This window comes from Elephas maximus, chromosome 16 (genome assembly GCF_024166365.1).
Source record: "Elephas maximus indicus isolate mEleMax1 chromosome 16, mEleMax1 primary haplotype, whole genome shotgun sequence".
Classification (NCBI taxonomy): domain Eukaryota; kingdom Metazoa; phylum Chordata; class Mammalia; order Proboscidea; family Elephantidae; genus Elephas; species Elephas maximus.
The window spans coordinates 18,383,098-18,526,726 of record NC_064834.1 but is presented as its reverse complement, the minus strand read 5'-3'; the positions used below and the strand labels follow the sequence as shown (position 1 = coordinate 18,526,726).

The 143,629-nt window shown below is 47.3% G+C and overlaps 2 protein-coding genes across 3 annotated transcripts in view; one reads left to right on the top strand and one right to left on the bottom strand.

Moving 5' to 3' along the window:
• Positions 1 to 32,319: 32,319 nt before the first annotated feature.
• On the top strand, positions 32,320 to 89,870 carry TSPAN15 (tetraspanin 15). 2 transcript variants are annotated; one of them, XM_049855824.1, is made up of 8 exons: positions 32,323 to 32,552; positions 70,554 to 70,739; positions 71,928 to 72,002; positions 80,406 to 80,501; positions 82,268 to 82,384; positions 86,875 to 86,922; positions 88,801 to 88,917; positions 89,486 to 89,870. In XM_049855824.1, the coding sequence occupies exons 1-8, from the start codon at positions 32,457 to 32,459 to the stop codon at positions 89,633 to 89,635; spliced, it is 885 nt and encodes a 294-aa protein (XP_049711781.1). In that variant the 5' UTR covers positions 32,323 to 32,456; the 3' UTR covers positions 89,636 to 89,870. The 2 variants fall into 2 exon arrangements, with proteins under 2 accessions (XP_049711782.1, XP_049711781.1); XM_049855825.1 differs by lacking the exon at positions 82,268 to 82,384 and having other exon boundaries at positions 32,320 to 32,552.
• Positions 89,871 to 143,367: 53,497 nt separating this feature from the next.
• NEUROG3 (neurogenin 3) overlaps positions 143,368 to 143,629 on the bottom strand; it is a 651-nt gene continuing 389 nt past the window's right edge. The window contains exon 1 of the mRNA XM_049855830.1: positions 143,368 to 143,629. This exon is cut by the window's right edge and continues 389 nt beyond it. Coding sequence (XP_049711787.1) covers positions 143,368 to 143,629 — 262 coding nt within the window.

Genomic DNA, 143,629 nt, shown 5'->3' with positions numbered 1-143,629 from the left:
TGGCCTTGTTTCTCACCCAAAGCTGTTATGATGATCCATGATAGAAAAAAACCCAGCAGCTTGTTCAACACATGTTTGTCACAGAAAATGATATTTTACTAATGGAGGACCTGTCTTATTTTTTCTTCTGAGCAGAGCAGAGAGGGATTTGAGTAAGACAGAAGGTGCTGCCGCCGAGCTATTTCAGTGAACAGGAAAGAGGAAGTTGAAATGTCCTGAGGGAAAATACAGGAAGGAGAAGAAAGGAGCCAGCACGTCTGGGGGAAGAGAACTGACCCTCTCCTCCACCAGACAAGTTTTTAATGAAATGCAGTGGTGACTGGATTTCTGGTGGAAATAGGGTGCGACAGAGCTCTGAAGTCTGAAATGGGGCTGAAAGCAGAGTCAACCCACCTGGCCAATGGGAGAGCTGACTTGTGGAGCCCATGTTTAATGAGCACCTACATGTCCCTGGGTGGTACAACTGAAAGGTTGGAGGCTCAAGTCCACCCAGGGGCGCTTTGGCAGAAAGGTCTGGCAGTCTACTGAAAAATTAGCCCTTGGAAACCTGTGGAGCAGCTCTACTCTGACGCACCTAGGGTTGCCGTGAGCTGGAGTTGATTTGATGACAATGGGTTTCTACATGTGCCTGGCACCCCTGCAGGCACCCAGGTACCGTGGTGGTAGTAAGATGGCTCTTCTTGCTCATGGTGCTGACAGTGTAGTGGAGAAGGCAGGCTACAGCCCCGTAAATCTAGGAGTGGTAAGTGCTGTGACGTGTGCAGTGCGAGTGCCCTGAAGGGCTGCTGCTGGTTTTTATCTGACTCTGTTCTGGGATCCCATAGTATCTAACATGTGTCAGGACACTGTGGCTCCTTAACTTGCCTGGCACAGACTGGGGAATCATATCGTTTATACACTTTCTGAGTTGAAAAGCCTTCCATCCATTCTTCTGCTCAAGTCCAGACCCCAATTCTGTGCCCTCTGGACTCCCGTTCTTGGCATCCTCAGATTGTCCTGGGAGACTGGCTGCTCCTCTGAGCCACCCTTCCCCCCCAGGACTCAGCCTGTTCCCAAGCCGCTGCTCTGCCCTCAGGAATGACGGATGTTGCTGCTTGAGCAGTGATGCCTGGGCACCGGCCCCTCCCACTGAGTCATGCTGGGCCTGGCCCAACACCCCTTCAGGCGGTGCTCAAGCGACTTTCCCAGCATGGCTGACTGGGCCCCAACAAGGCCAACCACTGCTGGCAGCTGGCACTGAGATCCTCCCATGGAAGCTCTGAGTCCAGCCTGGGTTCCCTCAGCTAGAAACGAGACACAGCCCCCACGGTGCTATATTCTTTACCTGGCCTCCTCCCCTACAGTGTTGTATTGAAAAAACATTTCCTTTACTGCCTCCCCACCGCCCCCCAACCCCAGCTTTGCATTTGAATCTTGCTTTTGCTTGGAGGTTATGTGTAAACCCCATTGCGCCTGCATAGTGTGATTAGGAATGTTGCTGATGTAACTTGTATGAGCTCCCTACTTGTTAACCCCTTTAAAAGTAACTTGCTTGGCAGCGGCAGCTTCAGCTGACTCCATTTCCTTGTACAACGAAATAAAGATGCCTTTCCTGTTCTCCTTGGTTTCTCGTTTATTGGCCAGTATGAGTCAAGCCGAGCACAAACCTGGAGTTTCCACCTGGTAACATTTCTTGCAAGCCAGCCAGGAGCCATCTGCTTGGTTTCTGAGGTAGATGGGAAAACAGACTGGCCCCGATGTCTGGTGTCACCAGGAGATTTCTTCTGGAGATTTTGGTGCAGCCCTGAAAGCCGGCTCCCCCTGGGACCCAAATAAAGGCTCTGTGAGGGACACAAAACTTGCCTAGTTGTTTGGTTAGTGCCTAGGTAAGGCCTTAGAAGAGTCCCAAGAAGCGAGAGAAATTGATCCTTGAGGGCGTTAGGAATCTGAGGCTATTTGGTAAGTGACAGGGTAATTCCTAGGTAAGTCCTTAGAAGAGTCCCAAGAAGTGGGAGAAATTGGTCATTGAGGGCATTAAGACTCTGAGGTTATTTGGTAAGTCCTAGGTAGTAAGGCCCTAGAAGAGTCCCAAGAAGCAGGAGAAACTGACTGCTGAGGGCATAAAAGGCTCAGGTACTTGTTAAGTTGGTGTACTGGATTAGGTTGTGTGAGTGTGTAAGCACGTGTATCCAGAGAATAGAGAACATTCAAGGGATCCCAGAATGCAGCCCGCTAAGACGCATCCTTAAGAACTGGGAACAGAGACTCAGGCAGACATGGCTCTGGCAGCATGCTTGTCCCTTTCCTACTTTTGCCTCTTTAAATATGCCAAATAAAACCTTTCTTTTTGCTTCACTAAACTTTGTGGTGTTTTCACCCTGCAAGCGTTAATGGTATGGTTGTTGCAGAGATTCTGAAACCATGAATCTGGTTGACCTCAAGGAGACCTGGACTGCGGAGTAGAAGCCAGCAGGAAGAGAGATCCTATATTCTGGTCCCAAGCATTTGCACTCCACGTCCCTTCTAAGCCGACAGCGTGAATGCTCTCAGAAAATGAATCTTTGCTTATTCTTTTTGTTTTTTTCCTCATGTTTTCTTAAGTTTTGTTTGGCATATTTGTTGGAAAATTCAGTTGTTTGATTAAGGAGAATCTTTCTTAGATTTTTGCTTGTTTGTTTAAGAGTAATATCTACTGCCTCTTGGTGAACTGCAGTTTAGGTCTGGATTTGGGTGTTTGAAACATTAAAGAGGTAATTCTATTTTCAAAGAGCTCTGAGCCACTATAAGTCACAAAAATTTGGGCACAGGCCAACCAGTAAAAGCCATTAGGGTGGTCGCCATTGGTCATCATGAAAACTTAGAAGGTTTAAACAGAATTTATTTCAACAACAGTAATATTTTATGGTATACAGGCTTAAAATAATTTCTAAGACCGTTTAGGTAACTTATTGATGTTAAATTGAGTTAATAGATATTTGTCATAATTTAAGCTTATATGCTTTTTATGCCACAAGAAGAAGGATGTGTGTGTGTGTGTGTGTGTTTGGATCTGCTAATAAGTGAGTTCATTTTTGCTATTTAAAGGGATGCACCACAAGAGGTTTGCAACAAAGACAACATTTAAGAAGTTTATTAGAAAGAAATTTATTTGATATGGTCAAAAGTTTTACCTGTCTGACTAAAGTTTAATGGTTTAATTTATGAGATTTTAGGAGCTTTAATGTTCAACGAAATATAAAGCAAAGAACTGGGGGTCATGCTGTTAAAATAACAAAATTTTCTTTGATTTCTGAGTTGAAGGGTTAATTTATTCTTTGTGTAATCTGCCTAGAAGACAAAAATTCAGTCTCTCATTAGAAGAAGATTCCTGAGTTGAAAGCCAAGCCACATGGCTTTAGGAAAAAAAAGCTGAAGTTTTTACTTTAAGATCTTCAGTTAAGTAACTTAAGTATTTTTTCATGTCGACCTACAATAAACTCCTGACAATTCTGAAACTTCATGGAAAGCCACAAAAAATTTTCATAAAAGAAAAGTCCTAGAAAGTTTTATTTAATAAATTACATGAAACATGTTGTCAAAATCAAGAAAAATGCCTGATTCTTTTTGGGTTAAACTTTCTGTTAGTATTTCTTCTCGTGTTTTTGTCTAATATTAGATAGCGAACGCATAACATGTCATAATTTTATTGTTATTTCTTAGTTGCTAACTTGGTCACAACTTTATCAAAGCCAATGGTTTGGGGAATTCATATCATTTACCCATGAATTTTTTCTTTTTTTAATTACTATTCAGGTATTTAGAGACTTGATAATCTTGGTATATTCTTGGTATATCCTGACTGTATGGTATTATTGAATGAGGATGAATGCAATGCCATTCCAGCATAGTAGACCATATGACTGTCCGATTCAAAATGGCCAACACCAGTCCATTTTAGTTCACTAATGCCTAGGATATCGATGTTTATGCATTCCATTTCATTTTTGACAATTTCCAATTTTCTTAGGTTTGTACTTCCTACATTCCACATTCCAATTATTAACGGATGTTTGCATCTATTTCTTCTCATTTTGAGTTGTGCTACATCAGCTAATGAAAGTCCCGAAAGCTTGTCTCCATCACGTCATTAAAATTGACTCTACTTTGAAGAGGCAGCTCTTTTCCAGTTGTCTTTTGAGTGCCTTACAACTTGGGGGGCTCATCTTCCGGCAGTGTATCAGGCAATGTTCTGCTAGTATTCATAAGGTTTTCACTGGCTAATTCTTTTCAGAAGTAGGCTGCTGGGTCCTTTTTCCTAGTCTGTCTTAGTCTGGAAGCTCAGCTGAAACCTGTCCTCCATGGGTGGCCCTGCTGGTATCTGAATACCGGTGGCATAGCTTCCAGCATCACAGCAACACACTAGCCCCCACAGTACGACAAACTGACAGACATGTGGGGGCAGGACCCAGTAGCTGAGCTTTTTCCTCAGGATGATGTAAGTCATAATGAAAGACGTGTTCAGGGAAGCCACTCTGTTCTAAGCAGGAAAACAGCTCTGCTGCTGGCTATTGGCTATTCTCCCAGTAACTGCAAGCCCTCCAGGTCTTCAGGAATTGACGTTCTTCTCCATGGGAGGAATGTTTTCTTTTATTGGGTCTGAAGGCCAAGGCTCCTTCGTCTCAGAACAATCAAAACCATCTCAGAGCTGGGATGGAGGCCTGGCACCAAGGCTTGGAACACGCTCCAGGGGTCAGTTCATTTCAGCTGGGCTCCATGGTATTCACGGCTTCTCTCTGGGTGCTCAGTGCAGTCTGCACAACTGGCTCTACCCCTGCTGAGAACGACAACTTGAAGAGGAATGGCATTGCATTCATTGTCAAAAAGAACATTTCAAAATCTATCCTGAAATACAATGCTGTCAGTGATAGGATAATATCCATACACCTACAAGGAAGTTCAGTTAATACCACTATTATTCAAATTTATGCACCAAACACTAAGGCCCAAAATGAAGAAACTGAAGTTTTTACCACCTTCTGCAGTCTGAAATTGATTGAACATGCAATCAGGATGCATTGATAATTACAGGAGATTGGAATGCAAAAGTTGGAAAGAAAGAAGAAGGATCAGTAGCTGGAAAATATAGCCTTGGTGATAGAAACGATGCATGATTGAATTTTGCAAGACCAATGACTTCTTCATTGTAAATACCTTTTTTCACCAACATGAATGGAGACTGTACACATGGATCTTACCAGATGGAATATACAGGAATCAAATCGACTATATCTGTGGAAAGGGACGATGGAAAAGCTCAATATTATCAGTCAGGACAAGGCCAAGGGTCGACTTGGAACCAATCATCAATTCCTCATATGCAAATTTAAGTTGAAACTGAAGAAAATTGGATCAATTCTACTACAGCCAAAGTATAACCTTGAGTATATCCCACCTGAATTTAGAGACCATCTGAAGAATAGATTTGACATGTTGAACACTAATGACCGAAGACCAGATGAGTTGTGGAATGACATCAAGGACATCATCCATGAAGAAAGCAAGAGGTCATTAAAAAGACAGAAAAGAAAGAAAAGACCAAAATGGATGTCAGGAGAAACTCTGAAACTTGCTCTTGAATGTCAATCAGCTAAAGCAAAAGGAAGAAATGATGAAGTAAAAGAACCAAACAGAAGATTTCAAAGGGCGGCTTGAAAAGACAAAGAAAAATATTAGAATGACATGTGCAAAGAGCTGGAGATAAAAAACCAAAAGTTAAGAATATGCTCAGCGTTTCTCGAGCTGAAAGAACTGAAGGAAAAAATTCACGCCTCGCGTTGCAGTAGTGAAGGATTCTATGTGGAAAGTGTTAAAGGATACAGGAAGCATCAAAAGCAGATGGAAGGAATACACAGGGTCATTATTCCAAAGGGAATTAGTCGACGTTCAACCATTTCAAGAGGTGGCATATGATCAGGAACCGATGGTACTGAAGGAAGAAGTCCAAGCTGCTCTGAAGGCATTGGCGAAAAACAAGGCTCCAGGAATCAATGGAATATCAATCGAGATGTTTCAACAAAAGGATGCAGCACTGGAATTGCTCACTCATCTATGCCAAGAAATTTGGAAGACAGTTACCTGGCCAACTAACTGGAAGAGATCCATATTTATGCCTTTTCCCAAGAAAGGTGATCCAACTGACTGTGGAAATTATTGAACAACATCATTAATTTTACACGCAAGGAAAATTTGACTGAAGATCACTCCAAAGTGGCTGCAGCAGTATATTAACAGAGAACTGCCAGAAATTCAAGCCAGATTCACAAGAGGATGTGGAACCAGGGATATCATTGTTGATGTCAGATGAATCCTGGCTGAAAGCAGAGAGTACTGGAATGATGTTTACCTGTGTTTTATTGACTATGCAAAGGCATTCGACTGTGTGGATCGTAACAAATTATAGATAACATTGAGAAGAATGGGAATTCCAGAACACTTAATTGTGCTCATGAAGAACTGGTACATAGATCAAGAGGCAGCTGTTCGGACAGAACAAGGGGATACTGCATGGTTTAAAGTCAGGAAAGGTGTGTGTCAGGGTTGTATCCTTTCACTGTACCTATTCAATCTGTATGCGGAGCAAATAATCCGAGAAGCTGGACTAGATGAAGAAGAACGGGGCATCAGGATCAGAGGAAGACTCATTAACATCCTGCATTCTGCAGATGACACAATTTTGCTTGCTAAAACAGAAGACAATTTAAAGCACTTACCGATGAGATCAAAGACCACAGCCTTCAGTATGGATTACACCTCAACATAAAGAAAACAAAAATCCTTGCAACTGGGCCAATAAGCAACAACATGATAAATGGAGAAAAGTCTAAAGTTGTCAAGGATTTCATTTTACTTGGATCCACAGTCAACACCCATGGAAACAGCAGTCAAGAAATCAAAAGACGCATTGCATTGGGGAAATCTGCTGCAAAGGACCTCTTTAAAGTGTTGAAAAGCAAAGATGTCACCTTGAAGACTAAGGTGCACCTGACCCAAGCCGTGGTATTTTCAATGACATCATACTCACGTGAAAGCTGGACAATGAATAAGGAAGCCTGAAGAAGAACTGATGCCTTCGAATTGTGGAATGAAGAATATTGAATATACCATGAACCGCCAAAAGAATGAACAAATCTGTCTTAGAAGAAGTACAAGCAGAATGCTCCTTAGAAGCAAGGATGGCGAGACTTCGTTTTACATACTTTGGACACGTTGTCAGGAGGGACCAGTCCCTGGAGAAGGACATCACGCTTGGTAAAGTACAGTGTCAGTGGAAAAGAGGAAGACCCTCAATGAGATGGATTGACACAGTGGGTGCAACAATGGGCTCAAGCATAACAAGGATTGTGAGGATGGCACAAGACCAGGCAATGTTTTGTTCTGTTGTGCATAGGGTTGCTATGAGTCGGAACCAACTCGACAGCACCTAACAACAACATATGCTATTATGCCTCAAGATTGTTACGTATTATACCTGAAGCCCTTTAAAAATATGGTTAATGGTTATATTTAGAGATGTTTTTATCTAAAGTTTTTCTTAACTGATTTATTTGGCCTTTATGTTATGCTTGTAATTAATTTCTTCCAGGTCTTTCACTATACGAGTACTATTTTTATAAGTTAATCATGGCCGTATTAAGTTTTGTCATCTGTAGATAAGCTTTTACTTTGCTGATTTGCTGAAAACGTTTGACCAAAGTATCTCAACAAAAAGATGGATAATATTGGACTTTCGAAAAAGACTGTGACTAGACCGAATAAAATTTCTGGAACTCCCGTGCAGAAGCTGATGGGTTTACAGACTGTAGCTTATCCAGAATCACATGGAACAGAAATTAACCACATAAGACTGAGTAAATGAAAGGAAACTCTGGGTTTTATGTGGGAATATTGCGATGTTTAATGTCCTACTTTCTGGATATAAGAAACCATTTTCCTTTCTCCATTATTTAACTAATGGGTTTAGATATTGTAACTCTTGAATTAGAAGTTCTTCTCTCCTAAAAACAGTTTTGTGACACTTCTGCTTCTGAGAAAGTGACCCATGACTGTCAATAGGTAGACCAAGGAGGGACAGCTTACCCTTGAGAAGAACACTTAGTATGTTTTAAACAGATTAACTGAAGACCTCCAACAGGAGAGGTCCATCCTATATTATCTTGTTAATCATGTACTCTCTAATGAATATCTGGCTGTCATATGTGAATTTTCCTATACCTCCTGTTTCTTCTAGCCCTTTCCAACTGACAGCAAGTTTATGTGACCAATCTCTTGTTTAGATTCCTGGTGAGTGCATGGGCAGTGCACTTTGAGAATTTTAAGATTACCTTTAGATAGTCATAGTAATGATGCTAGTAAATATTGAAAAGGTAATGTTAAATTGTTACGCATTATAAAATGAGAGTCAAAAACCCATTGGTCCAAACCTCAGGGTATGGTTCGTAGCTTTAATTCCTAGTTATGGTATAGTGGAATTGGAGAAATCTTCAAGAAATTTATCAATCATTATGGGACAAATAACAGATAAAGTCACTAATGAGATAAAAACACAACAGTAATCTCCGACCTCATTAGCCAAGCTGACAGGAGAAAACAAAATAGCCTTAGATTTTTTTGTTAGCCCCAAAAAGTGTAGTCTGTGCTGCAGCAAATACCTCTTGTTGCATTTTATAAATAACACAGGAGAAGTAGAACAGGATATACATAAAACTGGACCGGAAGCTACTTGGTTACACACTGTACCACCCTTACAAATGCCAGATTTATTTGGTTGGTTACCATCAGGAATAAACACATGGACTAGATCACTACTGCAAGGGATAGTAATATTCTTAGTCTGCATCCTGAGAGTATTAGTCATAAAAAAAAAAAAAAAAAAAAATCATCTTCTATTGTCTTAAACACCTAACGGGACAAAAGAAGGCCTCGGGCTAAAATGATGCGCATTGAATCTGCTCGCGTTGTGTCTTCAAGTCTAAGGTGCATCTCTTGTAAGCAGCATATAGAAGGATTGTGTTTTTTTATCCATTCTGCCACTCTGTCTCTTTATTGGTGCATTTAGTCCATTTAAATTCAGTGTAATTATTGATAGGTTTTTTTTTTATGGGTTTAGTGCTGTCATTTTGATGTCTTTTTTTTTAGCGTCGTTGACAGTTTCTTTGTTCCACTTAATTTTCTGGGCTGAGTTGTTTTTCTTTATATATTTTCTTTTCTCTTTTTCATTGTTGTTGATTTTGTATTTGCTGAGTCTTTATGTTTTTCTTGTTTTTTATTTTGGTGGTGTAGGATTGTTAGTACTGCTATTTTTCTAAGATTAAACCAATCTTTTATTTCTTTTTTATTGCCTTGACTTCCTCTCCATATGAAAGTTCTATGACTACATTTTTTAGTCCCTCTTTTTTGTTTTAATGTTGTCATATATTACATAATGACGTCTCTGTTTCCCTAATTTGAGCATTTTAGCTTTGATTTATTTTTGTCATTTCCCTATCTGGGTTGATATCTGGTTGCTCTGTCCTGTGTTCTAATTTTGAGTTGTTATCTGGTGTTATTGGCTTTCTAACCGGAGGACTCCCTTTAGGATTTCTTGTAATTTTGGTTTTGTTTTTGCAAATTCCCGAAACTTTTGTTTGTCTGAAAATGTCCTAATTTTGCCTTTATATTTGAGAGACAGTTTTGCTGGATATAAAATTCTTGGCTGGCAATTTTTTCCTGCAAGTCTTTATATATGTCATCTCACTGCCTTCTTGCCTGCATGGTTTCTGCTGAGTAGTCCAAGCTTAGTCTTATTGACTCTTCTTTGTAGGTGACTTTTTGTTTATCCCTCCCACAAAACCCACTGCTGTCGAGTTGATTCCGACTCATAGTGACCCTATAGGACAGAGTAGAACTGCCCCATAGAGTTTCCAAGGAGCGTGTTTATCCCTAGCCACTCTTAAAATTCTCTTTTTATCATTGATTTTGGCAGGTTTGATTATAATATGTCTTGGTGACTTTCTTTTGGGATCTGCCTTGTGTGGAGTTCAATGAGCATCTTCTCGTCTTTCATGATATCAAGGAAGTTTTCTGCCAACAAATCTTCAACAATTCTCTCTGTATTTTCTGTTATCCCCTTCCCTTACCCCTGCCATTCTGGTACTCCAATCACTCACAGGTTATTTCTCTTGATAAAGTCCAACATAATTCATAGGTTTTCTTCATTTATTTAAAATCTTTCATATGATTTTTTGTCAAAAATGTTGGTGCCGAGTGCTTTATCTTCAATCATACTAATTCTGACTTCCATTGTCTCAATTCTGTTCTTAGGACTTTCTACTGAATTGTCTAATTCTGTAATTTTGTTGTTAACCCTCTGAATTTCTGTTTGCTGTCTCTCTATGGATTCTTGCAGCCTATTAAATTTGTCATTATGCTCTTGTCTAATCTGCTTAAGTTCCTCTAATGCTTTGTGCATTCCTTGGCTTGTTTTGCATTTTGCATGATCTCCTTCCTGATCTCTTGAAGAGTTCTGTATATTAATCTTTTGTATTCTGCCTCTGGTAATTCCAGGAAATTCTCTTCATCTGGAAGATTTCTTGATTTTCTTGCTGAAGCCATCATGGTCTGCGTCTTTATGTGATTTGATATTGACTGTTGTCTCTGGGCCATCAATAAGTTATTGTATTTATTTATTTTGTCTTTGCTTACTGTGTCCTAGCTTCTTGTTTTGTTTTACTTTGATATGCCCAAATAGGCTGCTTGAGTGAGCTAGTTTGATTATTGTCACCTTTGAAGCACTAACGCCCTGTCATCACGTGGTTAGAGCTGGTACTAGGTATGTGAGCCCAGGAGTCCATTCACTTTTCTTGTATGGATTCAGCTCAGGTGTCCAGATTGTCAGTCACCAAGTGTGTGGTGCAGGCTCTTGCCTACAATCCTAGATGAGCGGAGGTGATTGGTATAGGCACAGGTATCTGGGTGCAGTAGGGGGTCACATGCTGAGCAAGGCAGGGGGCTAACAGCTGCCCCTACATGTCTGTGTGGAAAGCATGTCTTGTTCCCTAGAGCACATAGGTGGGTGGGTTTTGCAGCCAGGCTACGAGTACCCAATGCTGTTGGCTGTAAAGACTGGGAGGCACCACTTATTCTTGGACCCCTGTCATGGGTGGCTTGGCATTGTGGGTGCAGCCACCAGTCCTCAGCCTCCTGATGTGAGTAGGTGAACCCCAAAAACCTGGTGCCGTCGAGTCGATTATGACTTATAGTGACCCTATAGGACAGAGTAGAACTGCCCCATAGAGTTTCCAAGAAGCACCTGGCAGATTCGAACTGCTGACCTCTTATTTAGCAGCCATAGCACTTAACCACTACACCACCAGGGTTTCCGTGAGTAGGCGAGGACCCTGCTTAATAGGCAGAGCAGTGTCAAATGACATGAACTTACCTCTCCACCATGTAGCTGAAACAATCAAAGTTAGACTTCAGGTATATACCCTGTCATACTGTGCTAAAGAGGGCCTATGCTATTGAAATGGGCCCACACAGGTCTATGCAGGGGTGAAAGGCATTCAAAGTCCATGGATCCCTTATGCCTGTCCTAGGCAAAGGACCTGTTTCTGCCTTGAGTTCCTGGCTGAGGGGAGCTGGCAGATTTTTCCCTGTTTGTTAATTTGTTCCTTGGGGAGAATGACTGAGGGCAAGTGCAGGGTCCTTCTTCTGGCCCAGGGAGTGCAGCCAGGTGGGACCCAGTGCAGAGTGGGAAGGGAGCAGGTAAGTCGGTGAGAGATTTTTCCTGAAGGGGTATTTTTGGATCTCGGTAGGTTAAATGCAAGTACTTATCGTTTGCCGATTGTGGGCTGATTCTTGCTTGTTCTGGAGGGTTGAGCAGACTCTCCGCCATTTGGCCTTCTCTGATTTGGAAAATGTGTCCCAAAGGACTCTGCTTGCCTCACTGTGCTCACGGCAGCGGCAGAATCAGCCTGCAGGGCTATGGTTCCCGTCAGGTCAGGCCTGGCAACTCCTTGCTGCTTCTGAACCATTTCTCCCTCCCCTTGCTGCTCAGTCCAATTCCTCAACTTTCAGTGCTTCTAACTTGTCATATATAATCGATCCATTTGTTTTTTCAGTTCTTTGTTATAAGAGGACCACAGAAAAATTCTGATTACTCCACCATCTTGGCCCTGCCTCAGAGTCTGCTCACTTCGGCAATGCGATTGACACCACTCTTAAGATCCTGGTGAAAAATCAGATGGTATCTGGTGGAAAACCAGCACCATGAGTTTAAAGAGCCTGCCATGGCTGCCATCTAAGGGCTCCACTAAGTCCAGGTATTAATATTTCCAATCTCTAATCAAAAGAAAAGAATGATTTAAGAGATAATTTTGGAGCCATTATTTCTTGAGCAAAAAGAATGTGACCCAGGTGGAGCTGGACTCACAAAGACTCATGAATACATGTCAACTGGGCCCTGAGGTATTAAGATAATCTGAAAAAAAAAAAAAAAAGAATATTTTAGGAGTCGTTCTCATAAACAGGACATAAAAGCCACTTTTTTAATATTTACTAAATAGTTATAAATCAACAAGTTGTCAGTAGCCACAATAAAAGGCCTAGGTCAAATATTTGTCCCTCCCTGAAAATATACCAAACAATCTGAGCTGGGCTATAGTTCAAAATGAATACTAATCTCGAATGATCAATGTCCAAAAAGAAACAGGAGAAGTGAGACAGAGCCCCCACAGCTCTGTATTCTTTACCTGGCCTCCTCCCCTACATGTTGTTTTGAAACATCATTTCCTTTACTGGGTCCTCACCCCCAGCTTTGGATTTGAATCCTGCTTTTGCTTGGAGGTTGTATATAAGCCCCACTGAGCCTGCATAGTACGATTAAGAATGTTGCTGATGTAACTTGTATGAACTCCCTACTTGTAAACCCCTTTAAAAGTAACTTGCCTGCCCAACCTTGGCAAACAGTCTTGGCAGCAGCAGCAGCTCCGACTGACTTCATTTCCTTGTACAACAAAATAAAGGTGCCTTTCCTGTTCTCCCATCTTGGTCTCTCAAGCCCAGCACAAACCTGGGGTCTCTACCCGGTAACAGAAATGTCCCTCTCCTGTGGGAATAAGAGTGGGGATGACATTTTCTCAGCCTGCTGGTCCTTAGCATTGCCCACTTAAAAGAAGCAATTACTTCATTGAAAATGTGCAAAACATAAAATCAGGAAATTTGCAGAAGTACAAATGGCTAATCAATATATAAAAATACACCCATCCTCACTAATCATCAGAGTAATACAAACTAAAACAAGAGAACATCATTTTTCTTTTTAAGAAACTTTTTATTGTACTATATGACACACATGTAGAAAAAGGCATAAAACATAAATACACAACCTGATGAATTTTATAAAGCAAACACCCGTGTACCTGCCCCCCAGGTTAAGCCAAAGAACATTGTCAGCGACTAGAAGGTCCACGCTCCCCTGTTGTGCCTTTTCAATCACAACTTCTTTCCTTCCTCTTAAAGGTGACCCTTACCTTGATTTTTATGGCAGGCACTTCCTTCTTTTCTTTACCACCGAACTACACATTGTTAAACAATACAGGTTTGTTTTGCGTGTTTTTTATTACGTTAATGGTCATAAGTATGTATTCCTCTGTGTCTGGCTTCTTTTGTTTAATGTTTTTGTTGTGAAATTCATGCAATTTGTTGGGTACAGTTGTAATTTGTTCATTTCATTGCTATGTTTGCATTTTATTATATGACTATACCACAGTTGGAAACACTGCTGGCGTAGTGATTAAGAGCTACACTGCTGGCGTAGTGATTAAGAGCTACGGCAGCTAACCAAGAGGTTGGCAGTTTGAATCCACCAGGCATACCATGGAAACCCTACAGGGCAGTTCTACTCTGTCCTATAGGGTCGCTGTGAGCCAGAATCGACCCAACAGCAACAGATTCGGTCTTTTGGTTTTATTCCACAATTGTAGCCCTGGTGGTGCAGTGGTTAAGAGCTCAGCTGCTAACCAAAAAGTCGGCAGTTCAAATCCATTGGCTGCTCCTTGGAAACCACAATTATGTATTTACATAATTACATACCACAATTATGTATTTACTCTATTGCTAATGAACATTTGGGTTGGGCTGCCATGAATCTTCATTATACTCATCTCTTCGTGCAGGGGAGCATGCATTTTGGTTGGAATTTCTGGATTGTAGGGTAGAGTATATCTTCATAAACCAAAACCAAACACGTTGCCGTTGAGTTGATTCCCACCCATAGAGGCCTTATAGGACAGGGCTCTGGTGGCACGGTGGTTAAGAGCTCGGCTGCTAACCAAAAGGTTGGCAGTTCAAACCCACCAGGTGCTCCTTGGAAACCCTATGGGGCAGTTCTACTCTGTCCTGTAGGGTGGCTATGAGTTCGAATGAAATCCACAGCAACGAGCTTTTTGGTGTGTCTTCATAGATAATGCCAAATAATTTGCCAAAGTGAGGGTGCCAGTTTGCACTCACCAGTAGTGTGTAAGAATTCCTGTTGCTCCATTGCCTCAATAACACTTGGTTCTGTCAATCCCTTTACTCTTAGCCACTCCAAGGGGTGTGAGGTAGTATCTCATTATGGTTAAGTTATACTATTTCTTTTTGCTCATCTGTGTTGGTGATTGTGGGGGAAAAGGCAATTTTGCACAAACACATTAAGAACAAGAATGATCAATGCAGCATTGTTTGCAACAGCAAAACATTGGGGAAAACCTAAAATCCATCGCTATAGGAACTGGTACCCTAAATTCTGACACATTACTATAATGATATTCCAACTGTGCAGCCTTTAAAAAGAATAAGACAAAACTGAATGCCCATGGCATTGGCACAAAGAGCAAGGTACAGAAGAATATATAAAGTGTGATCTAATTTTTAGGAAAAAAATCTCTCTCTCGCATATATGGACACACACATATGTGTGTGTATATAATATATTCATAATGTTTTTACTGGCCAATTTTATCAGAAGCAGACTGCCAGTTTCTTCTTCCTAGTCTGAAAGCTCCGCTGAAACATACAGGTCACCCTTTGTAGGCAGGTTTCAGTGGTGCTTCCAGACTGGTATTTGAAATACCAGTGGCAAAGATTCCAGTACCACAGGAACATGCAACCCACCACAGTATGACAAAGTGACAGACACGTGGTATGCACTTCAGCTGCACTGAAGGCATTGGCAAAAAGCAAGGCTCCAGGAATTGATGGAATACAAGCTGAGATGTTTCAACAAATGAATGCATAGCTGGAGGTGCTCACTTGTCTGTGCCAAGAAATTTGGAAGACCTGGCCAACCAACTGGAATAGGTTCATATTTGTATCCATTCCAAAGAAAGGTGATACAACAGAATGCAGAAATCATCGAAAAATATCATTAATATCACACACAAGTAAAATTTTGCTGAAGAGCATTCAAAATTGTTTCTAGCAGTACATTGACAGGGAACTGCCAGAAATTCAAGCCTGACAAAGAAGAGGATGTGGAACAAGGGATATCATCGTTGATGTCAGAGGAATCCTGGCTGAAAGCAGAGAATACCGGAAAGATGTTTACTTGTGTTTTATTGACTCTGCAAAGGCATTGGACTGTGTGGACCATAACAAATTATGGATAACATTTCAAAGAATGAGAATTCCAGAACACTTAATTATGTTCGTGAGGAATCTGTGCATATACCAATAGGCAGCCCATTTGAACAGAACAAGAGGATGCTGCGTGGTTTAAAGTCAAGAAAGATGTGCGTCAGGATTGTATCTTTTCACCTTACTTATTCAGTCTGTGTTCTGAGCAAATAGTCTGAGAAGCTGGACTATATGAAGAAGAACTCCACATCAGGACTGGAGGAAGACTCATCAGCAACCTGCCATAGGCAGATGACACAACTTTGCTTGCTGAAAGTGAAGAGGACTCAAAGCACTTACTGATGAAGATCAAAGACTACAGCCTTCAGTATGGATTACATCTCAACATAAAGAAAACAAAAATCCTCACAATGGACCAATAAGCAACATTATGATAAGTGGAGAAAAGACTGAAGTTATCAAGGATTTCATTTTACTTGTATCTACAATCAACGCCCATGGAAGCAGCAGTCAGGAAATCAAACGATGCATTGCGCTGGACAAATCTACTGCAAAAGACATCTTTAAAGTGTTAAAAAGCAAAAACATCACTTTGAGGACTAAGGTGCACCTGACCCAAGCCATGGTGTTTTCAGTTCCCTCATATGCATTTAAAAGTTGGTCAATGAATAAGGAAGACTGAAAAAGAATCAATGCCTTTGAATTATGGTGTTGGCAAAGAATATTGAATATACAGTGGACTGCCAGAAGAACAAACAAATCTGTCTTGGAAGAAGTACAGCCAGAATGCCCATTAGAAGCAAGGGTGATGAGACTTCATCTCACATACTTCCGACATGTTATCAGGAGGGACCAGTTCCTGGAGAAGGACATCATGCTTGGTGAAGCAGAGTGTCAGTGAAAAACAGGAAGACCCTCAATGAGATGAATGATTGACACAGTGGCTGCAACAATGGGCTCAGACATAGCAATGATCGTGAGGATGCCGCAGGACCGGGCAATATTTCGTTCTACTATTTAGGGTTGCTATGGGTTGGAACCAACTCAACCAGTACCTAACAACAACAACATATAATATATATTATATATATACATAAAAAAATGTATGTATAGTATATAATTATGTGTATAGTATCCACATGTATAATTTAATATATGTATGCATATTGAATTGTATATGTATACAGTTTTGGAAGTGGGAAAGGGAACACCTTGAATTTCATACTGCTGTATTTATGTGCTATAACAGTCATTTTTTGCAACAATGTTCTTCTGAAAACAAAAGACCCTGGTAACCACATTCCCCAATACTACATATCTCTCCAAAAGTTAGGCACTATTACTATGCATATTTGTAGGTATGGAAACATACAGTTTGTTTTTTTATGTATAAATGGGATCACATTGAACACGTTTTCCAACGTGATATTGTTCCTCTTTAAGAATGTCTTGGTAAACTTCCTGTGTCAGTTCATTCTTTTTAATGTCTGCATGGTATTCCACAGCACGGCAGTATCATCATTAACCAGCCTTCACTGATGGCCATTTAGATATTTTCAAAGACAACTCCAATTAACAGCATCCTTGTACATGCCTCTTTGTACATGTTTGTGAGCATTTCTCTGGAGTGGAAAATTAGAAAAGAATCATTGGGTCAAATGATATGAGCTTTCGTAATTTCAAAAGAGCCTTCCATATGACTCCTAACTCCCCCACCAACAGTGGACAAGAGGTGGCTTGTTTTCCCATATCTTTGTCAACAACAGATGTTTTCAGTCTTTTTAATTTTTGCCCTTCCAAAGACAAAAAAGAGGAATGGATTTGTTTTAATGTACATATTCCTAATACTAGTAGTACTGAGCATTTTTCATAAAACTTTTGGCTTTTTGTATTTCCTCTTTTGCTCAGTTTTCATTGAATTGTCTTTTACCTATTAGGTTATGAGTTCTTGAAATATTTTGAATATTAATCCTCTGGCTATGAAATGCTGCAAATATTTTCTTCTAGTCTGGCTTGTTTTTAAGAACTCTGTTCGTAGTCTTATCTGTCATAAAAAAAAAAAGTTTAAAAACATTTTATGTAGTCAATGATTCAGGCCTTTTTCTTTCATGAATTCTGTAGTTTATATTATGGCTTTCTAAACCCCAAGAATTTGGACATAGACATGTTCTCTTATGTTTTCTTTTGATGTTTTTATGGTTTTTGAGAAAACTTTTCCTGTTTAATACACCTGGAACTTATTTTTAGTTATCATAGGGATAGGTTATTGTTCTTACTAGTTGCCATCGCGTTTGCTCTGACTCATGATGATCTTACATGCGTAACAAAACAAAACGTTGTCTGGTTCTGTACCACCATTGTGATCACCGGTATGTTGGAGTCCACTGTTGCAGCTGTTATGCCAATCCGTCTCATTCAGGATTTCCCTCATTTTTTCCCTCTACTTTACCAAATGTGATGTTCTTTTTTCTAACGATTGGTTTTTCCTGATGATGTGTCCAAAGCAAGTGAGTCAAAGTCTTGCCATCCTCGCTTCTAAGGAGCACTCTGGTTGCATTTCTTCTAAACACCTACCTTTATTTTTTTCCACAAACATATAACCAGTTTGCCTAATATTACTTACCATAAAAAAAAAAAAACCAAACCCATTGCCGTCGAGTCGATTCCGACTCATAGCGACCCTAAAGGACAGAGTAGAACTGCCCCACAGAGTTTCCAAGGAGCGCCTGGTAGACTCGAACTGCCAACCTTTTGGTTAGCAGCAGTAGCACTTAACCGCTACGCCACCAGGGTTTCCCTATTTACCATAGTCTATTATATTTTTTTTATTATAATTTGAATGCCACTTTTAACACATGCTAAATTTATGTATAATCATGGTCTTGTTTTAGGATTCTCTATTATGGTCCGTTAACGTCTTTGGTTATTCCTGCAACAAATGGCACTGTTTTAATTATTATAACTTTTTGGCTGGTGTTAATTTACAGCAGAGTAGGTTCTGGTGGTGTTGTTAGGTGCAGTCGAGTCAATTCCAACTCATAGCGACCCTATGTACAACAGAACAAAATACTGCCTGGTCCTGTGCCATCCTTACAAATCTTGCTATGTTTGAGCTCGTTGTTGCAGCCACTGTCAATCCATCTTATTGAAAGTCTTCGCCTCTTTCTCTGACCCTCTGCTTTACCAAGCATGATGTCCTTCTCCAGGCGCTGGTCCCTCCTAATGACATGTCCAAAATATGTAAGATGAAGTCTCACCATTCTTGTTTATAATGGGCATTCTGGCTGTACTTCTTCCAAGACAGATTTATTGGTTCTTCTGGCAGTCCATCGTATATTCAGTATTCTTCACCAACACCATAAGTCAAAGGCATTGATTCTTTTTCAGTCTTCCTTATTCATCAGCCAACTTTTGAATGCTTATGAGGGGACTGAAAATACCATGGCTTGGGTCAGGCGCACTTTAGGCCTCAAAGTGATGTTTTTGCTTTTTAACACTTTAAAGACGTCTTTTGCAGTAGATTTGTTCAATGCAATGAATCATTTGATTTCTTGACTGCTGCTTCCATGGGCGTTGATTGTAGATACAAGTAAAATGAAATCCTTGATAACTTCAGTCTTTTCTCCACTTATCATAATGTTGCTTATTGGTCCATTGTGAGGATTTTTGTTTTCTTTATGTTGAGATGTAATCCATACTGAAGGCTGTAGTCTTTGATCTTCATCAGTAAGTGCTTCGAGTCCTCTTCACTTTCAGCAAGCAAAGTTGTGTCATCTGCCTATGGCAGGTTGCTGATGAGTCTTCCTCCAGTCCTGATGTGGAGTTCTTCTTCATATAGTCCAGCTTCTCAGACTATTTGCTCAGAACACAGACTGAATAAGTAAGGTGAGAAGATACAATCCTGACGCACATCTTTCTTGACTTTAAACCACGCAGCATCCTCTTGTTCTGTTCAAATGGGCTGCCTATTGGTATATGTACAGATTCCTCAAGAACATAAAGTGTTCTGGAATTCCCATTCTTCACAATGTTATCCATAATTTGTCATGATCCACACAGTCCAGTGCCTTTGCATAGTCCATAAAAAACAAGTAAACATTTTTCTAGTATTCTCTGCTTTCAGCCAAGATCCATCTGGCATCAGCAATGATATCCCACGTTCCATGTTCTCTTCAGAAGCCGGCGTGAATTTCTGGCACTTCCCTGTTGTATTTTGCTGCAACCGTTTTTGAATTATCTCCAGCAAAATTTTAACTTGTCTGTGATATTAATGATGCTTGTTCGATAATTTCTGCATTCTGTTGTATCACCTTTCTTTAGAATGGGCACAAATATGGATCTCTTTCAGTCAGTTGGCCAGGTAGCTATTTTCCAATGTTGCATTCATTTTTGAAACATCTCAGTTGGTATTCTGTCAAAATTTCTGGAGCCTCGTTTTTCACCAATGACTTCAGTGCAGCTTGGACTTCTTCCTTCAGTACCATTGGTTCTTGATCATATGCTACCTATTGAAATGGTTGGACATCAACCAATTCGTTTAGGTACTGTGACTCTGTGTGTTTCTTCCATCTTCTTTTGATGCTTCCTGTGTCGTTCAGTATTTTGCCCACAGAATCCTTCAGTATTGCAACTAGAGGTTTGAATTTTGTCTTCACTTCTTTCATCTTGAGAAACGCTGAGTGTTTTTCTCCCTTTTGGTTTTCTAACTCCAGATCTTTGCACATTTCATTGTAATACTTTATCTTCTCCAGCCACCCTTTGAAATGTTCTGTTCAGCTCTTTTATTTCATCATTTCTTCCATTTGTTTTAGCTACTCTACGTTCAAGGGCAAGTTTCAGAGTCTCTTCTCACATGCGTTTTGGACTTTTCTTTCTTTCTTGTCTTTTGCTTTCTTTTTTTATTTACTGTGCTTTAACTGCCGACCTTTTGGTGCAGCCAGGCTCTTAACCAGTGCACCACCAGGGCTCCATAGCACTGATAAAACCATTGCCCAGGAGTCGATTCCGACTTATAGCAACCCTGGGGGAGTTCTGAAGGAGAAAGCCAGGCAGAAGTTTTCTATCTGAGGAGATGTATCTCCCTATTTTCTCCTGGAAACAGAACTCATCTTTCATACAGGTGAGGCTTCATACCTTACACATGGAGGGGCAGTAATTTTGGGAAAAAAAGGTAGGATCATATTAAACTCACCATTGGGTGTCCTGCTCTGTCCCCACACCTTCATCATATTATGAATTGGGACTCTGGTTCATATAGCACCCCCTTCTCCTGGAGCCAAGCACCCCCACAATGGCTGAACCTCTAGGCTGCCCCCCAACTTATGTTCCCATCCATCACCCCATGGTGTGCATTTGGAGTACAGCCTATCCACTCCAAAAAAGGCTTAAGGGGCACAGTAGGCAGAACCCTAATAGCTTCTGCCAGCCCCGACCCTATTCCCAGCCCTGGGATCCTAGCCTGGATTGACCATCCCCTGTTGGATCCCCCTACTTGCCAGATCTGGTGCTCTCCAGCTTCGTCCCCTGGGCTCTGTCTAAGGCCACTCTTCCCAGACTCCCCGTAGGCCCCTTTCTGGAGGTCAGAAACAGTTTCCCATAGGCTCCACCCACCTGTTGGCACCACCCCTTTGTTCCCCTCATTTCATCTCTAGGAATGGAGGCCCAGAACACCTTGCTGAGTCTCAGGATTAGGTGAACCTGGCCTATGCCCTGCCCTCACCTTCAAGAGACAGGCAGAGCTTCTGTGTATTAGAGCAGTTCCCATGTGCAGGGTGATGGATCTCTCTTGTGTGGCTTTTTCGTCATGGTCTTGTAACTCCTTCTCAAGCGATTATGTGGGACTGTACAAGTAAGGTAATTGTGGTCCACCAAGGAGATTGGTCAGTTTCGAATCCCAATAAACTTGAAAGAGCCAATTTCAGAGCAGAGAGATGATCTCACCACTGCCAAGGAAGAAGGGCCAAGAGCAAAGTGCTTCCTTTGGACCTGGAATCCGTGCATTGAGAAGTTCCTGGAACCAAGAGACCTGGGGCGGGTGGTGGTGGAGAGAGAAAGCTATAACACTGAAGACAATGAGAAGAGGTGGCAGAGAAATGGTGGCAGGAGATGGGCTTCCTGTCTCACGGAGCAACAAAGCTGAATACCTTCTGGCAGGAGACTTGCTGGAGGAGTAGGGTGCTTTGGGCACTTGGTGGAGCTAGGTTCACTGATCCCTGGAGCTAGAGCTGAGCAGCTTCGGCCTGAGGCTTACTGGCAGAGTGAGATGCCTCGGGGCACTTATCAGCAGAGGTGAAAGAGCTTTGTAACACAGCAGAGGCAGAGGGGCCAGAGAGAGGCTTTCCTGCAGCACAGCTTGGAAGAAGCTGTCCTGATGAAAGAACTATTTCCTGAGCGGTCTTGAACCTCCATTGTAACCTGCTACTTCCCTAATAAACCCAATAATCGTGAGTATTGCTGGTGAGTTCTCTTTGGCCACTGCAATGACTTATCAAACCCAGCACAGAAGTAGAGATCGCTGTGGGAGGAACGGTTGGTGTCAAGATCGGTAATGATGGCGGAGACAGGAGGCATGTCTGACCTCTGCCTCATGGGAATCAGCCTTGGACTGTTGATCTTAGTTCTCCCTCCCTCTTGTGAAGTTAGAGGTCAGATGCCACCCCCATGCCATTTTTACACCATGACACTCAGTATTCCCCCATGCCACTTGCAATGGCTGCACGGGGTTCTATGGCGGCACTCTCCCAGGCTGTCCTGGAAGAGCTTTGCAGCTGGAACAGCAGGGGACAGGAGAAAGGAGGGCCTGGACTGACCCATGGGGGAGGAAGGCATTTGTACAACTGGCCCAGGATTGTGTCTCAAGAAGGAGGGGTGGGGAGGGGCAGAGCACAGTGGCTCTGCAGGACCAGTGAGAAAAGGAACTGGACAGCTGATGTGGTCCTGCCTGCTCAGAAGGAGGCAGGAAGTCCACTAATGCTTTGAAAGCCTCAGAAACAGTCCTGGGCTGGGGGATGCAAGGAGGGGAGTCGAACAGTGAAGTGCAGAAAGGAGGCCCTGGGATGTATGGAGAGGAGCCTGGGGTAGTCAGCCTTCCATGGGAGCAGAGAACTCAGGGCAGTGATGCAGAGTGAAGAGTTAGGAGCAAGAAGGAGGAAATCTTTTAGAGGCAGCTCTGCAGTGATTTACAAAACGGGGAACCCCTGGAGTGGCTCCAGCCCCCTCTGAGCACTGAGTAGTCTGTACTTCTTGGAGGCTCTTGTCTTGAATCCTCTTGTGTCCACAGTGACCAATGTGTGTCCCTCACCCCAGGCAAGGCCCTAGGAGGTGTGACCAGCTTTGTCTCAGAATCATAGCAAAGGAAGTTGTATTTGTGTAATTTTGCAAAGTAAACCACAAAACAGAAATAATCTCTGGGTCTTTAGTTTTCCTCGTGAATACAGGGCATATCGCTTTGAGGAGGTCCCATGTGACTCCAAAAGGATTAGGAACCAGTCCCACGGGGCAGCATTTCCCAAAATACATTCCCAGGGATGTAAGTTCCTTGAAACGTTCCTAGCTGATGTCTGAGGAAAACAATGGTTCTGTGGTTAATACAGTTGAGAAAGGCTGCATAGGGACACTTCTTTCCTCTTGCAGATAGATACACAATACCCATTCTCATGTTAAAGGTTATGAGAAGTCCTGCAGCCCTTCCCTGACTTAATTTGATGGATCCTTTTTGACAAAACACTTAAAATCTCATAGAACTACTGTTTTGCAGTAACTTACAATGAATGACTCCACGCAGTTTCCACTCTAACCAGTAGTGAACTCTCAATATTTGAGCTGAATGTAGTGTTTCTATTTGTTTTTTTAAACCACAAAGTTAAGTAATTTCCTTCTAAAGTAGCTGGGGCCAGAGCTGCATTAGAGTAGAAAGCACATTGCTTGCTGGGTCAGAGAGCGTGCAAACTTCCCAGTGGAGAAAAGGGATTTTACTTTTCTGAACTTTAGTTTCCTTGTTTATAAGGTGGGATTAATAAAATCAACTTCCATGAGTTGCTGTTATTAAGAATTAAGAAGTCATTATGTGAAAGTCCACAGCTCAGTGCCTAATAACTACATAAATAACTGTAGAGAATGAATGTAGACCCTTGAGAGTTGAAATGGTTTGAGAGGGAGAAGCGGCCTAGAATCTGAGCTGGGGAAGCTGCCAAAAGGAGTCAAGAAAATTTGAAAGACAACTGAAGTCCCTTCTCAAGAATAAATACATAGATTCAAAAAAATGTAGCACTCTGGGAAAAGTATTGGAGGATGATAAAAGAAGAAAGATATAGGTATTTGAGTTCATGTTTTTGAGACACTAAGACTGTATTAGAGCCCTGGTGGCACAGTGGTTAAGAGCTCGACTGGTAACCAGAAAGGTTGGCAGTTCAAATCTACCAGCTGTTCCATGGAAACCCTAGGGGCAGATCTACTCTGTCCTATAGGGTCACTATGAGTAATAATCTACTTGAAGGCAATGGTTTTGTTTTGTTTTGAAGAGCGTATTAATTAGTCTTTGCTGTATAACAAACCACCCCAAGACTTAGTGCCTTAAGAAAACAGTTACGTATTAGTTCATGATTCTGTGGGTTAGCAATCTGGGCTGAGCTCAGCTGGGTGATTCTGCTCGTCTTGTCTGGGCATGTTCATGAATCTGTAATCAGCTGGTGGGTTGACTGGGGCTAGATGGTCTAAGATGGCTTCACTTACATGCCTGGCAGTTGGTGGCTGTCAGCCAAGACACCTTGGGTCTACTTTATGTATTATCTCCAACAGACTAGCTCAGCCTTATTCTCATGACCAAGTATTCCAAGAGAGCCAAAACAGAAGCTGCAAGCCCTCATGAGACCTAGGTTTGGAACTCAAACATTACTTCCATCACATACCGTTGGTCAAAGGAAGTTACAAGGCCAGCATAAATTCAAGGGGGCGGGAAATAGATTTTACCTCCGGAGTATTGGTTCTGGGAGGCTGTTTGATGGATTGGAAAGAATTTCAATATGTAGTAGCATGTGAATGGTTTTGTACACATGCCTGTGAGTGTATTTCTCTGTTCCCTTCCCAGCAAAAGTCCTCAAAAGAGTTGTCTGTTCTTGCCTCCTCCATTTCTTCCCCTTCCTTTTTCTCCTTGATCCACTCTAATTACACTTTTGCCCTTTTGACTCTATTGAAATAGCTTTTATCAAGGCCACTAATGACCTACATCTTACAAAGCCAATGGTCAATTCTCTGTTCTGGCCCTACATGACCTCTCAGACAAGTTGAAGCCTCAGCATGTTAAGGAAAGTTCCCATCACACTAGGAGTCCCTGGGTGCTGAAAATAGTTAAGACCCTGGGCTGCTAAACAAAAAGTTGGAGGTTCAAGTCCACCCAGAGGTGGCTTGGAAGAAAGATCTGGCAATCTGCTTCTAAAAATTATTGAAAATTCTATGGATCACAGTTCTACTTTGCACACATACGGTTGCCATGAATCAGAATCAACTCCACAGCAACTAGTTGGTTTCTCTCTCAGCAACCCTGTCACCACACTGGTCTCATGTTCCTCTTACTTCACTGCCAGCACCCTCTCTGTTTTCTTTGCCACCCTCTCTTCCTCTGTTGAAGGGCTCCAGGGTCAACCTTTTCCCCTTTTGCTACATTCTCTCCATAGGTGATCTCACATAGGGCCATGGTCTAAATGGATCTGATGACTTTCATATTTATACCATCCAACTGAGATCTTGCCTCAGAGCTCCCTAGACAACTCCATCTGGATTTCGTAAAGGCATTTCAAAAACTAAGATGACCAAAGTAATTGATTTCCTACCCATCCTTTCCCACCATTCTTCCTTATCTTCCTTACTTTTGTAAACGACAGCAATATCCACCCAGTTGCTTAAGGAAAAAACTTGGAATCTCCCTTGGTTTCTCTCTTTTCCTCATACTCACACCCAACCCAGTGCCGTCGAGTCGATTCCGACTCATAGCGACCCTATAGGACAGAGTAGAACTGCCCCATAGAGTTTCCAAGGAGCCCCTGGCGGATTCAAACTGCTGACCTTTTGGTTAGCAGCTGTAGCACTTAACCACTACACCACCAGGGTTTCACTCACACCCAATCCATCCATAAACCCTGTTGGCTATAGATCCAATGTATATCCCAAATCCAACCACGAGTCACCATTTCCAATGCTGTACTCTTAGTCCAAGCCTACACCATCTTGCATTACCACAGTGGCCTCTTAGTTAGCTTTCCTCCCCACCAGTCTCAGCCCACTCCTGTCCATCCTCCACGCAGTGGCCAGAATGGGCTTTCTAAAGCATAAGTCAGATTCCCTACCACTTCCCTGCTTAAAACCTACCTGTGGCCCCCACTGACACCAGAAAGAAATCGCAACGATTTACCAAAGCTACAAGGCTTCTCCTCAAAGCTCCTACAGAAGCTCTGAACTCTCCTCCTTCCACTCCCCCCTGAGTCCCTTGTGGGAGCCACAGAGAACTTTCTGTTCCTGAAATTCTACAAGCTCTTTCCTTCTCAAAGCCTTTGCACTTGCTGTTTCTTCCATTTGGAAGCTCTCCTCTCAGAATTTTAGTATTTATCAGCACCTGAAATTACCCTTTTCATGTATTTGTTTTCATGCGTGTTGTATGTCCCCTCCTTCTCTACCTCTGACAGGACAGGTTAGAATAGACTAGATAGAATAGAATAGAATGGAGTGGAATGGAACAGAATAGAGTAGAAGCTCTTGTCTTTCTTGTTTATAGGTGTATCCCAGAGCCTGCGGTGGGACATGACTCAAAGTAGGAACTCAGTATACGTTTGTTGACTGATTTATTGACTGTAAAGGGTAGAGCTAAAAGTGATAGAGCTGGAAAGGATTTTAGAGAAACAGCCCAACCTCTTTGTTTCACAGATGGGAAAATAGAGGCTCAAGTAGAGTCACTTGCCCCGTGGCACTCTAATGCAAGCCAAGCTAGGCTCTTTTTCATAAGCAGTAGTAGCTGCTAAACTTGAGAGCTATTTCCCCTGTAATCTCCCTGACAGATTATCATGAAAGCAGATCTCAGACCAAATTCTGCTACCCATACAAATATCTACAAAACAAACAAAACAAAACCAGTTCATACAACCTGTTCTGTAAACTCAACAATGGCCCAGCTTTCTGTTCTTTTATGTGCTTTGCCCACAACCTTGCAAGAAGGGTCTGCTCAAGGCAGATTCAATATTCTAGAGGCAGATTCAGTTAGACCGATGGTCCCAGCAGGCAGTCGGAATACTTCAGGACAAAGGACCCCTCAAGGATTTGGCCTAGTAAATGGTACCTAAGAGTGCAGGCTCAGGCCTCCCTGGATTCCTTTACTCTGAATGAGGAATGGGTGGTGTAACTAACCTACTTTAGCCAATCTACATTTCTTGAATACTATTAATTTCACCAAGCTGATTTCTAATAACTGTTAAGCTAATGAAGGGGTGAATTCATTATAGCATCACTATGCTCATCAGTAAAGCCTCTGGGTAGGATTGAGGAGAGCTTCAGCACTGTGCTGGACCCAGCTTGCACTGCCTCACCAGAATCTATTGTGTGTGTCTCTTCTTAACTACATGGTCAGTGACTTTAAGTTGGTAACCTGGAATCAGACATGATACAAGTATTTACACAATGGAAATTGGTAACAGGTCCACCCCCTCCTCAGATCCAGTTATTAAACATTTATAAGCCAAGTGACTTCTGGGGTGTGGCCAGTCATCTTAACCTCATCACTGCCTCTAGGCCAGCAATTCTCAATCCTGGCTGCACTTTAGAAATTTCCTGGGAAGCTTTAAAATAATATTTTTTAAAAATAATTTTTATTGTGCTTTAAGTGAAAGTTTACGAATCAAGTCAGCTTCTCACACAAAAACCCATATACACCTTGCTACACACTCCTAATTACTCTCCCCCTAATGAGACAGCCTGCTCTCTTCCTCCACTCTCTCTTTTCATGTCCTTTTCGCCAGCTTCTAACCCCCTCCACCCTCTCATCTCCCCTCCAGGCAGCAGATACCAACCTAGTCTCAAGTGTCCACATGATCCAAGAAGCTCACTCCTCACCAGCATCCCTCTCCAACCCATTGTCCAGTCCAACCCATGTCTGAAGAATTGGCTTCGGGAATGGTTCCTGTCCTGGGCCAACAGAAGGTCTGGGGGCCATGACCACCAAGGTCCTTCCAGTCTCAGTCAGGCCATTAAGTCTGGTCTTATGAGAATTTGGGGTCTGCATCCCACTGCTCTCCTGCTCCCTCAGGGGTTCTCTGTTGTGTTCCCTGTCAGGGCAGTCATCGGTTGTAGCCAGGGACCATCTAGTTCTTCTGGTCTCAGGATGATGTAGTCACTGGTTCATGTGGCCTTTCTGTCTCTTGGGCTCATAATCACCTTGTGTCCTTGGTGTTCTTCATTCTCCTTTGATCCAGGTGGGTTGAGACCGATTGATGCATCTTAGATGGCTGCTTGTTAGCGTTTAAGACCCCAGATGCCACACTTCAAAGTGGGATGCAGAATGTTTTCTTAATAGATTTTATTATGCCAATTGACTTAGATGTCCCCTGAAACCATGGTCCCCAGACCCCTGCCCCTGCTACGCTGGCCTTCAAAGCATTCAGTTTATTCAGGAAACTTCTTTGCTTTTGGTTTAGTCCAATTGTGCTGACCTCCCCTGTATTGTGTGCTGTCTTTCCCTTCGCCTAAAGTAGTTCTTATCTACTATCTAATTAGTGAATACCCCTCTCCCACATTCCCTCCCTCCCCCCTCTCGTAACCACAAAAGAATGTGTTCTTCTCAGTTTAAACTATTTCTCAAGTTCTTATAGTAGTGATCTTATACAATATTTGTCCTTTTGCAACTGACTAATTTCACCCAGCATAATGCCTTCCAGGTTCCTCCATGTTATGAAATGTTTCACAGATTCCTCACTGTTCTTTATCGATGCGTAGTATTCCATCGTGTGAATATACCATAATTTATCCATTCGTCCATCGATGGGCACATTGGTTGCTTCCATGTTTTTGCTATTGTAAACAGTGCTGCAATAAACATGGGTGTGCATATATCTGTTCGTGTAAAGGCTCTTTTTTCTCTAGGATGTGTTCCAAGAAGTGGGATTCCTGGATCATATGGTAGTTCTATTTCTAACTTTTTAAGGAAGCGCAAAATCGATTTCCAAAGTGGTTGTACCATTTGACATTCCCACCAGCAGTGTAGAAGTGTTCCAATCTCTTCACAGCCTCTCCAACATTTATTATTTTGTGTTTTTTGGATTAATGCCAACCTTGTTGGAGTGAGATGAAATCTCATTGTAGTTTTGATCTGCATTTCTCTAATGGCTAATGATCGTGAACATTTCCTCATATATCTGTTAGCTACCTGAATGTCTCCTTTAGTGAAGCGTCTATTCATATCTTTTGCCCATTTTTTAATTGGGTTATTTGTCTTTTTGCAGTTGAGTTCTTGGAGTATCATGTAGATTTTAGAGATCAGGCGCTGATCAGAAATGTCATAGCTAAAAACTTTTTCCCAGTCTCTAGGTAGTCTTTTCACTCTTTTGGTGAAGCCTTTGGATGAGCATAAGTGTTTGATTCTTAGGAGCTCCCAGTTACCTAGTTTTTCTTCTATGTTCTTTACAATATTTTCTATACTGTTTATGCCATGTATTAGGGCTCTTAACATTGTCCCTGTTTTTTCTTCCATGATCTTTATCGTTTTAGATTTTATATTTAGGTCTTTGATCCATTTTGAGTTAGTTTTTGTGCATGGAGTGAGGTATGGGTCTTGTTTCATTTTTTTGCCAATGGATATCCAGTTATGCCAGCACCATTTGTTAAAAAGACTGCTTTCCCCATTTAACTGTTTTGGGGCCTTTGTCAAATATCAACTGCTCATATGTGGATGGGTTTATGTCTGGATTCTCAATTCTGTACCACTGGTCCATGTATCTGTTGTTGTACCAGTACCAGGCAGTTTTGACTACTGTGGCAGTATAATAGGTTCTAAAATCAGGTAAAGTAAGGCCTCCCACTTTGTTCTTTTTCAGTAATGCCTTATTTATCTGGGGCCTCTTTCCCTTCCATATGAAATTGGTGATTTGTTTCTCCATCTCATTAAAGAATGTCCTTGGGATTTGGGTCGGAATTGCATTAAATGTATAGATCGCTTTTGGTAGAGTAGACATTTTTATAATGTTAAGCCTTCCTATCTTTAAAATAATATTAATTCCCAGGTGGCTGTTGGAAACCTGTTAACTGGACTGGGGTGGGGTTTGGATATCAGGACACCTTAAAAGCTCATCAGGTGATTCTAATCTGCAGCCAGGGTCACACTCACACCTGTATGTCACACTGTCTATGCCAGACATTCTAATGGTCCCACAAAAAATTAATGGCAAAACGAGAATTAGCACCAGACCAGCTGACCCCTCCACCCCCCAGGTCCAGAAGCCAAAAAACCCGTTGCAGTTGAGTTGATTCCGACTCATAGAGGCCCTCTAGGACAGAGTGGAACTGCCCCATTGGGTTTCCAAGGAGTGGCTGATGGATTCAAATTGCCAGCCTTTTGGTTATCAGGCAAGCTCTTAACCACTGAGCTACCAGGGCTCCCCACACCACCCCCTCCCCGGCCCAGAGCTCCTGGCAAAAAGAGAGAAAGCCGAAAACAGCTTGCCATTTCAGAGGTCTCAATGTTTGCAAATGTAGCTGAGGAGAGGCCCTTAGCTCCTCTGGTGGAAGCTGATCCCGTGAGGAAGGGGTGGGGTTGGGGAGAGGCAATGAAGTTGCTCAGGAGCCAAGCAAAGGCTGTTGCAGCCGCAAAGGGCAGCGAGCTTCCTTGGCAGGGGTGTGTCTCCTTCACCCTCAGGCATCTTATAGAGGAGGGGAGACTGAGGGGCTCAGGGAGACATGGGAGAAACTGTTCGGATGTGTGTGTGTCACTAGGGAATATTTGAAAGATGAGAGAATTTGCAGCTAGTTAGAGAGGCCAGAACTAAGGCCAGGGACACCTGGAAAGAAAATTTGAGTAGGGGAGGGGCTGTGAGTAGCTGGGGCTATATTTTAAATATAAGGAGTGGGGAAGGGGGCTAGTTCCACCCAGTGAGGAGAAGGAGGCTAATCCCTAGGGATAGTGTAAAATGCTAGCCCCTCAGAGAGCAAGATGCTAAGCTAGTCCTCCGGAGGATGGAGGGAGATGCTAGCTTCTCCAAGGTTGGAAACAGAGACTAGTCCCTCAAAGAATGGGTTGTGTAAGGCCAGCTCTGCAGGGCTAGGTGAGGAGGCTAGTCCTCCAAGCAGGGCTAAGAAGGTATTCCTCCTCAAAGACAGAAAGGACAACTTTAACACAGTGGTAAGATGTTTTCTTAGCCCTCAGTTACTCATTTGAAGGTAACTTGCAGCAGTCCTGGTGGCGCAGTGGTTAAGCATTAGGCTGCTAACTAAAAGGAGGGCAGTTTGAATCTACCAGCTGCTCCTTGGAAACCCTATGGGGCAGTTCTGCTCTGTCCGATAGAGTCGCTATGAGTCAGAATCGACTGGATGGCAGTAGGTTTTGTTTTGGTTTGCAGCAGTCCCTGGTTCTATTTCTCTGCGGCACCCACAAACACCCTTGCAATATGCACTCCTTTTGTACCGGGAAACTGACTTCCTTTTAACGTTCCAGTCAGGGCATGGCCTCCCTCCTCACCCCCAACCTTATTCTATTCCTCCTGGGGGCCAGTGTTAGAGGCTGGGGCTGCGTGGTCTCTCTGTCTGTCGTTGAGTGTGTGTAAACCGGAGCTTGTGAGCCCCGGGGCAGGAACTTGGACATGACTGCTATTCCTGGAGTCACCACCAGGGACCCCACCTAGCACTGGCTAACCGGTTTCCGTTGCCGAGAGCTCCTGAATTCCAGGCCACACATTTAATTACCAAATGCCACAACACGGGTTGTCTGGCTCCCAAGCCCCAGGCTGAGCTAAGTCGGGGAGGTGGGGAAATAGCGGCCACCTCTGAACTCAGTCATTGAAAAGGACAGGCCGGTAAAGGCCTGGTCTGACCCGGCTGAAATGTGCAAAGACTAGGGAGCCGCTGACCTGGCCTAGGGATGGGTGTGGGGGAGGGCTTCCCGGAGGAGGAGGCTTCTGGTGGCGGGGCTCGAAATCACCAGGCCCCAAAGAAGAGGATTCCACGAGACTGTTTAGGTGAAAGCCTGAAGCCAGGGATCTGTTACAAGAAAAAAATCCGGGCCCCAGCTGTGGCGACTCCTTACCCCCACCTGATTTGCTGCTTCCAGGTGCGCACTTTGTGGCCGCTACTCCGCCTCATTCAGGCTGAGCAATTTATTTCATCCATGTCTTGCACGCTCATTTGCACACTTTGAACGCTTTGGCCGTTAATTCCTGCTCTTTGCCCCACATTCTTCCCCCTTGAAAAGAGTCCATAGGCCGCATTTAAGCAGCGCCTTCTATGTATCCCGAAATAAACGCATTGGCTCTCTCCCCAGCGCCTCCATCCACGCCACTAGCACTGGCGTTTCCAGAGTGGCACCCAAGGTCTTTTGCAGAGCCCTCTTCCCCTCCCCTCGGCTTGCCTCCTCCGGGGTCCCAAGGCGCAGCCCCGCCCCCGGCCCGCCCCCTCCCAGGGGCTGGGCCGTCGCCTCACTCCCATTGGCCGCTGGGGCTGGCAGCCTCACCGGTGAGGACAGTGATTGCGGGGCGCGAGTGTCAGTCAGAGAGCGCGTTGGTGGAGCCAGAGGCCGGACAGACGCAGGTGGGGACCCGCGCGGCGGAGGGACTGAGCCCGGACCCCGGGAGTCCCGGAGCCCTGCGCCGGGAGCGCCCAGGATGCCCCGTGGGGACTCGGAGAAAGTGCGCTATTGCGCTCGCGTCTCCTACCTCTGGCTCAAGTTCTCGCTCATCATCTACTCCACAGTGTTCTGGGTGAGTGACCCCAGCAGAGCCCGGGGACTGGGGGTGGGGGTGGGGGGTGAGGCACACTCCCTCAACAACGTCCACGCCCTGCCTGGGCCCGAGGTTGGGTCAGAACTTGGCTCTTCAGGGTGGGCTCGGGGAACGCGCGCCTGGCCCTTCCTCACTCTTCTTTCGGAACCGGGAAATTCGGGGTCCCCGAGCCCAGCCAGACTTTCAGTCGCTCAGTAGGGAGCATGAAAACCCATTGGCGACAGAGCCCCAGGTGGCTCACTTTTGTGCACCTGACCGGAGTTGTGGCCCGTCGCGCCCTCTGCTGGCGGGGCAGGCTGCAGTGCTCGCGTTGGGTTGGGCGGCGCCCATCACGCCTGACCGGTATCTCTTAAGTGTGCCTCCCGCATCAGCCTATGTGGAGCACGTGGTCGGGATTAGTGGTACGGGTCGGGAGACCTGGATTCTGGCTCCTGTCCCCACTGTTTACTTGCCAGCTGCCCCTGAGCAAGACGTTTCTCCTGTTTGCGCCTTGGTTTCCTCATTGGTCAGAGGATGCGTGCGCCTTCTCCGCGGAGTGGTAGAGAGGATTCTACAAGGAGACGTCTAGGGAGGTAGGTCTCCAGCTGCTGCTAGGGTTCGGTAACTCTTCTCGCTGCCATCGGGCTCTACCTCCTCTTCCTGCATTGTTTGGGGCAGATGGTAGTAGTGGTTGGAGTATGAGTTGGGCCAGAGTTCGAATTCTGCCCCTGCCACTTCTAGCTTCGTGATCTTGGGAAAGTCACTTAATCTGTCTAAACCATAGTTTCCTCATCTGCAAAATGGAGGCAGTTAAGTATACTTAACTCGGGATGGTTGTGGGGGTTAATGAAATAATCCAGATACAGTGTTTAGGCGGACCAGTGAAGAGATTAAGAACTGTGAGTCATTATTATTATTGTGGGCCGAGAAGCTGTACCCTGAAGGTCTGTAAGTCCGAGGTGTAGGCTGCCCCGAGACACTGGTTTCTTTATAGGGATTTCAGACTCGGTTGAGTCCCTGCCTAGAAATGGGAACGTCTTTTCACAGACCAGCTCTAGCCCCGCCACTCTAGAATGGTTCCCTGCCTGCAGTCTGTCACAAGGCAGACTTGCCCAGTGACCCAGGCTGCCAGGGTCACTGACACCACTCCCCACCCCTCCCCGTGCAGGCTGGTCTCCTCACACTCCCTCCTGCCCCCCTTATTCTGCCTATTCTGCTAGCAGGAGCTGCGGATCTCTCCTTAAGACTGGCTTTCCATGTGACTTCTCTGGTGGGTGTGACCTCACCTGGTGGTCAGGAGGGCAGGGTTCTAGTCCTCTGCTACTGACTCACTGTGAGATCTTAGGCAAATCACATCCCTTCCTGTTCTGGGCCTCAGAGGACTTAATGGACTTGCCCAGGGCCACCCATCCAGAAGGCTGAGCCCAATTCTCTGACTCCAAGTAATGTGAAAGAGAGACGAGCAGTTATTTGGGGCACAAGGAGAGTTAGTGGAATTTCCAGGGAGGCAGAAGGTTGTATGTGGGGTTGGGGTGGGGTGATTTGAGCTATAATTCGGTGATTCTCACCCCAAAGGTGGTCAGAATCAATTGGAAAGTCAACAAAACAAAACAAACAAGCCAACCCACAGATGCCTGGGCCCACGTCTAGAGGACCTGGTTTCAGCTGCCTTGTGGTTGGGGCCCTGGGATCTGTATTTATTTAAGCTCCGGGGTATAGCTAGGGCTGAGAACCACTGGGCTAGCTGGACACGGAGTTCTCTTGATTCTGATTCTGGGATTTTTTGCTTGTCCTTAGCATGTCTGGCCTCAGGAACTCGCCTTTCTGTAGATGAGTGTTGAAAGAGGCTAGACCAAGGTTGATGGGTGGGGAGGTGGGAAGATGAGGGGAGACCAGGAGTCAGAAGGTGGAGGTTATGTTTCTGGCTTTACCCCCTCCCTCACTCTGTGATCACCATCCAGTCTCTTAACCTTCTAAACCTCTGTTTTCTCACCTGTAAAATTAATAACTTATACAGTGCCCCACCGACCTTATTGGATGTTTTAGGATTAGTGATATGGGGAGATAGTGATATGTGATCAAGCGGGAAAAAAAAAAAAAAAACCCAACCAAACCCGTTGCCATCAAATTGATTCAGACTCATGGACCCTATAGGACAGAGTAGAACTGCCCCATAGGGTTTCCAAGCAGCTGCTGGTGGATTCAAACTGCTGACCTTTTTGGTTAGCAGCTGAGCTCTAGAAAGTTCTGCAGTTAAAATAAAACTGGAGTTTTCAAAGCCTTGTTCTACCATTGTCCGCTTCAACCCCAGAAAAGCCCACTCTTTGGTCCTTGCTTTTCTTCTCTTGGGACTGACACGACTCAGAACTTGGACTTCTTCTCCACCCAACTGAATTGGTTTACCAAATCCCTGACTTCCCATCCCTGGAAGAATTTCTACTTAAAAGTCTCCCTACCCATGCCAAGAGCTCCGGCACCTGCTAACCCTGCCATGGCAGATCCAGGTGCCAAACAGAGTTTGACTGTGGGGTGGAGGCACAGTGTAAGTAAGTAATTTGTCCTGACCTGGGTTTGCTATTAATTGGAAACCATTTACAGGAAAGCCTATTATCTCTGGGGAGGAATGGAGCCAAGAGTTACGTGCTTTATAAGCCCAAAGTGTTGTTTCTTCCCCCCAGCTTTTAAGTCCGGAGGGGTCCGTAAGTTTTTTCCGTAGCCATGATGAACCTTCTATAATACTTTTTTTTTTTAATAGTGATTTTATTGTGCTTTTGATGAAAGTTTATACAGCAGTTTAGGTGCCCACTCAAGAATTTCTACACAAATTGTTTGATGACATTGGTTATATTCTTTACAATGCTTGAACGTTCTCATTATTTGCATTGGTCTAGTTTTCCTGCTCCCTTTTGTTCTCATCTTTGTTTTAAATTAATTGACCATTTGGCCTCATATAGGTGATTTTTAAAGGAGCATAGTGCTTATGGGTGGTATCCATTATGTTTTGAGCCAATTTGGTATTTAGCTACAAGGTAACCTCAGAGGTTAGTTTTAGTTCAAGGTATAAAGAGTATCTCAGGGCACTAGTCTCAGGGAGTCCTCCACTCTCAACTAGCCCAGTAAGCCTGTTTTTTATTAAGAATTTGAGGTTCGTTCCACATTTTTCTCCCATTCTATCATGGCCTGTTTTGTGACTGTGATTAGAACTGTTGGTAGTGGTAGACGGGCACTGTCTAGTTCTTCTGGTCTCAGGGAAGATGAAGCCATGGTTTGGGTATTTGTCTCCCCTATTTTTTATAGACTAGTTTCTTCTTTGAGTCTTTTGTTTCCTTCCTTCTCTTTTGCTCCAGATGAGTAGCAACCAGTAGTTATATCTTAGATGACCCTCATACTCAGACACTCCTCCCCAAACTAGGATGTAGATCATAACTTTATAAACTATACTATGCCAATTGACTGAGATGTCTCAAGGGACTACGATGCTAATCCTTCAAACCCAGAAATCCAATCCTGCAAGGTGTTTGGTTATATCTAAGAATTATTTGTAACTGTGCCCCCTATGTGCTTGAGTATATATATGAATATATGTGCATACAGTCACATATATGCGTATACATATGCATACACCTATAGATACATATCTATACACATACATGGAAACACTGGTGGCATAGTGGCTGAGAGCTATGGCTACTAACCAAAAAGTTGGCAGTTCGAATCTACCATCTGCTCCTTGGAAACCCTATGGAGCAGTTCTACTCTGTCCTATAGAGTCCCTTATGAGTCAGAATTGACTCGACGGCAATGGGTTTTTTTTTTTTTTTTTTTTTTAATACAGATATATGCCTGTATACATACATATATATCCACAGACACCCCCGCCCCCATCTCTGGTAACCACTAATGAACATTAACAAGTTTCTGTATATTTACTTGATCATGTCATTTCATAAAAGTGAGAACATATAGTATTTGCTTTTTTGTGATTGACTTGTTTCGCTCAACGTAATGTCCTCCAGATTCGTCCATGTTCCACGATGTTTTGGAAACTCATTTTTCTTTATCGCTGAGTAGTATTCCATTGTGTGTATGTACCACAGTTTGTTTATCCATTCATCTGTTGATGGGCGCTTAGGTTGTTTTCATCTTTTTGCTATTGTGAATATTGCTGCAATGAATATGGGCATGCATATGTCTGTTCATGTCACTTCTGTTAGATCCCTATGGTGTATACCTAGGAGTGGAATTGCTGGGTCTTATGGCAGCCCTACCTCTAGTTTTTTGAGGACCCTCCAGACTGTTTTCTACAAGGCTGTACCAATTTGCATGCCCACCAGCAATGGATGAGGGTTCCAATTTCTCCACAGTGGATGAAGGTTCTAATTTCTCCACATCTCCTCCAACACTTGTTATTTTCCATTTTATCTTGGCCAGCCTAGTGGAAGTGCTTCCATAATACTTTTGTTTTAAAAATTATTATTGAATAGGAAATGCAGGGACATGGTACAAAATCTAGAAGTACAAAAGGATAGTTTAGTCAACGGTCATCCCTCCCACCCCTCTCCCCTGGCCTCCCATGTCCAGAGGGAACCCTTTTTTAAAATCAATTTCTTGTGTCTCTTTTCTGAGGTCTCCTATGCATAGAATATCCTAGGCACAAACATGTGCAGATATTTTATCCACAAGGAGCCCTGGTGGTGCAATGGTTAAGCACTCGGCTGCTAACACAAAGGTCAGTGGTTCAGCCTCACGAGAGAAAAGACCTGGCAATCTGCTCCTGTAAAGAATACAGCCCAGGAAACCCGATGAGGCATTTCTCTGTCCTGTAGGCTTAGCATGAGTCACAATTGACTCAATGGCACGCAACAGTTTCCCGCACATAAGGTAGCACACTGTACATAGTTCTGCGTGTTACCTTTTTACTTGCATTTAAATCTGTGTAAATTGTGGAGATCTGCTGAGGGCTGCCTCATTCTGTTAATAACCACATGGACTTCACTGTAGGCTATGCCACAATTTATTTAATCAGTCCCTAGCTGGTGAGCTCTTAGATCATTTCCACTCTTTTGTTACTGCAAACAATACTGCAGTGAATATCTTTGAACGTGTCATTTGCACATATGTGTATGTTTACTGGGTAATTTCTAGAACTGGAGTTGCTTTAAAGGGTTAATTGGGTTAAAGGATATGTTAATGTATAACATACATACAGAAATGTGCATATCATGAGTGTACACAGCTTGATGACTCTTCACAAAGTGAACACACCAGTAAAAGCACGCTCCGGATCAACCAACACAGTGGTTGGAAGAATCCAGAAGCCTCCCTCAGCCCCTCTAGCACCCCCTTCAGTCACTACCCCTTCCCTCCAGGAGTAATTGCTATTGTAACAAACACCTAACAATGCAGACTAACCTTGCCTGTTTTTATACACGCATTTGAAATTTTGATATGATGCTACATTGCTCTATATAGAGGTTGTACCAATTGTGATATTATTTTCTTAATACATTTCTTTAAACTGATTTTTAAACTTAATTTTATTTTTAAAAGGCAGCTTTATACTACTGCTGCCAATGTAGTGTTGACTAACCAATGTCCCTCCTCATCAATGGTGGGTAACAGTTAAAGTAAGTGTAAACACAGTAAAAGGACTAACACAAGAATGTTCTTAAATCCTAGCTAGCTCCTGGGCCTGCTGAAGGCTTTGAACCTGTGGTCCGCCCGTCTTCATTAAAAAGGCAGGCTGGCAAGTGTCTGAGAGGCGTTAAGACAAACTGGCACCCAAACTACAATTCGCTCCTTGTTGTAATCAGAAGGCTTGAGAGGGCATTGAACAAGGAATACTTTTCTCGGTCTGTGAGTCCATATGACCTAGAACCACTTAAAATTATCTCCTGACCCACACTTGGGGACACTCCTCCCAGAGAGGATGTGTTTCAGGGTCAGTCAGCAGGGCTGGGCAGAGCTCCTGGGTCTCCTCATTCCCAGCCCAGTGCTCTTTCCACCATGTCAGTGAGGATGTCTGCATTATAAATGAGCTCACCCAGAGGCACTTGGTGCCTCCTTCCTCTTCCCACCACACAGCGTGAATCATTCTGACACATGTACCCTCAGCCCGCTGGGGACACACCTCTAATTTTAGCACTGACCACAGGGTATCCTAGAGATTTGGTTACATGTCTATGTTCCCTTGCTGGACTATGGGCTCCTGGAGATCAGGGGCATCTCCTCCGAGTGCTGGGCATGAGCTGGGCACACAGTAGATGCTTAGGGAAGGCTGGCTACATTTGGGTGGTTCGCCCCAGCGTGTGCCTTGTAGGTAGGGATTTGAGGTGGAAGCAACTGGGCAGAGACCGAAGTGGGTGTGTAGCCAGCAGTTGGTCAAGTTTGCCGAGGCCTTTACATTTGCAAACTGGGCTGGGGCTGAACATTGAGCCCTGCCTCTCTAGAAACCACCAAGCCTGTTGCCTTGACAATAGGTAGGGTTTCCTTTGCGGCCAAGGATATCAGGGCTGGGGGATGCTGACTAATCAGGAAGAAAAAATATTTGGGGGTGGGGGAAAGAAGTGGTGGAAGTCGTAAATGCCATAGGCAATAGTAGTTCCTCATTGCTTTACTTCTCCAGGGATGGACTGGTTTTCATATTTTGGCCTGTGATTCCTTATATTTCCGACCAGTGCCAATCCTAATGCTGGCACTTACAGGCTGTGTGACTTAAGCACTTAACTTCCATGTGCCTCAATTGCCTTATCCGTAACATGTGGCACATTTGTACCAAGATTTGCTGAGAAGGTGAAATGCGCATAGAATTTAGAAAGGGTTTAGAGCAGTAGCTGGCTCGTGGGGAGCACCGCCATCAGCACCTAAGGATTCGCCATTCTTTTTCTACTTTCCTTTCTATTCTTCTAGGTGTTGAAGAGCCATAGACTGAGGATTACAAGGGCCTTTAGGGGGACCTCTAGTGCAATCTTTTCGACAGGCCAAGACCAGGACCCAGATTGCCTGACTCCAGTCCCTCCATTGGGTTACTGTGACCTTCAGCCCCTTCAGCCCCGCCATGACGCTTCCCTGGTGTTGGTGGAAGGCAGCCTTTTCTGAAAGGAGCCAGGTATCCTGCCTCCCAGTTAAGAGTTAGATGAAGTCAGATGGAGAATCAAGTGAATTCAGCTTCCAGCAGGCCTTTTTTACTTTTGATAGAGCTTTATTGTTTTGTGAAAATAATATGTGTACATAGTTAAGAAAACGAAGTCAAGCAATTCAGGAAGGTACAGTGAGGACAATAAAAAACATCTTTGATTCCACCACTGGGAGAAAACCACCGGTACACGTAATGAACATTCATCTGGATATCTCCTTGTACATATATATATATATATATATATATATATATATATATATATATATATATATATATATCTTTTTACTTCCTTAATTTTTTTTTTTTAGTTTTGCCTGATTCATCGGGCAGGTCCCTTTTCTTCTTGTTCTAGAGAGTAGTGAAACCCAGCTTGAAAGTGGAGCCGCGTTCATACTGGAAAACTGGCCAACCATGCCTAATGGGCTGTCAGAGCCGATCAGCACAGCAATTTGACATGCTGAGCCTAGGCACAGAGAGGTCCTCCCCTCTGCAGGCACAGAGAGGTCCTCGCCTCTGCAGGCACAGAGAGGTCCTCCCCTCTGCAGGCCCCTAAAAAAAAAAAAAAAAACTAAAATCCAGAGACTCAGGACATCAGCCCTCGAAGGGGACTGGAGAAACTTCCAACACCTTCATTTTCACAGATGAGCAAACTAAGGCCCCAAGAAAGTTTTCTGCCGGTAGTCTAGACTTCACTGCATCATCCCTTCCTGTAAGAGCAGGATTGTTTGAGTTGTAGGGCTGGATGGGACCTCATTGCCTTTGGCTGTTTTGTTCTGGAGAAGCAGGAATAACAACCTGCCCTCCTGCCACCTTCCCTGCCCCCCTGCCACCTTCCCTGCCCCTTACCTCTTCTCTCTGTATGACTCACAGTGCCAACCTGGGGCGGGGCACAGAGTGAAGCAGATAAGGAAGGAGCTGGTTTCTGTACCAGCTGGCTCCAGACACAGGGGAAAGGTGTCTTCTAGAGACAGAGGGAGTTGAAAAGAAAAACCTTTCCCAGAGAGAACTTGACCTGCCATTCTCTCTGGGGAGAAGATGGTTCGTTCATTCAGCCAACAAGTAGTTATTTGATGACTACTGTATGCCAGGCACTACGATGGAAACAACTAAGAAGAAGGCGGACTTGGTATGGGCTTTGGGGAAGACAGACAAAGCAGGAAACAAATATAGCTTGTTGGTGCTAGGAGGAAATAAATTGTGTTGGGGAGTAGGTAGGGAGGGATAGAGAGCCTGTACTTTAGATAGTGTTGTCAAGGAAGCCCTTTCCAAGGAGCCCACTTTTCAATTGAAGCTCAAAGAGTGATAAGGATGCAGCCGTGGAAAAGACGTGTAGAGAGCTCATGGGGCAGAGGAACCAGTAAGTACAAAGGCCCTGAGGTGGGCAAGCATGACTGGAGCACAGTGAAGAAGCCTGAGAAGGCCAAGGAGGGGTGGTGGGACCTGGTCACATGATGAGTTTGGGTCTGAGTGACTGAGAGGGGAAGTTTAATTGTCAGGACCTGGTGGCAGTGCCATCTGGAGACCCCCAATCCAGTGTTATGTGGCCCTCAGTAGATGACCAGTTCTCTGAGCCCTCCAGCTCCCTGCCCTGTTTATGGATTACCCAAGGGCTGTGGAGAGGCTCCAGCAAGATGAAGATACACAGGCATCAGCATGTTTAGAGCCGTTGCTCATGGGAGGATGGAGAATGTTACCTGGGAGCTTCACATCGCTGAGGGCAAGCTGTCCAGGGGCTGGGGATAGGCTCTGTATCATAAGATGCAATTAGAACTCTGGACTGCATCTTGTCACAGGAGGTGACATTCTGCTGGGGAGTCTCCATCTGCCTAGAGCAGATGGCTGTGGCGGTACCCTTGGTCTGAGATGAGAGGCCTGTGCACATGGCCTCTTCTGGAGGGACTCAGCCCTTACCACCTTAGTTCCTGGGCTACAAGGGGCACCAGCAGAGGCTGTGGTTGGGTATGTGGGTCCAGGCAGGCTGTTCTGTGGGGCTGGAAAAGCACTTCTGGGACCCCGGGGAATGCCGGGAGTGTCAGTCAACATGGGAGCATTTGTTCAGCTCCAAGTTAGGGCCTTGGGCAAGGGGGAGGGGTAGACAGAGAGGCCTAAGTTGACAAGAGGGCTCAGCCCACAGGAGATGGAGGGTGAAACTGGGCTGCAGTGGCCTGTGGAGGAGCACTCAGGGGCCTGGCAGAGAGAGTGACCACAGGCAAGCCACATAACCTCTCTGTGCCTCAGTTTCCTTATCAAAGGGATAGATGTTGCACCTCCTACAGGGGTGAGGCTCAGATAGGGCAAAGCTCCAGGACTCACAGCCGAGTGTGTGGCACAAAGTAGATGCAGGAAAAATATTACCACAGACTCCAGGAGGAGTGGGGGTGACCAGGCAGGGCCTGGTGATCAGTGGTGCTGGCTGAGAGGAGGGATCCGAGGGTGTGGGGATCTTCCATGCCTCCCCATACTTTGCTTCTCCTTTTTAATCCTCAGAACACCCCTGTGAGAGGGGCAGGACAGAGGGTGGTGTCCCATTTTACAGATGAGAAGACTGAGGACCTGAGAGAGGAAGTGACTTGAGAACAGAAAGCAAGTAATAGCACAGCCCACTCTTTGCATCCATCCATAGATTAGAGTGAAAACAGTGCCTGTTTTGTGTGATTTAACTCTTTCCAAGGGACTTTCTCACCAAGAAAGGCATTTGTATGTCGGCCTGGGGGGAAGTAAATATTTGCTGGGAGGATAGAAGGAAAACAGACCCATTGCTGCTTGTTTTTTCCGTGCTCAGAGCCCTCTCCCTTCCTGCCCAGAAATACAGGAACCACAGACTCCCAAGAGTGGCTGGAAGCCCCCCGCAGGATGCTGCGTGTGCCCTTGGACAAGTCACACAGCTTCCCTGGGCCTGTTTCCCATCGCCTGCTGGGGGTGGGCTGTGCTCGGCCTGCCCAGCTGTGCTGTGGTGCAGTGTGGGGAGACCGAAGAGGTGGCTCAGGGTCAGGGTGGCCAGTTCCTGTGCACCCACTGTGGCCAGGTGCTGGGACAGGTGCTGGAGCCCAGAGATGAGCATGGTGTGGCTGGCAGTGAGCCAAGGACAAAGTCCCCTGGTTGGTGTGGGCTGTGTGCTGACTTCTGAGGCTGGCGCCAGGTCCTGGGAGACTGGGTCACTTCCTGGACTCAAAATGCAGGAACTTCTAGGCCAGTGGGCCTCGACTCTATAGCTTGAGGCCTCCCGCCCTGGGAGGTTTTTAAAACTACTCACATCCAGACCCCATCCTCAGATTAAGTTCCCCAGGTAATTCGGATGCTGAAACTGAAGCTCCTGGCTGTGTCTGTGAGGGAATTCCTATGGGACTGGCCCAGTTTCCAAGTAGACTTTCTCTGGAAAAAGTCTACTCTTTCTTTTCCCGACCTCCCTGACAATCCCAACCGTCTGCTTGGGCAGGGAGAAGTTAGCATACCGGTTTGGAAGAGGCTCACAGCCCGGAGGTCCCCAAAAGGGAGACAGCGCTCTAGCCAGGGCTGGGAGGGGTGCCGGACAGGAAGGGTGTCTTAAGGTCGGGGCTTAGACTGGGCGGGGAAGAGTGGGTGGAGGTCGGTGGGGACCACCAGCCTAGGCTGGGGCGACTGCGTGGAAGGCAGAGCTCCTTCTGGGAGGCATCCTTCACGTATTCTTAGGGGAGGGAGGGGAGTCCCTGAGTTCTGGGATTTTTTGCTTTGTGTTTGGTTATCTTTAAAACGTTCTTTGGTCTACTCTAAAGGCAACACCTCTTCGCAGGTGACTTTGTAACTAGAAGATGTTACTATAGAATCAGACTCACCTTTCTTGAGTCAGGGATTCATAAACTTGGTGTGTGTGCCAGGGGGGAGGTGGTCTGTGGTAACCTCCACAAACCTTAAATTGTCTCAAGTTTGAGAAGTACTGATACGTGGGCACAGTGTTAGAAAGGTGGTTGTGATCTCACGAGTGTCAGCAACCTGCCGTTCTGATCATCCTGGGACATCTGTGGCAGGTGCTGGTCCATCCCTAGTTTTTGAATGGGGAAAGCAGAAGGCTGACTGGGTGAGATGAACTAGGTTGGGGTCATGCAGTAGCTAATGGCCAGTTACTGGTAGGGTGGGAACTTGAACTCATGACTTCTGACCCTGATCGTTGAGCTTTTTCTGTATCACCAGGCTGTTGCCATCAAGTCAATTCTGACTTACGGTGACCCCAGGTGTGTCAGAGTAAAGTTGTGCTCCATAGAGTTTTGAATTTTGGAAATAGATCATGAGGCCTTTCCTCCCAGATGCCCCTGGATGGACTCGAACCACCAACCTTTTAGTTAGCAGTGAGCGCATTAATTGTTTGTACCACGCAGAGACCCCTAAAAGGGGCTTGGAAATCCCTTTTCCCTCTGTGGGATGTGTGGAGAGCCAGGCAAAGAGAAGTTGAGGAGAGGGGCGGGTCCTAGGGCTGGAGCAAGGCTGGCAGGGGTGAGGCCTGGGAGCCACAGCCCCTCCAGCTCCCACAGCCTTGCCCTCCCCCACAGCCCCTTTTTGCCCACACCATTCAGGAGCTGGCCCTCCACCACTGGTTTCTTCTGGGCTGTCCCTCTGCAGGAAAAGCCTGTATGAAAAGAGGTTAAAATTACAGTATGGGCAGGGGAAGAGAATGTAAGTTAGCTCTCAGGTAGGACTTCCTGGTTCTGAAAGTAGTTAAATCGAAACTGCGTGCCAAATAGGGCTATAAAATATCTGGGATTCCTGGATAACCTTTCAGAAGGGAGCCTGTCACGTGCCCTAGACTTGATATGGGCTTGACTCCGAGTGGCATGAGAGGACATCTGGTGCTCCCCCTTCCTTTTGGAGAGGAGGAAGCCGAGACCAGGTCCCAGCAGGCCCCTCCGTTTCTAGAACCCTGTGGGCTGATGAGGTAGCTCCAGCATTCAGAGGAGGCAGCAGGCACTGCTCGGTGACGTCACCTCAGAAGTATCCTCTCCAGCTGGGGCCTGGGTGTCCGCACTGTAAACAGGGCTGCTCCTGCAGCCTGGGATGAGGCCTGACACGTGACTGAATCACTGACTGACCTTCTCTTAAGGGGGGACCGTGTTGCCCACAGGGCAGAGCCCAGGCAGCGGGAACCCCACTCGGCTCCTGCCTCTGGCTCGTTTCTGGCTCAACTTTACCCTCAGCCTCAGACCTGGGGACCGCTGTTTGCCTGGCCCTGTGCTGGGACTGGGCTGTGGGGACAGATGAGCAGCCCCTGTCCTCGAGAAGCCAGCACCACTGAGTCCCAGCAGTGTGCTCAGGACAGCTGTAGATGGTCTCTGATGGGGCAGTGGCAGCTGGGCAGGGCAGGCCAGGCCAGAGACTCCCAGGAGGCCATGGTAAGGGCATTTGGTCAGCAGTGGAGGGCTGGGCTTCGGGCATCATGCACCCACACAGCCCAGCACCCATAGGGGTGACGGCGGCCACTTGACTCTTGCCTCCCTGACTGTGCCCCTTGGGGATGGGGGGACTTATGTTCAGAAGCAAGATGAGGGCAGGAGTTGTTCAGGGACCCACAACTCTGAAACAGGAATAGGGCTGTCTTTGGCCTGTTGGTTTCTATCTTCCTCCTCCACTGTGTCTCCTCGGTGCCGGCCTCACGTGGAACTTCATTTTCCCCTTTGCAGTGGTGGTGGGGGGGCAGGGGGTGCGGGGGCTCACACAGCTCTTCAGAAGCTTCCTGCTTTGTCTTTTTAAGCTAACAATTGATCAGCACTTCCTTTGTGCCAGGTGCTTGGCTGAGTTGTTTTCTAGACATTGAATCCTCTAGCAACCCAATTTTATACCCAGGAAGCAAGGTTCAGAGAGATTAGCAATTTGCTAGAAGTATGAAACCCACCCCCCTCTTTTGGCAGACTTGCTCACTTCCCTCCTGTCCTGGGTATTCTTTCTTCTTTCCTTGGGAGAATGTTTCTCTCTTTAGAGAAATGGGCTCTTTTGGGATGGGTGTTTTGTTCCTTGGAGTCCCTGGGTGGTGCAAACGGCTAACGTTCTCGGCTGCTAACCAAAAGGTAGGAGATCCGAGTCTGCCCAGAGGCACCTTGGAAGCAAGGCCTGGCAACCAACTTCTGAAATATCAGCCCTTGGAAACCCAATGGAGCACAGGTCTATTCTGACACATCTGAAGTCGCCATGAGTCAGAATCAACTGGTTTTTTGTTCATTGGTTTGGTTACTCAGCCACTCATCACACATTTCCTAGACACATGGAGGGCCTCAGATTCCCCTGAGGCTCTGCTAACAGGAGCAAGGAGCCCTAGTGAGGAGCTGTTCCCGGGGCAGGGACTGTGGGTTCCCCTAGGCAGGTGGGCTGACTGCTACTCTGAGTGGGAAAGGAGGGAGCAGGCCTGACATGGGGCATGACACCTGGGCTCTGTTCCTGTTGGAAGGCAGAAATGGAGGCAGAATCACTGTGCTTCAGAAGCAGGGTCTTTATTTTTCTTTTCTGGACAGGGCATGAGGATTTCCCTCTTGTTCCTGATGAGGGAGGGCAGCTTGGGGTGGGAGACACAGGTCACAGCTGCTGATTGACAGCTAATTCACTGTGTGACCTTGGGAGAGTGATAGCCTGTCTCTGGGCCTCCGATTCCCTCTGCAAAGTATGGGGGTTGGGCCAGAACAGTGTCTATCTGCTCATTCCCCGTGGTCCTTGAGATGGTTTTAGGTGGTCCCTGGGCAAACATTAAACATTTTAATATGTATATATTAAATGTAATGTATATTTAGTACCATAATTTTGTGATTTATAGATATTGATTAGGTTAAGTTGGCACCATTCTATTTCATAACAAAAGTAAGTTGGTCTGAAGTCACATATCAAGTCAATGATAGTACAAGTCGTTCACCAGTACAACCCATGTTGCAACATGGTAAGAGAATGGTAGAGCTTGGAAACACGGGAACTTCTCTGTGGCTCCTTTTAGCCCCAGAGTTCTGGGAAATTCGGTAGTTTAGCACTTCCTGGTCAGTGTAGGCTTGATTATACTCATTGTATTTGCTAAGTGTTAAAGAAAAATGGGATTCTTGTTATGCAGCACAGCACCTTACAGTTTATGAAGCGATTTTACCATCACATGGATCCTCTGAGCAACCATTAACCACACCAGTTGCCATCAAGTTGACTCCAACTCGTGGTCACCCCGTGTGTATCAGAGTAGAACTGTGCTCCACAGAGTTTCAGTGGCTGATTTTTTTAAAGTAAATTACCAGGCCTTTCTTCTGTGGTGCCTCTGCGTGGACTAGGACCTCCAACCTTTTGGTTAGCAGCCGAAGGCATTAACTGTTTGCACGACCCAGGGACTCCAAGTGACCATTGGGCAGGTGTTAGTTCCCTTTTTCATAGTGGAGGCAACCAACACTCAGAAGGGAAGTGATTTGCTCAGGGCCACACAGCTCAGAAGTGGCAGAGGGACCCCAAGCCCAGTGCGCGCTAGCCCCTGGGTCACCCAGCCCAGCCGCAGGAAGAGCCACTCTGTAGGGCTTTTCCTTCACTCATACCAGGCTTTGTTTTGATGCTGGCTTGTTGTTTGTATCTTCTCCTCATTTTTTTATAGCGGTGGAGGAGAGAATTTCAGGTGACTGGTATCCCTCTCTGTTTCCCTCCAGGCCCCTCTGTCATGCCGAGGGCCATCCTAGGTGAGGCAGGCAACAAGGCAAACACTAAAGCCCTCTGCGTCCTGCTTTCTAGAGGCTTGTTTAGATGGATAATAGGTGGGTGGGTTCCCGTTACAGTCTATATTTAGCCCCAGTTAGTGGTTAGTGAAACATCTGCTGTGGGCATTAATTCCAGGCCAGAGGAGGCCGCCTGCCCAGGCCTTTGGTGAGCTGGGCCCTGGCTGTCACCACTAGACTTCCCTACCAGTGGTGAGGCCGGCCTGGAGCACCAGGCTCAAAAGGGAAACTTGGACTTGTGGACAGACTTCCTCTTGGGAAATATGAACTTGGGTCTTGCTTACTTTCTCAGCTTTTATTGTAAAAACTTTGAAGTGTTCAGAAAAGGTGAAAGAACAGTATAGTGAACACCTATATGCCTACCGCTTGGATTCAACCATTTAGATATTTGGTGTGGATGTTGTGAAATTCACTCCAAATATCCCATGCCGGGTCACCTAAAAAGGAAACATCCTCAGATATAACCACAACGTCACTATCATGCCTAAGAAAATGAATGATAATTCCTTTGTCTCTAATACCACCGATTGCCCTCAAGTCAATTTTGACTCACAGCCACCCCATGTGTGTCAGAGTAGGACTGTGCTCCGTAGGGTTTTCAATGACCGATTTTTCAGAAGTCAATCACCATGCCCTTCTTCTGAGGTACCTGTGGCTGGACTCAAACCTCTAACGTTTTGGTTAGCAGCCAAGCACATTAACTGTTTACGCTATCTAAGGACTCCTTGTCTCTAATACCAAGTCCATATTCAAACTGTTCCAGCTGTCCCCAAATGTCTCACACGGCACTTTTTTTTTTTTAATTGTATTTTAGATGAAGGTTTATGGAACAAACTAGCTTTTCATTAAACAGTACACATATTGATTTGTGACATTGGTTAACAACCCCGTGACATGTCAACACTCTCCCTTCTTGGCCTTGGATTCCCTATTACCAGCTTTCCTGTCCCCTCCTGCCTTCTAGTCCTTGCCCCACTTAAAAAAAAAAAATCCAGGATCCAGCCCCCCGGTTCATGCATTGCATTGGGTTTCTTTTTGACAATAAAGGGCCTGGTGCATCTGAAAAATGACGGGCCTGCCATTGCTGACCATGTATGTTACAGGTTCTGGTGTCTTGGGAGGACGGTCGTGTGTCACTTGCCAGCATTGTGCCTGGCCTGTTGAGTTCTCACTGGTCCCTCTCCTCTCACTGCTGAGGGGAAATGTGGAAGGCAGGTGGTAGGTTAAGACTTACCAGGCCTGGACAGTGGTAGAGAGCTGCTCGGTAGCTGGAAGCCCAGCCAGAGACTCCCTTCATGCCCAGCCTTAAATGGCTGGTGCTCACCTGGGCCTAGGGCCAGATGCGGGGAGATGCTCATAGTCTGTGTGGGGAGAGCCAAAATGCGCTGGTGTTGCCAGTTCATGGATACACTGCTATGAAGAGCTGGTGCGTAGGAGCAACGGGCCCTCAGGAGGTCACTTCTCCCTCTCACGTTTGGAGAAACCCCAAATCAGGAGTTCCTAAATCGAGCTGTGATAGTGGAAGAACCTGGATAAGTTGACTTTTTTTTTTTTTTTAATTTAACCTTATAGAGAAGTTGAAAGAAGAGTTGAAAGATCACCTGTCCACGTTTGAGTTGCCAGTTGTTAACATCCCTGTCTTTCTCTCTCGCTCCATCACTCTTTCTAAATATACCACTTTCCTTTTTGCCAAACCAGCTTCTAAGAAAACTGCAGTCATTTGTGACACCTCACCCCTGATGCCCCAGCACTCAGCTCTTTAAGTAGGGCATTCTCCCACCCAACGCCACCATTCATCCGTCTAAAAAAATCACCATTAACTAAAGACATCATCCAATATATAATCCATCTTCACATTTCCCCTTTTGTTCCCCAAAATGTCCATTGTGATATTTAATCCAACCCAGGTGGCACTCAAGGTTCACACATTGCTTTCAGCTATTCTAAGTTTCTTACCCATCACCCATCTGTCAATTCGTCCTACTGTGGTGGCTTGTGTGTTGCTGTGATGCTGGAGGCTATGTTGTTGGATTTCAAATAGCAGAAGGCTCACCCATGCTGGGCAGGTTTCAGTAGAGCTTCTAGTCTCAGACTAGGAGATAAGCCTGCCAATCTGTTTCCAAAAATTAGCCAAAGAAAACCCTATGGATCACAACAGAATGTTGTCTGATATGGTGCTGGAAGACGAGCCCGCTAGATTGGAAGGCGCCCAAAATACACAGTGGCTACAACAATGGACTCAAGCATACCAACAATTATGAAGGTGGCACAGGACAGGGCAACGCTGCCTTCTGTTATAGTAAGGTCGCCATGGCTAACAACAACAGAGTCTCTTTAATTTCCCCCAGGCTAGACTACTTGTCCTTCTTTTGACTCCTCTGAAGAGTTCAGGCCACTTGGTCTGCAGAACATCCTGCGTTCCAGATTTGCTCCGCTGTTTCCTCGTAATTAGGGGCAGGAGACACATTCCTGCAGAAGCGCTTTACTGGGGGTGTGGTGGCAGGTACATGACACCATTAGGAGGCACATGATGGCAGGCCACCCATTACAGGCCACGCCCAGCTTGGCCACCAGCTCTCCATTGTAAAGGCATGCTTCTCCATTATAATGAATACATAAGCTGTGGGGTGATATTGGGTCTGTGTGAAGATTCTGTTTGGTGAAAGAACTTTAGAAAACAAAGCAGAGAGTGCCACTCCTCAGCTTAATTTCTTCTTTTTTAAATAATGTTTTATTTCTTTTTGGTGGCAATGTTCACAACCAAACATATATCCATTCACAATTTCTTCGTGAACAGTTCAGTAACATTGGTATACTTCACATTGTGTCTCCATTCTATCTCTACCCATATTGTTTCATCACCATTAGTTTAGGCTCTCTGCCCCTTAAAGTTCTTATCTGTGCTTTAGATGAACTGTTGTCAGTGTACAATCATACAGATACTTCTTTATAAGAACGTTGTACTCCAGACAAACATTCTTTATTAATTGGGCTAAACTGTTATTTAGTTTAACAGTGACTTCATGGGATAGTTTCAGTTCAGAGTTTAAAGATTATTTCCAGGAGTTCTCCCAGTCTCAATGGATCCAGTAAGTCTGGTTTCCACATGAGTTTGAAGTTCTGTTCCACGATTTTCCTCCTTTTGATCAGGATTCGTCTATTGGGTCCTTGATCAAAACGTTCAGTAATGGCAGCCAGGGACCATCCATTTCTTCTGTCTCATGGTAATGGAGGTAATAGTTTATGGAGGCAATTAAACCTTTGGTCCATTTCCTTCTCTAATTCCGGACTCTCCTTCTTCCTGTGCTGTTCCAGGTGAATAGAGAACAATCGCTGTATCTTGAGTGGCCTCTTACATATCCTGCTTAACTTCCTGTAGTGATTTCTCTATTTCAGCCTCAAGTCTGTGCTCTCGCCGCCTTCACTTCCCACCCTGGTCCAGGCCACCCTCCTCTCATATCTATTTACTGCCGTAGTTTCCTGACTGGCCTCCCTTGCCATCCCCCACTCTGCCCCTCTCCCCACTCCTCCCAGTCTATCCTCAGCCCAGCAGTCCAGAATCCTGATTAAAAATCACAGTTGGACCCCATCACTCCTGCACACTTCCCAGTGCCTCCCACCCACTCAGAGTGAAGTCAAAGTCTACTGGGTGGCTTAAAAGGCCCTACCTGATCTGCCCCTTCCCCCACCTTTGTGACGGCATCACTTCAGTCTCTTGCCTCCTCTCTGTCTGTCTTCTCTGTGATTCCCCTCCCTCTCTCTTTTTTGCCATTTAACATTTTTATATGTACAGTTCAGTGGCATTATATTCATCATGTTGTTCAGCCAGCACCATTGTCCATTTCCTGATTTTTCCATCACGCTGACAGAAGCTCAGTGTTCCCTAAGCCTGTGTCTCTATAAGGATATCCTAGCTGCCCTAGCCCCCTCCCTCCTTGCTGTTCCTTGACTGAATCCCAAGGCCTTGGGCACACACTGGACACATCCCAAGCCCTGTTCCTGCTGGAACGCTTATCCAGGTCTCCATGTGACTTAGCACCTCCCTACTTCAAGTCTTCTCTCAAATGTCTCCTTCCCTGGCCACGCAGTTTAAAATGACAACCCTTCCCCCAGCCTCCCTAGCTCCCTTTCCTGTTTTGTTTTTCTTCCTAGCACTTACAACCATGATCCACCAATGATAGCATATATTTTCCTTAATTATTTGTCTGCCTCTGTCCCACTGGAATGTAGCCTCCACCAAAGCGGGGATTTTTGTGGGTTTGGTTCACTGCTGCAGCTGCAGCCCCATTAGCTAGAGCAGTGGCTCTCAAAGTGTGGTCCCTGAGACCCTTTCGCCGGTCTGTGAGGGGAAAACCATTTGCATCACAATACCAAGCGGTTGTTTGCCTTTCCCACTCTCATCCTCTCAGGAGTGTACGTGGAATATTCCAGAAGCAGGTGACGTGTGATGTGGCAACAGATTGAATGGAAAGTTGATCTGAGAATCCAGCTGTCTTCTCATCAGCCAGACAGTAAAATTCGTAAAACTGTGAAACCCATGCCACTCCTCTCACTCAGTTTTTTTTTTCTGGGGAGGGGGGGAAATTTTAAATAAAAATATGCCGTTCATATTAACATGCAGTGGATTTATTCTTATTTCTAAATGATTCAGTACATATTTAGAATGTCTCAGTTTTAAATTCTCATAAGGTAAATGTTTGATTTAACCCCCACACACAAAAAGCTCTTTGGGGTCCTCAAAACTTTTTAAGAGCAAAAGGAGTCCTGAGACCAAAATTCTGAGAACTACTGGCAGAAAACAATGCCCAGGGTGTAACAGCCACTCAGTAAATAGATGTTGAATGAACGAATGAGCTTTTCGGCTTGACTCGTGTAATGGGCTGAGTGGTGACCCCAAAAAAGCTATGCCTGTGTCCTAATCCTGGGAACCTGTGGATGTGACCTTATTTGGAAAACAGGTCTTTGTGTATGTAATCAAGTTAAGGAGATGAAAAGATCCATCCTGGATTATCCAGGCAGGCCCTAAAGCCAGTGACAAATGTCCCTATTAAAGAGACACAAGGAAAAGACCGACACAGAGAGAGGAAGAGGCAGTGTGATCTCAGAGACAGAGACTGGAGTGATGTGACTGCCATTAAGGAATGCCACTGACAGCCCCAGAAGCCGGAAGGGGCAAAGAAAGGATTTTCTCCTAAAGTCTCCAGATAGGGGGAGCATGGTCCCGCTGACACTTTGATTTTGGACTTCTGGCCTCCAAAATTGTGAGAGAATAAATTTCTGTTGTTTTAGGCCACCAGGTTTATGATGGCTTGTTACAGCAGACCTGGCCTTGATGGTCTGACTTCTGCGAGCCTCCCTGGATCCCTTCCGTTCCCTATCACCTCCTGGTCTTGGCTCCAGCTATGTTGACCTGCTGCCCCTGTGGTGCCTTAAACCCATTACCCCTCTTCTCCACCTCAGGAATTCCTGCTTGGCCATTAAATGGACTCAGTGCAAACATCACCTCTTCCAGAAAACCTTCCCTGATCTTCCATCTGATTTAGAGTCTCCCCTCTATGACCTCTCTGTACACACAGTTACCTCCACCCAGTGTTTACCTGACTCAGCTGTGTTTGTCGGTGTGCTGGTGTGTCTCTCACCAGACTGAGCTCCTTGAGAGGCAGGAACTAGGCCGTCTTTTTATTCCCAGTGCCTGGCACAGGATAGTGCACATGTGGAATCAGTGAGTGCTGCCTTGGAGTTCAAAATAGGAACTCTGTCCCTCCCCTGAATTAACCTCAGACAAAAGTGCCTCTAAAGGAGAAGTGGTTTCTGGCACCTGATTTGGGTCTTGAAGTGTCAGCATTACAACAGCACTGCATTTTTATTGGGGGAGAAGTCGTCACATTTATTGAACACATGCTGGTACAGAAGGGGAAGAATGAACCAAGGGCCACTATATATAAAAAGCAATTTGATTCATTTTTTTCCTTATATATATAAAACTACATTTAACATTAAAAACAAGAAACCTGAAAGGTTTAGTAAGCCCCATCATTGCCAAAATTCTACAGACACAGCCCTTAATTTATATTTGCCCCACTCACCCAGGTGTCCCCTGGGAAACAGCAGTCCTGGCTGTGAGGCCTCCGGCCCTCTGCATCTGCTGTTGGGATTTCTTCGTCTCTGCCCACCGTCACCCCCTACTCCCTCTCTGTTGTGGCTTCTCCTCTCAGCAGCCCACAGAGGTCATGAAGAGCTGAGCTCACAGGGACTTCCGCTCCCCCATTCTGTCCCTGAAATGTTTCTTGCCTTCACTTAGGTCCCACAGGGATAATGCCTAGGAAGACTATGGTAAAGACCCCAGGCCAGGGAAGAATGGGGGTGCCCGGCCCAGTTCTTGGTGGGGAGGAGTGGGCTCTGAAGGAAAAGAGCGGGCTACTGGGACCTGAACTGGAAGCTGCTGTGTAGGACAGAGGCCCCGCATCACCTCTGGGAGCCCGCGTCTCCTTCTAAATGGTCTGAGAAAAGGGGAGAGGTATGCCATCACACCTACTCCTGCTGGTGGCCTGTAGCTCTGAGAGGTGGAGCCTCAGTAGACCAGGTGCTGTGGGCTGTAGGAGGAAGTGCTTCTGTGCCAAAGGCAGGAAAATGGTGACCAACAGAAAGCACCCCCAGCTCCACATAGCTCTTCTCCCCTAAAGTCCCCAAGCCCATTCCCCTGAACCCCAGTCTCCATCCACCACTCCCATCCTCTCAGCTAGAGTTCCACCCTAGGCCTAGGGTACAGCCCACAATGGTCTGAGCTGGGGACTTCCTGTCCCTACTGCCAGGGCCAGATGTCCTGGACACATTCTGGAGACCACTGTCTTCTGTTCTAATCTGCCTCTGGCTAACAGTCAGCCTGGCTCAGGGGGAGGGTGGGGGCCTGGGGATCCCCCAATGCTGAGATCTGGGCAGCCTAAAATCTGGGAGATTTTATTTGGACACCATTACCTGTGTACTTTGGGAACACAGCCTTGTCAGGTAGGTAGAGAGAGAGAGGCAGAAAGGTCTGGAGAGGAAGGGTATGCTGCCTACTGCATTAAAAAAATAATAAGTTCAGGCGGGGAAGCCTCAGCTTTGTGACTAACTGTGTGGTAAGTGTCACCATGAATGAATCCAATTCCCATCTGGAAATGGATCCAGGATTTACCTTCCCACATCTTCACGGTCCTTGCTGCCAGCCACTCCTGAGGCACTTTCTCACTAACCCTGCTGCCCAGAGTTAGGTCAGACTTCATCCCTGGTCACCCTGAGCTAGGTCAAAACATCCCTGGCCACCCAGAGCCAGGTCATCAGGTACCAGCTGTAGGCTCAAGTGCCTGCACAACTCCCTGCACTCCAGGCCTCTACCTCTCTCTCTAGCCCCTGGGGCTAGGTCACAAGCTGGAAGGACTCTACCCTTCTTCATTGACGAGGCAGGCTTTCTCTGTCACCCAGCCACCCAGAGCTAGGTCTTTGCAAATCAACTGCCTGTGCAGTTTTTCTCTGAATTAGCCACCTCAAACTAAACCAGAGTCTTATTGCCCCTTTGTGGATTTCTTAACTCTCTCTAACAGCTCACAAGATCCTTGGAGACCTACAGTTACCCACTTATTATAACCAGAAAGCATACAAGTGAAGAGACACATCAGGCAAAGCCTGGAAGAGGTCCCAGCACGAGACTTCCATTGTTCCCAGAGATGTGCCACATTGCCCCATGCATGGATGTTCTCCCCACTCCAGGAAGCCCCAAAAGAGGAAGCTCCAAGGTCCAGCATCCTCCAGTCACTGAGGCCTCAATGCATATACATGAATCATGAATATGCATGATTGACTGTATCACATCTCCCTCCCTTTCTAAGACCTTCCTAAGGCCAGCTGCCTGTGTAGCTCCTACTCATTTGTATCTGTTTAAGTGTTGCCTGGCTGGTTTTTGTTTTGATTTTTGTTGCTGTTGTTGATAGTATACGCAACAAAATATACACCAATTCAACAATATCTACATGTATAAGACAGTGAATTTACTACATTGAAAAACAAAGACACCTTGATTACTTGAGAAATTTCAAGGGCTAGTTACTTGACGGCACGGGGCTGGGTTTCTGGAAGGTGAAGTCCAAACTGAGTTCTTTATCCCACGGAGGGGAAGAGAAAACCAGGGAGAGGAGTGTTTTGGGTAGGGTAATGAAATTGCTCTTGACTGTCCTTCTTCCTTTGGCTGTTTCCATGGTTTCTGGATATCTTGAGTCACTCAGATCTTGGAAGGCTGTATTCCAGAATGGAATCACCACAGAGTTTCTTCTTCGGGCTTACAGGTAGCTGAAGCATTATCACTTCTCAGATTTGTTTCTTCATCAGATATATTGGGCCAGTCCCTGTCCTCATGGAAGGCCCAGCAGCATGAAATCAAACTCCTGTGCATCCTTCAAGGCTCAGCTCAAATGGTCTTTCTCTTTTGCTTCCCCAGGAGGAAGTATTAATTGCTCTGCATCTTGTCTCCAGAATATCATAATCAGTTATTCATTGTGCCACCTCCCTGCCTGCCTGTCTCCAAGCTCTTTCCAAGGAGGGCACACACTTGTTCAGCTCTTGTCCCCAGTGTTTGCGGTTGTTCTTGCTCAAAAATTCCACCTTCTGCCCTGGCTGGATTAAATTCCTGGGACTTGTAAACCTCACAGTTTAGTTCCTTTGCAGCCTGGAATGTACTGTATGTGTGAGAGTCTTTTAAATCAAGTTTCTGTAGCCATTGCTTACAGGAGGGGCAGCAAAACAGACTGGCATGTCCACTTTGCTTCCTAGAGACAGTTTGTTTTGCAAAGGCTGTGTTTTCCACTCCTGGCCCTAGCTGGAAAGACTTCCCAGGCAGGCTTAGAAAACACTTCTGGAAATCATGTCCCAGCCCTGCCCAGACAGTCACGGAAGATGGAAAGCACTGTTATTAAAGATGTCATGATAAAGAAAACATAAAGGAGGGGTAAACCATATTCATGGATAGGAAGACCTAATATATTAAAGATGTCAGTTGTCCCCAAAGGGATCTGTAGATCAAATCCAAAGTTTCAATAAAACCCCAGCAGGTTTTTTATGGAACTTGATAAAATGATTCTAAAATATATATGAAGGAGTCAAGGTCCAAGAAGAACCAGGCACTTCTGAATAAGGTAGGAAGATGGGACTTGGCCTATTAGACATCAGGATGCGTTATAGTCATTATGATAGTGAGGTTTGTCTAGGGATAGACAGATTGATGAATGGAAGAGAATAGAGAGTCAGAAATAGACCCAGGCATATGTAGAAGCTTAGTGTTTGACAGTGGGATCATAACAGATCAATGGAGACAGGAGGACAGGTTAATAGAGCTGTAGAACATGGTTATTCATATGGAAAAATGAAGCTGGATCCAGATGGATTAAGAATGTGAATATAAAAAACAAGCAGGTTGATTTCATCTCAAGATTCTTGACTTAATTACAGTAGTCCTCCTTATCCGAGGGGGATACATTCCAAGACCTCCCATGGTTGCCTGCAACCACAGATAGTACCGAACCCTATATGTACTATGTTTTGTCCTATACATGCATATTTATGATAAAGTGTAATTTATAAAGTAGGCACAGGAAGAGATTAACAGCAATAACTAATAAAAATAGAACAATTATAACAAGGTACTGTAATAAAAATTATGTGAATGTGGTCCCCAGGTGGGATGAATTGGGATGGCATGAGATTTCATCATGCTATTTATTTAATATTTTCAGACCACGGGTAACTGAAACCACCACGGATAAGGGGGGACTACTTGTACATCCACCAAGATCCCTTTTTCCAAAGAGGGTCACTTTCACAGGGGTTAGAACTTGAACGTAATTTGGGGGGCCACCATTCAACCACTACAGCACTGCAACACCAAGTACTGCAGAAGATGTGGCTCCACGGTGTCTCCTGTTCCTTGCTGGGGGAGGTACACTGTAATGTGATCACTTTGGAAAACACGTGGGCATTATTTCTCAAAGTGGATCCTTCACATATCTTATGACCTAGCCATTCCACTCCTAAGGGTAGACTGAAGGGGGAGACTCTTACGCATATACACAAGGAGACAGGTGCAGGACATATACGTGGCAGCACTGTGTATAGTCAAAACCTTGAAGTAACAATAGAGGGTCCCAGACAGAGCTGGAGAAAAATATAGTACAAAATTCTAACTTACCAAAAAAGACCAGACTTACTGACCTGACAGAGACTGGAGAAACCCGGTGAGTATGGCCCCCAGACACCCTTTTAGCTCAGTGATGAGACACTCCTGAGCTTCACCCTTCAGCCAAAGATTGGACAGACCCATAAAACAAAACAAGACTAAAGGGGCGCACCAGCCCCGGGGCAAGGACGAGAAGGCAGGAGGGGACAGGAAAGCTGGTAACAGGGAACCCAAGATCGACAAGGGAGAGTGTTGGCATGTCATGGGGTTGGTAACCAATATCATAAAACAATATTGTACAAATTGTCTAATGAGAAGCTAGTTTGTTTTATAAACCTTCATCTAAAGAACAATAATGAAAAAAATAAAAATAAATGATTGTCTTAAAAAAAAAAACCTTGAAGTGACTAATGCCGGCTAATAGGTGATTGGGTAAATAAACTAGGCTATGTATTAAAAATGGATTATTATACAGCATTCAAAACAAATGGCCAACAGTGACACTACGGATGGTGCAGGCGTAGACATTTTCACCAACAGAGAGCCCCCAAACAGATGCCTGCATGACAGGGTCAGAACTGCAGGTGCAGAGGTAGCAGAAATGTTTAATATAACATCAGCCACGTACGATTGGGTGACAAAAGGAATTATAAGAGCAAACGTGGTTTCTTTTCATAAAATAAAAATTACTAAATAAAATGTTTTTGGAATACATATAGATGCATTAAAACTGTAGAAAGCAAAAATCAAGGGAATCAGCACAGGATTCAGGATGGTGCTTACCTTAGGGGGATAGGAACCATAAAGTTAGGTGTAGATTGTTGTTTTGGGTGGGAGGTTTCTAAGTACCTGTCATTGTTGTTAGTTGCTGTCAAGTCGATTCCAATTCATGACGAGCCCGAGTGCTTAGTACATTAAAAATGAACAAAAGTGAGCTGTGCCAAAGAATGTGTTATGGACCGCGGATTGTAATTCACCAAGTTCTGTGTACCTGAGGTCCAGTTTTTTAAAAGGTGGGGGAGAAGCCCTGTCCAGGCTTAAGGCAGAGTTGTCAGGGGAAACTCGGGGAACAAGACGAGGGACTGGCTCCTCTGGTGCACATGGAGACAGCCTCCGCTGCTTTCCCAAGAGCTGGGTTGGGGTTGAGGAGGAGATGCATTCTTCCAACACTGGCGGCCTGGAGTACGGCCAGGGTCAGATCAGTGGGTCTGGGGTCTCAGAGTTGCCCCTGGGGATGCCCCCAAACCTTACAGAGCTGCCCTATGGTCCTGGAGGTGGGTCTGGGGCACTCTGGGAGGACAGAATGGGCCTTAGATCGGTTTGGGTTGATGGCAGTGCCAGGGCCCCCTGGATCTGGTCTGTCCTGTGTTCCTTAGGGGATGGGGAGTGGAACTGAGCTAGTTGTCTTGTGGATGAAGTCAGTGGATATTTATTTAGCATTCTCTACTAGTGGCAGGATGTTTGCAGCACATGGCTTATTTTTTGGTGAAAATATAAATAGCAAAGCGTACACCAATGCAACGATTTCTACATGTACAATTCAATAATGTTGGTTACATTCTTCAAGTTGTGCCACTATTCTCACTATCCTTTTTTCAATTGCTTTACCACCATTAACATAAACTCACTGCCCCAAGCTTCTTATTTAACTTTTTCAGTTGGTGGTGTCAGTTTGATCACATATAGATAATTCTTTATAAGAGCACAATGCTCAAGGCAAACATTCTTTACTCAGCGGGAACAGGTTTGGTTTCTTGGTTTTGTTTTATCGTTTGGTTTGCATTAGCGAAACAGTTGTTTGGCTTGCGTGTTGCTGTGATACTGGAAGCTATGCCACCGGTATTTCAAATACTAGCAGGGTCACCCATGGTGGACAGTTTTCAGTGGAGCTTCCAGACTAAGACAGACTAGAAAGAAGGACCTGTCAGTCAACTTCTGAAAAACTTGGCTGGTGAAAACCTTATGAATAGCAGCGGCACACTGCCTGATATAATGCCGGAAGATGAGCCCCTCAGGTTGGAAGGCACTGAAAATACGACTGGGAAAGAGCTGTCCCTTCAAAGTAGAGTCGATCTTAATGACATAGATGGAGTAAAGCTTTCGGGACCTTCATTTGCCCATGTGGCACAACTCAAAATGAGAAGAAACAACTGCAAACATCCACTAATAATCGGAATTTGGCATGTACGATGTATGAAGTGGAAGTCGTAAAAAATGAAACGGAACACATAGAGGTAGATATCCTAGGCATTAGTGAGCTGAAATGGACTGATGTTGGCCATTATGAGTCGGACAATCATATGGTCTATACGAAAAGAATGACATATTGAGAAATGGTGTCACGTTTATGTCAAAAAGAATATTTCAAGATCTATCCTGAGGTACAATGCTGTCGGTGATAGGATAATATCCATACACCTACAAGAAAGACCAGTTAATATGACTATTATCCAAAGCACTAAGGCCAAAGATGAAGAAATTGAAGATTTTTACCAACTTCTGCAGTCTGAAATTGGTCAAACATGCAATCAAGATGCATTGATAATTACTGGTGATTGGAATGTGACCCCTGTAAACAAAATAGAAGAATTGGGAGTTGGAAATGGCCTTGGTGATAGACACCAGATTACAGGAGATCGCATGGTAGAATTTTGCAAGGCCAACGAATTGTGTGGATCATAACAAATTATGGATAACATTGCAAAGAATGGGAATTCCAGAACACTTAGTTGTGCTCATGAAGAACCTGTACATAGATCAAGAGGCAGTTGTTCGAACAGAACAACCAGATACTGTGTGGTTTAAAGTCAGGAAAGGTGTGCATCAGGGTTGTATTCATTCACCGTACTTATTTAATCTTTATGCTGTGCAAATGATCTGAGGATCTAGACTCTATAGAGAAAAAAGGGGCATCAGGATTGGAGGAAGACTCATTAACAACCTGCATTATGCAAATGACACAACCTTGCTTGCTGAGAGTGAAGAGGACTTGAAGCACTTACTGATGAAGATCACAGACCACAAACTTCAGTATGGATTATACCTCAACAAAAATCCTCACAACTGGACCAATAAACAACATCATGATAAATGGAGAAAAGATTGAAGTTGTCAAGTATTTCATTTTGCTTGGATCCACAATCAACACCATGGAAGCAGCAGTCAAGAAATCAAATGACACATTGAGTTGGGCAAATCTGCTGCAAAAAACCTCCCCTTCGACGTGTTAAAAAGCAAAGATGTCACCTTGAAAACTAAGGTGCACCTGACTCAAGCCAAGTTTTCAATGACCTCATATACATGCAAAAGCTGGATGATGAATAAGGATTACTGAAGAAGAATCGACACCTTTGAATTGTGTTGGCAAAGAATATTGACTATACCCTGGACTGCCAGAAGAACAAACAAACTTGTCTTGGAAGAAGTACAACCAGAATGCTCCTTAGAAGCAAGGATGGTGAGACTACATCTCACAAACTTTGGACGTGTTATCAGAAGGGATCAGTCCCTGGAGACGGACATCATGCTTGGTAAAGTAGAGCGTCAGAGAAAAAGGAGACCCTCAACGAGATGGATTGATACAGTGGCTGCAACAATGGGCTCAAGCATGACAACGATTGTGAGGATGGCGCAGGACCAGGCAGTGTTTTGTTCTATTGTACATGGGGTTGCTATGAGTCAGAACCAACTTGACAGCACCTAACAACAACAACAAAAAAGACTTCATTGGAAATACCTGTTTTCAACAACATAAATGGTATAGTGGTTAAGAATTTGGCTGCTAACCAAAAGGTGGGCAGTTCAAATCCACCAGGCGCTCCTTGGAAACCCTGTGGGGCACTTCGACTCTGTCCTATACGGCCACTATGAGTCGGAATCGACTCAACGGTGAGTTTGGTTTTTTATACATGTGGACCTTACCAGATGGAGTATGCAGAAATCAAATCGACTATATCTGTAGAAAGCAACCATGGAAATGCTCAATATCATCAATCAGAACAAGGCCAGGGCTGACTGTGGAAGAGATCATCAGTTGCTCATATGCAAGTTCAAGTAGAACCTGAATAAAATTAGAACAAGTCTCTGGGAGCCAAAGTAGGACCTTAAGTATATCCCGCCTGAATTTAGAGACCATCTCAAGAGTAGATTTGACTCACTGAATGCTAATGACCAAATTGAGTTGTGAAATGACATCAAGAACATCATACATGAAGAAAGCAAAAGGTCATTAAAAAGACAAAAGAGAAAGAAAAGACCAAAATGGATGTCAGAAGAGACTCTGAAACTTGCTCTTGAATGTAGAGTAGCTAAAGTGAATGGAAGAAATGATGAAGTAAAAGAGCTGAACAGAAGATTTCAAAGGGCAGCTTGAAAAGACAAAGTAAAGTATTATTAAGAAATGTGCAAAGACCTGGAGTTAGAAAACCAAAAGGGAAGAATATGCTTGGCATTTCTCAAGCTGAAAGAACTGAAGGGTCACCCATGGAAGACAGGTTCCAGCAGAGACATAAGGATTTTATCTTGCTTGGATCCACAATCAACCGCCAGGGAAGCAGCAGTCAAGAAATCAAATGATGTACTGCACTGGGCCAATCTGATAAAAAGATCTCTTTAAAGTGTTAAAAAGTGAAGTTGTTACCTTGAGGACGAATGTGTGCCTGACCCAAGTCATGGTATTTTCAGTTGCCTCATATGCATGTGAAAGCTGGACAATGAATAGGGAAGACCAAAAAAGAATTGATGCCTTTGAATTATCGTGTTGTTGAAGAATATTGAATATACCATGGACTGCCAGAAGAACAAAGAAATCTGTCCTGGAAGAAGTACAGCCAAAATGCTCCTTAGAAGCAAGGATGGCGAGACTTTGTCTCATGTGCTTTGGACATGTTATCAGGAGGGACCAGACCCTGGAGAAGGACATCATGCTTGGTAACAAGTAGAGGGTCATTGAAAAAGAGGGAGATCCTTAATGAGATGAACTGATGCAGTGGCTGCAACAATAAGCTCAAATACAGCTTGTGTTTCACAGATTGTGAGGACTGGGAAGTGTTCCGTTCTGTTGTGTGCAGGGTTGCTATGAGTAGGAACCGACCTGATGGCCCTTAACAACAACAACAACAATATTGTTTGGCTTAAAGATAACTTCAGGGGCTAGTTTTGGGTTAAGGTTGAAAGATGACCTCAGTGGCTCCAGGGGCACATGGCTTTTTGAAAAGGGTGGTCTCTGTCTTCAGAAAGGGGCAGTCTGAGAATGGCGAGAGATAACTTCCAATGAAAAGACACTCTAGAGCTCTCATGTCCAATACAGTGACTGCTAGCCACATGTGTTTAAACTTAAATGAAGTAAATTAAAAGTTCAGTTCCTTAGTCACAAAGCTGTGTTTCAAACTATTGCTAATCAAACATGCCTAAAAAAAAAAAGAAACCCAGTGCCATTGAGTCAATTCCGACTCATAGCGACCCGATAGGACAGAGCAGAACTGCCCCATAGAGTTTTGGCTACCCTATTGGACATTGCCATCATCACATTTGGATATCACTATCATCACAGAAACTATTATGGTCACCCTCGTATTTTGGGAAGTCATTTCATGCCAGTTATTTCCCAGGTCTTCAGGAAGTTCCATCTGGTAGGCTTAGTGGCTGGCCAGACAGATGGGTTTAACTGTTAAGAGCATAGGGCTTTGGCTGTGAATCCTGGCTCTACCTCTCCCTAACCTCGTCGATCCTCATCTGTAAAACGGGAGTGGTAGTTACTTGAGTGTGTGTGTGTATGTGTGTGTGTGTGTGTGTGTGTGTGTGTGTAGGGAAATAGGCATGTATAGCACTTTGCAGGATGCTGGCACAGGATCATTGGTTTATAAATGGTAGCAGCTTCACTATTTTACAGATGAAAAATGAGACCCAAAGAAGGATGTGACATGGCCAAGGGCATGAAGCTAATAAAAGGCAAGCTGGGAATGCCAGCTCCTGTCTACTGTCTTGCCTGCACTGCTCCTCCCAGTGCCCTGATCTGTATGGGAGGAGCTGGTGCCCAGCGGGCTGAACAGGAGGCTGGCAGTCTGCAGGGTGGGCTTGGCCCAGGGCCAGGCAGGATCTGCTCCAGGAAGAAGAGCTGAGGGACTCGAAGTCCAAGGTTTCTTTGGGCTGGATGCAGAGACCCTTCTAGCTCCATTTTATTTAAAATCTTGGCTTTGGAGTTTAGCTACTTCCCACCTCTTTTCAAGCTAGAAACCTAGAAAAGTACTTTGCTTTGGCCCCACACAGAGCCAAAGGATGGGACCTTGAGCGCCCCATGATGAAATATTTCTTAGGGCCTTCCAAGAAATGCTGACTCCTCCAGGAAGTCCATCCTGATTTTTCGGACACCTGCTATGGATGAAACTGTGTTCTCCCAAAACAGGTACTGAAGTCCTGGCCCCTGTACCTGTGGGTGTAATCCTGTTTGGAAATAGGGCTTTTCTTTTGTTATGTTAATGATGCCATACCAGGGTAGGGTGGGTCCTAAGCTTAATCACTTCTGAGTTTTAAAAAAGAGCAGAAAAGACACAGAGAGGGTGCGGGGGGAGGAACAGGACCCTGATTTGAACTTTTAGCCTCCAAAACTGTGAGAAAATATATATTTTTAAAAAGCCACCCACTTGTAATATTCTATTACGGCAGCTCTAGGTAACTAAGGGAGCCCCGGTGGCACAGTGGTTAAATGTTCAGCTGCTTACCAAAAGGTCAGCAGTTCGAATCCAGGAGCTGCTACTTGGAGACCCTAGGGGGCAGTTCTGTTCTATAGGGCCACTATGAGTCGGAATCAACTAGACAGCAATGGGTTTTTTTTTTTTTTTTTTTTTTTGTAGGTAACTAAGACATACCCCTTCGCTCTTTTGTTCAAGTTCCAGAACACTCTGCACTTCTCCACGGCAGGAATTGCATCTTGCTTCCCACAGACCAGGGGAGCGTTATCGTTTTTGTGCCAAGGACCCCTTTGGCTCTCTGGGGAGGGAGTCTACGGACTCCTCCTTAGAGCAAGATATTTAAATGCATAAAATGAAATACGTAAAATTACAAAAGAAACCCCTCTTATTGAGATATATTACTAAAATAGTACAAAACCAAATTTGTGATAGAGTGATAAGGTGCTTCTTTATCAGTGCATTAAATCACAAGATCTAGCAGTGGGTCTAATAGCTACTGTAATTTTAAAGTCATGATTAACATGAATGATATTTTAAGATATTTGCAATAACTGTGATGTCATTTCTTTGTGTGAGAAAGTCACAGGTGCTGTTAACATTGTGTGGTTTGTTGCCTACATTCAGAATGGAAGAAAAGGCTACATTTCAGTTAGAGACTAAAGAAAATAAAGGTGTGAATTTTTTCCCACATGCCAGTTCACAGGCCCCCTGAATCCCATCCATGGGGCTGTAGAGGTCATTTCCAGCCTCCCTTAATCTTCCCTCCCCCATATCTGGCCTATTGCTGTGACCCCATGGAGCCTGATTCTGGGCCTGGAACAAAGCAACAAAACCAAACCGAACCCATTGCTGTTGAGTTGATTCTGACTCATAGTGACCCTATAGGACAGAGTGGAACAGAGTAGAGCCCCTCATAGGGTTTCCGAGGCTGTAATCTTTACCAAAGCAGACTGCCACATCTTTCTCCGGATGAGTAGCTGGTAGGTTAAAACCGTCAACCCTTCGGTTAGTAGCTGAGCACTTAACTATTGTGTCTCCAGGTCTCCTATGGAACATAATAGGTGCCTGGTATGTGCCCTGGTGGCACAGTGGTTGAGAGCTATGGTGTGTTACAACTGTTAACCAAGAGTTGGCAGTTCAAATCCACCAGCTGCTTCTTGGAAACCCTGTGGGACAGTTCTACTCTGTCCTCTAGGGTCACTGTGAGTCGGAACCGACTCATCGGCAACGGGTTTATGTGCCTTTCAGGGTAAAAACGGTCCCTTTGCAGGTCCCCTAAATGCAGACTTGCCCCAGCTGCCAGGTGCTTCCTGAAGAAGGAGACCTAACTGCCGCTCCCAGGGCCTCCTGCTTCCCAGCTGAGCTTGGAGCTGGGCCTTGCCTTTGGAGGAGGAAGCTGGGTTCAAGGCTGCAGGGCTCGGAGGAGACCTTCAGGCCCATTCTACTGGGCCACAGGGCTCCTGCATAGTCTTGGTTGACGATGCCACATTGTTTGCGAAGCCCATGGGCTACTGGCAGCATGTTCTTTCCCTTTTTGGCCCCAAATGGGCACGGCCCCTTGCCCCCAACCCTGCTTCTCAGAAGCTGTTCTGTTTGAGAGATGGACCATTTGCCTCCCAAGCTGGAGATGGAGTGGCTGGCCACCTGGTGAAGCCTATAAATGGCAGAGAGGAGCAGGCGGAATGCATCCTCACAACGACAGGTCATTTTATACTCAGATGGAAACATAAACTGACGTTATCGGAGGTGTAAATATCATTGGGAAAACGTGATGTTCCTGGGAAGGGCTATGCCAGCCTCTCCACATTCCCACTGCCCCTCAGAGTTTGAGGAACGCAATCGGCCGTGTAGCGTGGGGACCCGCCTGGGGTGGGGGTTGCCTGCCAGGCCGCTCGGAGGGTGGGTGGTGGCACCTTCAGATGGGCCAGAAGGAATGGGCCTGTGACAGCTCCGCGGGGTGGGGTGGGAGGTCTGCATTTACCGTGGGAGTTTTTCCCATGACTTTAGTGGTCTGGAAATGTCGCAGGTACAACCAGCAAGGAAAAGGCAATGCTTTGCAGCAGGAGGGAGTGAGGTCAGATCAAAGGAAGTTTTGTTTCCTGAGGTAAGGCTGCTCTGGAGCAGTCCGGCACTCAGATGTCTTCCTCTGCGGAGCTCGTAAAAATAGAAGAAGCTGCTGCTGGGCTGGGCTAGGCTGGGATCAGTTCTGCTTGGAACCGGGGCTGCTGGCAGGGCTGGCGTTTTGGGAGTTTCCCAAGTATGGTGCCTTAATCCAGAAGTATAGCCTTAGGTAGGAAAGGGTGATGGGTGCAGGCTCTTGTGGGAAGAGGTCAGGGCCCGTGCCCCTCCTGCCAGACAACATAGGGCACATAGGACTCTCCAAAGAATACGGAATCACTTCAGGAAATAGTAAGATGTCATAGTTCTGTTGACCCCGTGACAGGGTAAGAACTACACTTTTGATCAATACAGAAGGTAAAAAAAACATTTCTGCTGTCCTGAAATACGTCATGCCCTTCTCCAAATGTTTTGTTCACGCTCTGCCTGGGCTCTGAAGACTTCAGTTCTGTGGGGTTCTTGTTCACCCACAATCCTCAGCCCTGGGGTGGAGCGATTTCTGGGCCCTGTGTCTGCTTCAGGGTTAGGGTTTAGCGAGCAACTTGTTTTAGGTGGAGTAATTTGGGATGAGGGGGACTGGGTTTTTAAAGGCTGCTCATCCTTGTTCTCAGAAGACTCGAGGGCTGGCCTAATGGCTGACCTTGAATAACAATTTCACCATGTTCTGGGTTTTGGAGCATAGACAGTCCCTGGTTAATCTTTCTCTATCAAAGGTGGATTTTATTTCCTGTGGTGTTGCCATTTTCCTGAAGAGGTATGTGTGTACGTGTGTGTGTGTGTGTGTGTGTGTCTTGCCTTATAAATTTTAAAATTTACCCAAGTGGATAATTTTGATGAAGTCTCCTCCCTCACGGTTTTCCTGATATGGCCAGCTCATTGACAAGTAGCAGAGTTTCTCAATGCCTTCAGCACCTCTGACCCATGTGTATTGGGATGGCATTCCTTTTAGATGGGAGCAACGTGTGCAGGTAATCCCAGGTTATCTTTTCAAACCAAGGGAAGGTTCTATAGATGTGAATACAACAGAGTCCTGGACCCAAGTGATGTGTTTTTGTTGTTAGGTGCCGTCCACTTGATTCCAACTCATAGCGACTCTGTGTACAAGAGAACGAAACACTGCCTGGTCCTGTGCCATGCCCACAGTCGCTGTTATGCTTGAGCCCATTATTGCAGCCACCCTGTCAATCCATCTCGTTGAGGGTCTTCCTCTTTTTCGTGGATGCTGTACTTTACCAAGCATGATGTCCTTCTCCAGGGACTGATCTCTCCTGACAACATGTCCAAAGTATGTAAGATGTAGTCTCGCCATCCTTGCTTCTAAGGAGCACTCTGGTTGTGCTTCTTCTAAGACAGATTTGTTCATTCTTTTGGCAGTCCGTGGTATATTCAATATTCTTCACCAGTACCACAATTCAAAGGCATCAATTCTTTTGTCTTCCTTATTCATTGTCCAGCTTTCGCATGCATATGATTCAATTGAAAAACCATGGCTTGTGTCAGGTGCACCTTAGTCTTCAAGGTGACATCTTTGCTTTTCAACACTTTAAAGAGGTCATTTGCATTGGATTTGCCCAGTGCAAAGTGTCTTTTGACTTCTTGACTGCTGCTTCCATGAGTGTTGATTGTGGATCCAAGTTAAATGAAATCCTTGACAACTTCAATCTGTTCTCCGTTTATCATGATGTTGCTTATTGGTCTAGTTGTGAGGATTTTTTTTTTTAACTGTGCTTTAGATGAAGGTTTACAGAACAAACTAGTTTCTCATCAAACAGTTAGTACACACATTGCTGTATGATATTGGTTAACAACCCCACGACATGTCTACACTCTCCCTTCTCAACCCTGGGTTCCCTATTACCAGCATTTTTGTTTTCTTTATGTTGAGGTGCAATCCACACTGAAGGCTGTGGTCTTTGATCTTCATCAGTAAGTGCTTCAAGTCCTCTTCATTTTCAGCAAGCAAGGTTGTGTCATCTGCATAACGCAGGTTGTTAATGAGTCTTCCTCCAATCCTGATACCCCATTCTTCATATAGTCCAGCTTTTTGGATTATTTTCTCAGCATACAGATTGAATAGGTATGGTGAAAGGATACAACCGTGACTCACACCTTTCCTGACCTTAAACCACTCAGTATCCCCTTGTTCTGTCCGAACAACAGCCTCTTGATCTATGTGCAGGTTCCTCATAAGCACAATTAAGTGTTCTGGAATTCCCATTCTTTGCAGTGTTACCCATAATTTGTTGTGATCCACATAGTCGATTGCCTTTGCATAGTCAAAAAACACAGGTAAACATCTTTCTGGTATTCTGTGCTTTCAGCAATGGTACCCCTGGTTCTTCATCCTCTTCCAAATCCAGCCTTAATTTCTAGCAGTCCCCTGTTGATATACTGCTGCATCTGCTTTTGAGTGGTCTTCAGCAAAATTTTGCTTGCACGTGATATTAATGATATTGTTCGATAATTTCCACATTCAGTTGGATCACCTTTCTTGGGAATAGGCATAACTATGGGTCTCTTCCATAGAGATCCTTACCTGGTTGGCCAGGTAGCTGTCTTCCAAATTTCTTGGCATAGGTGAGTGAGCACTTCCAGTGCTGTATCCATTTGTTGAAACATCTCAGATGATATTCTGTCAATTCCTGGAGACTTGTTTTTCAACAACGCCTTCAGCGCAGCTTAGGCTACTTCCTTCAGTACCGTCGGTTCCTGATCAGATGCCACTTCTTGAAATTGTTGAACGTCGATAATTCTTTTTGGTATAATGACTCTGTGTATTCTTTCCATCTTCTTTCAATGCTTCTGGCGTTGCTTAATATTTTCCCCAAAGAATCCTTCACTATTGCAACTTGAGGCTTGAATTTTTTCATCAGTTCTTCCAGTTTGAGAAACGCCGAGCGTGTTCTTTCCTTTTAGTTTTTTATCTCCAGGTCTTTTCACATGTCATTATAATACTTTACTTTGTCTTCTTGAGCTGCCCTTTGAAATCTTCTGTTCCTTTTTTCATCATTTCTTCCTTTTTCTTTAGCTACTCAACATTCAAGAGCAAGTTTCAGAGTCTCCTCTGACATCCTTCTTGGTCTTTCTTTCCTGTCTTTTCAGTAACCTCTTGCTTTCTTCATGTATGATGTGCTTGATGTCATTCCACAACTCGTCTGGTCTTCTGTCATTAGTGTTCAATGCATCAAAACTATTGTTGAGATGGTCTCTAAATTCAGGTGGGATATACTCAAGGTCACATTTTGGCTCTCGTTACTAGGATTTGGGCCTCTATTCTAGGCACGCAGAATCACAAGCTGCTCTGACTTAGGTTTAACTGGGTCACTCTGGCTATTGTGTGGGGGAATAGGCTGAGGGGGCTGGTTGGGAGGCAATTATGGGATCCAGGGGAGATGTGGCAGTGTGGCCCAGCCTTGTCTGGGGGTTGGGGGGGGGTGTCAGGTGACAAAGCTCCCCGAGGATTTAGTATAAGACTTTTCAGGCCGAGAGAGAAAAGAAGTCCTCCAAGTGCGTGGTACTGTGGGTGGGGCTTTACCGCCTGGGTTTTCCCGATAGGGTGCTACATGGGTGAACTTTCCATTATTAGAAAAGTTGATAATGAGAGGCTTTACTTAAAAATCCCCCCAAAATTCCTCCCAGCTCAACCTTGAGCCTCCAGTGGTAACCCTGAAAGTGAGCCCCGTTTTCTTGGTGCTGAGTGAAGTGCCGTTCCCCTGAGCAGTTCTGGGCTTCCCTGTATTCTCTGCTTGCTTGGTGCTTGCCCAGGGGTCCGTGCTTTCCATGTTTGCATTGTTTCAACTTTTGTGATCTCATTAAAACCTCACAAAAAACTGCGGGCAAGCAGGGCAGAAATGAGTGTCTTTGTACCCACTTTCTAGATGGAAACACAAACTCAGTGTGATCAAACGCCTGACTGAGGCCCAGGGTCAGTAAGTGGCAGAGCTGAGACTGGAATCCAGGGTCCATGACTCTCTAGCCTGTGGCATTTCCTCTGACCCACCCTTAAGGGGGTGTCTCCAGATAAGGTCCACTCCTGTGTGGGCAGCTGATGGGGGTGGGGGGAACTGCTGACAGCAGACACAACAGCCCCAGATGAACTCTTTGGAGGGAAACTGAGTGACCGTCAGTCCTTCTCCTCTCTCACTTCCTGCTTTCTTTCTGCAGCTGATCGGGGCCCTGGTCCTGTCTGTGGGGATCTATGCAGAGGTCGAGCGGCAAAAATACAAAACCCTCGAGAGTGCCTTTCTAGCTCCGGCCATCATCCTCATCCTCCTGGGGGTTGTCATGTTCATCGTCTCCTTCATTGGTGTGCTGGCTTCCCTCCGGGACAACCTGTGCCTTCTCCAGTCGGTGAGTCTGCTCTACCCACCCTCAGCCAGGGCAGGGTGGGGGCTGTAGTCCCCAGGGAAGCTGGGTAGACTGCTTTGGCCCCAGGGGCAGCTCAGTTTCTTCAGGCCGAGTCTCAAACCAGCTCCTACAGAGCCTTTCCAGGATAAGCCCGTCTGTTCATATTGGCCCAGGAGTGCCCAGGCCACCTCCATTTTTTAAAATATTATTCTGCTCATTTACTTAAACCTTTTGTTCATCTGAACTCTCAGTTCCAAGAGGGAGAAATAAAATTCAAATGAGAACAAGCAAAAACAAAAAAGGAAGATGGTGGTGAGTTCACTGCTCACGTAACTAGCAAACCCACAGCAGGGTCCAGGGGTTCAGGCGCATTGGGTCTTTCTCTTGCCCTCCCACCTGGGACTGCTCCTGCCTGGCACCCAATGTCATCCTCTAGCCAACAGTCCTTATAGCTGTTGACCCCAGTAAATCTTTCCTGGTAATGCTGGCTAAAGACCCAGTCTCTGATGGGCCTGATGAGGGCCATGTGCTCACCCCGATGTCAGAGGGTGGAGTCAGCTCTACGCTCACCCCCTTACTGTGGAGTGAGGGATGATTCCTCAAAGCTAGGATCTATTTACTCTACACAGATGTATCTGTCTTGGTTTCATGTCTCCCCTCAGACGGGAAGCCCCTATAATTCCCAGTAAGCAGGATCTTAGTGCTGCCTGAACTGGAAGCTGCTAGAGTCAGTTTTTGGACAATGCTTATTCTCTGATAAAGGGTATGGGTGATGTGGTATCCTGGGAGCCTCAGGCACCCAGTACCTGCTCCCTCTCTGGGGGTCCCTACATGGCGAGCTGGCATTGCTATCTCAGGCTGCCCATCAAGCAGGCTCTGACATCTTGGCCTGGCTGGAGTGAGGTAATGCTCTTCCCCCGTGGACTTGCTGAGGACCCCTGGGATAAACGTTGACAACAATCTGGCTGAGACGTTGAGTCACTCTTCCTGACAACGGACTCCGCAGCCGGGCTTTTCCAGGGAATGCTTGTCTATGTCCTGTGTTCCCACAGGAGGAAGGGGGCAAAGGCCCAAGAGCTCAGACAGATGATTCTGCCCGTGACTAATTTGTGCTTAGACCTCAGAGCGGATGCCGCTTGCCCTCCGCCTCGCACGTGTCCTTCACATGAATCTCTGAATCTTGTTTTTCAGTTCATGTACATCCTTGGGATCTGTCTCATCATGGAGCTCATTGGTGGCGTGGTGGCCTTGATCTTCCGGAACCAGGTGGGCCTGGGGTTTCATTTATCAGCCATGTGCTTACTGGGCACACACTGTATGTGCCCTGGGTTGTAAACTGGGGGTGCCGCAGTGAGCAAGATAGGTAACCTCCCAGGGAACTTCCATTCTCTTGGGGGAGACAGGCACTGAACAAGCGAATCAGATGATAAGAACATGACACAGCTGTTATGAGAGTGCCTGGGGTGGAGATGGGTAGGGGCAACATTTAAGAGGGTGGTGACCTACCTGAGAAGGAGGTGGCCTCTTATTTGAGGCTTTAATAATGAAAAGGAGCCAGCCAGATGAGGCTCAGAAGAACACAGGTCCAGGCTGAGAGAACAACGGGAGCAAAGGCCCTGGGGCAGCAAGGAGCCCAGCAAGTTTGCAGAACAGTGTGGAGGCCACTTGCCTGAAGCAAGTGAGTGATAGGGAGAGATGGGGAGAGGGCCAGCAGACCACCTAGGTCCTCAAGGGCCATGGTTTCAGAGCTTGGATATTTTTCAGAAGACAGTAGGAAGCCTTTGGAGAGTTTTATGCAGAGGAGCGATGTGACCTGATTTTCGTGTTTTTAAGGATGCCTCTGGTTGCTGAGCGGACAGAAGGCAGGCCAGGGAAGGAGCGGAGAGACCAATAGGAGGCTGCAGTGGTCATCCAGGGAAGGGGTGATGACAGCTTGGCCAGGGTGCAGGCAGTGGGCCTGGGCAGTAAGGGTTGGATATCCTGGATGTTTTAGAGGCAGTGCTGACAGGACTCCCTGCCGGATACGGGGTGAGGAAGAGACAGGGTGAGAGGGTCATACCTGGCATCCTGGCCCTGGAAGGGTTTGCAGATCCAAGGTCCCTGATTGCTGGGAAGGAGTCCCTGGGTGGTACAAACATTTAACACACTCCACTGCTAACTGAAAGGTTTCAGGTTCGAATCTACCCAGAGGCACCTCAGAAGAAAAGCGTCACCATGAGTTGGAATCAACTTGCTAGCAACTAAGTTTTTTTTTTTTTAAGAATCCAGGGGCTTTTCTTGTTTTACAAGCCCCAGGAGAAGGGAGGGGAGATTCCCATTGTATTGATGGAGCCACGGAGGCAAAGAAAGGTTAAGACACCCTCCCAAGAGCACACACCAAGGCAGAAGCAGCACAGGGATGCTTCTCAGTCCAGTCTTGCTACCACCTCCTCCCTTTCCCTCTTTTCTACTTTTCATACCATCCACTCTGAGCTGGCAGATCCGGGATACTGGTTCATTTTTCAGCGGCCTTGAGCCTTTTTTTCTGTGTGGCCAGGCAGAGCTCCCAATAGTTACGGGTTCGTGCTTTCCTGGCTAGAGCCCATATCCAGTTCAAGGTCAGCAGCATCAATGGCTTTGATAAACAGCCTCCTAAGTGAACAAGGCTTCTAGCTTCCAACGTATTTTGACAAGGGCGCTCTTATTCGTCATTTTCCAGTGCTCTGTAGAGCAGCAAGGGCGGTGCACCACCTCTTTTTCAGTTGAGAGAGCTGAGACAAAGGCATTGGCCTTTGGAACCCACAGGGGCCCTTTGGTCCTCACATCTTAGGATGTCGTAGGCCTGGGGTCAGGGGTGAGAGTTCTCAGTTGTCCCCAAACCCTGGGGCTTCCTGGCCTGTGACGTGTCTTCCTTCCCCTTGGTCAGACCCCTCACTTGGGCCCTGCCACCCACTAAAGCCCCCGGGGTGAGTCTTGGGTGCAGCCTGACGTGAAGCCCTTCCTGCTAGGGCTGTGCACTGTTTGGAGGGTCAGGTTGGGCCGTGGTATCATATGCCCAGGATATATAACTTTAAACATTTAAAAACTGTATACAGAATTATAAATACAGTAAAATCTCCACAATGAAATAATAGGTCTGTAGAAAAGATTGGAAGGAAGTAGAAATATTAACTCTTATTTCCTCTGAAGGGTGGGACTAGAGTGATTTTCATTCCCTCCTTTATATTTTCCCCTAGCTCCCAAATGTTCTTTTTTCTCTTTCTTTTTTATACTCAAGGGAAAAATACCATGTAGAGAAAAATAAGGCCCCTTTCAATTCTAAGGTAAGGTGATTTTGTAAAACAAGAGACAGGCCAGTGGTGAGAACAAGGAAAAAGGAGCAGCCTGGCTGATGGTGGGGGTGGCAGGAAGGGCAATATAAGGAGGAGAAAACGGTATAAAGCAATCAGGGCCAGCTGCTGAAAGAGGTGAGTTCCCAACTGCATTTTTTCCTCACCAAGCGAAGATCACAGATTTCTCTGAGCCACAATAAAGCAAGTTCAGTCTCCAGCCCCACAGGCTACCTGTTAACTACAAGAATCCACTTGGGCGACAGGTGAAAATGAATTGTCAGGCTAACGACTCCTCCCCCTGGTTCTCAGGAAGATGTGCAGGTCACAGCACGGGCAATAGGGCAGCCGCACCATGACAGGATAACCAGACTCCCAACACACTGCTTTCAATCACCTCTTGACTCCAAAGAGGTTTCTCCTGACAAGCATGACCCAACGGTCAGGCAGAAGCTGCTTCTCTGGCCATCCACCCAGACAGCCAGGCACAGAGGCAGGTGGCCCCAAAGGGCCGTGAACACCTAGACCCCAGCCAGAGGTAGGAGGAGGACCTGAATGACCCCTGTCTGCGTCTCATTCCTTATGACACCTGCTTTGTCCCGGCTTGTTCCAGAATCCTCTAGTGAGGGTGTCGGGGTATTGGAGGTGGGTAGCTCTGGGCCATAGGTGGTACATCTGTACCCCCATCCCAGGGCCTCATTCCCTCAACCAGCAGGTGGGAGGGGGCAGTCGTCTCTCTCCCAGCCTTGATCAGAGGTGGTGTGGTCATACCCAACACCAGGCCAGGGGAAGGAGGGGAGCAACCAGCCTACTTACTTGATCATGGTGCTGGCTCTGGCTGGTTCTGGACCACTCTAAGGTCAGGGGCAGGGAGGAAGGAGGCCTGCACCTGGTCTGCACTGCTGAACACCTGAACATGGATCCTTCCCACCCAGAGCAAGGCTGCCAGTGGCTCCAGAAGTCAAGGAAGTTCAGCACTGATCTAGCCAGAGTCCTACTGATAGTGTGCCCCACCGAAGACAGCCTTTTGGGATCAGGGCTTGAGCCTAAAATACCTGGTGTTATAGACTGATTTTATTAAAGTAGATGTCGTAAATCCTAACCTCTCTCTGCCTGTGGTTATAATCCCATTTGGGACCGGGTTGTCTTTGTTATGTTAATGAGGCAGGATTAGTTGTGTGGTGTATCTTGAGTCAATCTCTTTTTCGATCCTATAGGACAGAGTAGAACTGCCCCATAGAGTTTCCAAGGAGCGCCTGGTAGATTTCAACTGCCAACCTTTTGGTTAGCAGCCGTAGCTCTTAACCACTATACCACCAGGGTTTCCTTTGAGATATAAAAGAGATTAAATAAGTGAGCAGAGAGAGATGAAGTAAAATAGATGTCAAGACATCAAGTAACCAGGAAGCAGAAGCTGAAGAGACAAGAACCTTCCTCCAGAGCCAACAGAGAGAGGACTTCCCCTAGAGACAGTGCTCTGAATTCAGACTTCTAGCCTCCTAAACTGTGAGAAAATAAATTTCTGTTTGCTAACGCCATTCATTTGTGGTATTTGTTGTAGCAGCACTAGATAACTGAGACACCTGGAAAACTGAGACATAACTCCACACCCCAGTGGGGATCAGACATGTGACTTCAGGCCGGGTCTGAGGAAGGGTCTGGAAATTAGAAGACCCTCAGCATTCCACCCTTTTTTTTTCTGACTTTCTGGGTTCTCTTCCACCCTTGGTTGCCAATGGAGCTCATCTCAGGGCCTGAGCAGAGGCTGGGGTCTGGGGCAAAGAGGATGTATCAGCCTCTGCAAGGGGCTGGGGGAGCCCAGATGATGGCTCAGCCCCAGACACAAGGGAGGAAGCCCAATTCCCCCTACCCCACAGCTGAGGTTATGAGAACCTGGTCAGCAGGTGGATCAGGCTGGGCTGCCAGCAGCCACCCTCCCCAGGCCAGTCTTCTGTATCAGAAGCTGATATGGGAGCGATAGATGTTGGGAGGGGCCCAAGACAGCTCCATCCCCTGAAGGAACTGGGAGGGGGGCCCTCTGGGCAAAGCCTGGAGGGAGGCTCCAGCTGCAACCCTTCCACCCCTGCCTCTTTTCCAACTCTTTGGGCCTCCCATCCTGTAGGGGGCTGCCTCCACATGTCACTCCCACCCCCCCTTAGTTCCTCATTCATTTCAGAACACTCCAAGCACCTCTTCAGGGCGCGATGTTGCCAAGCCTCTGGGTATATTTACACTAGATTTAAAAGAAAGCACTAGAGATGACAGCTCTTTGTAGCTTGAGTCTGGTGACTTCTTAAACAATGTGCCCTGAAATCCTGAGGGCTTTGCTGTTTATTTACTCTTTGCTTAATTTAGTCTGAGCTACGTGACCTCCAGGGTCGTGCCAGTGTTTCGCAAAAGGTGGTTTTCTAGACTTCGCTGGAGCTGCTCCTGCTGGCATGACCTGGTTTAGCGCCCAGTGGGGTGGCACCGGACGTATTTGGCCTCTGTGGAAGCTGCGAGGAAGCCAGAATCCTATCGTCTTCGCTGTCTGCTCCAAGGGCCCGACCTCTGAGCGGCTCCTCACAGTCCCTCAGACGTTACAGGTGCCCAACTACATAGGCATGGCGCTTTACAGTTAGCAAACCACACAACTGGTGTTTCTCCCTGCCCCCTACTGCTCTTCCATGAAGTTTCGAGACCCTCTCCACCCCCCACCACAGCACAGGAACCACCTAATGTAGAGGACAAGTCTTCTGGTACACACTCTCAGACACAGGCACAATCACACACCCTCAGACACAGTCATACACATACAGTCACACATACACAGTCACACACACACACACACACAGTCACACACATACACCCTCACACACACACACAGTCACACTCACACACATACAAGTCACACACACACTCACCCTCACAATACAGTCACACGCTCACACACATACACAGTCACAAACACACATACTCGCACACTTACACACAACACAGTCACACTCACACACACGGTGCCAAACGTAAGGGACACTTTCAAGAGCCAATACAACCCAAAGAAGTCCCTGATGGGACGGAAGGCAGCTGCTGCCCCATGGAGCCCAACACTGGCGGCCTGGGTTCCTCCTGCCAATTCTGAGAGGCCTCCCACAGGGCCTCACTTCCCTGAAGGGCCTGGCTCAGCTTACCAAATGAAAGGCCTGCTGTTCACAAAAGAGACCTCTCTGGGAGTCAGTGTGTCTTTGCAAAGTGCTCAGAGACGAGATGATTTGGGGAGAGAGGTTGAGGCTGCTCACCAGAGGGTAGGGGAGCCTCTCCCCACTGAACACCCACGCACCCCCTCTGCTGCTTCTCTTCATCCCACCCATCTCTGCTCTGGGGGATTCTAAACATCCCAGTGGCCCAGTGTGGGCAGCTGGGGGACAGCAGAAGGACTGGAAGGATCAGAGAGGCAGAGGAGGGGAGGGAAGAGGAGGGACCCGTGGACCAGGTCTGTGTCTGCAGTGCCTGGAGAGTGGAAGGAAGCGCCGGACACACATCCCACACGCATGACCTAGGCATGTCCCTAGCCTTGCTATCACTCCTCTGCACCTCAGCTCAGCCAAAGGTCCCCTGCAGCCTACCGTTCAGTGGCATGAGCTCATTCCCCCACCCTACCCTGGTGGCAGACTGGCCCCATCCTGGTGACCTGTTTCTTAGGCACCCCTAACCACACCCCAGCCAGCTGGCCTGTCACTTAGTTAAGCAGGCCTCCAGGGTTGGAAAAGCATCACGACCTGGGGGGCCTCTGGGAAGGGTGGGCCCGAGGCCAGGTGGTCCTGCCTTGGGCCAGGTGGTGAGGGCAGCTCTCACACCCGCACATCCCCCCTCCCCCAAATCACTAGGCAGCAGGCTGGTGAGCTCAGCGCCTTTATGGTGCCTGCATGCTCTCCCCCCTCTGGGCTGACGTCTGATCCCGGGTCTCGAGAGGGAGCTGTGCAGAGGGTTTTCCTTCTGGCTGCAGAGACCAAGTTCACTGCTTGGGGGCCTTCATGACCTTGGTTTGAGCCGCATGACTCTCAGGAAGGAGGTGGCCATCGTATCCCTTTGTTGCTTTCTTCCTGATACTGGAGAGAGTTTGGAGAGAGGACCCCAAGCTGAGCTTTGGGTGCATATCTTGGCTTTTTAAAAGGGTGTTGGGTGGGAGCTTTGCCACTTTGGTTCTAGCTTCTCTCTGCCACTGACCAGCTGTGTGACCTTGGGCAAATCACATGCCTTTCTGGGCTGTCAGGTGTTTGTATGAGTCCTGGGCCAGGTGCTGGCCTGTCCTGGATGCCTAGGGACTCTTGCCCTGGAGGCTGCCTCCTTTCAGATAGCTCTTCTGGACATGAATTGGGGCCTCAGTTTCCCTTGGGACCAGCCGTTTTCCACTGATGATGTGATGGATATGAAGTGGGGGCATAGGGTGTTGTTCTCCTGGAAAAAGAGATAAAGACCTATAATAATAATACCCGTACCTACTATGTGCCGGGCAGCCTAACCTACCACGTGCCGGCGTCCTGCTAAGTATTACCGTTCGTTGTTGTCGAATCAGCTATGACTCATGACAGCCTTGTGCTGCCCAGTCCTGAGCCATCCTCAAGCTCTTGGTATGTTTGACCCCATTGTGACAGCTGTTGTGTCAGTCCATCTCATCGAGGGGTTCCCTCGTTTTCTCTGACTCTCGACTTTACCGAACGTGATGTCCTTTCTAGCCATTGGTCTTTCCTGATGATGTGTCCGAAGTAAGCAAGTCAAAATCTCACCATCCTTGCTCCTGAGGAACGTTCTGATTGTATTTCTTTAGTAGTCTTAGTTTATTTAGTCTCACAACACCCTATGAGGTAGAGAGTATTTTCATCTACGTTTTGCAGGTAAGGAAACAGGGGCTCAGAAGTTAAATGAAGTGTCCGAGGGCTGGGCGGCTGTAGGGATTGTATTCTTGATGACAAGTCTTGACAGCTCTTCTCAGCTTAGTCTTTGAGCCTTGGAGCTAGAAGTTACACCTTAAAGACAGGCCTACTTGGAAATGGGTAGTGGTGGTGGTTGCCGAACATGGTGAATGTAATTGATGTCACTGGATTGTACACATAAGTGTTGAAATGGCAAATGTCTTATAATATATGTTTTTACCACAATACCAAAAAACCCACTCTCGTCAAGTCAATTCCGACTCATAGCGACCCTTTAGGACAGAGTGGAACTGCCCCATAGGGTTTCCCAGGCTGTAATCTTCACGGGCGCGACTGCCACATCTTTCTCCTGTGGAGCTGTTGGTGGGTTTGCGTCGCCAACCTTTCACTTAGCAGCTGAGCACTTAACCACTGTACCAACAGGGCTCTTCCTTTACAATAAAAAAAATAAGATAGGCTTCAGCTTGAATTTATAAGTGGGAAAACTGAGGCCCAGAGAAGGGAAGTGAGCTGTGGAGGGTCGTCCAGCAGCAGGAAGGCCCAGAACTCAGGGCCCTGCTGCCCCATGGACCCCGTGGATCAGTCTGGCTCTCCTGCCCCGGCTCCAGAGCCGAGAATGCCCCCTTTGTGCCAGCATGGTCTCTGTGATATGCAGGCCTCAGTGTCTGAAAGCTCCGATTGTCACAGAGTGGAGCTGCAAGTCCACACCCCCACCCCCACCCCCACCCCCACCCCTTCCCGCTGTGGGGCCTTTGTGCTCCTAGATCTCAGCACAACAGCCAGGCTGTTGATGCAGAAAGCTCAGTGTGACTGGGAGAGGGTGGCCTGCCAGTGCCCTTCCCAGTGGGGAATTATTGTAGCCGAGCTGCCGGAGTGGGCAGAAGCACTGCAGAAACGTAGGAAGAGGCCCAGCCAGGGAGTTAAAGGCCTGAGTTCCAGGCCGTGCTGGGCCCTAACTGGCCTGCTCTGTTACCTGGGCCAGATCAGGCCCCCTCTCTGAGCCTCTGCTTCCTCATCTATAAAATAAGAGCTTGAATGATGGAGAAGGGTAGAGTGGGAACCTGGAGGGACAAAGGGAAGATTCCAGCTCAGGCCTGAGTCTGGGTGGTAGAACAAGCTCTAGACCAGGAATCGGTCCCTACCCAGCATTGCCATTTCAAAGCTGTGTGCCCCTGGCAGGGTGCCTACCCCTTTGGGACCTGGGGAGGGGTCTGATCTGTAAGGAAATGGGGTTAACCACTTCTGTTGGGACATGGCCGAGGGATTCAGGCACCAGACGGGGATTGGTGTGGGTGTTCAGGGCTGGGAATGAAGGGGGCACACTGTGCAGGCAGGGATGGGGCTACCTGGCCCCTGTGGGCACTCTGTACTGATCAAACTTCTAGGAAAACACATTGGACTCTGGGTGTGTGTGGTTCTTTTCCTTTGTGATTTCTCCTTCTCAATAGACCATTGACTTTCTGAACGATAACATTCGAAGAGGAATTGAGAATTACTATGATGACCTGGACTTCAAAAACATCATGGACTTTGTTCAGAAGCAGGTGAGCTTCCTGTGCCATTTGCCCCCCATTCAGGACCCTACTCAAGAGGGTGAGGGCGAGGGGTCAGGTGGCTTACCCATTCCCAAAGCGGCCAGCTAGCCAAGTTGAGGGTTGAGGGCTGGCAGTGAGTGGATGGCCTACTGAGGGTGGAGAAACCAGGCCCCAACCTTCTTACCCACTCCTCCGCCCATGCACCTGGCCCAGGGTGTCCTCATCCTACCTGTCCCTCTTCAGTTACATGGACCCTCCTCTGTAAGAAAAAAGAAAAGAAAAGAAAAAGAGCAAGGTTAGGTGTAGCTACAAACCACTTAGGGGTCCAGGAGCTCCCCTTCCAAAGACACAGAGCAGGAGAGGGCTCTAGTCTCCAGTGGCAAAGGTCACTGAGGTGGGAGTGACTTCCAAGCCACCCAGTCCAGAGACCCCTCTGCCAAGTCCCTTCACTGACAGCAAGCTGACTCCCTGCTAATCAAGGACAGCCCAATGGGGAGAGAGGTCCTCACCAATCCCAGTTTCCCCATGAGGGGGAAGAGAGCAAACCTCCGCTATTTCCTCCGTGATACTTCTTTGAATGTGATGATGATCATGAGTTCCCTTGAGACATTGCCCCTTCCCCCATGTCTGCCCAAGTCTGTTGGTGCAATACTAATAGCAGTTATGATGGGCCAGCCACTGTTCCCCTTGGCTTCTATACATCGGTCTCACTTAGTCCTGAGCCGCGTCTGCATAAAGGGCATCATAGGGCTCCTTCCTTGTGGGGCTGTGTGAGGATTACCTTGACTTGGTTCAACAGAAGTGCTTGGGACCATGCCAGGCACGGAGTAACGACCTCAGGAGGCGTCAGCTGTGGTGATCACATTGTTATGTTCTGGGTGAGGGCAGCAGAGTTGGGGGGCCACAGGCCCACCCAGCCCCAGCAGCTGCTTCCTGGGACATGACCCTGGGGCTTCAGCTGGCTCAGCCCCTCCAACCTCTCACTAGCCCAAGTCACACGCAGTGACCACTCCCTTGGCTCAACCCTGAGTTTCCTGGCTCTTCGCTGTGGCCACAACAGGTGCAGCCTCTGGAGGGCTTCTATGCCAGGGATGAGCCTGCCAGCTCTGGCTGGGAGAGCTGAGCCCTGCTCTGGATGGTGCAAGATGTTTTCATTGGAACCAGCCATTCAGCTGTTCTGGGATTTCATTCTTCCTGGGGTGGCAGTGGAGGATGACTAATGCTCACTGGGCTCCTGCTTGGTGCCAGGCCCTGTGCCCAGTGCCTCGTCCATGCCCACCGCCCCCTGGCAGCCCCCGCATTCTGGATGCTCTGACCTGGCAAAGCATGGCCTAATGTGCTGCCTTGGAGCCCTGGTGGCGCAGTGGTTAAGAGCTTGACTGCTAACCAAAAGCTTGGCAGTTCGAATCCACCAACCACTCCTTGGAAACTCTATAGGGCTGTTCTACTCTGTCCTGTAGGGTCGCTATGAGTCAGAATTGACTCGACGGCTATGGGTTTAATGTGCTCCTTCACAGCTCATCTTATAGTCACCACCATGATATCCTACCCTGGGGCTGCTCAGCCTTGCTTGCATGCCTCCAAGTGACAGGGTGCTGACCACCCTGGGCAACCCCTGCCATTCTGGATGGCTCTGATCTGACAAAATGTGGCCTCAAGTGCTTCCTCTAGCCCCTCCCTGCCCATCCATCTCCTGGCAGGGCCCCCTCCTGCTGTCTGACTGGAGGCCTTGGCCATGATGACAGCCCCTCTTTCCCGCTTGCTTCCTTTCTCAGTTTAAGTGCTGTGGTGGGGAAGACTACCGAGATTGGAGCAAAAACCAGTACCATGACTGCAATGCCCCCGGGCCCCTGGCCTGTGGGGTACCCTATACCTGCTGCTTCAGAAACACGGTACCTGCCACTCCTGGGGGTGGGGGCGTGTTGGGGGCCACCCCAGCTGGTCAAGCACCTCTCTCGCTTTCTGCCCAAGTTGAGGACAGAGGTGCTGTGGGTGGGTGAGTGGGGGGTGAACAGGAGGTGGTGGTTGGAACCCAGGCTTTCCTGAGCCTCAGGGGTAGTGAAAGGGGAAAATCTGGGGGTGCCGTGCAGAGTCTTGTCTTGATGAGTAGTAGTAGTTAACATCTATTGAGCACTTATCATGTGCTCTTGGTAAGTGCTTTGGTTGTACTGACTCATTTAGTTCTCTCACAGTGAGGAGGTAGGCACTGTTATTTGACCCACTTTACAGATAAGGACAGTGAGGCCATGAAAGGCTAGGGGCCTTGCCTGAGGTTGACAGGCCTGGGATAAAACATAGGCAGCCGCACTCTGGACTACTGTACAGGCCAGGCTCAGAGCTTGAGAGGCCCCAGGCCAGGGAGCTGAGTGGGGTGGTTAGCTCTACAGTGCCACCTGGAGGGCCAGAGCAGGGCTTGCACTTTGGGAGTCTTTGGTGGCCTTTGGGCTTGAGGTCTTGGTACTTATCAGCAACAGGGGGCTTGGAAGGGGCTCTGGTGAGCCTGTCCTGTACAATCACAGATGAAAAGCCAGCGGCTTCCTAAGTCTAAAGGGTCCAGAAATTGTCTTGCATCTGCAGTAGAACGAGGCGGAGAGCTTGGCAATTACTCATGTCCTGAAGAGTCGTGGAAAATTTCTCTTCTGACGCGTCCATCGTTCTGTACCCACTGCCAATTCTGTAAACTGAGCAGCTGCTGGTGTGGGTGGTGCCCCGCCCACGCGTGCAGGAGCTAGTGCTGAGTGCACTGGCCCTAAAAAAGGCTGGGTGGAGGGGCTGTTTTGCAGATTTTAGCTGCCGTTTTAGGATGGATGGCTGAGCAGCAGGGAATGCTGGGGAGGAACCGAGCATTTTCAGAGGCCTCTGGAGGGTGATTCTGAACTTAGTCACCCAGGGCAGCGGCGCCTGAATGTCCAAGTTGAGATGTGGAAGTTGTATTCATTCATTCATTCAGTCATTTGATCATTCAGTCAGTCAACAAATGTTCATTGAGGACCTACTATGTGCCAGACACAGTTCTAGTTTCTGGGGATATAGGAAACACACAGAAATCTCTGCCCACATGGAGCTGTCATTTCCCACATGGGGACAACTGGCAAACAAAATAACATACAGTATGTCAGAAGGTGATAAATGCTAAGGAGAACAATAAAACAGGTAGGTACTTGGAGGACTGTAATGTTAGATACTGCGAAGGTAACTTCTGGGTGAAAAGCTGAAGGAAGTGAGGGTGTGAGCCAGGCAAGCATCTGGGGGAGTGGAATTCCTGGCAGTGAGAACAGCGTGTGCAAAGGCCCTGAGGTGGGAATAGCCCCGACCTGGATGAGAAACAGCATGGAGACTCATGTGGCTGGAGCAGAGTGACCGTGAAAGAGAGTTGTAGCAGATAGGACCAGAGAAGCTCTGGGTGCCCTGAAGGCCACAGTAAGGGCTTTGGTGTTACTTTGAGTGACAGGGAGCCATGCAGGACTTCAGTGGAGGAATGATGGATCTGACCCAGGCTTTACCAGGATCCCCCAGGCTGCTGTGCTGAGAATAGACCGTGGGGGCAGGGGTGGACACAGGAAGTTCAGTCAGGAGGCTAATGCCAGGTGTCACAGGTCCCTTCAGGAAGCAGACTCTGAGATGCTGGTTAGTATCAGGAGGTATAGTAGTGGGCGCTCTTGGCATTAACATCCGTGGAAGGCAGGAGACAGAAGCAGGGCTGGGCAGAGGGAGAAGTTCAGCAATGATGCAGCCTCAAGCTGGGCCTCACCAAATCTGTGAGGGTGGTCCGAGGTGGCTCTTCAGAGTGGTGCTGTGTTGGAGCGAGGGGGCCAGGCCTTTATACCTCATGTTGACCAGTCTTGTAGTGGCTGCCTGGGAAGGGGTTTCCCAGATCTGTTCAGCAGGAGCAATCACCACAGGGCACTGACAGCTAAGGCTCCCTGCTGGCAGCACCCCAGCAGCTGAAGGGGTCTTTGCATCTTTCACCACACTGGGCGGGAGAAAGTAGAGGCTGGGAGCTAGGTGGAGGTGGTGAAGGCTTTAAAATGTGGCCAGATTCTGGTTAAGTTTTGAAAGTAACCAGATTTGAAAGTAACCAACGGGATTTACTGTTGGTCAGAAGTGGGAGGCGGGTGAGAGAGAAATCAAGAAAGAGGCGAGGCTTCCCACCTGAGTGGGAAAGACTCAGGGAAGGGGTTGGGGGTCAGGAGCTCCCTCATTGTTGGCTGCCCTTCAGGAGTCTGTCCCAGGAGGTCTTTCTCCCACTGCACTGGGTGCTCAGACCCTGGAGAACCCAGTGTAGCCATCCTGTGTCTCAGGGTGAGAGGAGGCAACATAAATAACCCTTGTGAGCTTTGGTGTGTCGATTTTTTGACCGCTCGAGAGTTCCCTTTCCGACATCCTGTCTTGTGGTCCTGAGCCAGATGGAGAGGCCACTGGGCAGCTGACCTCAGCTCCTGTGAGCCTTCGGCAGAGCCTTCTGTAGAATGTGACTCTGTGGTCAAAGCCAGGCAGGCTTTGTCTTTGGAAGGACGATGGGTGCATGGTGCACCATGGTGAGAGGGGTTTCCTGGCAGGGGAAACAGTTCCTTGAGGGGGACAGAGGAGGGTTCTGGGCTCTCCGGTAAGGGAAGGCCTCTGCACCAGTTGTGGATTTGCAGGGAGACTGAGCGCTCCCTGAGAGCAGGGGCTGATTCAGCCTCCAGGGCTGGCACAGTGAAGTCACTATTTCTTGCCACCTTCTTACATACTATGTTGTTTCACTTATTTATTATGTTAATTGTTCATTTTCTGTTTCCCTTGCTAGAATGTAAGTTCCATGAAGACAGGGACTTTGTTTTATTCTCCTGTATTCCAAATGCCAAATATAGTACTCAATATTTATTGAATGAATGAATGAATAAATGAATGAGGTAGAAAGTGCCCACTGCTGTCATGCCCTCATGCACCCCTCAGGCCTGACTCCATGAGGGTCATGGTCACAGGCTGGGGAGTTTGGGAGGTCAGCGCCACCCTGACTACCAAGTGGCTGCTGGGAGTTGCTGGGTCTGAGGGCACTTGGGTGGCAGTCCAGACCGAGGGAGATTATTTGCCCACACAGTGAGCCCTGACATTTAGCATGATCTGATGATCTGATGCTAAATGTCAGGGCTCGCTGTGTGGGAAAACAATCTCCCTTGGTCCCACTTTTCTGGGAAACCCTGGTGGCATAATGGTTAGGTGCTATGGCTGCTAACCAAAAGGTCAGCAGTTCAAATCTACCAAGTGCTTCTTGGAAGCCTGATGGGGCAGTTCTACTCTGTCCTGTAGGGTTGCTATGAGTCAGAATTGACTCGATGGCAATGGGTTTGGTTTGGTTTTGATGATGTCTGAGGCCCAGCCCACTCTTGGAGGGAGAGTGGACGCCCTTCCTTGCCCTTCCTGGGGCTGGGATGGAGAACACGGTTGATGAGCTCGGCCTGGGGATGGTACACTATGCATGCATGTCACAGAACAACCCCATGCGGTGGGTTCACTGACCGGCACTCATTTGACAAATATTTATTGAGTTCCTCCCCTGTGCCCATCCCTTGGCAGCCCACCGGAGGTTGGTCACAGAGCTAGTAAGTGGCAGAACAGGATCTGGACCCAGGAAATTTGATGCCAGCGGCCACACTGGCCACTCTGCTGTTGCTCTCAAGGGCATCACTGGCACCCATGGCACCCTAACCCACAGCAGCTTTCCCTTAGATGTGTGTGTGAGCGGTGGGTTCTCATGTTTTAGATAGGGAAGGAGCCCCGCGGGGGACAGGGAGGGACAGGAAGGACCTGCCTGGGCAGGGATTTGACGGGGTTGGTTGGTGCTTTCCTGGGGCCTGACTGTGGCTTTTTCTGAGTATAGATTAACGAGCAGCTGGGAGTCCCAGAGAGCTCTCTTCCCAGGAAGGTACTCTCACTGCTCTCTGAGTGAGCGGCTGTCTGCGAAGCGTAGCCAGGGACTCTGTTCTCACCTTCAGGTGAACCACAGCTGGCTGGGTGCCCAGCTGTGGTCTGAGGTTTCCTTTCCAATGAACCACCCCAACCTCTGAGACGGTAGATGTCCTGTCAGAAAAGTAGCAGCTCAGGGTGGAGATGGCTGGGTCTGGCGCAGCACGCTTTTCTCTGGGCCCCTGGAGGCTGCTGGTGGAGCAGTGGCCCTCTCTCCCAAGCGCCAGGGACCCAGCCACCTCCTGCTTCCTCCCTGGGCATTTCTTGAAGGGGGAAAGTTAAGCTGCAGACTCTGGAACCAGACTGCCTGGGTCAGAATCTCAGCTTCACACTGGCTTTGTGACTTTGGACAGTGCCTCTCATTGTGCCTCAGTTCTTTCATCTGTAAAATGGGGAGAACGATATGTTAGCTATTTTACTATTTTTGTTTCAGACAGAAGTCGTCAATACCATGTGTGGCTACAAAACTATCAACGAGGAGGTAATGTCTCTGAATCCCTTTCCTCAGGAAGTGTTGCTCTTCCTGTCCGCCCCCCGCCCCATCGTGATCAGAAGGGCTCTAAGTGGTGGGGCTCCTGAGATTTCCCAACATTCCCAGTTGTAAACAGGAGCCAGGGACTGCTGGGGTTTTCTACCCCTACCCAGACCCAGAAGGGCTCAGAGAGCCAGGAGCCCCCCAGGCTGGGAAAGCCCATCTGCAATGGTCTGATGAGCACCTACCATAGGCTTATTTGTGCGAGGCTCACCGCAGCCCTTGCCGGTACCCCCGGAGCTCAGGAATGCCTGAGTGCCCCAGCCACGCTCAGCCCCAGCCACGCTCAGCGCCAGCCTGCTCTGCCCTTGAAGCCTCCAGTCTGCAGACAGTTCAGCTCAAAGTGGCTCCCTCAGCCTGGGACCCAGGAGCCCTTGGAGGACAGTGAGCCCTCTTCTAAGGCCCCCTAGGTCAGCCTCCTGGGTGACTCCCTTGGACAAGGAGAGATGCTGGGGGCGGTGCTGAGAAGGGAACTAAAAATAATAATGACTAGAGATGCCTCAGAGTCGTGGTTCTCAAAACGGGGTCCCCAGACCAGCAGCATCACCTGGGAACTTGTTAGAGATACTTTGCCCCAGACCTCCCAAGGTAGAACCTTTTGAGGTGGGGCCCAGCAGGTGATTCTGATGCAGGTTAAAGTCTAAGGACTGCAGACCAGCAGTGGTTTTCAACCTATCAGACTCAACAGCCATTTTTATAATAAATACAGTGAAACCTGTGAGAGTTGGAACTCAACGGGGCTGCCTTGTTTTTCCAGGTCTCGCAAGTTTTCTGCCTTTGATAGGGTGCAGTCTTACTACTTTTCTATCGCTCCTTTTAGTAGAAAATATTTGAGTTTTCCTTCTGTAATAGGTGTCTGCCTTACACGGGTTCTGGCTTTCGCAGGTTTTATTGTACTTGGTAATGCCCTGTTTGGAGTCACTGGGTGGTGTAAATGGTTAACATGCTCTGCTGCTAACAGAAAGGTTGGAGGTTTGCGTCCACTCAGAGGTGCCTTGGAGGAAAGGCCTGGGGATCTACTTCCAAAAAATCAGCTATTGAAACCCTGTAAAACAGTTCGATTCTGACACACTTGGTTGCTCTAAGTCAGAATCAACTCCATGGCAACTGTTTTTTTATTACCTACCTACATGCCTAATTTCCAAAGCAATCAACACAATGATAAAATAAGAAACAAAATAAAACAATTTATGATTATAGAATATTTTTCAATATATACGTGCTCAGGCACTAGACAGATACAGCAGGAGACACAGCGAAGTCATCGAATGTTTGCACCTATATGAATTCCTGAGTCCAGCGGTTGCAGGGGCAGCTGATGTGGAGGCTTGTGTTGGTAACTCGCATACATGGGCACCATTTTTGCTGATGAACAACTCTTCATAAAGTCCAAATGAAACAAAATACAATCATTCATTAATTTACATAGTACTTCTGGAAAATTCAGTGCATATTAAAACCATGAAGAAAATGGTTTTTCTGGGTACCTGGAGTTAGGTAGGCTTTGGGCTCAGATAATTATAAGCAGGTTTTCACTCAAGCGAATGTCTGGGGGCATCTGAGAGGCATGCAGGCAGGGCTGTGGCTGGTGGAGCAGGATTGCCCTGAGCTCTGCAGTCCCTTAGCTCCCAGACCCAGCTATTGTGACAACCAAAAGCGCCATCACAAATGTCCAGAATGCTCCCTCACGTTGCATATGAGGGAACTAGGCTCAGAGAGGCTCAGGGGCTTGCCTGACCTCCAGAGAGTGGCTGTCAGCACTAGGGCTGGGGCGGGGGTGCTCAGCTAGCCCCACCAGGCCCCCCACCCTGGCCCCTCTCTGTGCAGCGCCTCAGCGTGCAGAATGTCATCTACGTGCGGGGCTGCACCAACGCCGTGCTCATCTGGTTCATGGACAACTACGCCATCATGGCGGGCATCCTGCTGGGCATCTTGCTCCCTCAGGTGGGCTGGTGCCCTCTCCCTCCTACAGGGAGGGGAGCTAGAAGTGGGGGTGGGGGGCAGGCTGCGGATTCAGAGAAAGCGCGACCTGCTGATGGTGAGAGAAGTGCAGAGAAGGTACAGAGGGGCAGGGTGAGGAAGGTTCTCCTACCAGCTGCCTGGGTTCATCCTGGGAGGGCTGGAGGGTTTGAAGGAGAGGGTGAATGGCAATAGCATTGCTTAGTGAGTGATGCCTCACAGGCACTGTCTCCTCAGTTCTCTCTCTGAGGTAGGTGCTGTTATCATGCCCATTTTACAGAGGAGGAAACTGAGGCTTAGCAAGGTCCCCCCCCCACCCCCCGACAGTGAGTGGCAGAGGAATCCCTGAATGGAGGGGCCTACCAGGATGGACAGAGAAACTCTGTGGGATTTCCCGGGAGGGGTAGAAGAGGGTCCGGCCTGGGGCTACTTGGGCACGGGGGTGCTGGGGAGAAGTCTGCCCTGTGGGGTTCCCGGTCACCTAGTGCCATGAAGCTCCTGCCGGGCTGCAGATCCTTAGCAGGCCCTCACCAGCCCTGCCCCTTCTTCTCAGTTCCTGGGGGTGCTGCTGACGCTCCTGTACATCACCCGGGTGGAGGACGCCATCGAGGAATACTCCGTCACCGACGGGCTCCTGGGGCCCCGCGCCAATCCCCGCTCGGAGGCAGCGGGCACCGGGTGCTGCATGTGCTACCCCGTTTAGCACCCCAGCTGGACCTCCGGAGTCCCACGGGACCGTGCCTCGGCCGCCCCTCTCAGTCCCCAGTGACGGCTGATCAGGACCGTGGCTTTTCTCTCCATGTTGACCAAAGTCCGACTGTGTTTGCCGGGTGCCTGCGGGGCCCACCCACGGCCACAGCGTCGCCAGGGCCGGGGCCTGCGTCCCCTCCCCCGGAGCCTCAGCTGCCCCACCGGATTCCGCCCTGGGACACGGGGGTGGGGGGTGGGGGGTGGGGTGGGGTGGAGGGGGGGACAAAGAGGGGCTGGGGAAGGGGGAGCTCAGGGTTCTGCTCAGGGCTAATTTCCGGCAGTGCCTTGCCCGGGCGCGGGTATTTATGCCCCGTTGAGGGCAGTTGCCTAGTGATTTGTAAACAGGGTGAAAGAAGGGTGTATGTGTGACCCACTGCGGAAGGAGGGGGCTCAGCAGGGGACCCACCAGCCCCTCGGCCACGCCCAGGGGCGGATTATCCAATAGGCAAGGTAAGCACAGTGCTTGTCTTGCTTACTAGATCAACTGTGGTCAAGTTGTTCACTATAGATTAGTAAGTAAGCACAAGTAAGCCCGTGTTTACCGGGTCATCCGCCTCTGTCAGGGATTGTAAATTTGAAAAGAGACGATTCTGTAGGAAGGTGCTGTGGAGTTGGGAGACAGAGATGCCAGCCATACGTAGAACCAGAGCCATTGAAGTGGTGAAAATCTGTGAAATTGTTCACTACAGATGAGTTGGTAAAGCAGGTGGGCACCGTGTTTGCCTTACCTACTGGATAATCTGCCCCCCGGGCCTCTCCCCAGAGGCGGGGCTGGCCTTTCTCTGTCTGCCAGGTGCCTTGAGCCTCCCAAAGGGCTGCCGCTTGGCTGACCCTGTTTTTTACGTGATTTTTTTTTTTTTTTTAACACTCATGTTTTTACACAGTTAACAGGAGTTTCTGACTAATCGAAGCTGGTTATTTCCTTCCCTATATGTCCCATTCTTGCCCCTTCAAACCAGCTCATTAATCGAACAATAAAGACTTGAGTTTTTTTTTTTTTTTTTTTGGTCTGTCTTTTTTTTTCTTCTGTGCTTTTTTGGGTGGGGATGGGGTGAGGAAGATCTCAACTTTCGCTTGGAAACGCCTCATTGGTGCAGAGGCAGTAGGGTGGGCACACTAAGGTGAACAGTCCTGTCAGACTGGGAGAGTGAGGCCCTGAAGGTTAGCAATCCGAGGATGCGAGGATGCCCGCTCCCAGTTTGGGAGGCCTTCTTCCATTCTTTGGTGTTGCTACTTAAGGCTTTTCCTAGCCATGTTTGTGGCCAGCCCAGAGCTGCGCACGCACAGCCCTTCCCCCTAGGAATTCACTTGTGGGAAACCTCAGGGGAGGAGGACCAGTAAGGCATGGAGTGAAAGTTCCTCATCTGGAAAGTGGGGCAGATGGATCCTGAAAGGAGCCCAAAACCAGAAAATCAAACCCGTTGTCGTGCAGTCAATTTCAACTCATAACGACCCTATAGGAGCAGTGCTCACAAATCTACCTGTGGCTTTAGGACCACTAACTCTCTCTCTAGTAAGCAGTTTAGGTACCCAGGAGCTGGGGCTGGCCATAACCACACTCAATGCCAAGCAAAGCTTAGCGCTGACAGCCCCCTGCTGGAGATGGTAGGACTTGCATGCTGCAGCCATCCTGGCAGGGCTGGGGAGCTGGAATGAGGGTGAACATAGCACAGCTTAATGAGCTCATACATGTACCTGAGAGGCACTGTCTCCTCAGTTCTCTCTATGAGGTAGGTGCTATTATCACGCCCTTGGAAGCTTCTTAGTAGCCAGATCAATAGAAATAAAATATCAAGAGCCCCAAACTTGAAGAGCCCAATATAAAGGCAGAAATTGGCTGTCACCCTTAGACATTAAGTGTGGGATGCTTGGTCTGCCGTGTGTACAGGCCTGAGCTGTCTCGTGTGAGGTGAGGAAGGGCAGGAGAGGAATTGTAAAAAGGAGAGAATAATGCAACAATAGTAAACACACCAAGGGTGTACTTTGTGCCAGGAACTCATCAAAGCTTTTTATAAATATTAACTTCTTTAACCCTCATGGCTGTATGTGAAAACTCTTGTCATCTCAATTTCATTGATGGAAAAACAGGCACAGAGCAGTTAAGTAGCTTGCCCGAGGTGCACAGCTGGTAAGTGGCAAAGCCATGACTTGAACCCAGGTGGAATCTCACTGGGCACCTGGCCCCTCCACTTGACATGTGTCCACACGGTGCAGGCACTGGACATGCAAAACCAGGGACGGTTGCAGCTGCTTCTGCGGGTCTCCCAGTGGGACACCCACTGCAGCCACTGCCTGGTCCACATTTGACTTTATGGGCTCAGAGCAGAGCCTAGTCAACCTCTGTGTCTGACTGGCCACCTCGTGGCCCTCTGGCCCTGGCTGTTCTCTGAGGAGCCTCTCTGTGCCCAGAGGGAAAAGGGCAGCTACCTTTTGGGTAGCAAGGTGCCAGAGGTGCTGAGGGGGATTTGGGACTTCACTGAGTCTGCTTATCCAAAGTCACATTCCCCTGGAGCAGGAAACCTCTGAGTGGTTCCTCACACACTGCCCTGGTGGCTGCTTATGGGGACCAGGGCTTATGGGTTGGGGCCTTCTGACACTGAGTTCCAGCGGATACTAGCTTGTCTTTTGCTTCCAAACCTCAGTTACTCACCTCTCCAGAAAGCAAGACAGAACACGTGGAGGGGACTTTTCCAGCCCTGTACTTGGGGACTTCCCTGCTATCGCACGCTTTTGTGCTTCAAAGCCAACGACATCATCTTGATACCTGCTATCACAGAAACAGAGAATGACCCTCAAAACTAGTGTTTGTTTCCACACCACGACACACATAGCAAGTGATGATACGTGTGTGGCTCACTGCGGGAAACTGGAGGGGATTTGTGGGCTTTGATCTTGGACTTTTCTTGTTATATAATTATAATAAAACAAAACAACAGAATGCATTAGGGAAGATAGGCTTTGTATAGAAGTCCCAAATATATAGCAGTGACAGTGTGGTGAACGTGATTAATGTCACTGAACTGTACACTTAAGAGTGAAAGCAAATTTTTTGTGGTATGTATTTTACCACAATAAAAAAATCCAAGTACAATATTCAAAATTTTTATTTTTTTGTTGAGTAGTGTCTGGGGTCTTAAAAGCTTGTGAGCAGCCATCGAAGGTACTCCACTGGTCCCATCCCATCTGGAGCAAGGGAGAATGAAGAAAACCAAAGACACAAGGGAAAGATTAGTCCAAAGGACTAATGGACCACAAGTACCATAGCCTCCGCCCGACTGAGTCGAGCATAACTGGATAGTACCCGGGTACCACCACCAACTGCTCTGACGGGGATCAGAATAGAGAGTCCCAGACAGAGCTGGAGAAAAATGTAGAACAAAATTCTAACTCACAAAAAAAGGTGAGACTTACTGGTGTGACAGGAACTGGAGAAACTGGGAGTATGGCCCCCAGACACCCTTTTAACTCAGTACTGAAGTCACTCCTGAGGTTCACCCTTCAGCCAAAGATTAGACAGGCCCATAAAACAAAATGAGATGAAATGGGCACACCAGCCCAGGGGCAAGGACAAGAAGTCAGGAGGGGACAGGAAAGCTGGAAATGGGGATCCCAAGGTCGAGAAGGGGAGAGCGTTGACACATCTGGGGCTGGCAACTAATGCCACAAAACAATACGTGTATTAATGGTTTAATGAGAAACTAATGTGCCCTATAAACCTTCATCTAAAGCATGATAAAATAAGTAAATACATAAAATTTTATTTTTAATGATACACCTGACATACAGCACACTGCACATATTTAAAGTGAAAAATATGGGCACCTTATCACAGTCAAGCTAGCGAACGCATCCGTCATCAAGTTTCCTTGTGCCGCTCCCAAGTCCTTCCCCACCCCTCCATCACTCATCTAGCCCGTCTCCAGGCAACTGCTCATCTTTCTGTCACATTTTCTTAAAATTTACAGAAGTGGACTCATACAGTATGTACGCTTTTATTTTTTGTCTAGTTCCTTTTTTTAACCTAATTATTTTGACATTCATTCATGTTGTAGCTTATATCAATAGTTCATTCCTTAAAAAAAAAAAATAAAGTGCATAGTTTATTCAGATTTCCTTTGTTTTCACCGAATGCCTTTTTCTGTTCCAGACCCCATCTAGAATCCCACTTTACATTTATTTGTCGTCTCTTCTTAGACTCCTCTTGGTTTTAACAGTTTCTCTGGCTTCACTTGTTTTTCATGAACTTGACAGTTTTGAGAAATATTGGTCAAGTATTTTGTGGGATATACCAATGGTCGTAAAGATGGCCCAGGACCAGGCAATGTTTCATTCTGTTATACATAAAGTCGCCATGAGCCAGAGCCAACTGGATGGCAACTAACAACAAGTCCTGATGTTGGTCTTTTGTTTTCTTTTTCTTTTCCCTAATCGGTCTGGCTAGATGTTTTTCAGTTTTACTCGTCTGCCAAAGAACCCGCTGATCATTCTCAGGAAGGTATGAACAAGCTGTTACTACTCCTACTTTTTGTGATTAATATTTTATTTTTGGTGAAAATCTACACAGCCACACCTGCTCCCATTCTACGGCTTCTAGATATAACGATCAGTGACATTGGTTACACCCTTCACATTGTGTCAACATTCTCATAATTTCTGTTCTAGTTGTTTCATTTGCATAAACTTAAACTCCCTGCCCCCCAGGTTTCTTCTCATCTATACTCTAAAATAGCAGTTTACTACTCCTGTCATCAACAAAACACCAAGCAAACCTCTCTTGCCTGACTCCCTCCTCTACCCATCACCCTCTTTCTCTCTTTCCCTTCACAGCGACCACTTTCAAAGACTGTCTACACTCTGTCTCTGATTTCTCTCCCCTCATTTCGCTCTTGAACCTCACTAATTAGATTCTCGTCCCCATCTCGCCACCCAAACTGCTGCTGTAAAGGTGACCAGTGACCTCCACACTGCTAAATCCAATATTCCAGTGTCACTCATCTTACTGATTTGTCTCCAACACTTGACCACTCCCCCCTCCCTGAAGACTTCCAACACCTAAAATGTTCTATGTAATTCTTGATATTCCTCTCCCAAAACCGGTCCTACAGCATCTTCCCCATCTTAGGAAATACCTCCTTCATCCTTCCAGGTTGCTTAGACCAAAAACCGAGGAGTCATTCCGGACTCATCTATCTCTCCTGAGCTTCACCCCATCCACTAGCAAATCCTGTCAGCTCCCCCTTCAGGACACATCCAGAACTTTCTCTCCTCCAAACCACCCTCATCTCCCACCTGGATCAAACTCATGGCCTCCCAGCTGGCCTTGCTGGGGTCTGTTCTCTACCCAGCCACCAGAGTGACCTTGTTACAACATTCTGTCAGATCTGGCCCCCCCCCTTTTTTTAAATAATTTTTATTTTGCTTTAAGTGAAAGTTTACAAATCAATTCAGTCTCTCACATATGAACTTATATACACCTTACTACATACTCCCACTTACTCTCCCCCTAATGAGTCAGCCCACCCCCTCCTTCCAGTCTCTCCTTTCGTGACCATTTTGCCAGTTTCTAACCGCCTCTACCTCCCATCTCCCCTCCAGGCAGAAGATGCCAGCATAGTCTCAAGCATCCACCTGATGCAAGTAGCTCACTTCTCATCAGCATCTCTCTCTAACCCATTGTCCAGTCCAATCCATGTCTGATGAGTTGTCTTTGGAAATGGTTCCTGTCCTGGGCCAACAGAAGGTTTGGGCACCATGCTGCCAGGATTCTTCTAGTCTTAGTCAGACCATTAAGTCTGGTCTTTTTATGAGAATTTGGGGTCTGCATCCCACTGTTCTCCTGCTCCTTCAGGGGTTCTCTGTTGTGCTCCCTGTCAGGGCAGTCATCAGTTGTGGCTGGGCACCATCTAGTTCTTCTGGTCTCAGGATGATATAGTCTCTAGTTCATGTGGCCCTTTCTGTCTCTTGGGCCCATAATTACCTTGTGACCTTGGTGTTCTTCATTCTCCTTTGATCCAGGTGGGTTGAGACTCATTGATACATCTTAGATGGCCGCTTGCTAGCGTTTAAGACCCCAAATGCCACACTTCAAAGTGGAATGCAGAATGTTTTCTTAATAGAATTTATTTTGCCAATTGACTTAGATTCCCCTGAAGCCATAGTCCCCAAACCCCCGCCCTTGCTCTGCTGACCTTCGAAGTATTCAGTTTATTCAGGAAACTTCTTTGCTTTTGGTCCAGTCCAGCTGAGCTGACCTCCCCTGTATTGAGTGTTGTCATTCCCTTCACCTTAAGTAGTTCTTATCTACTATCTCATCAGTAAATAACCCTCTCTCACCCTCCCTCCCTCCCCTGCTCCTAACCACAAAAGAATGTGTTCTTCTCAGTTTAAACTATTTCTCAAGACCTTATAATAGTGGTCTTATACAGTATTTGTCCTTTTGGAACTGACTAATTTCACTCAGCATAATGCCTTCCAGGTTCCTCCATGTTATGAAATGTTTCACAGATTCATTATTGTTCTTTATCGATGCGTATTATTCCATTGTGTGAATATACCATAATTTATCCATTCGTCCGTTGATGGACACCTTGGTCGCTTCCAGCTTTTTGCTATTGTAAACAGTGCTGCAGTAAACATGGGTGTGCATATATCTGTTCGTGTAAAGGCTCTTATTTCTCTAGGGTATATTACGAGGAGTGGGATTTCTGGGTCGTATGGTAGTTAAGGAAACGTCAGATCGATTTCCAAAGTGGTTGTACCATTTTATATTCCCATCAGCAGTGTATAAGTGTTCCAATCTCTCCACAGCCTCTCCACCATTTATTACTTTGTGTTTTTTGATTAACGCCAGCCTTGTTGGAGTTAGATGGAATCTCATTGCATTTCTCCAATGGCTAATGATCGAAAGCATTTCCTCATGTATCTGTTAGCCGCCTGAATATCTTCTTTAGTGAAGTGCGTGTTCATATCCTTTGCCCAATTTTTAATTGCGTTGTTTGTCTTTTTGTGGTTGAGTTTTAATAGAATCATATAGATTTTAGAGATCAGGCGCTGGTTGGAGATGTCATAGCTGAAAAATTTTTCCCAGTCTGTAGGTGGTCTTTTTACTCTTTTGGTGAAGTCTTTAGATAAGCTTAAAAAAAAGCATAGGCGTTTGATTTTTAGGAGCTCCCAGTCATCTGGTTTCTCTTCATCATTTTTAGTAATGTTTTGTATTCTGTTTATGATCAGGCCCCTTTTTTGCTCAAAGCCCTCCAGTGGCTTCTGTCAAGCCAGGGTCCAAGGTCACAAAACAAAAAGACATGAATCACACACGGGCGGTACATGGGACAAGGCTTTACCTGCATACAGAAGAGACAGAACAAGCTCAGCTTTGCCAGCAGGCACTGGTCCACCATGGGCAACAAGTCACTTCCCACCGCCAGTGCAGGACAGGTGTCACGCACATACGCTTCTTGCACTGCAGGTGAAGGACCCCGTTCTCTCCCCCTGTCGGGAACAGTTATAGAAGTGGGGTTGGCCAGGCGCCATATGGTGCTCATACCTGAGCAGGTCAGAGAAGGTTACTGTGTGCCCAGAATGGGGAGGGAGGCTTCCTGGATAAGGAGAAGAAACTGGGAAATAGAAACCCAGTTCTCAGCCTCTGCTCTCAGAGAACGTTCTGGGTTCGAGGCCTCTAATTAGGTGGCAGAAATGAGAGGTCTAGGGGCCAAAACAGACTGGCTTCCCAACAGCTTCTCATCTCAGAGTAAAAGCTGAAGGCCTTTACATGACCTGTGAGGCCCCACTTGGCTCCAACTTGCTTTCTCACTTCCCACCTGCTCTCTTACTCTGTTCCAGCGACACTGGCCTCCTTGATGTGCCTTGAATGGGCAGGGCCTTTGCACGTGTTGTTTCCTCTGCCAGAAGTGCTCTGTCCTCAGATTTCAGCGTGACTGGCTCTCAGTTTCATCTGGTCCTGACTCAGATGTCACCTCCTCCATGAGACCGTCATTGGCCACCCTCAATAAAACTGCAGTCTCCTTTCTTAATGCCCTTGCTCCCTTACGGGCCTGATTTATTATTTTTTCCTTAGCACCTACCACTATCTATCATGCTATGTATTTTACTTATTTATCTTGTTTATTTTCTGTCCTCACAGCCGGAATAAAAGCACCATGAAAGTGGGAATTTTGAGGAATTTTGTTCTCTGCTTGTCTTAGCCTCCTGAAAGCTGATCCTGAGACAAATGCTTCACACAGGGAATTTATTTGGGAAGTGATCTCAGGGAGCAGTGGTGAGGGACCAGGGAGCATGCAACAAGGAAGGAGGGAAAGCCGATACAAAAATGTGTTACTGCACCAGCCACCGTGATGGGGTTGCCCACTTTCTGGAACCCCCTGAGGAGGCTTGGGAAATGGAAACCCAAGGGATGAAAGGGGGGGCCGTTTCTCCATCAGCTCCCACCCCCATTAGTCAAGAGTGGCCCCACAGGCGTTAATGCCCCTGCAGTTTCGGCTGCCCATACTCGAGTGCTGAGCAGTTTTCTGTGACATTTCAAACCACCGCCTCAGAGGATCCTGGGGCTGGAAGAGAGAGGTATGGGTGTGGCCGGAGGTAGCACTGCCCCACTGCATGCTCAAAGCTGGTCAAAGCCTGAAAGAATTGGATTCTGCAGCCTTGGCTTGGACACCGGGTGGTGCTGGGCAGTGCTGGGCCATGCTGGGACAGGCATGCGCTCTGGACCCCAGTATTTGCGACGATAACCCCTTCTTTGTGTGACCTCTCCCCACCATACCACAGAGTGAGGCAACAGCTGCCTCTCTTAACGTGCTTGCTGTGTGCGGACTCTATGCGCGTCCCTGTTCACGCGTAATGCCGGTGATCGCTGAAGGTCAGGAGGGTTAAAGAACGTGCCTGGGGTCGCCCTGCGGGGAAGTGGGGCATCCGGGATTGAACACATGTCTGACTCCATGGTCCTTCCTCCACTACGCTGTGCCAGCCTGGACTTTGAGGCCCTCCCTGCCCACCAGACTTGTCCCGTGCTCCAGCCGACAGGTCCTGGACTGACCCAGTCCTTTTTCAGCTCGCATTTTTTTTTTTATGGTTCTATCCATCACTCCACCAGAAAGGTCCAACTCTCAGTTCTACCACATCACCCCATCTCTGAGCCTCACTTCAGTTCTGTGTATACCCATTAACCCTTCCTTCCTGGAACTCCTAGGCCCCTCCTTTGGCCAGGGAAGCAACCAGCAACATTATTAGGACTCCGGCTCTGGCACTGGGAGCTTGCTCTCCAGGCCTGCGAGCCCTTAGAGGGAATCTGACCTGCAGTCCCCAAAGACAGAGAGGCAAAAAGGCACGTTCTTCTGGCGAGAAAACGAGCAAAGCTGAGGTGGCTGCATATGACCACTAGGTGGCGCTACCAACCCGTTGCCCTGGACCCCTCCTCCCCTCAGCAACTGCAACTTTCTTGCTTCTTGGGAATGCATCCCGGAAACCCTGGTGGTGTAGTGTTTAAGAGCTTGGCTGCTAACCAAGAGGTTGGTCGTTCGAGTTCACCAGGCGCTTCTTCCAAAGCCACTGTGTCCTGTAGGGTCACTATGAGTTGGAATCAACTGAATGGCAGTGGGTATTTTGGGGGGGTGGGGTGGGGTGCGGGAATGCAGCCAGAGTGCCACCCTACCCCCTCATTCCCACCCAAAGGAGGCAACCACAAGGTGAGGGAACCTAAAATACTGTAACCAGCTGCCATTAAGTCAAGTCCGACTCACGGCGACCTCATGTGTTTCTGAGTAGGACTGTACTCCTTAGGATTTTCAACGACTGATTTTTTAGAAGTAGATCACCAGGCGTTTCTTCCAAGGCATCTCTGGGAGGACACCAGCCTTTAGGTTAGCAGCTGAGCACGCTGTTTGTACCACCCAGGGACTCCCTGAAACACTACGTTGCTGTTGTTAGGTGCCATCGGGGGATTCTGACTCATAGCGACCCCACGTGACAGGGTAGAACTACCGCATAGGATTTTCTAGGCTGTAAACTTTACCAAAGTAATTTTTACCAGGCCTTTCTCCTGCAGAACAACTGGATGGCTTTGAACCGCCAAACTTTTGGTTAGCAGCTGAGCCCTTACCCACTGTGCCAGCAGGGCTCCTGGGTACCTGTATACAGTAAGTGCCCAATAAATAACCTTTGAATGAGCGACTATTCTGTGAAGTCGGTGTTGGTGTCGATGAGACTTTTCCGTTGCCTTTTATAGACTAGGAAACTGAGGCCAGGTAATAGCGATAGTAATATTAACCAAAGGAGCCCTGGTGATGTAATGGTTAAGCACATGGCTGCTAACTGAAAGGTCAGAGGTTTGAATCCACCAGCCCCTCTGTGGAAGAAAAGACCTGGCAATCTGCTCCCCTAAAGATTACCACTAGGTGGCAGTTTTACTCTTTCATGTAGGGTCTCTATGAGTTCGGACCAACCCAACAGCACACAACAAGAGCAAAGATACCAAAGGACACTACCACTATTGGCTACCACTAGGTTCCTACATGCTAGGCACAGTGTTTAGCACATTTTGTTCTTCATCCTGTTTAGTCATAGCAGGAATGAGGCAGGTGCTTTATTATTCCATTTTGCTGGTGAGGATGTTGGGGCTTAGAGAGACCAGGTGACTTGTTTAAGTCATAGTTAGTGGGATAAACAGGAGAACTAGGATTTGAACCGCTCTGCCTACACCTGAGCAGCCTGCTTGGTCCAGAGTCCCCCATTCCAGTCCCCCCAGACAAACAGGGTGATAGGTGACAGCACAGCCTCAGCCCTGGGATCATGTCATCATATCACCACCAGAGGAAAGCCTTGGCCTTTAGACACCCCACAGAAGGGCATGGGCTGAAGCTGGGTAGGGTGGCAGGGACTTCAGTGCCAGAAAGGGGCAGTGTGGGCTCCTGGGCTCTGGAGCACAGGAGCTCGGCTTGCTGGCTGAGCGACTATAGGCAGTTTCCTCTCCTGTACAAGGAGGATGACCAGCCCTAAAAGATGAAAGGAGATCCTGCATGGAAAGTCCTCAGCCCACAGGAGGGTCAGCACCAACCCTCCCCAGGTCCTTGCCCCTTACACTGAGCAGGCAGTACTAACAAATGAGGTAATAGCACGGTGACCGTCTAACATATAATGTATTTTACTGATGTGTTTTGCGTACTTTCGTTCCCCCCCACTAGAAGGTAAACCCCATGTGGGCAGGATTTTGATCAGTTCTGTGCACTGCTGTCCCTGTGCTTAGACAGTGGTGCCAGAGTATTGTGGGCACTCAACAAACACTGTGGAATGAGCAGATGTGGCCTGGAGCACTGGCCCTACTCTGGGTGGGCCTCTGGAACTTGGTGGGCCCATTGTATCTCACATCTGTAATTATGGAGGGCTGCCTTCCTGGCTATGAGCCTGGTCAAATCTTGGTCCTTCACAGGCACCCACCTCCTCCTCTGTAGACAGAGCATCACAGGGGTTCTAGGTGTGAGAGCTGACAGAGTAGCTATGCCAGGTCTAAGGATGCCCTTTAATGCCACACGTCACCCCAGCAATGGCTAAAAGAAAAAAAAAAACAAAACAAACCTGTTGCCATCGAGTCAACCCTGACATATAGCGTCCCTATAGGACAGAGTAAAACTGCCCCGTAGAGTTTCCAAAGGGCATCTGGTGGACTCTAACTGCCAGCATTTTGATTAGCAGCTGCAGTTCGTAACCACTACGCTACCAGGGTTTCCAGCAATGGCTGCACCTCCTAATTATCTCCCCAGTTCCTCTCCTCTTCTCTTCAATCTGCCAAAAAAATCATGACGTGGCTGCCCCTCCCCCTCAATACCCAGGGAATGACCCAGTGAGGTCACACAAACAGAAAATCATCTGCATCAGCTAAGAAAGTAAGTCCGTTCTTGAGGCAACTCCTGTAGCAGCTTCTAGCAAGGATCTGGACAGAGAAGTTTAGTGAGGGGCTGATGGGGGCTCGTCCTCCTGAATGGGGATTTTAGGACTGGCCTTAGTTGTCCTCCTGTGTTGACTTGGGCTACTTTGGGGAAACTCTAGAGAAAGTGGAGGCCCCTTCACTATCATTTGGATTCTGCTGGCAGCAAAACTGGGTCTCAGACACCAACTCCAAGAGGAGGTGCCCAATCAGAGAGTGGGTGGTGGAGTGTCTTCGTTACCTAGTGCTGCTGTAACAGAAATACCACAAGTGGATGGTTTCAACAAAGAGAAATTTATTCTCTCACAGTCTATTAGGCTACAAGTCCAACTCAGGGCATCATCTCCAGGGGAAGGCTTTCTCTCTCTGTCGGCTCTAGAGGAAGGTCCTTGTCATCAGTCTTCCCCTGGACTAGGAGATTCTCTGCACAGGGTCCTCAGGTCCAAAGAACATGCTATGCTCATGACACTTCTTTCTTGGTGGTATGAGGTCCCCCTGTCTCTTTGCTTGCTTCTCTTTTATATCTCAAAGAGATTGGCTTAAAACACTATCTAATCTTGTAGATCTAATCAATATAACTGCCACTAAGCCATCTCATTACATCACAGTGGTAGGATTTACAACACATAGGGAAATCATATCAGATGACAAAATGGTGGACAATCATACAATACTGGGGACAATCATACAATACTGGGGAATCATGACCTACCCTAGTTGACAGATATTTTTAGGGGGCACAATTCAATCCATGACACGGGGGCAGGAGGTAGGTCCCACCTCAGGCCAACAGAGTCACCCAAGGGCTCCCTGCCCACGTTGTCTGGAGGATTAGAAGGGAGTCTCACACCCAGAAAGGAACCAGTGTGTGGAGGATGTCTGACAGGGCGAAGACTTAGCTGGGTACCTCATACCCCAACACCTCCCACCTCGGATCTGTGAGCGGGAGTCTGCCAGAGTCTGAGGGGCTCATGTGCGAGCCAGGGCAATCCATGTATCCCATCAAGACCCGAATAATAACTCTTCAAAAGAAGAAAAAAAGTGGACTTATGAAAAAGACGGAAGAAGAACAAGACTCTGTAAGCAAAGAGGACAAGGGTTGTGTCTTACAATCGCTGGAACTCTAGTACCTCCAAGACATATAGTAGGTGCTCAATAAATAGTCAGATGAAAACATGACTCAGAGTATAACCTTCTTCAACAATAGATTTTATTGGCAATTAGAATATTCGTACTAATTTGAATAGGTCCATAATTATAGGCAAGATTAAAATGTGATTACTTTATAACTTAGAAATGTACCAGGTCTAGATGAGTTTTACAGTTGATGTATTAATGAGGTTAACTGCTGTAACACCCCTTCTTAAATTTCAGGGGCTTAGCATGATAGAAGCTTACTTCTTACTCGAATAAAGAGCAAAACAGGTGTTCCCCATTGGTGGGTGGCTATCTCCCAATGATAATTCAAGAATCCAGGTTCCTTCCGTCTTGTATCTCTGCCATCTGCAACAGGCAGCTCCCAGGTCATTGCAAAAGAGAGAAGTGCAGGGAGGACAGACTGTCAGAGGTTTTTATGGCCCAGGTGTGGAAGGGGTCTACCTTTGCCCCATTCTACTGGCTGGAAATCGGAGACATGGTATCTTAACAAGTGAGGCTGGGAAATGTAGTTTAGCGAGGGCTCCAGAGGAAGAGGAAATGTTGAGTTCTAGCCAAATTTTAAAGAACCGATACTTCCTATGTCATTCAGACTATTTCAGATGATTGTAAGAGACTGAAAGCCCAGCAATCTGACCTGAAAAGCAAGGATGGCCTTAATACAAAAATTTCATGAGTATGGTACCAATAAATAAATAAACTACAGAGCAATTTGATTTAAGAATGTTGCTGTTGTGAGCTGCCATTGAGTCGGACCGACTCAAGGCGACCCCACGCACAGCGGAACAAAACACTGCCCGGTCCTATGCCATCCCTGGGTTGGATTGTTGTGATCCATAGGTTTTCACTGGCTGATTTTCAGAAGTAGGTCATCAGGCCTTTCTTCCTTGTCCATCTTGGTCTAGAAAGCTCTGCCGAAACCTGTTCAGCATAATAGCAAGAAGGAAGCCATACAAGTGGTAACTGTGCTTAAGGTGTACTGGCCAGGAATTGAGCCTGTGTCTCTGGCATGAAAGGAGAGAAATCTGCCACCGAACCACTGCTGCCTCTGAATAAACGATTAGACATACTCCATGGGGCCCAGAAAGGGATGCTCTGGAAAGCTTTACCTAGGAGGACGCTAGACCACTGAGCAGTCATTTTTCAGAACAGGCGAGGCGTTGGTGGAGGAGGAGCCTCCCAGTGTTGCAAACACTGAAGTGTAAAAAGCAGCACAGTACATTCAAGACTTTGCTGGTGGCTGAGGCATAGGATATCAGGCAGGAGAGAGCAGCGGATGCAGCTGGGGCAATAAGCAGAGGCTAACTTTTGCTAGGGAATTGGGATTTGAGGGTGGTGGGAGCCACCAATGAGATTTTAAGCAGGAGAGTGGCATGGTCAGACATATGCTCTCGTCCATCCCTCTGGAAGGTATGAGGAGGATGGGTCGGAGAGGAGCAAGGCAGAAGGCAAGGACTGGTTAGGAAGCTCTGACAATAAAGCTATAGTCCCGGCAATAGTCTATTGCAGTAGTTTAACAATAAACCAGATGCTATCAAGTTGATTCCAACTCATGGCGACTTCGTGTGTGTCATGGTAGAACTGTATGAACTTCACAGGATTTTCACTGGCTCATTTTCCAGAAGTAGCTCACCTAGTCTTTCTTCTAAGGTGCCTCCGAGTGGTCTCAAACCTCCAGCCATTTGGTCAGCAGCCGAGCGCATTAACCATTTACACCACGCAGGAACTCCAGTCTGGCAATAGTCCTGGCGTAATCTGATGGGGTTCCGCCAAGATAAGTCGTGTAGGTGGGCTGGATCCTAGGGGTGGGAGAAAGGGGGTGGATTTGGAAGATACTGACAGGGTGGGCTCGACAGCCTTTGACGGTGGCTGGATGTGGGGTGGGAGGAGGAGGTGAGAGGCAAGGATGGCTTCCAGGACCCTGGCTTCTCTGAGGGGATTAATGGTGGCACTAGAGATAGCTGAAAGGCGGAGAGAAGAGCAAGAAATTTGTTTTGAAGATGTCAAGTGGTTTTGGGCACAGGCCCTGGAGCTAGGCTGCGTGGCTGTGAGTCCCAACACCACCACTTAACCAACGTAGTGAGCTTGGCTGGGTCGCTTACCTTCTCTACACCTTGGGGAATTACCTGTACCTTCACCACAGGGTGGTGAGAAGCCACGGTGATAATTCATGTAAAGTGCTTTGGGCAGCCTGGCAGGTGGTGAGCACTCAGTAGGGTTAGTCAGTCAGCTGGCATCATTCTTATTATCATTATGCAGCTCAAGAGGCTGAGCAGGCAGCTGGGGTGAAAGGCGGCCTGGCTCAGAAGACAGTGATCAGCCTGAGAGCTAAAGACTCACAGCAGATGAACTCCCTGGGGTGAGTAGGCAGTGTGAGGAAAAGAGAAGCAAGCTACAGGGAGAAACTTCAGCTACAGTGTTTGAGAGCAGGCTACTCAGAGACAGTAGGAGGAGGACCAGGAAGAGAGAGAGAGAGACTGCACATGAAGGGTGTGGTTAACAATGCTCAACATGGAAGAGACCTCAAATAAACCAGAACTGAAAAGTGTCCCCTGAGACTTACAGAGGTCCTCAGAATGAGACAGATCTAGTTTTGGAACTCTTCCTGGCCACTTATCAGCTGTGCGGTTTTGAGCAAGTACTCAGCCTTGGTAAGGCAGTGAGGAGGTGTGAGCAAGGAAGTCTCCTGGCGGTGGGTTGAGGGAGGCATGGGAGAGAGACGGCAAAGGGAGTGCCGGGAGCCCTTTGGATGTCCCAGTGGAAGGAAGGGACAGAGGGCAGCTGTCCGTAGAGTGATACACAGGCTTGAGCGCCTGAAGGCCTTCGCAAAGTAGATGAGATGTGAGCATCTGTTTCCAGGAAATACTGGGTGAGAGTTGAAGACACAGAAGGGAGAGGAATTGAGTGGCAGGACAACACCCTAAGGAGGAAAATGCCCCAGACCACACTGATGTGACAAAGAGGAAAGGCACAGTTTCTGTGCAGGACCACGTCATCGAAAATCCGTAGCAATAGGGTTTAAATCTGAGTTTTTTCTTGTGCTGAAGAAGGCTTCAGGAATCCATTTGGAACTGATTCTATGGAGTCAGAGGCCCAGGTTCCTTCTACTTTGTTGCTCCAGCATGAGTGACCTCTGTCCTCAAGTTTACCTCACATCCAATATGGCTGCTCCTGTTCCAGCCAGCATGTCCACGTTCCAGCCAGCAAGGGAAAGGGAGAAGGGTACAACTCCTCCCTTTGAAGAAAAACACTCAGAAATACACAGATCACTTTCACTTATATCCCATTGGTCAGAACTTAGCAAACGGGCACATCTGGCTGCAAGGGAGACTGGGAAATGCAGTCTTTATTCTAGTGGCTATTTACCAGTTGCCATTGAGTTGACTCCAACTCATAGTGACTCCAAGTGTGTCAGAGGAGAATCGCGCTCCTCAGGGTTTTCAACGGCTGATTTTTTGGAAGTAGATCACCAGGTCTTTCTTCCAACGTGCCTCTGGGTAAACTCGAACTTCCAACCTTTTGGTTAGCAGCTGAGCACATTGACTGTTTGCACCACCCAGGGTCTCTAGTAGCTATTTACATATTTGGGGGCCCTGGGTGGTGCAAATGATTAAGTGCTCAATTACTAGCTGAAAGGTTGGCGATTAGAACCCATCCAGAGTCACCTAGGAAGACAGACCTGGTGATCTGCTTTCAAAAGGTCACAACCTTGAAAATACTGTGGAGCACAGTTCAACTCTGCACACATGGGGTCGCCATGAGTCGGAATCAACTCTACTGCAACTAGTGACAACTTGTCAGTGGTTATAGGCATGGTTAGAGGCGTGGGAGCATGAAAGACAGGGAATCCAATCAGATAGCTTATATATACATATATATTTTCCCCTCTGTGAATTACAATATGGGGCCCCTAGCTATGTGATGTGGTGGAAGGATTGAGCTATTTGGGATTTATGGTTTTTAATTCTTGCTAGGAGGAAAGGGAAACAGGGCTGTCCCGAGAACATGAAAGACTTGTTGAATGGCCCTGACTGAGATTTCAGCCTATGTATAGACAGGACCTCCTCCCACAGTGTTCTCACCTGCTGGAGGCAGGGCTGGCCCACGGTGGGGCTCTCCAAGGTGGGCTGAGGTTGGGGAGCTAAGGATCTGGGCACCTGGTGTGAGCTGTTCAGGTGATAGACTCTGGGGTCTGGGCTCTGCAGGGAAAGCAGTGTGACCAGGAGGGAGGAGGCAGGGTTTGGAGACAGTGAGAGCAGATCCATCACGATGTGTCCTGAGCAGGAGAGAGCACTGGGAGGTCAGGGAGCTACAGCTGGTGAGGAGGACTGTGGGGTCTCCAACTGCAGAGGTGGGATGGTGCTGGGTGATGCCAAGCCTCAGGGTGTGGGTAGCCAAAGTGAAGTGTAGGTGAAGGTCCCAGGGGTTAAGGTGCCAGGTGAGCTTTCCAAAGGATGCTGAAGTTCCCCCAGAATGATGGTTGACCTTGAAGCGGGGAGCAGCAGTGTAATCTGGGTACCAACGGCTTTGTAAACATAGGGTCATCAGAATGTTTGGTGATGGCCATGACTGATAACTTCCTCAAAAGAAGGCAACGTTTTATACAAAGGTGGAAGAAAGGAGGCTTAAGGAGCAGTCTGAGAAGCCAATGTCTTCATCCCACCCCGAGGAGGAGGTGGCTAGGAGAGCAGGGGCCTCTGGCGGTGGGGGTGGCAGGAGGGGAGTGTTGACAATGGACAGGGTATCCAGCAAGGTTTTGGGGAATCAGTGGTGGGAGGGTAAACTAGAAGGCTGGGGAGGGAGATAAAGCGGGAGACAGGTGGCTGGAAAAGCTTCCAGTTGCAGTCTACCGATGAGAGAAAGAGGAGATGGAAATAGCTGGCTCCAGAGTTCCAAATGACACTTTCGAGTAAGATGGCTTTGATGTCCCCCCTCCCCGTTGTATCCCAGCCCACTCACAGCCCCTACTCCCAACTCTAATAGGCCATCCCATCTTTTCTCTGGAAGTTCTTCCTCTGACTCTTGGTAATTTCGTGTTCTGTGCCTGAGGCCCTGGGGGACTGAACTTCTCCATCTGTCCTGGGGTGGCCCCCAGCTGTCCACGAAGGGAAGGGGAGTTCCCTAGAGTCCTTAACTCTGCAGAGGACATGGTTTTGTGCCCTGGCTCTTCAGCTGTGCTGTAAGCAGAGCAAAAGAGATATGGGACTATTCCTGCCCTTGTTTTGAATGCTAAAAACAAACCCATTGCCATGGAGTTGATTCCTACTCAGAGTGATGCTACAGGACAGAGTAGAACTTTGAATGCTGAAGCCATTCAAAATTGCATTTACTTTTTAAACAGTAGCCTAGCAATTAAAATACACAGGCTTTGGAATAAGACGGAGCTGGGGTTAAAACCCTTCTCCACCACTGTCAGCTGTGCGATTTAAGCAAGTGCTCAACCTATTGGGACCTCAGCTTCTACACTTGAATGGTAGGGGTAGTGGTGGGGGTTTACTTACCTCTCTCCCTTTGGAGGAAGTCTTTCAAGTTTAGAAATCCACACCATTGCCTTTCCATCCATTTCGCCCCATTGTTTCTCGTTGCCCACAAGGTCATGGTGAAGGACTTCGGCAGATGTCTGAATGACTACATGGTGAGCCATGTTCCCCCTCCCCACCCCCTATCTCCCTAGCTAGAAGCCCTGAGGGCACTTGCCCATGGTTCAAGGCAAGGTTGGGTAGCCCCAAGAGGGCTTCTGATGTGGTAGTTTCCAGCCCACTGCAGTGATCCCAAAGGGGTAGGCCAGTTTCTATCCTTATGCCAGCACCTGCCCTTTGTCAGCCTCAGTCTGCTTTTCCAGTGCCCCTCTGGTCTTGGAACTTCCCCCCATTGTGGGAAGCCTCCCTCTCCTTTCCCTCCTACTCCCCCCACCCCATGTGCCCACACTTGATTGGTGGGTGCTGGGGGTGGATAGTGGTGATGATGATAGCAGTCCTAGGGGGTGGGTGCCGGCCTCAGGATCCAGCCACCCAGCGCCAGCCACCCTGTCAGGACCACTCCCAGGCTGGGCACCCTGGTAGGGGCAGGGAAGGGAAGGGGCATTGTCATGGAGGCCTGGCCACAGCTGCTCGACTGGGAGGCTAGAAGGCCTGAATAGCTTCACAGCTCTGTGCTGAGCTTGCTGAATGGGGGCTTGGCCCCTCCCTGGCGGTGACCCGGAATAGATGACATTTTCATTGCAAACTAACAAGGGGAGAAATCCAATTACCTCACAAAGGGGCTCCGATAGGGGCCTCACAGCCTGAAGAGAAAAGGGGAGGGGAAGAGCAGAGGTGAGGGGGGCTGTGTGTGTGTGTGTCTATGTGTGCATGCTGCATATGTGTGTGCGAATGTGTGTATGTGCGTGTGCGTGTGGGGGGGCGGGTAGGGAGGCTCCCACCAAGGCCAGCAGAGAAATAAAGCCCTCAGCCCATGGGGGCAGGAGGAGAGTCGCTCAGCAGAATAAGTGGAGCTGAGGATTCTAAATTCATTCTCAATGGCTAGAGGAAACCCTGGTGCTATGGCTGCTAACCAAAAGGTCCTCAGTTCAAATGCACCTGGTGCTCCTTGGAAATGCTGTGGGGCAGTTTTAGTCTGTCCTGTAGGTGGCTATGAGTCAGTATTGGCTCAACAGGTTTGGTTTTTTAGTTTAGAGGGTCTGCCTAGGATCCCTGGAGGCACAGGGCTGGTCCCTGGGGGCACAGGGCAGGACAGCCTTCCCCCAGGGAGCCACCTGTTGGTGCAGGAAAGGCCAGAGCTCCCTGTGGGCAAGTCCGGTCTCTCTGAACCATGCTCTGCACCCCCAGATGACCAAGCCACATCAGACCAGGGTCCCCCTGACTTGAGTCATCCAGTCACTCACTTTCGCCTTTGCTACATCCACCTAAACTACTAATCATTTTTTTGAACTTATTTACTTTAAATAAATATTAGATTAAATAAATAAATATTAATTTATATATAATATATAATGTATAATTTATATATAAAAGATTAAATACTATTAAATCATATCATGTTTTAAAAAAAGTTTATACCCTAACTGCAAATAGAAGAGTAGAAGTTAATTCTAAAAAGAAACATAATTCAAATAACTCAGTGTTGTTAAACTTCAGCAAGGTATTGGGCTGGCCAAGGGCTTCCCAGCTGAGGCCTTGCTTTCCAAGAGATCTGAGCAAGTGTTGGCAGCAAATCGAGGTTTCGAATCACCCTAATTCAGAAGGATTAAAAAGGCACTAAAAAGGGAACACATCTCTCTCCAGCAGTTTAAACAACTGCTCGGGCCAAGGCTGTGCCTCCAGGCCCTCCTGCCGGGCCCCCAGGGCCTTGGGTGTGGTGGTTCACCGCCTGCCTGCCTGGCTGGCCCTTAACCTTCGTTGCCCAAATGCTTAGTCCTCAGCTCCACTTCAGGAAAAAGGGGGCAAAGTGGGGATCTTCTGCCGTTACTGAACTGACCTCTTCCCTGAGCAGAGTGAAAACCACCTGCCTTCTGGGCTCTGTGGGGGATCATTGGGGTCCCAGAAAGTGTGAGGAGGAGGAGGATGGTGGTCTTGGACAATGGACAGGAAAGCCCAGCCTCTCGCCCTCTCTCCGCCTTCGGACCTGAGAGGGAGGGCTGCAGACTCCCCTTGGGGGGAAATTAGCATTCGCTTCCTCCAGCCCAGCCAGAGCAAATCGGCCTTCAAAAGCCAGCCTGCCTGGAGGCCACACAGCTCGTCCCTTGGTGGCTCCCTCCCACTCCCCTGTCCACGCCCCCTCCTTTTCCCAGGCTAATTGAACTCTCCTGTCCAGAGTGGTGCGAACTGTTAAAGTGCTTGGCTGTTAACTGAAAGGTTGAGGTTCAAGGCCACCTAGAGGAGCCTCTGAAGAAAGGCCTCGCTATCTACTTGCAAAAAAATCAGCCATTCAAAACCCTATGGGGCACAGTTCTACTCTGATCCACATGGGGTCGCCACGTGTCAGAATCCACTGACAGGTAACTGGCCACAACTGGCTCAGATGGAGAAGAATGGGAGTTTCAGGACGCCCAAAGACATGGGGACCTTAGGGACATAGTGATTTTAGAGAGGCCCGGCCAATGCCCTCTCCAAATGGGGGACATCGTCGGCTACTCCTTTCCCATGGAGCATTTTTGGGGAACTTTGGCCTCATGGGAGTTTCGGCCCGAGGATGAGACAGCACTGACAGGCCCCCCTCCCCTCCGGAAATGCAGGCAAACCGGAAGACTGATAGATGGGCAGCGTTGGCTAGGGGGCGGGGTCCAGAGTTGACCCCGCCCACACATCACAAGCCAATCCAGGACCACTCTGAGCTTTGGCAGCTTTCCTCCCCCTCAGGCCATCCCTGCTTTCCTGGGACTCACAGAAGGGAGGAGAGGAGATTCTGAAGCCTGATCCTGAGACCCAAGGGCACCCCCCAGTCCTCAGCGAGGTGGCTCAGCCAGTCAGGTGCTTTGGAAGGAAGGCAGAAGGGGTGGTGTGATGTGGTCTACACAAGATGGAGGTGGTCTCCACAGGCTGAATTAGTCAAGGAAACAGAAAGAAGAAAAGAGAATAATAATAACTATTAAAAGTAGGCACCAGCATTTCCTAAGCATTTACTCCCTTGGCACGTTGCTAGACACCCAGAGAGATTAACTCCTTTAACCTTCTCAACTACTCTAGGAGGTAGTTGAGGTTGGCTAACTTGCTTAAGGACACCAGCTAGTCAGCGGTGCACTCACCCTCTATTTCCTATGCATTTTCAGCCCCTATCCTTCTTCACTTCCTTGTGGCATTTGACCCTATTGAAACTTCTGCCTTCTGGAAACTGTCTTTCTTGGCTTCCTGGGACACCATCCTCTCCCTGGCCTCCTCTGTCTCTCTGAGCATTCTATGTGAGCCTTCCTATGGGCCCTAACCAGAGCCTCTGCTATTAAGGGTGTGCATATAAATTGACTCCAGGTAGTCTGTAGACTACAGGTGGCCTCTGCAGTCTTCGTCCAACCCTTCTGAATGTGCCTAGGTTTATTCCTTGGCCTTCTTATCTATAACCAATCTCATTGTTCTAATAGTATCCTTTTCCTGGTGACTCCTAAATTTGTGCCTCCGTCCCTGACAAATCCCATGGCCTATGTGATATCTCCATTTGGATGTCTGAACTCAAAAGTGTAAGAGCTCATCAGCCGAACACATGTATCCTCCAAATTGTCACTTTACCTTGAAATTTTCAATCCCAGGCTCCCAAAATGGAAACTCTTGGGTCACCATTGACCCTCCTCTAGTCTCACACATCTCATTTCCTTCTCTGACAAAAACCTGTCCCACCCTATTGTCACACTGCCCTAACATCCAGTTGCCAAAGCAATTTTGCCTCTTAAATCTCTCTGTGTCATCACCCTACTTCAACCCACAAGTCTACATCACCCTGTATTTTACTACTGCAGTAAATTCCTAACAAGTGTCACTGCTCATAGTCTTTCATCTGCAATCAAAGGGAGCCCTCTAAACCCAAGTCTTAGCATAGACATCTCCTATAGGGTCACTGCAGCAGATTTTGAATGATCTTCAGGATAATTTTGCTTGCCTCTGATTAGTTGGATCACCTTTCTTGGCAATAGGGATAAATATGGATCTCTTCCAGTGAGTTGGCCAGGTAGCTGTGTTCCAAATTTCTTGGCATAGACGAGTGAGCACCTCCAGCGCTGCATCCATTTGTTGAAACATCTCAACTGATATTTGGTCAATTCCTGGAGCCTTGTTTTTCGCCAATGCCTTCAGTGCAGCTTGGACTTCTGCCTTCAGTATCACTGGTTCCTGATCATATGCTACTTCTTGAAATGGTTGAACATCGGCCAATTCTTTTTGGTATAATGACTCTGTATATTCCTTCCATCTTCTTTTGATGCTTTCTGCATCATTTAGTATTTTTCCCTTAGAATCTTTCACTATTGCAACTTGAGGTTTGAATTTTTTCTTCAATTCTTTCAGCTTGAGAAATGCCAAGTGTGTTCTTCCCTTTTTGACAGGCAACTGCCAAAAATTCAAGCTGTATTCAGAAGAGGAAGTGGAACCAGGGATATCATTGCTGATGTCAGATGAATCCTGGCTGAAAGCAGAGAATACCAAAAGGATGTTGTGTGGATCATAAGAAACTATGGATAACATTGTGAAGAATGGGAATTCCAGAATACTTAATTGTGCTCATGAGGAACCTGTACATAGATCAAAAGGCAGTTGTTCAGACAGAACAAGGGGATACTGATTGGTTTAAAGTCAGGAAAGGTGTGTGTCTGGGTTGTATTCTTTCACCATACCTATTCAATCTCTATGCTGAGCAAATAATTCGAGAAGCCGGACTATATGAAGAAAAAAGGGGCATCAGGATTGGAGGAAGGCTTACTAACAACTTGCATTGTGCAGATGACACAACCTTGCTTGCTGAAAGTGAAGGGGACTTGAAGCACTTACTAACGAAGATCAAAGACCACAGCCTTCAGTATGGATTACACCTCAACATAAAGAAAACAAAAATCCTCACAACTGGACCAATAAACAACATCATGATAAATGGAGAAAAGATTGAAGTTGTCAAGGATTTCATTTTACTTGAATCCACCACAATCAACAGGCATGGAAGCAGCAGTCGAGAACTCAAAAGACAGATTGCACTGGGCAAGTCTGCAGCAAAGAACATCTTTAAAGTGTTGAAAAGCAAAGTTGTCACCTTGAAGATTAAGGTGCACCTGACCCAAGCTGTGGTATTTTTGATTGCCTTATATGCATGCAAAAGCTGGACATTGAATAAGGAAGACTGAAGAAGAACTGAAGCCTTTGAATTGTGGTGTTGGAGAAGAATATTGACTATACCATGGACTGCCAAAAGAACGAACAAATTTGTCTTGGAAGAAGTACAACCAGAGTGCTCCTTAGAGGCAAGGATGGTGAGACTGTGTCTTACACACTTTAGGCATGTTGTCAGGAGGGATCAGTCCCTGGAGAAGGACATCATGCTTGGTAAAGTACAGGGTCAGCAGAAAAGAGGAAGACCCTTAACGAGATGGACTGACACAGTGCCAGAAACAATGGGCTCAAGCATAATGATAATGAGGATGGCGCAAGACCGGGTAGTGTTTTGTTCTGTGGTACATAGGGTTGCTATGAGTCAGAACTGACTCAATGGCACCTAACAACAACAACAACATAGGGTCACTATGAGTCAGAATCAACTCAACACCAATGGGTTTGGTTTTGGCTTGGTCCCTCAGTAAAACTCATTATCACTCACTCCTTGTATTCCATTTCCACATACCTATGCACCTTACACCCCAACATAAACACTTAAGTAAACATTCCCTGTCTTTTTATATCTGTTCATTCTTTTATCCAACAAATATTTATTGGGTGCCAACTATGAGTCAGGCCCTGTGCTCTGTGCTAGGATAGGTAAAAGTGAGATAGTTCCTAGCCCTGCCCTCATGAAGGACAGAGTCTAGTCTTCATACTCTTGCACATGCTATTCTGCCATTCTGGAAAATGTGTATTCATATATAGATTTTGTATTTTCTTCCTACAGAGCAGTATGTCATCATGGAGTATACACAGTGCACTTTGAAGACATCTGGACTAAGACCCAGAAATATAAAGCAAATAGTCAGATTTTTTGTTTGCTTCAAAGTGACAGACCTCCAACACAAATCAGCAGAAAGGGGGAATTTATTGCTTTACATAAACAGGAAGGGTAGAGGTGAACCTGGCCTCAGGGACTCCAGGGACATCACTCATGTTTTCAGGGCTTCCTCTGCTCCTTTTGGCTCAGGTCTTCTGCCCTAACCTCTTCTACTGCAGAGGTGGGTCAAGGAGTGGAATGTGGCTGCAGAAATCTGTAGACTTACATCAGTCCAGCCTAATGATGCCCTAGGGAAAAGCTTTTCTTGCATCCATGTACAAAATCTTAGGGAAGGGTTCTGATTGGCCCATTTTAGATCATGTACTCATCCCTGAAACACTAATTGGAGTAGGGAGTTGGAGAACTCTAATTGGCTAGGCATGGGTCACACACTTATCTATACCTGTGGCCTGGATGGCAGGGCACTGCATTTGGTGAAACTATAAAGCCATAGATCAAAGAAGCCCAATGAACCCCAAGCAGGATAAACACAAATAAAATCATACAAAGGAACATTACAATCAAATTACTGAAAGCCGGAGATAAAGACTGTGGTGCAGAGAATTATTTAATATGACTCTTCTAGCATTTAGCCATAGTCTTTGTGACTCTCGCACAATGACCAAGTGGAACTCTACAGGTAAGGTGCTTATGGCCCATCAAGGGAATTTGACAGTGTCATGGATTAATTTATGTCTCCTCAAAATATGTGTCAACTTGGTTAGACCATGATTCCCAGTATTGTGTGGTTGTCCTCCATTTTGTGATTTTCCTATGTGTTGTAAATCATAATCTCTGCCTATGGTTAAAGAGGGTTAGAGTGAGATGTAACACCCTTGCTCAAGTCACATCCCTGATCCAATGTAAAGGAACTTCCCTGGGGTGTGGTCTGCACCACCTTTTATTTTACAAGAGATAAAGGAAAAAGAAGCAAGCAGAGATTTAGGGGCCTCATACCACCAAGAAAGCAGTGCCAGGAGCAGAGTGAATCCTTTGGACTTGGGATTTCTGCGTGGAGAAGCTTCCAGACCCTGGGGAAGATTGATGACAAAGACCTTCCTCCAGAGCCAACAGAGAGAGAAAAAGTTCCCCTGGAGCTGACGCCCTGAATTTGGACTTCCAGCCTACTAGACTATGAGAAAATGAACTTCTCTTTGTTAAAGCCATCCACTTATGGTATTTCTGTTATAGCAGCATTAGATGACTAAGACAGACACCTTGCTGCTAAAGCAAAAAAGCGTATGAAACCCTATCAAGGGGATTGGTCAGTTTTGCCATCCCACTAGGCTTAAAGGGAGACACACAGAGAGAGGAAGGAGCTGTAACATTAAAGACAGCAAGAGATGATGGTGCAGTAGTAGTAAGAGCAATAATGACTCGAGACATCAGGAACCAGGAGTCCAGTGCAAGATGGCTACAGTGGGGCTTGCCAACTCATAGAACTAAGAGCTGTAACACTTGCCCAAGCAGGGCAGGGGCCAGGCTGAGGGCTGAGAGATGAGGGGCCAGAGGCTGAGGGACCAAAAGGCATAGGGCTGGAGAGCAGCCTGCCTGTGTGTACAGCTGAGAAGAGGCTGTCCTGATCAAAAAATTGTATCCTGGGTGGTTTCTGATCCTGAATTGTAACCTGTTACTTCCCTAATAAACCCCATAACTATTAGTATGGTCTGTGAGTTCTCTGTGGCCATTGCAAGGCATTATCAAACTCAGCATAGAAATAGAGAGTGCTGTGGGAGGGATGTTTGGTGTCAGAACTGGTAAAAAGTTTGGAGAGAGGACGTATGTCTGACAACCACCTCATAGGGATCAGCCTTGGGCTGATGTTGATTCTACTCTCTCCCTCTTGTGAAGTTAGATGAGATTTGACCATGCCGCCATTTTTACAAAGACAATATCTTGAAAGCAGCCAGGAAAAAAGACATTATGTACCAAGGAGCAAAGACAACAATGACAGCAGACTCCTCAGCAGAAACTATGCAAGCCAGAAGACAATGAAACATCTTTAAAGTGCTGAAAGAAAAAAATATATGTATTAACCTAGAATTCTATTTCCAGTGAAAACGTCTTTCACAAAATGAAGAATAAATGATTTTTTTTCTTACAAACTGTAGCTGATAGAACTTGTTGCCAGAAAATCTGCTTGACAAGAAATGTTACAGGAAACTCTTTAGTCAAAAGGAAAATAATACCAGATAGAAACTTTTATCTAAACAAAGAAATGAAGAGACAAGAAATGGTAAATATATAGGTAAATATGCAACTTTTTAAAAATATATAATTAATTGTATGAAGTAGAAATAATAACAATATATTTGAAGGTTTATAAGATATGTAGAAGTAAAATGCGTGACAATAATAGTACAAAGGATGGAATTTGAAAATGGAAATACACTGTTGTAAAGTTCTTACATTATACATGAAGTGGTATAATATTATTGGATAGTGGACAGTGATAACTTAGGCAAGCATATTGTAAGCCCTAGGATAACCACTAAAAGAATGACAAAGAGCTATAGCTACTCAGGAGCCCTGGTTTCTCAGTGGTTAAGCATTTGGCTGCTAACCCAAGGGTCAGCAGTTCGAATCCACCAGCCACTCCTTGGAAGGTCTGTGGGGCAGTTCTACTTTCCGATAAGGTTGCTATGAGTTGGAATTGACTTGATGATAACGGGTTTGTCGGAATTGACTTGACGGCACTGGGTTTTTTTCTAAGCCAGTGTTGTTGTTATTAGGTGCTATCAAGTCAGCTCTGACTCATAGCAACCCTATGTACAACAAAATGAAACACTGCCTGGTCCTTCACCATACTACTCATAGTTGTTGTTATGCTTGAGCCCATTGTTGCAGCCACTGAGTCAATTCATCCTGTCTTGGGTCTCTATTTTTTGCTGTCTGCTTCACCAAGGATGATGTCCTTCAGGGACTGGTCCTTCCTGATAACATGTCCAAAGTATGTGAGACCAAGTCTGGCCATCCTTACTTCTAAGGAGCATTCCGGCCATACCTCTTTCATTACAGATTTGTTCATTCTTCTGGCAGTCCGTGGTATATTCAATATTCTTTGTCAACACCACAATTCAAAGGCATCAATTCTTCTTCAGTCTTCCTTATTCATTGTCCTGCTTTCGCATGCGTATGAGGTGATTTAAAACACCATAGCTTGGGTCAGGCTCACCTTAGTCCTTAAACTGACATCTTTGCTTTTGAACACTTTAAAGAAGTCTTTTGCAGCAGATTTGCCCAATGCAATGTGTCTTTTGATTTCCTGACTACTGCTTCCATGGGTGTTGATTGTGGATCCAAGTAAAATGAACTCCTTGACAACTTCAATCTTTTCTCCATTTATCATGATGTTGTTTATTGGTCCATTTGTGAGGATTTATGTTTTCTTTATGTAGAGGTGCAATCTATACGGAAGGCAGTAGTCTTTGATCTTCATCAGTAAGTGCTTCTAGTCTTAGTCACTTTCAGCAAGCAAAGTTGTTCATGTGCGTAAAGCAGGTTTTTAATGAGTCTTCCCCCAGTCCTAAGCCAATAAACCAAAAAAAAGAAAGAAAAACAACCAAACCCTTTCTGTCTAGCCAACTCTGACTCATGGTGACCCTATAAGATAGAGAAGAACTGCCCCATAGGTTTCTGAAGAGCAGTTGGTGGATTCCAACTGCCAGCCTTTTGGTTAGCAGCCAAGTTCTTAACCACTGCACCACTAGGGCTCCACTAAGCCAATTTAAAAAACAAAAACTTGTTGCTGTGGAGTTGATTCGGACTCATAGTGACCTTATATGACTAAGCCAATAAAAAAAAAAAAAGCCAATAGTGGAGATCAAATGGAATTCTGATGTTTTCTGCTGTTTGTAGAGAGCCCCGTTAGCATAACACACCTAGCCTCTTTCTTCTCTCTTCATTTTTCTGCTCCAGGGAGTATTGGATGAGTTTCCTGATTAGTGCATTTGGCAGTAGCAATACAGTTGAAATCGGCTCGAGGGCAACGGGTTTTTTTGGTAATCAAACTTGGGTAACCAAGTCTCCTTCTCTGAGTGCAAGCTGCCTGCAGGGAACACATTTCTGCTCTGCCCTTGTGAGTAGGGGAAACTCGTGGTGGTGCGGTGTTGCCTGTGACTTTGTGGTAAGTTTGACTAATTCTAGGTTTCCATATTAGGAAGACCAGTTGCCAACAGCTATGAGCCATGTTCTTCAAAGTCAATGTCATTGATAGTAAATGTGATATTTGGTTTCTATCTGCCTTGCTCCTTGGACTAATTTCTTGATTGGTTTAGATATCAGCATTATCTGTTGAAATACACCCATGACCACCACAATGGGTGGCTTGTCAATCACCTCCTCGATAGAACAAGGACGCTAGAGCATACCCCCTCCTTACCTGCCATGTGTAATTGGCTGGCGTCCTGGGATCGGGAGAGAGCAGTGGTGAGGAAGGATGAGGAGGAGCACACAGATCTGTGCGTAGAAATGTGCTGCACCCTGGGCCCACAGAAGACTGAGGTGCCTCAGGTGAGCCTGGCCAGAAGGAAGGCCCTCAGCTTTCCTCCCTTCACTCCCCTGCTCAGAATCTTCCATGTATCTTCTCTGGCCAGGTAAGTTATGATAAAGGTACAGGGGACGGGAGACCTAGACTCCTTGCCCAGCTGGGCCACTAACTCTCTATGTGACCTTAACTAAATTATGCCCCTTCCTCCCCAATCTGGCCTCAGTTTCCCATCTAAAACAAAGGAGTTATGGCCTTTATGGTTTCTATGTCTAGATCAGAGGCTCCAGCCTGAGGCTATATCCAGATCACAGACTTTTTTTTTAATTGTACTTTAGATGAAGGTTTACAGAACAAACTAGCTTCTCATCAAACAATTAGTACACCTATTGTTTTGTGACGTTGGTTGCCAGTCCCATGATGTGTAACACTCTCCCCTTCTCGACCTTGAGTTCCTTATTACTGGCCTTCCTGTCCCCTCCTGCCTTCTTGTTCTTGCACCTGGGCTGGTGTGCCCATTTAGTCTCATTTTGTTTTATGGGCCTGCCTAATCTTTGACTGAAGAGTGAACCGCAGGAGTGACTCCATTACTGAGCTAAAAGGGTGTCCGGGGCCATACTCTCAGGGTTTCTCCAGACTCTATCAGACCAGTAAGTCTGGCCTTTTTTTTTTTATTGTGAGTTAGAATTTTGTTCTAATATTTTCTCTGTCCAGGACCCTCTATTGTGATCCCTGTCAGAGCAGTCACAGACTTATTTTGTTTGACCTAAACTGTGTTTGAGTTTTTTTCAGTTAGTTGCTAACATTGAGAAGATTTCACATACAAATCTGAATTTCCAGCTTCTCTTGAAAAACTGAAGTTGTACCAACTTGAATCCACATTACTGCATAGAAACAATGGGCTGGACCTAAGTAGCACCTGAGCCTCATAAGGGGATGTGGCCTCGCGAGGTGACAACAGCCCCCACCTGGCCACTCCCATTCATCCTTGTTGCCTGCTGGTCCCCTGCTGGCACCTGTACTGGGGTCTACACAGATGATAGAGGAGCTGGGATATGAACTCAGGTCTCTGAATTTCCTGACCAGTGTGATTTCTGCTAGATTCTGTGGCTAGCAGGGCTCTGCCCAGATGTGGCAGGAGAGACAAATGACAATATTTCAGAACAGTCTGAGTTTTCACCAAGGGAAGCTGGACTTACACAGGGTTGGGGAAGAGACACAGAGCTTCCTGGGCTCAGTGGGTCCCTGGTGCTCCATGGTGGGACCCAGTGCAAGAAACATAAGGTCCCTGGCCTTTCTCTGCATCCTCTTCCTCTCACCCCAACTAGTGGCAGAGCCAAAAGACTGGAGCTAAAGCCCCTCCCCACTGACAGCTTTACAGACTGCCCCCGCTCCAGTGGTTAAATCATTGTCAGAGGCACAAGGTCGGGTCACCAGCTGGTTGCCCCATGCAGAGGAGGCCAGGGGAGTGTTAAGAGGGTGGGGAGCTTTCCAGAGGGAGTCCCTGCCTTCTATCTCTACAGCCTGAGATCCCACAAGCCCAGCCCTGGGGACCTCCCCCATGTTGCAACTAATTGTCTCCAAAGGGGTCCTATCCCACATGATGCTAAGAAGTAATCTCAGCTTTGGTGACAACCTGGCCCAGGGAAGGTTCAAGGACCATAGGGTCAGACAGCCTGGGAGTTGATTTCTGTGCCAACCAAGGTAAGTTACTGAACACTCTAAGCCTCAGTTTCCTCACCTGTCAAATGGAGCAAAAAATAGCTCCTTCCCCACAGGGATCTTGTAGGGCTGCAACAAGAGTAGGAGTATGGAGTGCCAGCACTTGATAGGCCTTTCTTTCTCTCTCGCTGGTCCCCAAGGGGCTGGACCTGGGAGTTCTTCACTAAGGCTGCTGAGCCACTCAGGGTCTCGGTGTCCTATTGGCAAACAAGATGAGCCAAAATGAGAGCACAGAGATATGATATACGTTAGCATCTAGAACAAAACATCAGTAGCTCTTACTTTGTAATGATAAATTCCTTAGACAAATTACAATTTACAAAGGTCCACTCCATGCATCTCCCTCAGTCCTTACAGCAATTGTGTGAGATCAATGTAATTTTTGACCCCTTTTTCAGATGGGAAACTGAGGGGCAAAGTGGTTCCGTGAGTTGCTCAAGGTCACGAAGCTAGCAAATGTGGGAAGCTGCCTCTGTGTCAGTTTAGGTTTGGCCGTGGGACAATGCATTGAAGTTGAGTTTTGAAGAGTCATATAACACGAGTGAGGAAGGCAGAGGTTTGCTATGGCCAAGGGTAGTCTCTGGCTGCCTTCTCCTCCCCACTCCCCCAAAAATGTGGGACACTTCTTCCCAGCCCTTTGCCTCACCTGAAATACTCATGTAGAATAGCCACATCCATCTCACATTTCAGGACTGGCAGAAATTTTCACCCCCTCTGGTAAGCCTTCCCTGACTTCATCTCCCCTGGAGGTTTTCCTTCTCCGCCTTGATTTCCATGCTGCTCCCAGGGTGCTCGGGTCCCAAGCCCATGGATTTCTTCCCTGCCTGTTCAGCAACTTCTCTCCCTGGCTGGAAGACTGAATGCCAAACCCCTGGAGGGTGGGATCCATGCTAGACTGGCCTCAACTCCAACCTCCATCCACAGGCACCCCCCTCTTACTATTCCTTCTTGTTTCAGCCCTGGATGAGCAATCTGTTGTTGTTGCTGTTGTTAGGTGCCGTCAAGTTGGTTCCGACTCATAGTGACCCTATGCCAACAGAACAAAACACTGCCCAGTCCTGCACCATCCTTACAATCATTGTTATGCTTGAGCTCATTGTTGCAGCCACTATGTCAATCCACCTCGTTGAGGGTCTTCCTCTTTTCCACTGACCCTGTACTTTGCCAAGCATGATGTCCTTCTCCAGGGACAGATCCCTCCTGACAACATGTCCGAAGCATGTAAGACGCAGTCTCGCCATCCTTGCTTCTAAGGAGCATTCTGGTTGCACTTCTTCCAGGACAGATTGGTTCTTTCTTTTGGCGGTCCAAAAGACTGTGGATGGGCAGTCTACAGGTGCCAATAAACACAGGCGTAACCCTGAACAGGTTTCAGTGAAGCTTCCAGTCTAAGATGGACTAGGAAGACAGGCCTGGCAATCTATTTCCAAAAGCCAGCGAATGGATAACAAGGATCTGATCTACAACCAATCATGGGGATAACGCAGGGCTGAGCAGTGTTTCGTTCTGCTGTGCGTGGGGCTGCCCTGAGTCAGGGCTGACTCGATGGCAGCTAAAAACAACAAATAACCCTTTAGCAGTATGCATGAAAAGCCTCAGAAAGCACATACCCTCTGACCCAGCAGTTCTACTTCTGGAACATTTTACTAAAGAAATAATGAAAAAATGTATGTATAAAATGCTCATCTCAGTGCTGTTTGTAAGGGAAAATAATTGGGCACAAACTAAATATCTAACAATGGGATTTTTGGTTAAATGAATTATGATACTGTACCTCAAAACACAGAATATAGGTAGCCATTAAAGCGATGAAGTAAAGCTACGTTTCATTGACACTGAAAGTTGTTCATTATATCTGAAGTGAAAAAAGACTACAAGACAGCGGACATAGAGTGATTTCTCCTATTCTCTGTCTTTGCAAAGGTCTGGAACAATGTCCGCCACATGTTAACAGTGGTAATCTCTGGGTGGGAAATTTAACAAGTGAGTTAAAATATTTTGCTAATTTATACTTTTCTGAGGGAGCCCTGGTAGAGCAACGGTTAAACGCCCAGCTGCTAACCAAAAGTTGGTGGTTTGAACCCGTCCAGTGGCTCTGCAGGAGAAAGGCCTGGCAATCTGCCCCCATAAATCTTAAACCAAAACCCATTGCTGTCAAGTAGATTCCAAATCATGACAGCCCTCGAGGACACAGTAGAACTGCCCCATAAGGTTTCCAAGGAGTGGCTGGTGGATTTGAACTGCCAACTTTTGGTTAGCAGCCATAGCTCTTAACCACTGCACCACCAGAGCTCCCCTATAAAGATTACAGCCTAGAAAAACCCTATGGGGCAGTTCTGCTCCTTCACATGGGGTTGCTATGAATCTAAAATTGATTTGACGGCACCTAGCAACAACATCAAGGAGACCTGGTGATGCAGTGGTTAAAATGCTAAGCTGCTAACCAAAAGGTCCTAGGTTTGAACTCACCAGCCACTCTGCAGGAGAAAAATGTGGCACTCTGCTTCCGTAAAGGTTACAGCCTTGGAAACCCTGTGGGGCGGTTGTACCGTGTGCTATAGGGTTGCCGTGGGTTGGAATCAACTCAATGGCAAAGGGGTTTAACAATACCAACATACTTTTCTGTAATGAGTTACTTGGGAAATTGGAAAAACAACGAAAAAACACCATTTTAAAGCTGTGTGCCACAGGCTGGGCTCCAGGGGCATCTCTGTAGGCCCTTCTGTGTGGTGGGGCCAAGCGAGCCTGGGGAATTGTGGGCCACCGAGGCAGTCCCACTGGCTCCAGCCATGCCTGAGCCCTGGCCGGTTCTTACATGAGGCTTGGTTCTTGGCCTGGGTCAGGCACTCAATCTCCAGGAGGGACCTTGTCAGGCCAGGTGATTATCCCCCTCCCCCAGCCTGCACCTGCTCCATTAATCTTCTTGGTCCCAGCAGGCCGACACAGCCCCGCTCTGTCTGTTGACCTAGGAGGAGGGTGCCAAGGGCCGCAGGAGGGGCTCCTGCTCTGTGCCTGCCGTTGCTCAGCAGCTGGGGCTGGAGTCTCACAGGGGGCCAGGTTTATCAGCGCTGATGGATGGGGAGCCCAGGAAGGCTGCTTTCTCCTGCCATCATCTCCCCCTCCCTGGACCAGTCTGCTCCTCGGAGCAAGCTAACTCCTTTCTGGAAATGTCCATGAACCACACGCAGACCCATCCCTGCAACACACATCTAGGCTACTGCAAGCTTCCTCACTTAAACCTCCCCAAAGTTCAAGAAGGAGTCTCTGGGTGGTGCAAATGCTTAAGCTCTGGGCTACTAACTGAAATGTTAGTGGCTCAAACCCACCCAAAGGAGACTCAGGAGAAAAGCTACACATACAGGGTCTCCATGAGTTGGAATCAACTCTAGAACAATGAATTTTCTTTCTTTGGTTTAAAAAACTACCAAGCTAGAGAATATTGTTCAATACAGTGCTGGAAGATGAGCCCTTCAGGTTGGAAGGCTCTACACAATAGCCGCAACAATAGACTCAAACATATCAAATGATCGTGAAAATAGCTCAGGACCGGGCAACATTTCGTTCTGTCATACATAAGGTCACCATGAATCGGGGACTACTCAATGATAACTAACAACAAGCCCAGGAATGTAGGCAATTCAGATATTCATGTTTTTACAGATGAGAAAATGGAAGCAATTAATGTAACAATTAAAAGACAAGGTGTCAGCCTAAGTGCCCATCAACAGGTGATGGATAAACAAACTATAGTACAATACACACAACGGAATACTACGCAACAATAAAGAACAATGATGAATCCTGAAACATCTCACAACATGGATGAATCTGGAGGGCATTATGCTGAGTGAAATAAGTCAATCACAAAAGAACAAATACTATATGAGACTACTATTATAAAAACTCATGGAAAAGTTTATACACAGAAACAATATTTGATAATTATGAGGGAGGGGAGGAATGGGGAGGAAAAAGCACTAACTAAACAGTAGATAAGTGGTAACTTCGATGAAGGTTAAGACAGTGCACGATATTGGGAAATTCAGCATGATGTGACCAAGGCAAAGTCCTAGAAGATTAATAGACGCATCCAAACTCCCTTAGGGACTGAATTACTGGGCTGAGGGGTGAGGACCGGGGACTCGGGGGACATCTAGCTCAACTGGCATAACATAGTTTATAAAGAAAATGTTCTACATCTTACTTTGGTGAGTAGCGTCTGGGGTCTTAAAAGCTTGTGAGCAGCTGTCTAAGATATATCTACTGGTCCCATCCCATCTGGAGCAAGGGAGAATGAAGAAAACCAAAGACACGAGGGAAAGATTAGTCCAAAGGACTAATGGACCACAATGACCACAGCCTTCACCAGATTGAGTCCAGCACACCTAGATGGTACCCAGCTACCACCACCGACTACTTCTGGCAGGGATCACAATAGAGGGTCCCGGACAGAGCTGAAGGAAAATGTAGAACAAAATTCTAACTCACAAAAGAAGGCCAGACTTACTGATCTGACAGAGACTGGAGAAACCCTGAGAACAGGGCCCCCAGACACCTTTTTAACTCAGTACTGAAGTCACTCCTGAGGTCTACTCTTCAGCCAAAGATTAGAATGCAGTAACACCCATAGCTTAACCGTATATATGACAGTAAATGGGCACACCTGTCCAGGGGCAACGCTGAGACGGCAGGAGGGACAGGAAAGCTGGATGAATGGAAACGGGGAACCCAAGGTAGAGAAAGAGAGAGTGTTGACATGTCTTGGGGTTGGGAACCAATGTCACAAAACAATATGTGTATGAATTGTTTAATGAGAAACTAATTTGCTCTGTAAACCTTCATCTAAAAAAGCCCAATTAAAAAAAAAAAAGGTGGAACTATCTTTCATTGACACTGAAAGATGTTCATAATATATTAAGTGAAATAAGCATAGCATGACGAAAAGTATAGTATGACTTTTGTTCTTTAAATGTATGTAAATATCTGAAAGAATGTCCACCAAATGTTAACAGTGACAGGGCTAGGATTTGCACCAGATTTGGGGGTTCAAATCCCATGTTCACTTTACTATCTGTCATTGCTTCTTTGTCCTGAGGCTTTTCCCCTCCTTCTAAGTTCCACCTCTTCAGGTTGGCTCCTGGAATGCTTCCTTTTGCCTGGCTTCGGTGACCTCAGTCATTCTAGAAACGCTCACCTCTCACAAGACCTTAGATAGGGTGCTCTGCCTGTTGCAGCAAATTTGGGTCCATCCTGATAGCTGTAGTCCTGAGAGTCCCCGAGCTAGTACTATGGGCACTCTGCCTCCACCCCACAAGACAAGGCCTTCCTCCTTCCCAGCCCGTGATGGCACCAAGTCCAAGACCCAATGCTCGCATAGGAAAGGACATGGGTTCTCACTTAGATTCCATTTACTCTTCCTTTGCACACAATTCCCCTGAGCATGGCTAACTGGCTCTCTAGGTCATAGGCACCAAACTAGAAAGCAGGTGGCCAGCTGCCAGAGCCAGGCAAGCTAGAGTAGCTGAGGGACAGGACAAGAGAGAGAAGATCTCCGTTCCCACAGCAGTCCTGGCCATTTGATGGAAGGGTGAGTCCCTTTCAGGAGCCCAGTGGTACACAGGATGGACAAGACAATAACTGACATTTGTGGTGACTCTCTGATCAGCAAGCCACGTGGGGATAGGCAGCCACACACTTGGCATAATGGGCAGTTCTACCCTGTTCTGTAGGATCGCTACAAGTCAGAATCGACTTGACGGCAATGAGTTTTGGTTTGGCATATGACATGGGCTCTTTTTAAGGAGAAGATGTGATATTTTTAAGAAAGACTTTAATCTAAAATGTTTACCTTAATGTTTACCAAATTAAACCCCTCCCCCCCCAAACCATACCAGTTGCCATGGAGTGGATTCCTACTCATGGCGACCCCATGTGTTTCACAGTAGAACTGCCCTCCATGGGGTTTTCAGGGTCTGGTAAATGCCTTTACAGAGAAGAGCTCATTCCCCGAGCAGACCTTGTCCTGAAGACTTGGGTCTACCTTGAATTCCCAGAGTCTCTGTCATGGATTGAATTATGTCCCCCCAAAATATGTGTATCATTTTGGCTGGGCCATGATTCCCAGTATTGTGTGCTTGTCCTCCATTTTGTGATTGTAATTTTATGTTACAGAGGATTAGAGTGGGATTGTAACACCCTTACTAAGGTCACATCCCTGATCCAATGTAAAGAGAGTTTCCCTGGGGTGTGGCCTGAACCACCTTTTATCTCTCATGAGATAAAAGGAAAGGGAAGCCAGCAGAGAGGGGGGACCTTAAACCACTAAGAAAGCAGTGCCAGGAGCAGAGGGCATCCTTTGGACCCGCAGTCCCTGTGCAGAGAATCTTCTAGCCGGGGGAAGATTGATGAGAAGGCCGACGGAGAGAGAAAGCCTTCCCCTGGAGCTGATGCCCTGATTTTGGACTTTTAGCCTACTTTACTGTGAAGAAATAAATTTCTCCTTGTTAAAGCCATCCACTTGTAGTATTTCTGTTATAGCAGCACTAGATGACTAAGACAGTCCCCTTCACAGGTCAGGGCACATAGAGGGACTTTACAAATCCCAAAGTGACAGGCTGGTTAAATTACTTCTGCATCCGTCCCTCCAGCCCCACGTAGTGAGGAAGATGGAGAGGAAGGCCGGGAACTCATTAGCCTTTGAGCTGGGAGGCAGGAATTCCAATCCCCCTTCTGCTCTTTGTTCACTGACATCTTAGCCTTGGAGTGCCTGTACCAAGCCCTTCTGATCCACACCTTGGCCAAGCTTTCTGAGCCAGCTCCGCCATTTCACGTCAAAGAAGCCAGTCCTACCACCCCACCAAAGGTTTTTTTTAAATTTGAATTGCCACTATACTCATTAATTGAAATTTTGAGATGATAACACCTCCCTCTAATTAGAAAGAAACAGAAACTCTGTGAAAAGAAAAATTTAAAAATGAAAGAAAATTCTGCAATTCCATTGCCTACTTGATAAGTCCGTGGAAGTCTCCCCAGATTATTTTCTAAGCATGAACATACATCCATTTTTTATACAAGCAGTTCCATACTACGCTCCTAAAAGAATGTTTATCATCTTTTATTCAGAATATTTAGGTGCTTTGCAATATGCTGTTTGCCAGTCTCCTTCTCTGCCATCTTGCTTAAAATCAAGTTTGTTTTCCACTCAGCCATACATTGTGAACATTTCCCATGCCAACATGCATGACTTTAAAACATCATTTCCAGTGGTGCCTAGTAGCTCATTGTGTGAATATGTGTAATAATAATAATCTAACCTGCCCTCCATGGTTGAATGTTTTCTTCGCATCTAATTTTTTCCATTATAAAAGACGATAGTCTGAGTATTTTTTTGACACATTTTTATTCACTTTCTGATGAGTTCCTCAGGAGGAATTTCTAGGTCAACCAGAGTGGGTATTTTAAAGCTTTTGATAATATTATGGTCCAAGAAAAGATGGGTCAATTTTTTAAATAATGAAAATAATGCATGAACGTGATAAAAATTTTAAAAGTACAGAAGGATAATAATCATAACAACAACAACTGCTAAATTCACTGACGGTCTTATGCAGTCTCCTTAGCGCTGTTATATATTGTGTACTTATTGCATATTGTACAATTTCGTACAGTGCGAGCCCTGGTGGTGCAGTGGTTAAGAGCTTGGCTGCTAACCAAAAGGCTGGCAGTTTGAATCCACCAGCCACTCCTTGGAAAGCCTATGGGGCAGTTCTACCCTCCTCTACAGGATCGCTATGAGTCAATGGCAGTGGGTTTGGCTTTTTGTTTGGTGCTATATTGTAGACTGCACATGTAATCTTTATAACTATCCTATGAGATAGGTACTGCAGTTAACCCTACTTCACAGATGGTATTTGAGGACATTTGAGGCTTAAAGAAGTTGTCCAAGGTCACCAAACTGGTAGGCGACAGGCCTGTAATTTGAACTCAGGAACCTGTCTCCAAGGCCCACACTCTTGACCACAATAATTCACAGAACAGTGAGCATCTCTCTCCCTGCTTGGAAAGCTTTGTGCAGAGGAGAGACATGAGCTGACTGCCCTGGGAAGATTAGGATGTGGTATGTGGGCTGGACCCAAGGGAGAGGTAGCTGGGGGGCTCCGGCAGGGGTCTCTGTGTGGCTGGGGCAACGGTCCAGTTAACAGTCCAGGATGGAGAGAAAGATGGGACCTACAGACACTGCAGAGCTAGAACCACAGGGCAGAGTTAAGGATGGCAGTAGGGTTTCTAGCTTGGGCAGGTGGGTGGCTAGTGATGCCATTCACCGAGGTAGAGCCTCAAGGAGGAGGCGTGGGCCAGGGCCAGGTAGCAGGGGGGAGGCCAAGCTTTGCCTGTGATGTGCTGTTGAATCTGACCTGTGGCCCCTTCTGAGGCCATCGTGGCTCCACCACCAGCAGCTTCCTCTCCACGTCCATCACTTGCACGGGGCCTGGCTCATAGGAGACATGCAGTGAGGACTGTTCCACCGTGTCCTCCCGTGAATCTTCTAGCTTCTCCTACTCCCTCCTGTTTCGTGTTACCACAGATGAGGCCTCCATCGTCACCTCTTCAGCAATCAGGGTCCTTGTAGGACCTGAGGGTTCCTGATCTTGGCCTGCCTCCTGGAGAAGGGCAAGAGCACCTGTCTCTTTCCTCCAGCGTTGATCGTTCTCAAAGGAATGTGCCTGGTAAAAGGTCTACTAAACACATGACTATCTCTTACCTACCCTCCCCTCCTACCTGGACCCAGAGTCTCAGTCATTATTCCTTGGGCCAGCCCACAAAGCCATGGCTCAAAAGGTGGCTGCTGAGAGGCCCAAAGGAAAGGGGGCAGCCTGCCTCCCCAAGTTTCTTCAGTTCTATTTTACTAAAAACATCACCTCCACCACCATGGTTGATCACCTACCATATGCTAAGCATTAAGGGACATGGGGTGAATGGGGCAGGCCTCCTGCCTTCAAGCTATAATCCTCAGATCAGAGAGCTAAAGGGTCATAAAAGGGGATGGATTCTGGGCCCTGGGGACAGACACATGGCCAACAATGGGGGGTCTAGGCTGAGGAGCTGGTACATGTGGCCCTGGACCCTGCTCTAGACTAACTCTATGTGTGCCCTTGGGCAAGTCTCTTCCCCTCTCTGGGTTTTGGTTTCCACATCCATGAGGTCAACGAGCCCAACTTAGTGGCCCCTGAGGCCACTTCCAGCCAGGGCAGGAGATAGTTTTGTTCCAGGATCCTGAGCCCTTTTTAGCTGCGGCTGGCTTTTTACTACCACCTTTTAAAAGCAGTGAGTGAGAAGAGGCTGGGGGGTGGGGTATCGACATGGAGGCCTGTACAGGAATTCCCAGACTGGTCTGCTGCTTTCTGTGTGTGGACAGAGGGACTGGGAGTGCTGGGGGTGGGCCAAGGAGAAGGACCAGGATGGAGGGAGGGGGGAGAGGAGGGCGCGAGGAGTAGACAGAAGAATGAAATAAAGAAGAATCCAACAAAAGGAAGTGAAAAGTGAGTGACAAGTTTGGGGCTGCTGGCCCAAGGCTGGCCCAGCCCTTAGGGCAAAGAATGGAGACAAAACGAGCAGGATTTTCATGCTTGGTGGCCGGTGAATGGAAAAGCGTCTTTTAAAACCCTATCAGGAACTCTTTGGATTGTCATTAGATCTCGAGAGGGAAAAAGACAGAGGGAGGAGACTGCTGAATTTGGTCCCCTGGAAGTGAAAAGATCTTGATTCTTGGCTGGCGGCTGGGGGGCCTTGGGCTCTTTCCTCCCCACAGCCAGCACACCAGGGCCCCTCAAAGGTTTCAGTAAATTATGTGTTATTTCAAGTGGCAGGCCCTCCCAGCTCTTGGTGGGTGACTCCACATTGGAGCTGGGGGTGGGGAGGGCTGGTGTGGGCTCCGGGCTTCCGGCTCCTTGTAGGGTGGCCATCATCTGGGTTTGCCCCAGACAGGGCACGTTTAGTGCTAAAAATGGGACAGTCTCCAGGCAAACCAGGGTGGTTGGTTATCTTATTTCGTCCTGGGGCTGCTGGGGCCAGGGGCGGGGGGAAGGCAGGGGTGCATAGGAGGTGATTTGCCCGAGGTCAGCCCACAGTGCCATAGAGTCAGCCTGGCACTGGGAAACTTGGTCCTGGCCACCAGCCAGGCACCCTGGTTCACCTCCTGGCGCTGGGAGAGAAGAGAATTCAAGATGGGAGCTTCTCTGTTTGCTTTTAAGTCTTTGTAAAAGACCAAAAAAGCCCCATGGGTTTCCAAGGCTGCAATGCCTTTCAGAAGCAGACTGCTACATCTTTCTCCCACGGAGCTGCTGGTGGGTTCGAACCGCCGACCTTTTGGTTAGCAGCCAAGAGCTTATAATTCATAGCTGTTCATTTTGTTAGGTGTGAAAACACCTTGGTGGTTGTGTATTTCAAAATGTCTTTTTCATTTAGAAATGAACACGGAAGTATTTATCAGTGGGATGAAAGATGTCTTGGATTTGCTTTAAAATACTCCATCAAAAAAAAAAAGTGGGTGTGTGGAGTTGGGGTAGGTGGAAACTAGGGGGAACAGATGAGGCAAAACAAGGTTGGCCCTGAGTTGATGGTTGCAGAAGCTGAGGGGCAGTGCATGAGCACACACTAGTCTATTCCCTCTGCTTTTGTGTGTGTATGAAAATGTTCCAAAAAAGGCAAAGGCAAGCGTGTTAGTAGTGCAACGGAGCAGTGGGTGAAAGCATAGGCTTTGGAGCCAGAGAGCCTGGGTCCAAAATCCAGCTCCACCGCTTACTAACTTGCAACAACAGTTCCTTAACTATTCTCAATCTCAATTTTGTTGTTCATAAAACGGGGATAAGAATTCTGATCTCGCAGAATATCAACAAGAAAACACTAGGACTGTGCTTAGACGTAGTAAAAAAAACTCCACAAAACTTGGTTGCCGTCAAAAAAAAAACCCAAAAAACAGATGGGAGATTTTGGGTGCAAGGGTTAATGTGCTTGCCTTCTAACTAAAAGGTTGAAGGTTTAAATCCACCCAGAGGCACCTTGGAAGAAAGGCCTGGCAATCTACTTGAAAACCTTAAGGAGTGTAGTTCTACTTTGACACACATGGGGTCGCCATGAGTCAAAGGCAACAGCAACTGATTTTGTGTTTTTTATACCGTTTTAGCCCACGAGCATTTTCAGAGCTTTGAACCTGGGGGTGTGGGTGGTTTTTGGAATAAATCTGGAGAAATCAGCTGTGGGGACTCAGTCCTCACCTGCAAAACGAACACCGGCGGACGCCTCCCTTCCCTTGCTCTCCATCTCCTCGGAACTCTCTGGCCACCCCTCCTCTGTTCTGAATCACACTTCTTTGCAGAGCTCAGTTTCCTCTCCTCCTCCTCCAGGAAGTCTCAGTGCTTCATCAGCGCCTTCACTCCTTCATTCCACCAGTTTTCTTCTGGTCTCTCAGTTAACCATGAACTCCAAGAGGGCAGGTCTTAGTCTCCTACCGGGGTTTCCCTCACAGGCTGAGCACACAGAAGCAGAAGAATGTGGTGGTCACACCCAAGGACAGCACGCACACAGGCACACACACGGAAGTGTGTGCACATGTACCTGCACACACATGTGCAGCCTTCAAGCCGTCACCACAGTACCTGCTCACAGATGAGGTCAGCAGAAGGCCGGCCTGGTTTTTCTCCTAGGGGGTTCATGGGGAGGGACTGAGTAGGACCATGGCCAGCACCTGGAGCCAGCTCCCCACTGAAGTCTTTGTCCTCGGAATCAGAGGCATTTGCTTCCATGCCAGGGGGCTACACCAAGAGACCTGAAAGCTGGAGGCCACACACTGACCTCCTGCCAAGGCAGACTACAGTGCTGCCGGTGGCGAAGTGGTAATAAGAATGGATGTTGTGAAAGCACCATTTACTGAGGGCTTACTCCGCCCTGGTCGCACAGTGGTTAAGTGCTTGGCTGCTAACTGAAATTTCAGTGGTTCGAACCCACTCAGCCGCTTTGCGGGAGAAAGATGTCGCAGTCTGCTTCCATAAAGATATACAACCTTGGAACCCCATGGGGCATTTCTACTCTGTCCTCTAGGGTCACTATTAGTTGGAATCAACCCGAAGGCAATGGGTTTTTTTTGGAGGTAGGGGGTTATTCTGCCTCTGGCCCCAATGCTGAGCACTTGCCACTCCCTATTTAATTTAATCCTGATGATTCCCCAAGGAGAGAGGTAATGTCGTATCTTTTATTGTTGAGGAAACTGAGGCTCAGAGACATTAGGGCACTGGCTGGAAGTCACACAGCTGGGAAGGGGCAGATCTCGATTTTGAACCCTGGTTGCTGTCCTCTGACATTGCTCTTAGCTGCCACACCCTGTTGCCCATCTTATGCTGAGCAAAAAGGACCCTGGGGAGGTATCCATGGCTGATACTGTGTGACGTCTGGGGTTTGCTCCCAGATCATCCACGGATGTTGTGCCGGGGGAAGAGGGTCGGGATGTGGGTGAAACTTGACTGGCTCTGAGCTGGTAATTGTTGAATCTGGTGATGCATATGTGAGCGTTCATTATGCTCTTCTCTCTATTTAAAAAAATTTCCCTAATAAAATAAAATCTGTCCTGGGAGACTGGCTCTACCCCAGGTCTACCATCACTGTGTGACCTTGAACATGTTGCTAAACCTCTGTGTGTCTCAGTTTCCCCTCTGGGCCTTCCCGCAACTGTCTCCAACTCCTTGCAAGACTGCAGTACTGCTTAGTTCATGCCCAGGGTGTAAACAGCGTAGCAACACCTGGATCTGCCAAGACATGGGTCTCCCATATCTAAGGGCAGCCGCAGCCCCCTTCTAACTGAAAACCATTCTTTTGCCTCCCACTCCACAGAAAGAAAGAGTCTGGCAGAGCTGCCTGTGTGTTTGGTCTATATGTCCGGAACCCTGAGGTGGAGCATATAAGTGTGTGTGTGAGTGTGAGTGTGTGTGTGTGTGAGTGTATGTGTGTGTGTGAGTATGTGAGTGTGTGTTCACTGCTCACTCCACCTGTGTGGGTCCCCTCTTCTAAGTCGCCACCTGTTCATTCCTCGTTCAAAAGGGGCCTGGGGGCCCCAAGCAGAAGGGTGGTGTCCAGACCCCGGGGGAGGCAAATGAGGCTCTGGGCCTCCCAAAGACTGAGGATGATAAATGGGGTCCGAGTCTTTCAGGCTTCATTATAGAGTCACCATGGGTTTGCCCAAACCATGGCAACCAATTCAAGCAATGATTAACCTAATAAAGCAAAGGCAAAGGGGAAAAAGATGCATTCAAGACCCCAAGTCAGTCTCTGGTTCTCTAGAGGCAGTAAATTTCCCTTCAGTAAGTACGGTGTCCAGGCCCCAGACGTCCTAAATCTCTGCTTTTGGGAGTGGGGGTGGGGAGGCTTGTGAAAGCAGTCAATGGATGTCAGGGATCAGCTGGGGTGGCTCAAATGCTCACTTAGCAGTCCCCCTCCCTGGCCTTTCTTGGAAGCCAACCCAGAGGAGGGTTGTAGGGAATGGGGGGTGGGGAGGACATCTGCTCCAGCCCCAGGAGTCAAATTACCTGGGCTTTCTTCCTTTGTACCCTGGTATGTTTCGCCTTAGAGGGGTGTGTGTGTGTGTGTGTGTGTGTGTGTCTGTTTGTCTGTCTGTCTGTCGTTGAGGGTGGGGTGGGGGATGGGAAGCAAGTAGCAAATGAGATGTTGTTAGGTACCATCAAGTCAATTTTTCAACTCATAGTGACCCAATGTAACAGAGTGGAACTGCCCCATAGGTTTTCCTAGGCTGTAATCTTTACTGAACAGATTGCCAGGTCTTTTCTCACGCAGAGCTTTTAGGTAAGTTACAACTGCCAACCTTTTAGTTAGCAGCCAGCACCTAACCCACTGCAACTCCAAGGCTCCTTTGTAGCCATTAATATGGCACCCAGTAATTTCTGCCTCCTGGTACTTGTGCAGTTGTGTAATTCCTGTACCTTGACTATGGTCTGGGTTTAGTGATGTCCATCTAGCAAATTGAATATGGTATAGGTAATAGAATGTCATTGTTGACATTAGATTACAAAGAGACTGACTTCCATCCTCTGTCTTGCTTGCTTGCACTGAGGAAAGGTAACTGCCACGTTGTGAGCTGTCCCACGGGGAGACCCACATGGCAAGGAACTGAGGATGGCCTCTGGACAAAAGCTAGTGAAGAACTGAGACCCTCAGTCCAACAGCCCTCAAGGAAATGAATTCTGCCAACAGGCACATGAGTGATCTTGGAAGCTGATCCTCTCCCAGGCAAGCCTTCAGATGAGGCTACATTGCCAACTGACACACTGACCACAATCTCATAAGAGACATTGAGCCAGAGGCACCCAGCTAAATTGTGCCATGATTTCTGACCCACAGAAACAGATAATAAATGCTTCTTGTTTTAAGTAGCTGTGTTTGGGATAATTTGTTATGCAGCAATATATAACTAGTACAACAGAGGTTACATAGCTGGTGATGATGCTAGAATAGTGGGACCCTCAGTTTGTCTCCATAATTAATGTAATTGTTTGGACAGGTTGTACCACCCTTCCCCGGTTAACCTGGGAACATCAGTCCTGGTGTCTGCTTTTTTTGCTAGTCATCTGTAAGTCAGATGGAGATGGAGGTGGGCTCATGAATTCAGCCTCAAATTCTGGCAGGCTCGTCTACTGCATGGACTTATCTGTCATCTCATTTGCATTGTCTAAAGCCCTATGAGGCAGGTGTGGTTTTCTCCATTTTTATAGATGGAGAAACTGATGCTTGGAGAGACTAAGTAACTTGCCAAAGATCATAGAATCAGGAAGTGCTGGAGTTGAGATAGATGTCAAGTCCATCCTTTTTCCATTGTCTCACTTGGGTAGTCTCAAGAGGGGTCACCCACACTTGACTATTGGCATTGTTATAAGTGGTCTCAGAAACAATGATACTGTTGAGATATCCCACTTTACCTAGTCAGATGGGGCACCTCCTAAAATAGACCCACAGACAGTCAAAGACAGGCTATTTTTGTGCTGAAGAGGGTAGGAGGCAAGAAGGGGAATGTATCTCTACATAAATCATTCATTCATTCATTTATTCAACAAATATTCAATTGGCCCTTATGTGCTAGGCAGTCAGAGGAGAAATAGAAATTTCTAAATAAATGATTAGAGTGTCTTTCATTCACTTATTTAACTCAGTCACTCATTCATTCTAAAAACATGTGACATCTGGTCCAGAAGGGGTACTCAGTGTCCTGCTCATTGGAGACATGAAGGACACAGTCCCTCGCTGCCTTTAAAGAGTAACAGGCTAGAGGACGGCACAGGTGAACAAACAGACAATTACAATATCACCTAGAAAGTGTGAGAATATTTGCATGCACAGGATGTTATGGAAGCATGGAGGAGGGAGAAGTAGTTCAGAGAAAGCTTCTGAGAAAAGGTGATGTCTGTGTTGGAGGCAGCGGGATAAAAAAAACTAGCGGGATAGATGTGGGAAAAGGGGTTAGTGAGTTCGGGCAGAGAGAACAATGTGGCAAAAAGGGTGAAAGGGGCACATGAGTGTCTATGAGGGGAAAACCCCCAGCAGGTCAATATTTCTGGCGGGTAAAGCAAGGGTAAAGGTGCGAGACATTGTGAAAACAGGCTGTCGCAGCAGGGCCCTAGTCAGAAGCATATGTAATTCATGATGATAAAAACATATAATAATAGCATGTGTTGTCTAATTTAATCCTGACAATACTTCTGTAGCGGAGACTGTTCATTACCCAGATGAATCCATTCTCCATTTCTTCCAAGGCGTGTGGCTCCCCTTTCCAGTTAGGTGAGGCCATGTGACCACGTTCTGCCTATGGAATGTGAGCAAAAGTAGAATGTGCTACTTCTAAGCTTTGAGACTGTGGCTGAGCCTCTTCTATGCCGTGTTTCCCCTTTCACTGACTGGGACTCCTGACAATGCAGCCTCAGCCATGCAGATCACAGGGACCTAGGAGCTGGTGGGAGAAGAATTTTGAAGGAACTTGGGTTCCTGAATGATGCCATGGAGCAGACCTACTTACCCACCTGGATTCCTCACCTCAGACTGAATTATTGATGCCTGTTACAGTGGCCTGTTTTTACCCTAACCTAAACTCTAAAAGATAATAGCTCCACTTTAGAGGTGAGGAAATTGAGAGAAAAGTTACAGAACTTGCTCAAGATAATATGGATAGTGAGTAAACCAGCTGGAAATTGAAACGGGATTCATATCACTTTGCAGCTCACACTACACCATCCTTCCCTATTGGAACATGGGCTTTATCCCGTGGATGGTTGGGAGCTACTTGAAGATTTTAAACAAGAGAGTGGTAGTGTTATATTTGCATATTAGATGGGAACTCTGGCCGCAGTATGGAGGGTGTCAAGATGAAAGGTAGGGAGATCAGCTAGCAGATCTCTCCATGTGAAAAATGAGAGCCTGAACTATGGCAGTGGTCAAAAGGAAGTAAAGGAGGGGTCAGATTAAAACAAAACAAAACAAAAACACTGTGAGAAGGATTAGCTGGCTGTGAGCAGTGAGACAGAGAGAAGAGTCAGGTGAATTCCAGTGCTGTGGATTAAATTGTCCCTCCTCCTCCCATTATTGTTTAAGTCCTAACCCCTATACTTGTGAATATAATCCTATTTGGAAATAGGGTTTTCGCTATGCTAATGAGTGGAAAGAGTCCTAAACCTAATCCCTTCTGAGTAGTCTTATAAAGGGGGGTACAGATGCAGAGAGACAGACACACAGGGGGAGATGCCACGTGACGATGGAGGCAGGTGCATCTCTAGCAGCAGAGGGATACCAATGATTGGTGGCTGTCACCAGAAACTGAGAGAGAGGCCCACAGAGGAACTGACATGGAGGAGACACTGATTTGGGCTTTTACCCTCCAGACTGTGAGACAATGAATTTCCATTCTTTAAAGCCACTCATTTTGTGGTATTTGTTATGGCTGCCCCAGGAAACTCAGACACTCAGATTTCCAGTGTGGATGACTGAGTGATGCCATTTAGTGAGATCAGGAACAGAAGACAGTATTGTTTTGGGTAAGAGAGAGGAGTTCCATTTTGGATATTTCTCATTTGAGGTGCTTAAGGGACACCCGGACATAGAATCCTGGAGCTCAGGAAGGATAGACCTAAGCTAGGGAAGGTCACCAGTAAGGGGTGGGTAGCTCTTGGTCTTTGCACCAGTTTGCACTGAGCAGTGGCACAGAGGAAACTCAAATTCATACAAAAGCCCCCTCACCCGCAACCTGGGAGAATGAGAGAAGAATTTGAGACAAATGAAGATGCTAATAATAGCTTCCATTTACTGAGGCTTAGCCTGTGCTGAACAGCTGCATTTAATCAGTACAACATTTCATTGCCATAGCTACTATTTACTGTCCCAACTACACAGATGAGGAAACCCTGGTGGCCTGGTGGTTAAGAGCTAGGCTGCTAACCAAAAGGTCGGCAGGTTGAATCCACCGGGTGCTCCTTGGAAACCCTATGGAACAGCTCTACTCTGTCCTATAGGGTCACTATGAGTCAGAGTCAAGTCGATGGTAACGGGTTTGTTTGTTTAACAGATGAGGAAAATGGGCCTTAGAGAAGCAAAAGGATTTAATGAAAAATCACTATTAGTGGCAGTATCAGAATTTGAACCCATGTCAGTGTGATTCTAAAGTCAGTGCTCTTAACCACTCGGCTATCCTGTGCATGCATTTGGAAGACTTCTTTTTGCCCTTGTTCTTAGAATAACTAAAACTGAATTGTAACCCAAAGAATGAGGCCCCTTCTGAGGGCAAAGTTCCAGACAAGTTCTCCCAAGCCAGAGCTGCCCCAGCATAAGCTTCTAACCTTGTTCCCCCTCGGGCCTCTCAGACACTGTCCTAAAATTCCTAAACCGGTCACTTTAACTCACCCCCATCGTTTACAAGGGAGGGCCCTGAAGCCCAGGGAGAAAACAGGGCTTTGGTATGGTAACATAAGATCTCAGAGTTCCTGTTTTCTCCCACTGCGCAAGGGAAGCCTGACCATCTTCTGGGTCTGCACGTCCACAGGGACCTCCCTAGAGGATCTGTCCGGGAAACCTGGCCAGAGGGGGTTGATAGGTGGTCTTCCGAGTTGAAAGCGCCACGTTCCCAGACGCGTTTGTTGCGCTGAAGCAGCATTGTCGTTTCAGCACCATGGTCAGAGACGCGCCCTCGCCCAATACCGCAGAGGCACTGGGGTGGGTTAGCCAGGCAGTTGCCGGCTCCGGTCCGCCTGGCCCGTGGGTTCTGGAAGCGGAGGGGGCGGAGAGGAGCCCGGAACCTCGACGGGGGCCGGGGGAACAGCCAAAGTGTAGGGGAGCTCCTGGCCTTAAAAGACCCCAAGGATAGGACTGGAGCCAATGCACGCACAACTGCAGACTCCCTACCCCCCCCCAAAAAACCCCAAACACTCCTATATATTAAAAAAAAAAATATATATATATATTAGCACAGAAAAAAGGGTTCCAAACTACTAGCCTAGAGCTGGGGCCTCAGTTCTAGCTTGTTCCAATAACACCGGGTCATTGAGGGCCTTGGACAAGGCATCCAGGGTTTTGGGTCTCTGCCTGCGTGCAATCACCCCTGCCTTGCCGATCTCCCCAGCTCTTTGAGGGTACGTCAGATAAGAGGAGCCCAGCTGCAAGCCTCTTACTGTCTGTGTACTTGTTTCTATGAAGGCGGGGCAGGCAGGTAAGCTTAGCAAGTGACTCCCATCTCTTTTCTTGGGCACCACGGGCAAGAACTTAAAAAGGGGGTGGGGAACACAACCAAAAATGTTACATAATGTAAAAATGTAATTGAGATCTACCCAGCGCTCACGCTGCGCCACATTTTCAGCCGAATTCCTCAGACGGCCTTGCACACTGCCCCAGTGCCAAGGACTGAGGGGTCCTTTGCACCACTTCCGGTCGTGGGGGGCAGTAACTCAGTACACCTGAAACACGACTTCCCTTCGCGCCCAGAAATCCAGTGACAAGGTATTAGGGGCTCCTTTCAACCTCTTCCTGTGGATAAACTCAAGCTCGGAGACTTGTCCAAGGTCGCACAGCCGGTCGAGTGCCAGACCGGGGAGAGAGGGGGCAGGTTGCGCCTGTGGGGTCGCGTGCGCCCCCGGCCCCGCCTGCCTTTGTGCAGCCCAGAGGCCTGGCTCCCAGACATTAGCATTCCAATGGCTCCGGGACGCTTTGTCCTCCTACTTGGCCGGCTGGGGACTGGGGTGGGATGGGGGCAGGGCGCCATAAATCTACCTGCTTGTGTGTGTGTGCAGACCGGGGCAGGGGTGGTGGTGCAAGATTCATGTGCTGCTTTTCTGGAAGCAAGGCTTGGCCTCAGACAAAGGCTGAAGAAGGGAAGAGTCGTTCGACCCGAGGGTCTTTCCTGCCCCTGCTTGGAACCCTGCCCCAGTTTCAGGAACCTGGGACGCAGGAGGTGACCTCAGACCTCTGGGACTCCGAAACCAAAAGAGCGCAGGCGTATAGGGCAGGAGGCGGCCTTCCCGCGGAGACAGCCTAAGGCCTGACTGGTTTTAAAAGCGCTGAACGCAAAATGCTGGCAGGGAGCGGGAGAAGGGAGGCGAGGTGATGGTGACGTTGGGCTAGTTGGATGCGCCACTCACAGAAATGTTTCCGAGCACTTCTTGCTGAAGTGATCTTTGGAAAGATGCGTGGACTAGGTTTTCCACCTCAACGCGATTCCACACACACGGATAGAGCTCCTCCGGCACTGAAGCCCCAAATTTTGCAGCGATTCCACCAAACCCTAGGCCTTCTTCCGGCTCCTTCTCACTTGGAGAGCAGGGTCGACAGTTTCGGGTCAAATACACTAGCCCCCCCCCCCCCCCGCCCGTGGCAGTCCGGCAGCTAAGTTGGTTATACTGTATGCAGATTGTTGTTGTTGTTTTAATCTTTTTTAATTCTTGGGCGGAGGACCATCTGTGTGTGTTAGGTGACTAATGGCTCCTTAATGAGCGTCCTGCAAAGCAGGACAGGGACTGGACAGTGGGTGCAGCCGCAGCTCCCTGGCCTCCCCGTACCCTGCTCCAGTTTCAAGGGGTGGCTTGCCTTGCCCCTTAGATGAACACTACCTCCCACTGCCTTTCGCAGGAAAAATGATCTCACTTGAGAAATTCTTCTCCAAACCTTAAATCCTGGCTCAAACACCATTTCCTCCAGTAAGCCTCTCCCCAGTCCAGATTGCAGAGCGGCTTGCTGGAAGGAGATGGTGTTTGTGGCAGGACTTAAGGTTTAAGGTTCGAACCCACCCAGAGGTACCGCAGAAGAAAAGGCCTGGCAAACTGCTTCCACTAAGATTACAGCCAAGAAAACCCTATGGAGCTGTTCTACTCTTGTAACACATGGGGTCGCCTTGAGTGGGAATCAACGCAAGGCAACTAACTATGGGTCAGCATCGATTGGACTGCAACGGATTTTTTTTTTTTTTGGCTATATATACGTATATACAGCAACTCCAAGCTGCTGACACCTGCCCCCGGGCGGTGCCCCAGGTGGAAAGTTGGCTGCAGTAGAGGCTACCAATAGCCCATTAATCTCCTCTTCCCAGATTAAAGCCCATGAAACAAAACAAAGCCTCCGTTCATTCGTTTGTTTGCAGCGTCCCCCTTCCCGCCCCTAAATCCGGCCCCTGATAACTAAGACGCATCTCTTCCAAGCTACCTTTAGCGACCTGGGAGCAGAGGAGAGAGAGGAAAAATTCATTTTGAAGCGGGGAGGGCTCTGAAGAGAGACTCAAGAGGCACTAACCCCTGCGAAACCTCCACATTTGAGCTCTATCGCGCTGGAGAACAACCTACCCACCTGCTCCGGGCCCCAGGCGGTGCCGCAACCCACTAGGGTCGGCAGCTTTTTCCAAGGGTACTCTCCGTCGACCCAAGGAATCCTCTGGGGTTCAACTCCCAGGGTAGAATGCCCGCTTTCTATTTTCCTGTTCCTGGGCCGCAGGCTGAGTCCGAAGATTCGTAAGGTTCTTTCTCGAGGCCCTGGGGGTCCCTGAAGCCATGCAGGGACGCTCCACCAGCACCTCTGAGGGGAACTTCAGACCCCGAGGTGGACCACCTCGGGAGTAAGAGAGAACCTGTGGCTGGAAACCTGGAGTTTTTGATAATCAAGGTTGTTCGGTGCCCAGGGGCGCCAGAGATTCTAGCCGAACCCACCACCTTCTCTGCTCTCGGTCGCTCTGCTCCAGCAAATCAAGACGCTGCCACCCCAGCGCCCGGTGCGTAAAATGCGCACAGGGGATGCTCTCGGCCTCTAAGAACTTGAGGGGAAATCCCTTGAATGCCCAGCCCGGGGCGGGGGGGAGGGTGGTGTTTCCGAGGGCTCTGACACTGAGGCCGGGTTATTACTTTCTCCCTTCCCCAAATGTAACTAACTGTCGCTCCATAGCCAGGCTGGCTGCAGCACGTATGAGGAGCCCTAGTTCGAGGCTTGTCTTTCTTCTAAAGAGCTGTTTGAATTAAGACAAGTCTCTGCCCCATAAATAAAACATGGAGGATGGACCAAAGATTTCTAAGGAGCAGCCCAGCTTTGACCTTGTAGGTGTATATGTCTGACTTGCCCCCAAAATGGGCAACCCGCCTGGCATCCAGCCCAGCGGCCAGAGAGGTTCGCTAAACCCCCAGAAAGAGTCGTGTCCCCTTTCTTAGGACAGAGGCGCCCCTTCTCGCCCTAGTGGCGGTGGTTGCTGCCTACCTCTTCCTGCCACAAGATTGAGTCATCTTGCTCACGCTTCTAAAGGGTCCCTTTTTTTTTTATTGGCTCAAGATCTAATTCACCAGTCCCTAAATAATATTATTACAAAATATAGACTTTTCCCGTGGTGAAATCTCATCAATAAATACAAACGTGTAAAATAGGGGACGTGTAAAATAGAAGGGTCTATATAATTTACCGTACCAAAATTCATTTCAAAACACATCATATAATTCTCAAAGTGATTTTTCAAAAAGATGCGCAGTGCTACGAGTCCGGGTGGCGCAGCTCACGTTTCGGGCGCAGGACGCACGGGCGTGGCGGAGGAGCTCCCCTCGCCGGAATCCCGAATTCCGAGTTCACAGCCTTGCCCCGGCTTGGAAGGGCTATGGCTTGGAAAAGTGCACTAGAAGGCAGAGGGTCGCCTTCATGGATTAAGGCAGAGTGGAGTGGCCCGAAACCCGGGACTCAATGGGGGGAGGAGGGAAGGGCAGCGGCGTCTTTGGAGAAGAGACGCTGAGCTAGGGGAGCCAGCGCTGAGACCATTGGATTAAATTCTGTTGGGGGAGGTGTGGGAAAAGACAGACGGACAGGCAGACAGACAGACAGACACCGACTGGAGTGCCGGTAGGGCTTTTGAAGACGGTAGACGTCTCCCGCTGTGTAGTGCTACCATCCCTCTTTGCACGAGATTCTGGGGTGGCCCCAGAAAGGGGCCTAGAACGCGTGGAGCCTGCAGTGCCCTCTTCGCGCAGGGAGAGGTATAGGGTTGCTGGAGTTGGCGTGGCGGGGAGGGCTGGGGGTTGAACCCGGTCTGCCACCCCCGCGGGCGTGGGGGCTGCTAGGGGTCGGCAGGCGAGAGACGGGAGGAACACTTGTGCTCGAGAGCCACAGCCTCCGCCCACCCCTGACAGTCCCCTCCCTCTCTCCTAGCACCCCACCTCCGGGCCGCCGACGGGCCTCTTCACAGAAAGTCTGAAAAGGCCAGGGCGCCTGGGCGCAGGCAGGCTGGGGAGACTGGCGCCAGTAGCCCCGGCAGCTCCTCCAGCGAGGCAGCGGGACTCAGGCTGCCCGCCTGAGAGACTGGGGAGTAGAGGGAGCCCCAATCCCCGGGGGAGCCGCGGTCTGGGCTGCCTAGCTCTGCGCAAGGCGGCGCCGGCGGCTCCAGCCCGTCGAAGAGACTGTGGTCTGCTAGGCGCAGCGTTTGCGTCAGCGCCCAGATGTAG

What these genes read in the sequence shown, in the direction of transcription:
- TSPAN15 (XM_049855824.1), top strand. Translation starts at nt 32,457, where the DNA reads ATGCCCCGTGGGGACTCGGAGAAAGTGCGCTATTGCGCTCGCGTCTCC. An exon ending in CCTGCTGCTTCAGAAACACG is followed by an intron (nt 82,385 to 86,874) that starts GTACCTGCCACT and finishes TTTTTGTTTCAG; the next exon opens with ACAGAAGTCGTCAATACCAT. An exon ending in TGGGCATCTTGCTCCCTCAG is followed by an intron (nt 88,918 to 89,485) that starts GTGGGCTGGTGC and finishes CCTTCTTCTCAG; the next exon opens with TTCCTGGGGGTGCTGCTGAC.